General features: G+C 44.3%; 1 protein-coding gene across 1 annotated transcript; it reads right to left on the reverse strand.

Annotated features, from left to right (window-relative positions):
* Positions 1-3,143: 3,143 nt before the first annotated feature.
* Positions 3,144-112,932, reverse strand: ARHGAP23 (Rho GTPase activating protein 23). Its single transcript, XM_054993346.1, has 24 exons — positions 112,612-112,932; positions 83,076-83,255; positions 67,036-67,060; positions 62,134-62,226; positions 61,274-61,352; positions 56,983-57,037; positions 47,448-49,056; positions 42,908-43,063; positions 39,213-39,324; positions 39,059-39,116; positions 38,278-38,415; positions 35,113-35,415; positions 32,864-32,925; positions 31,636-31,763; positions 30,104-30,222; positions 28,705-28,860; positions 26,298-26,376; positions 24,104-24,177; positions 21,942-22,031; positions 20,278-20,403; positions 17,600-17,641; positions 16,842-16,938; positions 11,203-11,234; positions 3,144-9,368 (listed from the first exon to the last, which is right to left on the reverse strand). Exons 1-24 carry the CDS (start codon positions 112,930-112,932, stop codon positions 8,190-8,192), a joined length of 5,313 nt encoding a protein of 1,770 aa, XP_054849321.1. The 3' UTR covers positions 3,144-8,189.
* Positions 112,933-144,179: the final 31,247 nt, after the last annotated feature.

The raw sequence follows: 144,179 nt of genomic DNA on the forward strand, positions 1-144,179 counted from the left end.
AAACCCCTAACCAGCACAATATTGATTTATATTAATTCAGAAGTTCATTTCCTGCTTTTCTCCCTGACGGGGATGCAAAGTAGCTTATAGCATCATGTCCCCTACTCTCACAATGCATAGTGAATGCAAGTGGATTCAGAGAAATAATCACTGGCCAATGTGAAATAATTCCATTTCTTTGCTCTCGATTCTTTTTATGCTAAAAGCAAAGCCAGAGACTTTCTTTGCCCGTAACCTTTTGTGGCTTTCTTCTTGTATATATTGTAATGTTTCTTCCATTAAGACATCACAGCCAGATACATTACGAGTTTACTTTCACTCATTTTAAACAAAGCTGGCCTGAGAGCACCTGGTATAGCAGTATTGCTGAAACCTGGCAGGGAGTCAAGTATATACATTATTTTAAAATTCTTTCTGACACGACCCATATCCATCATTTCTATTGTGGAGCCACAAACCAGCACTGGAACACTGTGGCATCAGTGCATAAACCATGCCAGGTTGTTCACAGACTACCATGTAGGGGCTCCCTACTGCCTGGGCAGAGGAATCTTTTCCGTGTGGCAAGCTGAACTGCCTTAGGGAACAGCCTTTGCTTACCATTAAGGGCTGCAGAGAGGGCAGGCAGATCCCATTCATAGGGCAGAATCCAGCAGGACATTTGCTTGCAAAAGCCCCATTGGAAGGCAGAGGAGCCTCTTTTCAATGAGCCTCATGCAAGAGTCTGGTCTTCTGTCCTTCTAGTATGTAAAAAGAGGCCAGTGGCCCACCTAGTCTAGCATCTTGTTTCACACAGTGGTCAACCAGTTGCCCTGCAGCACCAAGAAACAGGGCACCAAGTAAGGTTGCCAGGTCTCCTTCCGCTTCCAGCAGGCACAAGGACATCCCTTCTGGAAGTGATGTCATGCTTGTGGGGAGTGCACCTACAGCCCACTGGCCTGGGAAGTTTTTTGTCTCCTGGGCCTTTTCCCCGCACTGGCCAGGTGAGTGGCAGCACAGGGCAGAGGCTGGGAGTGGGGGGCTCCCCTGCCCCCACCAGGGGACTGACAGCCCTAGCACAGAAGCCTTGCCCCCAGTTATCTCCTAGCACTGGAATTCAGCGGTTGGCTACATCCAGATATGGAGGCTGCCTTATCTCACCGTGGCTAGCAGCTGTTGTCTAATCCCGTTTTGTATTTATGGCTGGCACTACATCCAGTGGCAGCCCCTCCCACTATTTAATTACCCTTTGAGTAAAGAAATCCTTCCTTTTGTCCATCCAGCTTCTGGAGGCATTGCAGTTTAGATTTCCCACCTCATGAGTCAAAAGCACATTGCGCCTGTGTGCTGTGTACACCTCACAATCAACAGATGTGATTCTCTTTACTTTGTAGTTGCAATCATCGTCACACTTTTTAAAAAACAGCAAACTAAACAACGGTAAAGGCAAACGACAGGCCTTCTTAGCTAAAGTGGGATTTGGGAGGACATGGGTGACTGCTGTCTCAGTAGCTGACTTAGGTTGGGCCATTCCCCCCCCCCACTCCTTTTCTTTTGTCTTTTGTTCTTTTAATGTTTGTTGGTGTGCATGAGAATGTGTGTGTGTCATTGCCATAGCGTCATCTAGCTACTGTGTGAGCAACAATCAGAGAGAATTTATATACATAAAGCCCACACTTTGTTCTGACTTTTCCTTAAAAGATTTACAAATTAAAAGCTTTCATAAATGTAAGCTTCAAAAAGCACCAAGCTATGCATGTGTTTTTGGGATGCGTGCGTGCGTGTGTTCTGGAGGGGGGAGCGATCACCACTGCATGTCACAGGCCTTGATTTACTCGTCTGGATGTTGTTTTAAGGAAAGTTTTTAGAACATTTGAAAGCTTTAAGACACTGTGTAGGGAGGATTGCTGATGTTTTATGTCTCTTTCGCATGGATCTTTACTGTGAACTGTTTTTTGTGGGGTGGGGGGAAGCTGACTGGATTCAATCAACACCACACTGGAATTGATGATAAAACCAACAGTTCAAAAAACAAACAAACACAAAACTGTAACTTTTGTAAATCTTTCTGCTGCTATCTGTAGTTAGACTTCTATGTATAAATTCTATGGATGCCATGTTTTCTTCTGTGAAAAATGTGATCACTGTTAGTCAAAAATTCCAAATGAATTAAGGTTGCTTTTTTCCACTCTCTTTAATTTACCCTTTGTTTCTTATCAGAGTGTCTGACTTTAATAAAAAAAAATACTCTCCCCCCATCCCTGCTGACACTTCTTTCCTTAAGACTGTATCTGGTATCGTTCTTTAACAAACTATCGTATTGCTTGGTATTCTCAGGGTGAGATGTCTGTTCTCAAATTTGAAGCCTCTGTAGAATTCAGCAACTCTGGGCACAGAATGGGGGCATTATACAATTCACACACAGTACAAATTGTGTCCTAGACACGCCGAGCTAGGAATTGACAGTGCGCAGTCCACAGCAGAGCAACACCCTTCTAAGTCCACTGAAGTCAATGGGCTTAAGAGGATGATATCCTGCTTAGGAGTGTGCTGTTCATTCCCAGGTGTGCAGGACCCTGACCCAGATCATGACCAAAGCATGTGAGGAAAAGCCCCACCCCACCCCCGGTACTATTTTGCAGGTGTGAAAGAGCCCAGGGGAGCTGATCTTTGCCCACTGGGGAAACTTCCATGTACTGATGGTGAGACATCCATTTTCCCAATGGGGCAAAAAGCAGACTCCCTAGAGCTATTCCAGTTCGGGTCAACTGCATGAAGGGAAGGCTGAAGCCCCTTCTCATGTGCTGCAGTACCAGTCCAAATCAGGCCTGTTAACACCCGAAAGTTGAGTTCCCAGCACGGAACTGCAGGCACACATCTGACTCAAAATTCTCATGCTTGTGCCTGCCACATGGACTTTGTAATGTATAAACTGGCCCCTCCTTTCACTGGCTAGTTTATATATTACAATGTATAACGATTAAACGGGGGATTCGGCAGTGGATTCAGCATGAAGGCTTTTCACTGGATTATGCTTTCAGAAAAATACCTTTTTATGTCAGATGATTTCAGTCATCCAGGAAAGAAATACAATGACACATTTCAAACGATGGCATGTATCAATAACTTAGAAAGCACTAAAAAAACAGCAGCAAAGAAATCTGTTCTCTGAGTAAACCAGTTTATTTCCAATATATATAGAACTGTAATTCTGAGGCTATTCTGAAAGTAGAGTCTGGCTTTCTTCGGCTGACCGTATACATATTAAACATTGTATAACAGACTGAAGGGGAGGAAAGACAAACCATGCAGGCTGGAGAGTTTCTTTTCTTTAAAAAAAATCAACACTGTTGCATAACTTTAGTTTTTTAAAGGAGCAAAAAAAAAAAACCTTTAAAAAAACCCTTATAAACTCTTATCATATGTTACACATTTAAACTCTATTTACAAAATAAAGTGAAAAAGAACATTTTTACAGAAAATATTTGCATAAAAGTATCAGAACAATGCATAACTGTATAGTAGAATAGTTTCGTTCAGTTTTCGTTCCACACCTTGACACGCCCCACCCACTCCTGTTCAAGGCCCCAATGGAATGGCTGTAAAATTTGCATCCCGTGTAGAGAACGGGCCGTTGGTTTGTTTCCGGCCAATTTGATGGTCACACAAATTGTAGACCATTTTCAGACATTTTAAAGTCTCAGAAGACTCTGCTTGTCTTATGTCCCCCGTTCATGTTAACAGTTTCCTAACACTTTTTGCCCTAATAAAATTGTAACAGGCTGAAATCCTGTGGAATCCATTAATGTATGAGTTAGTTTCCCTTCAAAGGGCAGAAAAGGTTCTGAAAATCTGACGAGGTTTAGGTCTCTGTAACCTTTTGAGTATCATAGAACTATTCATTGAGCAGATGTAACAGAGAAGGTACTTGATAAATCTGCACATGACTTTATATGTAAAGGGTATTATTTTTATTCACTTGGCATTTCCTAGCTTCTGAGACAAACATCTCACAACTGCTGCTTGACCAGGACATGTTGATGGGTTAGGGGAAAAACCCTTTGCCCAGCTATTTCAAAGGGAGCTATAATTTCTTAATCAGAGACCATCCAACAAAAACTAACACTTTGGATTCTACAGGATTCTGGTTGCAAATGTAAACCTGCCACTCCTGGGCACACCACATAGGAGTGCTGCCTCCTTTAGGACAAAATTTGGGTATCTCCTTGGAACAGTCAACTGTTGAATTCGGTGGGGAGGGCGTAGTGGCATTTTAGCGGCTTTTAGATTCCAGCTGGTCCCCTCTGTGCTGACCGCACCTGTTTTTGGTAACAATAAGCAATCCCCAGAGGTGGATGATGTGCACATGTGCACATCATTCTGAATCTCACTGCTTTCTGAACTTTGAAGCCTACATCTGAAGACTACAGAACATCTGAATACATAAGGTCATGAAAGCTTCTGCTAGAATAACCTTAGTTTTAGATGTGGCACTTGAATTCTTTTTAATGTTACTACAACAGATGAACCCTCTTGAAATTATGGAGTCATCAGTTTCTGAACATTAAAAGATATCAAGCATGGAAAACCTGACAAGGCAAATATTCAGGGCCCTTTTCCCAATGGAAGTGGCAGAATCCATGGCAGAATCCTTTTCTTTTGTATTTATCAACACGGCACCTTTTCAGAAGCAATTAAAATAGTGATGCTTGCCAAGTCATCTGCCTCTTCTGGATCCTCTCAAGGAAAGGTTGCAAAGAACAGAATTGAAATATTAATGCTTACATCTGCAAGAATGTTACTTGGCCCAGAATTTGCACTTTTACTATCTTTACAGAGTAGATTTAATCACACGCAAGCAAGCATGTGTACATGTGAGTTCCCATCTGAACATGTGTTGACTTGCAAGTTGTCCTGGTAAACACTGTGCTCAGATCAACACTGGGAAATATGTGTGGCTTTTTAGCTGCAACAGCTTCCTGTAGTCAATGACCCATGAACATGCATGTATGAGCTAGCCCACACCAAGACTCCTGAAAGCATGTGGGCAGTGTCGGATGATGGTTTCTTGTGGGTTTTAGAGAGGAGCAGGCCTTCTAGTGGTTGGAAATTGGGCTCTAGGGTCATATGAGCATAAGAAACCTGCTGGATCAGACCAGTGATCCATCTAGTGCAGCTTCCTGTCTCATCCAGTGTGCAACCTGTTGCCCCTGAGGGCCAACAGACAGGGCATGGAGGCCAAAGCCCTTCATTTGAACTCAATATAAAAGCCGTATGTACTTGAGGATGCCATCAGAGATGAGGCTCACGCAAAATTGCTTTGGACAGAGAACTACCAATATGAAAGTAAAGTTTCCCTGTCATTCTGCCGTGTTGCACACTACAACAGTGTTCACATGCTACAGATCGGGCAGAATCCTGTTTTTCTAGCCTGTGTCTAGGAGCACATGAGAGTCTTGAAAAAAGAGAGATGACAGCTGATGGGAGGGCTTTAATGTCCAGAAACTGAAACTCATCGCTAGATTCCTTTCTCTCAAAAATGTGGGAGATTGAGGGAGACTCTACTCTGGCATGCGAACGAGTGGCCTTTTGGTTTATTTCCTTCTGTCTGGCACAATGAGGAAGCCAGGAAGGGGGAAGACACTGTTTAAAAACGAACTGTAGCACCATGAACCACCAAACAAAATATTTCTTTTTCTAAATGTGTGAACTTTGGAGAACAACTGCATAGCACAAGGTGGTGTGATTTGGTTGTTGCCGGCATTGCTGGAAAAAAAGAATCCTGACAAAGAGCGCACACAGTTCTTGGGGGAGGGGGGTTCTCAGTGCAAAGGCTCTTACAATGTGTCTACATGGGGCCGTGGAGCAAGAGGGAATCAAAAATGCTTGCCTGCTGTCTATCAAACACCCACGCACAAACACATACAACCCAGACAAACCCCAAAGTGCCAATCACTTGTCTCTACATCATGGGTTGAGCAAAGGTGGGGCAGTCCATGGGAAAATTTACACTCCTTGGGCCTTACTGGTTTTGTCACACATTCACTTTTAGCACCAAAAAAGTTGCAGGGAGCTTACAGGGAGCTTACAAGGGCAGAATTTGCATAACCATGTTATTCTCTACTCCAAATTTCACACACCTGAAGTGGAATGCAGAGCACTGGAGGATGTCTGCGGTGCACCTCCCAAAGCCACTGCATAAGCCATGGTTTGCACAAAGACTATGAGATCAGGAGCCGAGAGCCTGTTCTGTCACAAATAGTTTTGCCTCCAAGCAGCTGAATGGAAAGTGGAGCTTCAAAATGGCTGCAGGCCCTTAAGGAGCAGAGGGAGAGAGAGCACGTGTTTTAGTTAAGGCTTCAGTCAACTCTGAAGTGGGCCAGGTAGACTGGAAGAGTGAAACCAAAGGAACACACCCAGATTTTATACAAGAGTTTGCCAAGAAGAAAACATCACAGAGAGCAGAATGAAATATGGGACTGTGGAAGGATAGACGTTTTAATCTGTTGCAGCAAACACCACTAAGAATCCTGTGGCATCCTAAAGACTAACAGGTTTATTGTGACATAAGCTCTTATAATAGGGCCAATAAATCTGCTAGGTTTTAAGGTGACATAGGCCTCTGAGGTTTTTAGGGGAGGAGGGATGGATGATATCAGTCAAACAGGAATAGAACAGTCAGGTAAAAGCCATGTGCCTTGGGTGAGGGCATTTGCTACAGTTTTGTGGGTTTGGGTTGGAGAGATCCCATGGCAGAGATCATGCCATGGGACTTGTGCACATATGCCATAAAACTGAAGAGGATGGTAGCTGAGGTCACCATCAGTGGAGGAACCTTGCAGAGGCTTAGATAAGGTAGGTGAGGAATCTAATGAAAAGCTTCCCCTTCTAATAATCTTAGGGGAAGTCAGTGTGTATCACTGGGTGTTCTATGGAACCTCTCAATATTAAGATCACTGGCTGCAGTTTGGATATTATTAGAAGGCGGGGGTGCGGGGGTGGGGGGAGAAAACCAGCAGCACCATAGAGGGGAGCTCTGAGGCCGAACACAGTGCAAGTGGTCAGCAACCGAGTTTCATCATATGAACACACCAGTGTGAATCCAATAGCATGCCTGCTCTAGTTTCCCTAGCAGTCTCTCCTCAAGACCCACACTGGATGAGTTCCCTGTTTGGAGCGCCCAGTGATTTTTTTTTCTTTTTTCCCAACCTGAAACAGATCTGGAGAGCCACTGTTTGCTCCATTAGGCTAAAACTTACAGGTACACCCAAGTTTAACCCAACAGTGCAAACATCAGCTCCCCAAAACTGTTTTAAGCTGACAAATAATGCAAGAAGCAGATAGTTTGAAATCCAGCCCATCTCCTAAGAGGTGAGGTTCTGTACCAAATCAGCTTCCCTCTAGTCCAGCACCTAAGACAAATTAAGTTTTTAACAAAATCATTGGGTGCTCCAAACAGAATTCCAAGCCCACCTCTCACTTGGGCTTCAGTTAAGCACAGATGAAGTTGAATTATACGGAGTCAGACCACTGGTATATAGAGGTCAGTATTGTCTACTCAAACTGGCAGCAGCTCTCTAGGGTTTGGGATCGATGTCTTTCATATCACCTATTACTAGAACCTTTTAGCTGGAGATGCTGAGGATTGAACCTGCAACCCTCTGCATGCAGGGACATTAATGGGGCAATGTAGTTTGGTGGAAAAGAGGCAAAGTTGGAAATTATGAGACGTTGTTGGGTAACTTGGAACATTTCTGGCTTCTGTTTCCCTTCTCTTCCCAAAAGCCATTTATGGATTTAAAGTGGAAATGGGGGAGTTAATCACGTCATCACTCAAATGCCCAGTGTCGAAACTCAGATAAAACTTTCCTGCCAGCTGCCTCTCTGTTCCTGCCGAACCTACGTCAGCTTCCACTCTGGAAGAAAGAGGGATGGGGGAGGGTGAATAAATAAGTCACATGTCACAAAGTAAGAGTGCCATTAAATTAATACCATGGGAAGGACACCAGAAAGCAAGGGGAGGTGTGAAGAGACTTTTTCCTCCACTGAAGTTTGAGGTATTAAAAAAAGTCCAGGCAGAGGTCACCAGTGGGAGCTCCAGGGGAAGGCTGTATCCATGGTTGCCCCATTCATCCTCGTGCTGGAGTCAGGGCTCCTGGCACGGCCAGACCCTTCTCAGCCTTCCAGCAACAGCTTCCACAGGGAACTACCTAGAGACATTGGTGGAAGCGCAAGGAAGCAGTACGCCGGGGAGCCGAGCGCCCCTCCGAGCTGCTCTTCCGGTGCTGTTGGTCACCATCCCCCTGCTGAACGGGAGCTGCCACATTTCCCAGTGTAGACGAGGAAGGCCGAGCTTTTGTCGACTCCAGGCTGCTTAGTCCAGAGTCCTTGTTGTCCCTCAGGGGATCTCTGCTTGATGAATCAAGCAGGCAGGCGCCAGGAACCCCCAATACATGCTGTTCCCTCCACTCATACTTGAGGTCTTTGAGGCCACCAGGCACCACCACGGTGTGGCGCCTCCAGCTGTTCTTCTTGCGCCGTGTTTCAGGCGGGTGTGGCTTGCGCAGGTGCACCACTGGCATGTCATCTGTTGAGCCACGCAGGCGGAGACGCAGCTGTTCTGTGAGGGAAGGCCGGACATGGATCTCCGTGGCCTCCATGGGCTGCAGAGATTCTTGACTGCCTGGTGAACTGGAGCTTGGGACTTCAGTGCTGCTCTTGGAGGAACCCTCGCTGTTGCGGCAGGGCCGGGAAAGTTTCCGCCGTGCCAAGGTGTCACACTGCATGAGGTGGTGGGAGCTGAAGGAGGCCCGGTTGTGAGGCGCTTTGTCAGGGGGAGTAGTCCCGCCTTCCCCCGCCATCACTACCCTGCCCTGTACCAGCATCCCAGCCTGTCCTGGCCCAAAGCCATTCTCGGTGTCTGTCTCCACATGGCTGAATTCACTCCGCTCATCGTCTGCCTCATCCCCACGGCTCTCTGTAACTGACTGCACCTCAGAGCACACACTGCGGTCAATGGTGGAAAGGGTGGAGTAACCTGATACGATGGAGCGGGCATCCGGACTGCTGCGGGGCACTGCCCCCTTCCTCTCTTCCGACTCTGCTTCCAATTTGGCAGTGAACTCTGCTGCGCTCTGTGCATCGGGGATGGAAAATCTGCCCCTGCTGCTCTGTAGTCTCTCGGCCTCTCTGAGCTCCTCCTTGGCCTCCTCCTCCTCAGCTCCCTGCATGGACGGCTTGGCTGCCGACTCGTGCTCCGAATCGTCGTCAGTGCTGCTCCCGAAACGCTTGGCCTCTCTCCGCTTCTTCCTCTTGTGGGCAACGGCTGAGATGAAGGAGATGGCAAGCATCTCCTTGTGGCAGTGCTCTTTCCGTGAGCTCCACGAAGTCTGCCGCCAAAAAAAAGCGAGGAGGGGAATCAGTCAAGAAAAGGAAGGCACCAATGGAAACTGGTCACATTGCCTTGTTTAAACATTTCCTCGTTAACCTTGAGAAACCAAACTCTGTGATCTTTTTACACTTCCAAGGGACAAAATGGGAGATTAGCTACCCTATAACTGCTTTTTATGTTAACTATCAGTATACTAGCAAATAAATGCCTTTCCTGGCCTTTTGAAAGTGTATTTACAGGTAAGAGGCTTTTTATTATTATTATTATTATTATTATTATTATTATTATTATTATTATTATTATTATTATTATTATTATTATTATTATTATAACCCTCTTTTGTGAATGTGAGCAAAGAACCAGGGGCTAGTAGAAGTTCTAAAATGAACAAGTCCAAAACATTCACACTCATGTCTTTATGGCATCACCAGCTAGAACGAACTGAATAAAGACCGCAGCCTTTGTTTTAAAAGAAACCAGCCTCTGAGGCACTGCTCTGGATAAAATGGTCAGGTCACTAACAGCAGGATCACTAAACATCAGTAAACAAACCTCACAATGAGTGGAGTGCAAAAATGAATGGGAAGATATACGAACTAGGCAAGTGTGATAGGGACCGTGGACTTTACTGCTGTGTATACTATATACTGCCTGTTGCAGTACTAAGTGATTTTGACATTGTTTAACATGCTCCATTTCAGCTGTTTCAGGTTTCTGCAATCCTAATTGCTTATTAGATGTCCCACTCTGTAGATTGCATTGATTTACACTGTGTAATTTGCCTTGTGTCTCAGTGAGAAAGGCAGACTATAAATAACAGAAATAAATAACTCAGGAAACTGTCAGCAATAACCAGTAGTGTACGTATTCTAAAAATTAAAATGCTGCCCCTGGACAATCTGGGTTGGATCCCACAGAACATTTCTAGCAAAACAAGTGGAGCAACAATGTCTCCTTCATGCTGTTCCTGGGGGTCCCCAAGATCAGTATTTTTAGGATTATTTTGGCCTACAGTGGAAGATGGGCAAGCAAGAATGGCCTGTTCAGTTGGCAGAAATGCCTTCTGTTAGTGGTGATTCACTGTACAAATCAAGCTTCTAAATTTCACATCAAAAAAAGCAGAATTCTGCAACATGAAAATTCAACACCTTTGCCTAACTACTTCTGCATAATTTACTTGGCCATCTTTGTTCTTTTGCATAATTTTATTCTGGTTTTGCCAATACTGTGCCCCCCACCTCCACTGACAACATTCTTCAGCCGCTTCTCTATCTTCTAAGATTTCGGTGGCAGACATTGCTTTACAAGTTTCAGGTATATTTCTTAGCAGCCATAAGCACCAGAAACTTTTCTGAAAACAAAAAGTTCTGCAACCACTACCATTTACTGCACCACGCAAAACTACCTGGTGGTGGATTTAAACAGGAGCAGGGATAGCATACTGGGCAAAGGCAAGGATCTCTGCAGATGCTAACAGATAACGGTGGGGTAAATCACTCAGTCTGCATTGGCCCTGACTCTGACTGGCAGCATCTCTGCAGGATTGCAAGCAGGGATCCTTCACATCACCTCCTACCTGATCCTTTTAAGTGGCGGTGCCAGGGACTGAACAAGGGACCTTCTGCATGCAAAGCAGCCACTCTCCCACTGAACTATGGCTCCTCCTCCAAACACTCTTGGGCATCTGCGTAGTGAGAGACTGCAAGCGCTAAGGAGTGCAAACTATCTTCCTCTGGCTTTGGGGAGGCAACATTGGAAGGTTCCTGTGCTCCTCCCTCCCATCCTCCCCCCCCCAACCTCTCACCATAATGGTCTGCAGGAGGGCCCCTTACCTTTGATTTAGCTGAGCCACCATTGGTCGAATCTGTAAAGATTGCCCAAAAAGGAAAAAAAAAGAGTACTGATTAGAGGCAAGACATGGGTAGCAAGCAGCAGGTTTGCATAGCTGTCCCAGGAGAAGACGCTGATGAGGACAATGTAGTACAGTGTCCTCTTGTTAAATTTTATTTGGTTTCTTAGAGCCTCATGCTCTTACATCAGCACTTTGGAGGGAATGCTCAAAAAAGGCTATGTGAGAGACTGCAAACTTTTCCCAGTGCTGCCTGCTCTCTGTCCCCCTGGGCAGGCTGTGCTTCTCAAACCTTCTAAAATTATAGACATATAAACCTAAGAGTGGGTCCTAAGGTGCTGTTCTGTCAATGCAGCAGAAACTCTTCTGATGGAATGTCCTTTCCATCTGAGGAGGAGGGAAGGGAGATTTTGGCTGATTCCTCCCTTCTGCAAACTCCCAGTTTACTCCATGCAATATTTTGGGAGGGTTTCACTGACCCAAAACAGCACAATTGGGGTGGGAGGGATACAAAGCTGCAGTGAAGGGGGCTGGTGGAAAAATTGCTTTCCTCTAGTGTGACTCTGCTTGTGCTGCTCAGGATCCAACTTGTCCTTGGGAAAAGGTACTGGGTACATCTCTATAGATCTTGTCCAACTCTCTCTTACACATGCAACTCACAGCTAGGGTTGCTTTCTGTGGGTTGGGAAACAGCTGGAAATTTGGGGATGGAGCCTGAGGAGGCTGGGGTTTGGGGAGGGGCCTCAGCAGGGTCTACTGCAATGGAGTCCACTCGCCAAAGCAGCCATTTTCTCCAGGGTAACTGATTTTTATGGTCTGGGGATCAGTTGTAATTCCAGAAGAACTCCAGGTCCTACCTGGAGTTTGGCAAGTCCATGCACAATCTAATTTTCCTTTCGACAACCCCTTTAGGATCACTACTTGTACTTTGAACAATCCTAAGCTTTCTGGTCCTCTTGCCAACAAGACATGCAAGATTTATGCGCCATGCAATGCCTCTCTGTTCCTGAGGAAAAGCATCTCAAACACTGCATTAAAATAATGGATAGGGAATCCCAGATTCAGAGGCTCTTTCGATGGATATTTAGCTAAGGTAATTTCCCCCTCCTCAGCCGAATAATGCAGATGTAGCATTTGATTGTTGGCTAGGGGAGGGGGAAGAGAATCTTATATGAATGAAGGGACTGTTTAGAACATTGCAGCTCTGATCAAAATGCTTTATAAATGAAGATGGTTGCAAAATGTTGAGATACAAAGTATTTTTTAAGTAAGTTTGGGGGGGTCTCTCTCATTAAAGAGTTCAAAGAAAGGACGGTCCGTCTGTCGGGTTCACAAATACACCTCTTGGGATTGTAATAAATGGTTGAAATCAGAATAAATATATATCTAATTTCCAACATGGCCCCATCTGTGGATACTTAAAATCCAGAGACTGGGGCCATGAACTGACAAGAGAGATCTTTCTATAAAACTGAGAAAAGACCCAGGTTTGCAGAAAAATCTGAAATCTTTTCTTAAAAAGTACAGGGGGGTGGGGTTTAAATGACAGAAGCAGAACCTGCAGCTTCAAGAAACAAATGCCCTCAGTGGTCATCATTACTAGGCAACTGCTACAGTATTACCAGTGTTCAAGTGCTGGTTTGTCAGTAAAAAGGCTGGGGGAGGGGCAGGACCCTTTCTATGGCTACTTTTGGCCTTTGAGGGAGAACCCATTGAGGTCAGGCCTGCCAACAACTCCCAGATGACCTGCTACCACTCAGCCTACATACCTCACCCAGGCCCAGCTGCTTGCAACTGCTCAACAGCAGCCACCCCACTAAAGTCAGCACAATGTAGTAGTCAGAGAGTTTCAAATTAGGATCTGGAAGACTCGGGTTCGACATGGAAACTCACTTAGGACCCTTGGGCCAGTCATCTACTCTCAGTCTAACCTACCTCAGAGGGTTGTTGTGGGGATAAAATGGAGGAGAGGAGGAGGATGTAAGCTGTTTTGGGTCCCCATTGGGGAAGAAAGGTGGGGTATAAATGAAATAAATAATAAATATAGCTGAGGATGGGGAGGGCAGATAAAAAAGTTGGTTGGTGAATAGGTGGGAAGGAAGCAGAAAAAAGGGAGACGCTATGAGGCTTTCAGGGAATAGAAAAAGGAAATACTAAGGGAGGGGAAAATGAAATGCCCCATACAAGTCCTTGCAGGATCCCCACTTGTCACTGTATAAAAGTGGAGAACTATGAGGGCTACTCCAAACTCTGTGGAGACGTATGAGATTAAAAAGTGCAATAAACAAACTAAATGAAATTTAATACCCTGATGACAACCAAAAGAAAGGGGGAAAGAGAAACCGGGAAAAAGAAAGTTATTGAGCCTCCCTGAATGGACAGAGCATCGTGAAAGAGAAAATAGGGAGTCTGTGACGATGACGACCCTTTCCACCTGCTGTCACATTTTCGCTCACATGATACAAACAACAATTTTACCAGAAGAGCCAATGGAACACAGCTGAATGAAATTTGATGAATGATGTAGATCTACTAGATAAAAGGGCAACAAAAGGAAGATGAACAGAAAACATGCAGGGGATGGAATTCCCATCTGGAGGAATGAGCATTAAGCCAGGTTTGCTCTGTGACCTGCCCGGAGCCAATACAATCTGCAGTCATCCATACAGAGCCGTTCTACCAGGAGATCTTTCTGCTGCCTCCCTGGGACTGCAAAGACAGGGAGAATGTGAAATACCTTGCAGGTGATAATGTCTGGTCAATGAGCTGCGTGTAAGGACATAAGAAATGGTAGTTTGTCCAGTACAATTTCCTACTTCACACAGCAGCCAACCAGTTGCTCTTGAAGGGCCAACAAGCGGGGTGCCAAGGCCTTCCCCTGCCACTGCCACCCAAAACTAGGATTCAGAGGTTTGCTGCCTCTGGATGAAGAGGCTGAAGCCACATGAAGCTGCCTTATACCAAATGAAATCACCAGTCCATTAAGGTCAGTATTGTCTGCCAGGGCCTCAGGCATTTTGCATCACCGACAGCTTGATTCTTTGAATGGGAGATGCTGGGGATTTAAGCTGGAGCCTTCTTCATGCAAAGCAGATGCTCTATCACTGAGCCAATTCCCCCTCCCTCCAAAAGATTCCCTTTTGTCATCCTAGTTAGTAGCCATTGATGGACCTCTCCTCCACAAACTTGTCTTACCCCCTTTAAAGCCGTTCACATTAATAACTGTAACTATCCTCACCGGCAGTGAGTTCCAACGGTGCTGGCTTACTCTATGAACAGGAATTCCTTGCCTACAAAGAGCTTTACGGTGAGCTTAGGAGGGAGGGGTTAGAGCCAGTGATCACAGGAGTGAGGATGAAGGTGTCCACCGGACTTCCTCAACCTTTAGGTTATCCAACCCACCTCTATCCTTTAGGTATCTGACAAAGGGAACTTTGACTCTAGAAACCTTATCTCTCTGTTTCCCCTGGACTCAAATCCTTTATTGATTCTTAAATAGTGGAATGTTGATTACCACTGGTCTGTAACCTATCCAGTAAGAATGCTGAAGAGCAGCAGTGATTAGAGCAGTGTTAACTTCAGGGAGCCGCACCACAGAGACAAGATTATTTTTTGTCTTGGGGTAGTGAGATCTAGACCTGACCTGGATGGCTCAGGCTAGCTTGATCTCATCAGAGCTCCGAAGCTAAGTAAGGTCAGTGTTGGTTAGTACTTGGAGAGGAGACCATCTAAGCCAAGGCAGGCAATAACAAGCCACCTCTGTTAGTCTCTTGCCTTGAAAACCCCAGCAGGGATCCTCATAAGTCAGCTGCAACTTGATGGTACTTTACGCACACAGTGAGACGTAAGTCAGGGCGATGCAATCGTATCTGGGCATGTCTGCTTGAATTTTGACAAAACTAAAAGCCAGGCCAGGCGAATCCAGCAAAAAGCAAGCAGTGGCAAAGGGGGTGAGACTCAAGGCAGAGGTGGGCACTGGGGAACCCAAAAGAGGCACAAGCACAAGGTGACAGCAACAAAGTCAAATGACCAGGTGTTACTTCCATCTTTTATAGAAGTGGAGAGAAAAGCGGTACAGCACCAAGCAGGCTGTCTGTGCAACAGCATCCTCCCCACTCCCCAAATATGCCACAGCAACGTTAGTGACAATGAAACCACACAGACAAGATAATGGATGGCCCCCAAGGCCCACACCCTCCTAAGTCTTCCCCCGTGCCCCTGAGGAGTTAGTGGCTAGTGATTAAGAGAGAGGAATAGTGGAAAAGGCCACGCTAACTCTACAATGATTCTGTGCTTGTTTTAATCAGTTTATCATTGTATACCATGCTCTGTATTTTCAAAAGAGAAGCTTCATCCTTTTTTTTTTGTTAGTGTTTCCAAGTCACTTTAGTGGGATAAAAATTCAATAAATATGTTTTTTTTTAAAAACTCCCCATTTCAATGAGGTTCTGCATGAAAGTTACATATTGTTATGGTTGCCCGAAATAAGAATTCTCTACCTTTCTAATCCATTTAATTCAAAAGTGTCTGGTTTTGCTTTTTTAAAATTAATCTGGGGGTCTGCTCAATGGACACAGTTCAGTTTTAGCAACTGACCTTAATGGAGCACAGATCCATTTCAGAAGATCAGACCCACCCCAAAACGAGGAAGGCGGCCAACATTTTCACCCCTAAATGTTAACTGAAAAGAGCCACACCAGAGTCAAAACCACATCCACAGGTTCGCGTCATTATATGTGCCACAGGGTGCCAGTGGTCACTATGGACAGCCTGGTAAGGAACCTGAAAAACCACATCTCTTTGCCTTGCTTGCTGCAAATCTCTCGTAATCACTCAATGGAATTAGTGCATGAACACCAGAGCACAACCACACTGTACCAGCTCTAGAGCTCCGGTAGATCCGCTGAAGTAGGAAGGAGGAGAAAGATGGGGAAAGAGAAGGAAGGAAAGAAGAAGACAGCAAAAAAAGTTAAGGAAGTTCATAAAGTCCGAGAGGAAGAATCCACTTAACCAAACAACCCCCTCCCTCTATATGTACAGTAAGAAATGAAGCACAGGGAAAATCTTCCTCCCAGACCTATACACTGTAGTCTCTTCAATTGGCTGTTGCTCAGCATTTGTGCTACTATTATATTGGAAGAAGTGTGGGAGGAAGGGGTGGGGGTACATTTTCTTGCTAACAACTCAAGTGGCAAAGTTCGGATTGCCCCAGGGAAGCTCAGAAGAGTCATTCCAGGTGGCCGTCGCATGGATGGGGAACACTCTCTCTAACTGGAGAAGTGTCCAAACCTGGACATGTTTTGGATGAAGCAAGTCCTTTTTTTGTAGCCTACAGCATATGATAATGATGTGTACTCTAGGGGTAGGTGGGTTAACTTAGCCACAAACAACTAAGGAAAATTCACAAAGCTAACGAAAAGCCAAGGAAAATCAGAGCAGTAATGTAATGCATACATTATACCTGAGAGCAGGTGTACAGGCCACGAGAGGAAATAAGGATATAATGACTCTTTTGCAGCAACTCAGGGGGAGAACCCTCCCAGGCAGACAAAGCTCAGAAAAACAAGTGCGGACTCTGCATTGTGGGAATTCCATTGTTCCAATCCAGTCCTCCCTGCTTACCTGAAGCGTCCCCCGGTGCCACCGTCGTCCTCCTGATGTTGGGCAGAAGGTACTCGATATTCGGCACTGATTGGGCCTCCTGCTCATCTACAGGGGTCTGTGAAATAGGCACATGCGGTTAGGGTCAATGCAGTCACTAGCTCTGTAATACCCCTGGTTGCCCCTTGCTGTTCCAGACAGATGCAGCTGCAAGAGGAAGGTCTCAATAGTCCAGGACTGGGAACTTGGGAAAGCCCCATTAGTCTCAGTCCTTTCTGTCACAGGAAGACCAGCACTACATGTTGCAAAATCCTTGTGTTTGTTGAGTGACAGGCCAAGCGCTTTGAACCAGATTTTCAAGGGCAGTCTGGTGCCCCCCAGACGCGAGCACCCCTTTGCCCCTTGTGACTGGCAGCCTTCCTGTCTCTGCAAACCATCCCACGAATCCGCTATTGGCTCCGCTGCAAAATCGGCAGAGAGCCAAGCAAATAATGTGATTTCACAAACAGAGCCAATACTCGCTCCATGGGGCTTATTAAGCAGCAGAAAACGGCTTGGAGGGGGAAGGCTGCCACTGTCTCTACTGCCCACACATGCCGGTCATGCTGTTACAAACGAGCCCCTGGGGGCAGGTCTGCTCTCCTCAACAACAGCAAGAGTCAGCAACGCCGGCCAAGCACAACTAGTAGAGACTGTGTGTTGCCACCGAACAAATCCCTGCTGCCTGGGATATCACCGGTCCTGGCAAATGGGGCATTCTTTCCTTTGCACTGACTTACCGTTTCGCCTTTATCCTCCTTCTCACTGAAAAACCAGTCTGACTGCGGGGAGGAAAAGACAGACGGGAGAAGTCAAAACAGAGTTAAGGCTCTGGACAGCAAACCATCAGTCTAAACTTGGCATGGAAAATTCTACAGGTAAAGACAGAAGCAGCATTTTAAAAGCTAGTTGCTGGTCTCGGGCACCAGCCTAACTTCCTCCTGGCTTTGCAACTCGCATGATACAGGAACTTTCCATTATAAGATAAACACAGGAGTTAAGTTATCTGCCTTGCTGCTGAAAGGATCACCAAGATTAAATATACATGAAACACTTTGTATAAAGTATTATTATAAATAACAGCTTCTTCATAGCGTTTAATCTCAAACCACGGGCTCCTCCAGAGTTAATCTCAACACTGAATGAATACAAAAGGTCATATTTTCCTGTAATTTAACATCCTTCCCCTTTTATTATTTGCTAAGTTTATTGGTTTTCAACCATTACAGAAAACGTGCGACCATGCAGTTTAACAAAGCAAGAGCATTTCCCTTTACTCTTACCATTTCCTACCCCACAATAACCCCCCTCCTTGAGGAGGAAAAACGAAGCCGAAAGAGAGAGGAAGCAAAAAGGAGGAATCCAGCCAGTTCTTTAAAACCCAGTAGTACAGAGTATCACTGTGGAAATCGTTAGCACAGTGAGACCAGGTAATGTCAGAGGAGCCAAGAATATTCTAAGAAATGGCATCTATTCCTTGAAATGAAACTGCCTAATTTTTGCAGCCAGTATGAGAAGAGGTCCTGCTCTCAGGGACGGCTGGCAGCCTCTGCTGGATTGCTCAGCGACTATAACTGGCAGGTTGGTATTCTCCAACCTCCCAGCAGCTCCTGGAAAGATGTCAACCACATCAGCAGTAGAGCTATGTGAGGCCTGACTTCTCTGGTCCTTCAACATAGCCAAAGAGAGGGAAAAGAATGGTTTGTGTTTGCTGTGGCCTCATCTTCTTGTCTTAACATTTGCAGTTTTAAGTTTTTACTTTCTGTTTTGGATAGTTTTGTAAAATTCTGCAAACCACCTCAGGTGCCAATGTCAATAAAAAGTCTGGGTATACTACATTCTAAACATATTTTCTTTCCTCTGGAGGTGGTGTATTTGCAGTTTGTTTATTTCCAATGTAACCACTTTCAGTTCAGTGGAGCAGGGTTTTCTGCCCCCGGCCTTTTTTTGGTATCATTTTACAACATTTAGAAGCAGTCAAATCGTTGGGGACAAATTAATCACCAAGTCGACTAGGCATGCCTGTTAACTAAAGTATTATGGAAGGATATTACTGAAATGATCGAAGCTTTATCAAGTAGCTCATTACAGTTAGCTCCCTGGGGGGGCATTACAGGCTCACTGAAAAGATTTTCTAAGGAGATGAGAAAGAGGGAGAAGAAATTTCTTCTGGCACTCCCTTCAACGAGAGGTACAAACAACATCAGCCCTGTTCCAGGGCACTTTCTGTAACCACTCTAACATTCCAGAACTGGCTTCTCTTTAATGTATGGCCTGCCCCCCTTGTTGTATGTCTTCTTCTTCTTCTTCTTCTGGCTCTGTTTGAAACAGAGATGCTGAGGCCCCCCAAATGTTCTAATATGGTTTGCGGTAATTCCAACCCAAGACTTTTACCTGTGATCTACTGCACACTGCAGGATGCCCTGACTGTCATCTTGATGGTCTCCGAGGGGCAAAGGATGTGATACTTTGGGGCATAACTCAGGTTGAGGCTCCCTCACCTCACTTAGAGCCAAGCTACAAGTAATGAATTGCATTAGGACTGTACGTGAAGGGAGTTGCAATGTTAGCCGGGAAGCTGAGTTTTAAAAGAGATTGGAAGGCTTTGTCAATTTCCCCTCTCTACAAAGCCAGAGATGCTTCTCAGAGGGTTTGTTAATTTCCTCTTTGCCTCCAGAAGGCTCTGTCAGTTTCATCTCCCCTTCTAGGTGGTGAAGAGGAAATTAACAAACCCTCTGAAGAGCATCTCCCCAGCTCTGTATAGAGGAGAAATTGACAAAGCCTTCTGATCTCTTTTAAATCTCAGCTTCCCAGCTAACACTGCAACTCCCTTCACGTGCAGTCCTTGTGTAATTCATCATTTGTAGCTTGGCTCTTAAACTTACTTCCCCAAGCACTGCAGAGGCTGATTTGGATCAGGAGTGTGGCATCAGGGGAGGAAGGGCTCCAACCTCCTTCCACCCCACCCCACCATTTTCCTAAAAAGGCTCTAGACGGAAATGCCTTTCAACTCTTTATAAAGCCACAGTCCTGATTCAAACTGAGCCCTGTGGCACCCTGGGAAGTTAGTTTCCAGCAGCTTCCATGTGGTTGTTAAATAGCTGGATGCTTGGTTAAGATAAGAGTCAATCCTCATATCTCATATAATTTATTATATGGTTCTTACTCACACGTCTCATTAAATTCAGAAATGTTAAATTAAATATCTAAGCAATGGGAATGACTGCAAAAAGGACAGGGGGGCAAATTGGAACTTACAAAAATGTCTTCTCTGTCATATAACATCCCCCTCTACCTTTTCCTTTTGCAAGAATGTCACTGCAAAAACCCTCCCAACCCACATTCTTAATCTTTAGGACTGTATATCAACCCTTCCACCTGCTGCCTTCAAGAGCCCCATGTATCCCTGGCCCCTTACATGCTGTATGAGAGTCTCCACAATTTTGTAGCGGTCAGGCATGTGTGTGACCATATCGGTCATGTTGTCCTCTGATGTCCTGACAAGGGTAGGGCCAAAGACCAGTGCCAGGTTCCGGGGCTCCATCTGTCAAACAAAAGTATTGTGGGGAAGAGATTTTTTTAATAATAATTTAGCCACAGGGCCACAAGACTTGCCACCTGCCAACATCTCAACTTAGGATCGAAAATAAGTGGCTAATAATAACAAAAATAAAAAGAATAGCAGAGATAGTGTGGCACACTAGCTAACAGACTGAGCTTCAAATCTGGGAGTTTGGAGAGGGGCTGCTGAGGGAGAGATGGCTCTGAGGGGAGATGTAGATCTAATGTAACCCCAGGTACCAAAGGATCGGGCCTGCCCTACCCAACATCGAATTAGGGCATGAGGGAGACAGAGTAGGGGTTTCTGTTTTATTATTCCTTCCGCTCACTGTATATTTGCCTGTGTATAGTTAGAAGTTAAATAAATGAGTTTTGGAATTTATGAAGGAAGAACGTTCTTCTGTTCCACACAGTCCCCCAACCGCTTGGGCCCACTCGCAGAAGAGGGAGGTTAGGAGGCTGTCCCACCTAACCAGGACCCCATACAGGGACAGTGGTGGCAGCAACTACCCGGAGACAGGAGACAGCCCCTTCAGGTGCCTGGCCAGAGGCGAAAAGGGAGTAGAACACCTGCTTTGCATGCGGACAGTTCCTGGTTTAGTCTCCAGTATCTCTGGTCAAAAGAACGTGGTAGTAGGTGGTATGAAAAAAACCTCTCTACCGGAGAGACTCTGGAGAGCTGCTGCCAGTCAGAGAAAACTATAGCGACCCTGACAGGCCAATTGTTTGACTAAGTAGAAGGCAGCCTCATCTTCATGCATTCCTGATCTTTCAAAGAAGCATTTAAAAAAAAAATAATTTAAAAAAACACGTTTTCATCCATTGTTAGTGTTTTTTTACCGTGCGTTGTTCTGCTATTGCAAAAAGGTTAAAAAGCATACGTTTGAATAAAGTTTATTTCTTCCAGGATAAAAGGTTTTAAAATGTTTATTTATTTATGTATGTATAGCCCGCCTCCCAAACTGAGAAGGCGCATTACACAGTGCAAGTGAAACACAGTATCGTCAATAGCCAGGACATACAATAATTAACAAGAGTTAGGATGTTTTGTGAGCAGATACAACAGGAGTAGCAAAAAATCTGAAAACAAGCATAAAGCCAAGCACGGAGATTTATATAGACGATTTATACAACAGAGTGCTAAAGCACTCCAGTGCAAAATCACAACATTGAAAAATGTATTTTAAAACTTCTTCCTTGAAAAGAGACAAATTTTCTTATGATGGGTTTTTAAAAAATATCTTCTTCCATCAGTGCAACAGCAAAAGAGCTCCAGAGCTCAGTACAAATTAAAATTAGTAAACATTTTTAAAATTAAGTCTAAAGCTGTGAGTAGATGAGCCCACAGATTCAGCGGCAGCAACCTTTGAAAGCAAGTCTCCCATATCCAAACCCATCGCTGATTTTACTGCAGCACCCTAGAGATTACTGCAGCACCCTTAACATAATTTTAATTTAAATCGTGACCTCATATTACATATTTCCTGGGTGTCCAGGAAAACTTGAAAGACTGGACATTACCTTGTTTTTCTCAGAATGGTCTGCAATTGTCTTTAGATGTCCCACCAAAAACTTGAGCGTCTCATAATAATAGTCTGGTAAGTCCCGGATCTAGAGTTAGTGATGGAAAAAAGAACCTGTTTAAAAATCTGATCTTTTATGAGAGCTAGGAAGTTCCTCCTATCCCTCTCTGCTTCTGTAACTTTTTTCTTTTAAGATTCCTTGAAGCATTCTATCATTGCAAAATTATACCTTTCATGGGATCAAAAATCTGAAACAGAAATTATCAATGAATCACCCTTGGACAGATGCCAGAGGCAGATGCAGAGTTCTGTGAAACTCAGAAGACTGAAAACTCCTACATTGAATAGAGATACAACTGTACCTATTTTGTATTCAATACAAAGGGTAAATTGCAGAAGACCACGTAGAGGCTTGGTATTTGGATGGTCCCACATAGCCCTAAGGACAGCTCTGTTTGGGCCCAATGTGTCAATAGCTACCTACACACTGAAGGAGCATCTCATTTCTCGAAACAGCCTATACGGCAGGCTAGCAACACCTCACTTCTCATGCTTTCCCCTGGGGTACAGGGTAACATTTCCCCCCTCTCTCTTTGCACTACATCCACACCCATGAAATAACATTCTCTAGCCTCACATATTCAAAGGAAAGAGGTCTAATCATTGCCAGGCTCTTTCAGAGAGAGAGAGAAATGCTCTGCACTCTCTCTCCACCTCCAGAAACAGAACTAAAGATCTGCTCAGCACGCAAGGGAAGGACTTGAGCCATACTTGGCGGCAGCCACAGAAGAACCAAGCTGTGGCTCTGCAGCAAGACAGGAGGTCCTTTCTCAAGTCTGAACATTTACACTCTGTTAACAAACGCTCGCCCATTTTAATGGCTAGGTTTTTAAATTTTTAAATAAACGTGTCAATTTTAATTATTTTTATGATGTTTTGTGACTCTGACCCACCTTACTCTGTGGTCTGCTTCGAGCAGGTTCCCCAGACAGGTAGCAGCTACATTTTTTAAAGGTACGGAGCAAGGAGGGAAGGAGGAGGAGGAACATCTTTTGCTGCCCGTTTAACATCTTTGCTGAAGACTGGCTTTTCCCCCTTCTTGCTTTAATAAAGCTTGGTTATGGTGGGAGCAAAAGACCCTTTTTGGCCATTTGGCTTTTAGGCCCCTGGCTGCCAAACTTGTATCTTCAGATGAGCCAGCCAAGGAGATCAGAACTGGTCCAAACTGTCAAAGTTTTTTACTGCTTTACGAATAGAGGGTCGCAGCAGAAGGAAAAAAATGGCCCAGGGAAAGGGCCTCAGCGGTCTCCTCCCCAAAGGACAGGGGAAGGAAGAAATAGCCTGCCTCGCCAGCCCCGCAGGCTTGGTCAGGTATCTCTTCACCTGGCATCTCCTTCCCCATCTGGCATGGGGGCTCAGCTAGGCAACACACTTCTGTCCCCACCCCACATGGTGCTCGGGGCAGCTGCCACCCGCCCTGCATGGGGTTCAGACGGGTCCTCCGCTTGTGGCCAGTGATCGCAGTGGGAGGGGTACTCCAGGCCACTATTTGTTTATTATGACTTAGCATAGTTCTAAATACATTTAGGTATTTATAAATATTTATTTAGAATACTTTATTTTTTATTTGGAGGGAAGGCGTCAATGGTATTGCCAGATCTCAGAAGCTAAGCAGAGTCAGTACGTGGACGGGAGACCAGCAAGGAAGGCTCTACAGAGGAAAGCAAGGGCAAACCACCTCTGCTTCTCACTTGCCTTGAAAGCCCCTTGCTGGTGTAGCCATAGGCCAGTTGTGACTTGACAGCACTTCACACACACATACATTTATTATTTATTTCTAATATTTCAGCACACCGCAACTATAATGGCCAATCTACCCTGTCCCTATAAAAAAAATTTCTGTTGGAAGCTGCTTTGGGAAGACAAGGGAGGGTATAAATACCTAAAAAAAGAAAACCTGCTGTAGTGCTATTCTCTCCAAACTGTTGTATTTAATTTTTACTTGGAACAAGTCTGTGCCATCACTGCGGAAAGGAAGTGGCACATCTGTTCACAGCATGCGTAGAACAGATGTGTGTTGTTATCCTAAACTACTTGCTACATCAAGAAGGAAAAAGCAATTAACTCACAGGGCAGTTCCCCCTTCCCCAAACAGCATACCAGTTTGCGCAAGGTCTTCATCCTTTCGCTGGCATCCTCAATTCGGTTGGCTTCAATGAAGTCGTTGTATTTACCTGTTGAAAAAAAGCCAAACAATCCAGCTGTGATTGAGGATGCAGGCTCAGGTGGGGAAATTACCAAGTCACACACAGGAGCATAAAACAACAGCTTCCCCGTAGTTCGGGACGGGGATGCTGTAAGCTGTTTCGGTTCCCCAATGTTGAGAAATATGAGATAGAAATGTCTAAACAAATAAATAAATAGTGTAAAGCTGTTGGAGGAGATGGCCGATTCCTCCACAAGGAAGTGAGGTCCAAGTACAAGGTCACTCACAATGCCCGTGCCAGGTTAACACACAGCTGTAGTTTGTGACTGTTGGGGCCATTTCTATTCCCCAAACTAGACTGGCATGGGAAAACCCTTTGCTGTTAAGAATTTGGTGGTCTCCTCGTTGCCTGGAGCAGCTCACATGCAAGGTGATTTCTGTAGGATGAAAGGAATCGGAGACCTGTACCCACCCACTCCACTTAGCCAAGCCTGAAGCCTTCCTTCATCCTAACCAAAGTTCTTCCAATGGAAGGGACTCTTCAGACTTGCTGGAACAGAGTGATACGATACAAGCCAGGTATGTATAGGTTGACCTGAGGGAGCAGGGAATGTTAGAGACGTGTGGAATTCTTCTGCTGTACTGCATCTTTTTCACTGTTGTTGCTGTTGCTTTGGACTGGAAAGCTTCTGGCTCTTAGTTATATTTTTAATGCTGCCATCACCACCCTCATTTGAAAACAAATCGACATTTTCATCCCTATAATCCAATATTTAAAAAGGAACTGATCAGATTACAGGTATGAAAACGTCTATGTCACTATTAGCGTGTCTACTAGCACGCTCCACCTAAACATCACTGGTATTTAACTTGGCCATAGGTGGTTGCGGCAAGAATACTTCTAGGCAAAAGCTAGAAACAAGTGTATGTGCCAGGAATGAAATGTTGGGGAGAGCATGGAATGCTATGGGGATAGACAATAAATACTACATTAAAGCAAAATGGGAAAGACACATTTACAGCAGAGTTTATATAAACAATGACGGACTCCATTCATTTTTGGAATTCTTCTATGGAAGCAGTAAGGACTGTAGTTCTCTCCTCCCAGGGAGGGGCTATGGCTCAGTTGTAGAGAATCTATTTGGCATGTAGAAGGTCCTAGGTTCAATCCCCAGCATCTCCAGTGAAAAGGGACAAGAAACAGGTGACACGAAAGACCTCTACTTCAGAGCCTGGAGAGCGGCTGCCAGTCTTGAGTAGACAGTACTGATCACAACAGACCAATGGTCTGATCCAGTACAGGGCAGCCTTGTGTGTTCGAACTGAATTTTATTTATGACATGGTAATATGGGCTCACAAATAGGACAAAGAAAAGGAGAAGCAATTATGGATATGGCAAAAGAGTGAGCTTAATGAAGATATAACGAATAAAGGTTTAAATTATTGGTATAAAGATACTGAATAGCATATATTTATTAGCGAGTTTTTGAAAATCTCTTTATATTTTCTGTGTTTTAGATGAAATAATTTTAAAAATGATAATAAAGGCAAAAGGAATTTTCCTCCAACAGTGTTGAGAGAAGATGGGGTGGGGGAATGGTACAATGCAGCCACATCAGACAACAAAAGGATCAAAATTTGGGGGTCCAATAACACCATAAGCTTCCCACAGGGTCATCCTCAGAGCTCCCCAGTCATAGATCAACCAGACTTGCCAAGACTCCTTCACTGTCTCTCTCCCCTCCCTGCTGGAGATTTGGGGGTGGCGTCTGGGAAGGGACATAAATTTTTCCTAGACTCTATGGTATACCACAGAGTCCACCCTCTGAAGCTGCCATTTTCTCCAGGGGAAATGATCTTGGTAGTCTGGAGTCCTGTAGGCCCCACCTAGAGGTTGGTAACCCCATCCATCTCAGCACTGGCTAGACTCCAGGTTCACTGGCTACCTGTCTGCTTGGTTCTGGGAAAGCAGAGGATGGAGCATAAGCCATCCAAACTAACTGAAGGAAGGCACATAATCAAATATCCTCTCCCCCAGCCCACTATTTTGCCTTTTTCTGGCTGAATATGTGTGTATGTAGGGAGAGGGGCATTTCACCCTGTTGACTGCTAACGGAGCAAAAGAGTTTTAAGTCAGGCTTACTCACTGTCTGTAAATAGTGGTTCTGGGAGTTTCCGGAAGAAGGATTTCAACAGGCTGCTGATGACATTCAAATCTTGCCACCTCTGGCCAACAGTAGATTTAAAAAAAGAAGCCATTACAAGGTTAGGATAGCGTACAACTTCATAACTCAGGAAGGTTTTCTCATCTGACAAAAACTCAAGTCTCGCCTCCCCAGGACTCCACTACTGCGAACCAGTACTAAGTTCTGGCCATGCTGCCAGGCCACAACAGCAAACATAAGATCATGCATTGAGCTAAAGAACACTGTTTCCTATCGGTGGCAGCTGCTATTTATCACCAGCACAGGCGTGGCAGAAAAGGAAGGACAGGTCAGAATGTTAAGAGTGTAGTTAAAGGGTGTTGGACTGGGATCTAGGAGACTGGGGTGTAAACCCCCACTCAGGGCCTTGTTATGTGTTAAAAAGGTCCTTGGCTTGTGCCTGACTCAGCCACGAGGACTTTCAATCAGACATGTGTGGTGAGTTCCCCACTGGGAACATATTTCCCAGGCATGCATGACTCAATTCAGATCAGGTCTGCTGTGTGCGAGTTCTTATGCCTTCCCTCCATGCCATTTCCCTATCCTGAAAGGGCACCAGGGAGCTTCTATTTGCACCACTGGTGAAACTTAACATGGAGCCCTTCATCAAACACGTAGCCCATCCGTACAACAGTTTCCCCCGCAGGGCAAATAGCGGCTCCCCAATGACATTTCAAGTCAGGAGAAAGGCACAGGGGGGAGGCGTAATCCTCCTCTCCCTGTGGGTAATTCTCCTGCTCCATATGAGGTCCCTGCTTGCCTGAGAATCAAGTTCAGAGCACAGAACTCCCAGCTGACATTGTTGACTAGGCAAGGAATGGAAAACCTAGAAAACTGTACCACGTTGTTAGGCGCTCAGCCCTGAAGCTTCCTGGGTGAACTCAGGCCAGTCACACACACTCAGCCTAACTTATCTCACAGGGTTGTTGTGAGGATAAAATGGGGAAGAGTGAGATATGCATATGGCCCTGAGCAATTTGCAGGAAAAAGTTGGATTAAAATGTGACAGACAGATCTATCTACAATCTTCCTTTGTGGGGGAATATGGAGAAAGATAAAAATGGCCCGTACGCAGGAAAGAAGTAAGGCACACTCCCCTAAGTCATCCCCTAAATGCTGTTTGCATTTGTCAGAAAGAAAGAGAGGCTTTATTTCTTCAGGGGATGAAGTTTGGGAACAACCACAACAGCAGTATATATTATAGATCCAGAAGAGTTAGCTGTGTTAGTCTGTAGTAGCAAAATCGAAAAGAGTCCAGTAGCACCTTTAAGACTAACCAACTTTACTGTAGCATAAGCTTACGAGAATCACAGTTCTCTTCGTCAGATGCAAGAGATGCATCTGACGAAGAGAACTGTGATTCTCGAAAGCTTATGCTACAGTAAAGTTGGTTAGTATATATTATGTATGTGCCACCAAGTCTTAACCAACTTACGGCAACCCCAGCAGGGGTTTTTCAAGTAAAATGCGAAGCAGAGAGGATTTGCCATTACATTCCTCTGCAGAGTTTTTCCATCAAGTACTGACCCTGCTTAGCTTCTGAGATCTGATGAGATCAGCTATACCATGCCATTCCACATTCCAAAACAGCAGTAGACTGGTAACAAAAATATTGTTTTGTTTGCTGTTTTATTTTGCTTGTTTGTTTTGCTGATATCATTACATCCCCTTTTAACTATAAATACAACCTTCTTTTGATTTTTAAGTATAGGTTTGGTGGTGGAGAGTGACCTCAAGCCAGAGTTGACTTATGGCGACCCCTGGTGGAGTTTTCATGGCAAGAGACTAACAAAGGTGGTTTGCCACTGCCTGCCTCTGCAACCCTGGTCTTCGCTGGAGGTCTCCCATCCAATTACTAACCAAGGCCAACCCAGCTTAGTTTCTGAGATCTAACAAGATCAGGCTCGGGTTACCCAGGTCAGGGCAAATATAGTTTTAAAACTTCTTAAAAGTATTACTTCCTCTTTGCATATTAACAGGGCAGGGAAAGGGAGGTGTCAAAAGCTGAGATTTCCTGGAGGTCACCTAGAAAGTTCATAACAGAGACAAGATTTGAGCCAGAAACTTACAGATTTTTAGCTCAGCCTCTTTGCTTTAAAGGTTAACTACTCTTTCTATTGGATCAGTGCCAGGTTGGGGGTATGCTGGTGGGTGTTTGATTCGCTACGGAATAAATACACTTCTCCGTATTTTAGCAGAGATCTATGCACATTACCTGTAGTACAGCAAAGTGACCACTAGGTGTCAGTGCTACCCAACATACGGACATTTTTCAGCACAAGTGATGCGGTCAGGGTGGTCAGTGGGGTAGGGTACATCTGGGAGGAGTGCAGCAAGCCATCACTCTCACCTCGTCCTGCAGGTTGATTTCTGCAAAGCCTTTGTTAAGCTGTTCCTGCAGGCTGGACACCACGGCATTGTTCCCAGGGACCCGATAGATGCCCATGTATTCCAGACCTTTATCTTCCACCACTTTGCAACAGGCTTCTACGATCAGGGGGACTTTCTGAAAAAGGCAAAAAGGGGAGAGACAAGAGATGATGCTGGTGGCAGGCTCACCAAGATCCAAACCCATATCAATGGGTGGGCATTTTAATCTGACTGTGTCTACAATACTTTTTTGAATAAAGGAATTCCATAAAGGAAGCCACAGTCTTCAATTTGCAAGACCTGAGCAGTCAATGAAAGGATATTTTGGGAGTCATTAATTCATAGGGTCACCATAAGTCAGAAGTAACTTGACAGCACAAAACATGCCCAAATCTAGGACCTGGACATTGCGAACCAGCGGTTTGTGGAAGCTCGTTTCCAGACTTCCACAAACTGGTCTACTGGTTTGTTTGGTTCGTTTTAAACACCAATGTTTCTTTCCCAAAAGGAACTTGCCCCAGTTTGTGGAAGTTCGTGGTTCCTGATTTGTGAAAACGCCACGAGCCACGAACCGCATGGTTCGGGTTTTTTATGGTTCGTGCCCACCTCTAGTCTCAACCACCTGGCCTGGCAAAGATGTTCTCTAAGAAGTGTGTCACGTTTTTGTGCATTCTCTTAAAAAAGGGGGAGTGTGATACTGATTTTGTTTCCAGGCTTGGGGCAGGTGCTTTCTAAGCCACTTTTGGTTCACCAAGCTCCTTCAATCAGAACAATAAACTGCTGCTTGGTTTTTCTATTTTCATCTCATAAGCAAACATGCCATGTCTGAGACTGCATGTAAGAAGTGCCTAGCACAGCTGACAAAGGAGAAGGATTGCCTGCTCCCAGAATTTTATTTACTTCATATAAAAGTCCACCTTTCTTGAAGAAATACAGAACACAATTTTTGAAAAACACAATAAAAACTATTTCGAGTGGTTGACTGTGTTAGTCTTTAGAAGTAGAGCAAATGTCCTGTAGTGCCCTGAAGACCATCAAAATATGCCAGGGTATAATCTTTCATGAGCCAAAGCTCACTTTGTCAGATATTCTCTGACATGACCTTTGACTCACAAAAGCCTGGAATATTTTGGTGGTCTTCAAAGCAATGCTAGACTTAAACTTCCTTCTAATACAAAAAATTATAATGCATACAACAGACAATGCAATAAAAGTGGGTTATAAAATTAGAAAACTGTGCAATTAATGCTACTGTATTTATACCAGAATGCAATTAAACTGCCTACAGGTTTTCACAGGCAGTAAATGAGTGATAGTGCATAACTGACTAGACTTTCACATGCAGGAAGCTCCATCCATGGGTACGGAAGAGGGCTTACCTTGTTATCAGGAGCTGGCTGGCAGTCTTCTAGCCTCACTCCAAAAGCCCGTGGAGCAGGTTTCTTGTTTTTCTTCATTATATTGATTCCCCAAGGGGATTTCTGAGGAACACTGTCATCTGGGCAAACAAAAGTGGGGAGACACACAAAAAGGTCATTACTGAGAAGAGGAATTACAGTAAGCACATCAAATAAAATCTACTCTCCAGGAGTTTATCCTAAGGGTTGGGTTTATTCAATTGTGCATGGCAGAAAAAGGCCACCTTGTGGTGAATTTTCTTATCATGTTCCCAAGGAGGCAGAAGCAGCAGATGCTGCACAAGCAATGGAGGTGGAAGTAGAAGGAGAAGGGGAAAGGGAAGGTGCAGAGCAGAGGTGGGGAGGAAGAGAGGTGGTGGAAGGAATCAGAATCATAGTTCAACACATACATGCTCGTATCAGTTAGTAATCCATCTCTTACTTCAGCTGAATTCCACCTCCATACACACATACACACACCCCTGTGGTCTTCAATCTCCAATGGCTGTGGCACACGCAGAAGTCATGGTGTGCAACATGCATGGATGATGTGACTCACAGAGCCCAATCAAGTGGCAATAGACTCCTTCACTAACTCAGAAAGCGAGTGGAATTTCAAAATTCTCAATGTCCCCCCAAATCTTGCAGATGAAAAACTGACCTTGTCAGAAAGGAGAATTTTGAAGGAGGAAAAATATCCACATGCTAGCTTTCTACATGCAAGGAGAAAGATTCTGTATATATGTATATATGTGCATGCAGTGTACATGTGCTGTACATGTGCGTGCAGTGTTGAAGCATGAGACTACCCACATGTAGTCTCAAGTGGTACAGTGCAGGAAGCCTATACTATATGCTATTTCTGCACACACTATTTCCAAGCTGACACTGAGCCATGCTCAGTATCTGGAAACATTTCAAAGTAAGGATTAGGATCCTAATAGCGATGTGGAACGTAGCCAGAGAACTAGAGCAAGTGTGTGTTTGTTTTTTCCACAATTTTTTTTTATTTTTGTTTAAATACAGGCTCATGACACATTACATTTCACAAAAGCCCCAAAATGTTACAAATGGAAGGGGCCAAACAAGCTTAGTGCAGGAGTTTAAGCAAAGAAATGATGCAAAACGTACTCTAAAGGAGGAGGCGTTTGCAGATGGCCTTTGCATTGCGATTGGTAAATGAGAAGCTCACATTACTCCCATTCTTGCATTGTAGGTAGGATACTAAGGCTAAGAGAAACAAGCTTTCCCCAGTGAGTCCAGGATACGGTAGGATTTGAACCCGAATCTTCCAGGAACATATATTCTACAAACTACAGATCTTCCAAGCACCCCACCATCTATCCAATGCAACCCCCATGCACTTGAGATTAGGAGGCAAATGCCAGGCCAGAAAGCAAAATATCTTGGAAAATTGTAGCCCTAGTAGCAATACTATCCTCTATTGGATGTTATATGCTAGATGTGTGCAGACTGCCCCTAGCACATATACACAGTCAAGCTCTTCTTCATACCTCTCGGTGTTATAGCATCCTGGCGTGAGGAACGGGGAGGGCCTGTTCCTGTTTGTTTCTGTGATTCCAGCTTCGCCCCTTGCCCACGAGGGCCTTTCGGGGAGGAGTCTGGTTTGGTCCCAACAGAACTGCAAAGGAAAAGGAATGAGGGAAAGCATCAGTGCTAGAATTCATGTCTCATGCATATTGGTAAAGCCAGTTTTGCTGCCACCTCAGCCAGAGAATTTTTCCAGAAATGCCTTTAAATTGGATGAGTTTCAGATGTTGCATTTAACCGCAGTTAAATAAGAATGTTCATGAACCTGGCTTGGCTTTGTTGGCAGGCTCAAGCACGAGGTTTTTGCTCCTCCTCTCTCCTTGCGTAGAGAATTGTGGCTAAAACATAACTCCAGGTATCCAGAACAGTGGGTGCAAAACTTAAAACTACCTGGAGCTAGTTGTCTTCCAGATAACTGGGATTCTAAATGCAGATTAAATTCTGGTGAAGCCCTGCTAGTGGAGGAAAAAATAACCTGTTTTAACCCATATGCCTGCCTTTCTGAGTCACCAGTTGAACAGGAGTCAATTGGTTAATAACAGTGATTCTTTGCGTAAGCAGAGGGAAGAGCAAGGCACATACGCCAAGTCCAACAGCATACTGGATTTGTGAGAAGGAATGAAGCGGGGGGGGGGGGTGATCATTCCTCCCCCCACCCCACCATCTGTGGGTAGCCTTGCTTTGCTGTTTCCCTTCCTGGTACAGGGACAATTCACAATTCCATTCTGTATAGTGACCATGCCAATTCATTTGAAAATGTCAAGGATGCAAGATACATTCTCCACACCTCGGCAAATCTACTTTATCTGAGTCGTAGAACTGGGGCTTGGGTGTGCCTTTTTTTTAAAGGTGCATAACACACCTGGCTGTTTCTACAAACAATATTATGCCTAACTCTCACTAAGGGGGGCAAACCTGTGCTTGTGTAATAGTGCTGTTGAGCGCTCGTATGACTGAACACTGAAAGCTAGCACTTCACAGCACGATAAACTAGTGTTCTACACACAGATAATTTTCTTTCATAGGAACGACGGTTCAATTGTGTGAGTCCCCATCTGCATTCTGAAGTGTTCCGGTCTAAAGACAGGTTTCACCATTCTGTTAGAACTAAGCCTAACTCTAGAGAAGGTAGAAACTCCAGACAAGGTAATCAAGGTAGAAAGAAGAAAGTTGGGGAGATATTAAACGTACCTAACTTTCCTGTAATCGTTCAGCTTCTTATTGATAAGTGCTTGGCTTGCAAACCCAGGGTCCTATGGGGGGGAAAGCACAAAGAAAATATGGAGAAGGGTTAACAATCTGCTTAAGGTTATCATTTCTATCTTTCCCACTGTCCAAAGTACCTTTCCACCAAGAATCTGGGATAGGATGAATGCAGTTAGAAGCACACATTGATCAGATGCTCTTAGCATCGCTTACAAAAGACTTCACTGGCCTGCTTTATCTTTTTCCTGCTGCAGACTAGGAGCCATTTTATACATTCAACAAAAATCAAACCATGAAGCATTTTCTGTTCAGTAACATTTAAAGCTTCAGGTAGGGGAAACTGCATATTTGAATGATCTCCCCTGCAAAAAGCTCCCCAATTTTTTTTACATTGAGGAAGGGGGAAAGGCTACACTCAGAACCCTTTTTTTTTCAATAAGTAAGGTAGCTGGGTGATTGTTTGTGTCTTTGAAGGAGGTATTCAAACATGCAACCTCCCACCACCTGTAATCTAAAATGATACAGTCCTCTTTTCATCACTTGATTCAGCAGAACATATAAACTTGTCCTAGCAATGTCATCTTCTGACCAGTAGAGGTCACTGTAAGCTACGTGGAGCTCTTAGAACAGGGTCCAAGTTGAAAAGCAACTTCATCCTAAAATTTTATTCCGTCTCATTCATTTTCAACGTAAGGAATAGATAGCCTCCACTTTTTGTGGGGGGGGGGGGGGACAACTTTTTCTGCCTCCCAGTACCAAGAGGTTCATGAGTAGATGTGAACAATCATTTGACTGATCAGAAAGTAGAGAGGTAGTTATATTTTGTCCAATATATTAAAGAGATCCACGCTGCAATCCAGAGTTGAACACTTGCCAAATTCCATATGCCCAGCCATACTTCTAGCCAAATTCCAAACCCAATGTTTAAATTATGGCTGCATTCCACGACCCAACTATTTCCCATGATCCTTCCATTACCACTGTAAACAAAGAGGCATTTGCAGCAGCAAATGGTAGATTCCCCCGCACTTTCCTTGCCCCAATCCCTCCACAGTGGCCATTCCTCCAATAATCCACCAAAGTTTTTTTAAGTCAATAATTGGCATACTGCTATACAGTTAAGCTTTGCTGATATGGGAACTATCATTTTTTTAAAAAAACTGTATGTGGGGGAACAGTGGCCACAAATGGGTGGGACAAAGAAAATGGCAATGATACAGGTTGAACTTGCAAAAATTCACACAGAGTGGAAACTGTGACCTTTCCCAAAAGACTGTGTCAAACCAGGGCTGCATTCACACATTGCGAGTTATTACACTATTCTTATACTAAAGCAGTAATTTGCAATTGCTTGCCTGGTACATACATAAATCTTGGGAATGCTTGCTTCAGTCCAATAGAAGTGCTACATGAAAAAACATGTGAACGTAGCCCAGGTGTGGGAGAGAGGAGCAAAGCAGGGGGAAACCTGGACAGTGGGCGATTAGGAGATAACATTATGTGGATGCTCAGTTTTTTAGAAAAGCTGGAGCTTGAACACAAAATAAGAGCAAAGCCTCTATGTAGAAGCAATTTCTCTGAAGCTTAAAAGCAACAGTCATGTTTTGTCCAAGGAACTTGTAAAAATGGATAGAATCACCACACTAGCAAGCTTTCACTGCATGTTCAGCATGGTAGGACTGCTATGCAAAGAAGTGACTGGCACATGTGGAAACATCAAACATACAGTCAGAAGCTTCTCTGAAGTTTTCACTGCCAAAGAGGCATGCAACTTTTAAAATATAACAGCTTGCCTCTTCCACAGCAGGAACTGCAGTATAATGAATTGCAAAGAAATCTCTGGTTGCACATCAGTTTCCTTTCCTTTATTTATTCTGTCCCTGGGAAACTTTATTCTTGCAGTTGCTGAACCTGCATCATCTAATAGCCACATGGTTTGGGAGGGTGTAGGCAGGGTGTAGGCTTCTTTGTCTTGCAGCCTCTGTGGGGTGTGGAGGGGCCTTCTTGCCAATGTAGCACCGCAAAGCAACTACTGATCCCAGCATACCACACAGCATTTTTCCCCCTGCTTCATTAAAATTTGACTATGGCAGAACAGAACTTTGCAGGTGGCTTCCTCCTTAGCAAAACTAAATTAACAACTGAGGAAGAAACAAAGTAGTGATTGCAAACTGGGATGCATCTGAAGAGCCAGAGGCCCAGGAGGCAGACAGGCAGCCACCACCAATTCTCACCTCGCCCTCGGCTTTGCTGCTCTCCCTGATGGCTTTAATCCAGGCCAGCATGTCATCCCGGTCTTCGGCCTGAAAGAGACATTCACAGAAGTCAGCGGTCGTCAGCCGGAAGACGTGCTTCCTCTTGGTGTCGCTGTAGGAGATGTCCACCAGGCACGCTCGGACGCTGAGGGGTGGCTGCTCCTCCTCACCTGGGGGCAGGGCACTAGCCACAGCCTCCCGCCGGTCTTTGCACAAGTAGAGTGAGTGCGAGCGCAGCACAGCGAAGACCCGCTTCCACTGCCGGATGCCACTGCCAACTTTCTGTAGGAGGGGTGGGGAGAGACAGAGGGGAAGAATTGAGCATGTGGGACAATAACGGGGACAGAGACACACATAACAGAAGGGAAAGGTAAGGAAAAATTGGAAGGGCAAAGTAGGGCTGTGTGCAAATTCTGGCTACCAATTGATCGGCCTCCAAAGGCTCGGACAGACTCATGGTTGTATCCCATGAGCTGTCAATGGAAAGGGCTGATGGTCACAGAACTTTCCCACATTCCGTTCTAACCCCGGGAAACGTTATTCCCTGAGGTCACTTGGTATAATAGCCACAGGGGTCTGGAAGCTGCAGTGGAAGGGGAGAAAATTTCCTTCTGTCACTCCCTCCTCCCCTGCTTACACCCTCCCAAACCATGTGGCTATTAGATGATGAAGGTTCAACAACTGCAAGAATAAAGTTTCCCAGGGACAGAAAAAACTGCTGAGGATAGGGAATGCAGAAAAGATCTGCAATCTTTACACTCGCAGACTGGAAGATCCAACCCAGAGGCTGTGTTCAGATGTCATGAACATACTGGATTGTGTTCGTGATGAGCATAAACTTGGTTTAATTACTACACTACCTCCTTCATTCAAACATGGTGAGCAACTGAAGATGTCGTGATGTCTTCAGTCTAAATTCAGTTGGCTATGATGAGTTTAATGACTGAATATGAGCAGCTCAACAAACTAGGATTTCTTCTTTCCCAGCCCCTGGGATTCTGAATCACACTTTTGCCCTGGTTAAAAAGCACACCAACAGAGATTTGAAATACATGCTGCCATTTCATCCATGTTTATTTTGGATAACCCTTTTTTCTTCTGCTAGCTAATTCAGTCTCAGGGTTTGCTTCATCAATGTGGAGAATAGCTGAAGAGAGAGGGAAACTTTAACCCTTTTCCTGCAAAAGACCTTTCAAGAGTTCAAATCCCTCTTTGACACAGAACAAATTTAATTTTGCACCTTTTACTTTCTTGATGTGTGCAAAACCATACCAAATTATGAAACTTGAAAAAGAATAGTGTACTCAAAACACATTTGTTACATGTTTGCTTATTTTTTTAAGGCTGGCTGATGATTAAGGACTTCTCATCCATTATTTGGCTTCTATATATTAATTTTAAAAAACTAGCAAAAAACGTAACTACCTATCGGAGAACAGTGAAGGACAGGCAATTGCCACATATTAGAAAAGAAAGCCATTTTCCCCATCAGTTTAGCAACTGCAAATCTGGAATACAGGGCATTCCATATTACAATGATGTACTAGAATTTAGACATGTAAACATAAATAAGTTCAAGTTATACCAGTAGTATTATCACTATTGTGGGAGATTACTATTTAAAAGAGGTTTTGGCACTGATTAACAATGAGGTCAGGTGGAGGAAAGTGTTCAGATACCTCCTTCCTGCCTCTACTGCATTTCAAATAATCACTTTAACATTTAAAGCCTTACTTATTTTGCACAGCATTTCTGCAGGAAGAAAACGTATGAAGGTCACTGAAGCCTTGTTCCCTAGAGGTTGGAAGATTCTGAAATTTCATCAGATAGTGTCTTCAAATGTTCTGTTACATCCAGGAGAGCTAGAAACCTCTTCTAAGACAATAAAAGCTAAGAATCTCAAGATGCTTCCTTTGTGATTGGATGCAAAGTTTCACCTTTGTGTTGTGAGGCTGCAGAAGAATAGAACGTGTTCAGTCCTTATAACAGTGGCCTACCTCACAGGGCTGTGTTGAGGGTGAATAGCCACAGAATGATTTGCAAACTGAAACTTCCCTGTAGAATAAATTGGGAGTGGCAGCCATGGCCACCTCCTCTGAGAGACCAGATTGTTTTTTAATATTACTCTCAGTCAGGAGTCTTTCTTTTGATTTCAAATGGCTGCAACAAGCAGTAACTCTGTTTTGTTCAAACTCATCTGAGAAGCTGGATGAGGCAAACGTCTATCACTCGACCGCTCAGATCAGCAGAAGAGTTCTGAAGCACCAGAATATCTAATCCAGCATCCTGTTTCCAGCAACGGCCAACTTTAGGGAAGCCCACAAGCAAGGCAGGAAGGCAACAGCTCTTCCTCTTGCTGTTTGCTCCTCAGCAATTGTACCGAAAAGTATGCTGTCTCCAAACTGGGATGCTCCATTCACTCATCGGAGCTGACAGCTGTTGATCATATCCCCTCTTAGTTTTCATTTTTTTCTAAATTAAAATGCCATAAATGCTCCAACTCCCTGATCATTTTGTGGCCCTGCTCTTCATCTTTTCCTGCTCTTCCGCATCCGTTAGCACAGGAGGTCGGCCACAACTTTACACAATATTTCAAAATGGCAACGCTCTGAATTTATATGAGGAGATAATGGTTAACAGCCATTTTATTTTCAGTCCCTTACTTAACAAGGCCTCGCATGCCCTTTCTGCTGGTACTATATAATGAGTTGATGTTTTCATTGAGAGCTGGTGTGGTATAGTGGTTAGAGTGTTGAACTAGGACTGGGGAAACCCAGGTTCAAATTCGCATACTGAAATTCAACGAGTGGCCAGCCAAACCTACCTCACAAGATTGTTGCGAAGATAAAATGGGAAAGAGGGAATTAGGCATGTTGTTCTGAGCTCTCTAGAGGAAGGGGAGATAAAACGCACCACACAGATGGATAGAGACAGCAACGGATCTGTCTATTACTTTTATTATGTCTGTCTATCAATCTGCCCACTGTAACTCCGGAGTCTCTTTTTCAGGAGACTCGCAGCCAACAGGCCCTGACATTATAAAGGCAAAGTTAGAGGATTCTTAGAGAGAAATCCTCAACAGGTCAACTCAGAAGTGAGTCCCATGTTATTCTATGGGACTTGGTCCTAGAAAAGTACACCTACTTTGCCTTTCTTGGTGAGGATCTGTTTGTAGTGGAGCCAGCCCTCTTTCCTCACATCGCTGAAAGTGACATCGGACAAGTCGGAGGTTGAATGTCGCTTTGACCGGGTGTCTTCGGAGGTACCAAGGCTATCCAGAGACTGCCAAGGAAAGGTAAAAAAAAAAAAATCAAAGGATTTAAAATGCCGTTTTAATCTTCAAATGTATTAAACTTTCACGTTTGTCATCTTGAGGACCTTATTTAGATGGAAAGGCAGCATAAAAATATTTAAAATACAAATTAAACAAAAAATGATGGACATCCTGATTTGAGGGCGAGACTGCCACTTGAATATAAGGGAGGGAGACAGGGAAAGTGGAGAAAGAGTGCTGCTGTATATGCAGGAAGACAGTGGCTGATCAGACTGGATTAAGATACAGAAACTGATGCCTAAGTGAGCAGAGATGAACGTGCTTCTCAAGCATGGGGGAAGAAAGGAAAACTATACTGGCCCCAATGACAGGTACAGACAATGGATAAAAAGAACCACATATATTGTGAGGTTCACAGAATGGGGCTTTCCTATCTGCCCCCTCCTGCTGCACTGTAGGTAAGGGTACCCATGCTACACTTCCAGACTTCCTAAACCGCAGAGGAGAAGCCAGAATGGTGTACTTTCTTCCTTTTTAAAAAATTATCCATCCTCTGTTTAAATTCTCAATCAACGTAACAGGATGAAGACTCAGGCAGGCATGAACTACTGACCTACACATACAGGAAAAGGAGAGTCAACCAACACCTACCCCATCTGTGAAGAAGCTTCTTAACATGCGGAGACTTGGTACACGGCTAGGCAACCTCCTGAGAAGAGACCATTCATACGGTTGGCATGAGCAATGCAAACATTAAAAAAAACAAGCGAGACCTGAGAGGTGGAAGGCTGGGAGAGACACTTACCTCAGCAGCTTCCCTTCATCCCGAAATGTATTCAGACCATCATCACATGATTTGGAGCGCTCTGTGGTTATGGCTAAGAGGTAGGAAGACCGGCGACTGGCTTTGATGTTGCCTGTGACAGAAGGAATGTTGCCAAAGATGAATAGTAGAAGTCAGAGGCACTGGAAAGATGGAAGCACCGTCTACCACCAGCCAAACACAGGACTCCTTCCACTCACCTGCCTGCCCAGACTCTATCCTGCACTATCTTTGCCAGGGGTGCTGCATACAGAAAGCAGGGGTCCAGAGGAGGAAGGGGACATATGAAAAAGCATCACTCAGGTAAACACAGGCCAAGGAGACTAGTGAGGGGGAGGGGAAGCAATTACTTTCCAATTCTACATATGGCCATGAGTCCATAAATACCGAGTACGAGCAAAACCCCTGAGTCATTCTGAGGGAAATGTCTATTGGGCACATCTCCAAGTCAGCCAACATCCTGTCTCCTGGTGTGGCAGCCTCTAGTACCCCCACAGGAAAATTAAGAATATCCGTAAAAACACAGGGGGGGGGAGTTCCTAATCTCCAAACAGACCGAACCTGATCATATTAGACAAATAAAAGAACATCTTGGCCAAAACCAAATCTGCAATCAAGAGCAGACATTGGCAATCCGGATCTCTATTTTGCCACTTGTGGGTAGATTTATGGGAAGGTGAATTACAAATAAATATCACCTTGTTGCGTCATTTCCCTGAAGAAAAAAGACATGTTATTCACTGACTTGCCCTAGCCTGTTCAGAAAAAGTATGAAATGAGAACTGAAGAGCACTTATAGAGAGCTATAGAAGTGATTATAATTAAACTTGTGAAAGGCTTGCCATTTTGCGCTTGGAGAGAGAGCCTACTTATTGCTGGGACCTCCGGCAACACCCCCTTCCTCTCTTTGTTGATGGATGCCAGGCCACAGGGTGTCAAAAATGGTGTGCACATTTTCATCTTACTGCAGCATGGCCCCAGTGCATTTTGCTTTTCTCCATATAAGTCTGAAGGACAGCCAGCTTCTTGGCAAGAAAGTGCAGCCAGATACTACTAGGCTCAAGGATTAAACCTGCCTCCTGCTGGATTCATTATATAGTTTATTAACTTAGTTTATACTCCACTTTTCTCCCCTATGGGGACTCAAAGCACCTTACAACATTCTCCCCCATCTCCATTTTATTCTCACAACAACCCTGTGAGGAGAGTGTGTGACTGGCCCAAGCTTACCAGCAGGCTTCCATAGCCAACTGGGGATTTGAACCTTGGTCCCTCAGATCCTAGTCTAACATGGTAATCATGCTGGCTCTCATTGTTGAGGGTGAGAGGTCATGTTTTGCCCATTTTCAATTATGTTGCCCAACTGTGGCTCAATTAGTTTATCACATAGAATGGAAAGGAAGTCCTTGGGCACCAAGGAGCATAGCCTCACTCCAAGTTCTGCTGCTTATGTGACACTTAGTTTGGTGATGGACTCCTGAGAACTGGATTTCACATCTGCAGGAGCCTCTGTAGCAGACTAGGCACATAAACAGTGTGTACAACAAAACTGACTCAAGGTCTTAACTATATGTTTGCAACCATGCCTGTAATCAGACATATGCTGTACATTCCCTGCTGGGAAGTCAATTCCTAGGTGTGCAGGGACCAGACTGGGATTGGGATTGCAGTATGCGGGGGTGGGGGGAGGTAATATAAGCCTTCCCCTGCATGCTATTTCACCATCCTGAAAAAACCCCGGAGGGCACAATTTGCCCCATTAGGGGCTGAGTATGTACTGCTGAGGTACACACAGGTGTTTCCCCAGGATGCAAACTGCTGCCTCCTGGAGATTGCTTCAGGCCAGGAGAATGGCCCGGAGGGGAAAGTTTAACCACCCTCTCCCCACATGCTATGGTTCCAATCCAAATTAGGATGGAAAATTGGGGAATTCACACCACACATCTGGCTGAAAGTCCTCGTGGAGAACCAAGAAGTGACACAAGAAGACCCTTAGTTACACCCTGGTTACGACTTGCAGTTTTTCATTTGTGCTCTCAAAGGCCTGCCAATATTTGGACAGAGCTCAGTCCAAGTGAGCGAGGGTTCAGCTACACCTTGTGATTTCATCTGTGTTTGTTTTCAAAAAAGTTCCCCCCTGCCCCCTCATGTTGGTTTAACTGTCAGGATTGCTTTATCAAGGAGGAGCCTGCAGTTGTAAGGGAGGGGGAGAAGAGGGGAAATTAACTCTTTCATCCGCTGCTGTCTTCTCACTGGAAAAAGCATCCCACTACAACCACTTTTAATCCCAAAGGGGAAAACTGGTAAAGTGCTCATATTTTTGCCTCCAATGGGGATAAAAGTAGCTCAGGGATAGCTTTTTCCAGTGAGCAGACAATAGAGAAAAGAATTAAAGTTCCCTCCCTCTCTGTCCCCATGCCGTTCTCCAATTTAACAAAGCAATCCTACCTAACAGCTACATTTCCATAGAAAAATTGTTGTTTATATTCAGCATGGAAGACATTGTTATGTAGAGTTATGTAGAGCTGAGCCCTGTGAGCTATGAAACAAGATTACACACACACCCTTTTGAACACACTGGTATATGAAGTATATAGCATATTAACATCAACATTTATATTCTTCTTTAAATTAAACACATACGTAATCTGAGACACCCTTAGAAGGAATCTTTCCTAAACCTCTGGCAGCTGTGAGATATGCTTTTTTTCTACTGAATTAAAATTGGAAATTCCCTTCTACTACAATCCAATGCACATTCTCCTGGGAGTAACTTTCATTGAATTCAGCGGGACTTCTGCATAAGACTGGGCTGTTCAATCTTTATGCAGAAAAAGGTGATTTGTTTTTTAAGAAGTATGAAAGAATGAGAATTTAACCTGCCTCAAGAGCAGACCTTCTTGTACACTGATGTGTCTCTTCTGAATGAGCCTCTTGCAAGGAAGAAGGGCCAGGCCAGGCCAGTGAATCATGTAGAGAAGCACAGAACCAACAGCCTCTTCCAAGGATGGGTAATTTGGGCTGTCAAGAGGCTTTAATTATATAATTTATTGCAGCACAGAAACAATTCTGTTGCAGCATATACCATAGAGGCATGATGACTCCCGTCTCCTCGCCCACTGCTCACTGGTCAACTTACATATGATTCAATTTAAATGGAATTTGTTATAAACATCCCACACTCTTTACGAGTGCACTACAAACAGAATCACACCCTTCTAAGCCCACTGCCTCATTCAAATTTGCTTGCACACTCAAAAAAACGTTCACACATATAATCTTCTCATTCAAATTTCTTTTAACACTCCAATTTATGGCTCCTCTTTGATTCATGAATCTTCAAAGAAAAAAACCCAACGTGTGGAAATAATTTAACAAGCTGATACTTAGGTTATGTCTTAAAATTCGTCAATGAGAGTTAAGATTGAGAATTTCCAAAAAATAAAAAAATGCAGAGAGTCTAAAATGGACAAAGTCAGCTTTTGAAATTTTGCTAAATGTTAAATTTGTGTGAAATTTGGCCTTTAGGCTTCCATAATGTTAAGACTCTACCAACAGGGAACACTTCCTCAGCCAGATGGAAGAGGACTTGTTGCTGTGCCTTTTTGACCATCTTTTCCAGTTCAAGACACCTGGAATTCAGTCAGGAGAGGGAAGGATGAGAGTCATAAACTTACTGCAATCTTGGGAGTAATGGCGATTGACTGCGAATGTAAAAGTGGGTGAAGAGGGGCTGGTTGAGAGCACGGGGGCAGAATTCATGGCACTGGAGACAACTGAGGAGGCGGGGATATGTTTCGCCGTCAGGTCAATGCTGGGGCTCGTTGGCTCATCTGGAATAGGAGAGTGCAAGGTGAAATGATGGAATGGACAGGAAGGGGAACAAACATTTGACAGCCCCACCCTTGGAGGTGAGAACTTTTCCATTCAGAGCACCCCACCCCCAAATTCAGAGCACCCCACACCCAAAACCCTGGAGTTAGCTCTTACTGATAGAAATCAGGGGTCAGCAGCCTTTTATAATTAACAATCAAATCCATTAACAATTCAGAGTAACAGAAAAGTACAGGAGACCAGTAGCACCTATAGGACTAACAAAATTTGTGGTAGGGTATGAGTTCACCACAAATTTTGTTAGTCTTGTAAGCGCTACTGGACTCTTGAACTTTTCTACTGCTACAGACCGACTAACATGGCTATCCATCTTGATCTAATTCAGAGTAAAAGATGATAAAGATCCAGTATAAGAAAGCCTGTTTTCATAAATGAAGCTATGCAGCTTTATGTTACTAATAACTAACATATTGATGAGAAATCCATAGTTTCCACTTTCCAAATTGTGGGTCCTTTATTAAGAAGTGGCACACAATGAGTAATAAAGATATACAGGTGCACATTGTGCTACGGTTTTAGTGCACTGGTGTAAATCTGGTCCTGATTCACACTTGGACTCCCACCAGCTGTTCACCTTTATCATTTCCCTTTCTGCAAAGAAGCTCTAAGAAGCTCTTTAGTCCCATCAAAAAATTGGCCTGACATTCCCTTAACATCCTGGTTTTTCTAGCATTCCCATCTGCCCCTCCAGTATACCTCGCATGTGTCAAGTGCTGTCAAGTCACAACTGACTTATGGCAACCGCTGCTGGGGTTTTCAAGGCAAGCGAGAAAAAAGTGGTTTGCCATTGCCTTCCTCTGCAGAGTCTTCCTTGCTGGTCTCCCATCCAAGTACTGACCCTACTTAGCTTCCGAGATCTAATGAGATTGGGCTATACCATGTCTCCTTCCATCATCCCCAACATACCTTAACTTAAAATATTTCATTTTCTTTATTCTTTCTTTTTTAAAAGCCATATTTGGGTTCTGTATTTTGGCTCTAGCACTACCTTGCCAGGTTGCCCACCACAGTAACCTCCCGCCAATGCTGACCTGGTCCCTTGCCCTCATTCAGTCAAGTTACAGAGGCAAAACAGTGGAGAAGGAGAATCACATGAGGCCATGATGTCACTTCCAGTTGCTACCCTCCCCAGTTAAGGGTCAAAATATCCACAGGATAATTTTGAAGGAGTAGCCAAGTTAGGTTGTAGCAAGAAAAAAAAATGGGAGAGGGGGATCTATCAGCACCATGAAGATGGACAAAATTTATTCCCACATGAACTTCTGTGAGTCAGAGTTCACCACCTCAGAACAAACAAAAACACACACACATGTTTCAAACAAGGCAGCATCCATGTGGGTCTGCAAGAGTGTCAGGGCCTCTTCATCCCATTCCCAAAGCAAGGTGGAGCCCTGACCTGAAGTCCTGAAGGTGGGTGGGCTGAGAAAGACTGTATATTTTATCTGATCTTCCCTCCACTGCTGTCTCAACACCACTTCTGTCATGCTCAACACTGTTACGAAAGCCCCTTTTTATGACAGTTTTCTTTGTGCTCAGCTGTGCTGAGGTGGGCCATGAACCCTATTAAGAAGGGCACCCAACAGATCACCAATAGAAAACAAACAAGTGGGACGGTGGGCAGAAGGAGGGAAGAAAAAAGTCTCAACAGTGCCTTTAAACCAAACACACTGCAATCTTTCCAATAAACAAATCAGCCCCTATGTGCACCTGTAAAAAGGAAAACATCATTCAATAGGATAACTTTTAGTCCTTTTATCCAAGCGACAGGGGACCTGCGAGGCCTGAGTAATGTTCAAATGACTCAACTATATGGAGGGGAGCAAATTGCAAGGACCAATCGGAACCCAGCAGGTTTGGGATGGACCTTGTGGCAAATGGCTTTCTCCCATGCTTTTGGTTCCTGATCTTGGCATTAAATTCTTGGCCCTGAAACTTCACGTCTGAAACCTGAGATTTGGTAAACATATTTCTCAGCAGCTTAAATTGGGGCCTATGTGCTAGCTGCACATGTGGGTTAAGAAGGAAGATGCCAGGGCGTTAGCCTAGGGGAGAGCAGTTTGCTACCCAATTTGCTCCCAACAAGTCTTCTTAGTCCCTGGCCCTACCTTCTTCCGTGAAGCAGCATAAAGAATTGTTGCCAATGAATGAAGCTGCCTCATGGCAGTCCTAGTGAGAGATTAACAGCTCCTTTTGCTTGATTCTGCTATATCTCAGGGCCACCTGGGACTGAGGGCCTAACTATGTGTTACAAAGTTTTGGGGTCATGTCTGAGTCAGCATGAAGACTTTTAATTAGATGTGAGTTGAGAGTTCCCAACGGGAACACAATTCACAGCCATGCAAGAACTCGGTTCAGACTGGGACCACAAGAAGGTTCTTAAACGATGCCATTTTCTGGTCTGAAATATCTCAGAGGAATGTTTGTCCCATTAGGGGTGCCACATGTGCAATGGCGGACATAGAAATTTTCCCAATGGAGCAAATTACATCTCTGCCTCAGCCCTTTCACAGCAGAAAAACAGTATTAGATGGGATATGACCCTTCCCTCTGGTGCCATGGTGCTGGTCCAAATCATATTCCCATGCAGCAGGGACTGACACCAGTGCAAGTCTCTATGGTTGGCCCTGATATGACCCGAAGACATTTTTAACATTCAGCTAGGTCCCAAATGACTGGCAGAGACAGGAGAAGCTTCTGGGTTCTTCTACTAATCAGCTCAGCAATCACCCACCCCTCTACCCAACGGCACTCACTCCTCCTTCGTGGTAAGCATACCCTTGACAAGAGACTGCAAAAACACTGTTGTCATAGAGCCAGCTGGACAGAGACTCTTGAGGGAGGTGAGTCAGGAGGGAAAGCAAAAAGGAGGAGACAGGGCGTCTTCTTCATCCATTGCCCCTTTCAAGCACTATGCCCTTACTGCATGTCCTGGACAGAAGCTTATTTGCAAAACACACACCTGCAGCAATATTTTATTTATTTACTTTATTTATGCCCCATCTTTCTCCCCAATGGGGACTCAAAGAGGCTCACATTGTTCTCCCCTCCTCCTTTTTGTCCTCACAACAACCCTGTGAAGTAGGTTAGGCTAAGAGGGCATGACTGCCCAAGGTCACCCAGCAAGCTTCCATGGCAGACTTGGGACTCCACCCTAGACCGCCCAGATCCTAGTCAAGGCCCAAGATCTATATGTGCAGTTTAGATCCTGTAATCCAAACTGTACATATAACATGTCCACAGCCTACTGTAAGAGCGCAGTCTGAATTGAAACATGTGTGTTTTGATCTCTGACACAGAACCACATATGGATGTCTAACCGGTTCACAGCTTCTCATAGGCTGCAACTTGTTAAATAGAAATAGATTACTCATAAAGATGGCAGAAGGGCAAAGCCCCATCCCATGCCCTTGGAAGAAAAAAACACCAGAGACACCAGAGGCACAAAGATACCTGAACGAGTGTGGGTTTTGCTTCTATTTCATCAGCAACTAAAAGCAGAGATGTCTACAAATCCCTATGAACGTACTCTGCTTAAAAGACTGTGCAGCAGTACATTAAGGGGCTTGTCTATACTTTGGATGGAATTTCTTCTTCTTGCCCACCACAAAAACTCTGACATGAACATCTTTCTGGTGTCTCAGGACAAGAAAGGTGTTTCCCATCACCTGTTATCTAAGATCCTTTAACTGGAGTTCCTGGGGACTCTTCAGGCAAAGACTGTGTTCCCACCACTGTGCCACAGCCTGCTCCTCGCAGTTGTCCTTTGTCCACATTGTGGATTCACCACTCTCAGGGTTCTTTTGAATTTGCCCAATGCACATATTCACTCCTTAACTACAGAAGATTCCACTCAGAGCAAGAAAATACAGTGAATAGTTTGGCAGGATATAAGCTCACTAGTGGACTAGCAATGGGTGAAATCCATCTGAGAAGTTCTGCTAGCCTTAACACAATTTCTTCAAATTTGCTTCAAGCAAAACTCAGTGTGTGCTGATTTCTCAACTGAGAAACCTGGCTAGTCTCAGGGCTTCTTTTGTGAGAGTACTCATTGGTACTGAGTACTGGCACCTGTTGAGGGGTCTCTGCCAAGTCCTGGAGAATTGGTGGAATCCAGTGAAACCTTACCCATGAGTACCAGCACCATTTTTATGAACAAAAAGAGCCCTTGCTATACTCATGGAACCACCTTGTTTACTTCCCTGGCAGTTCCCAGGATTACTTTTGTCTTCAAATTTGTTTCAGAACTGGAAAAGGATGCAATTTTACATCAATCCAAAAGTTCATTCTGAAAAAAACTCTCAGCAACCTGTTTTCTCTACTTACCAATGAAAGGGATGGAAGCTAGCGAATCTTCTGGTGTAGCTAACGGGGCCACCCCCCGCTTGTTCTCTTTACCAGTGACCGGCACCGGTGGAGGTGGATCGCAAATGTCTGTTTCCTTCATATCATCCGGGAAGACAAAATTCATCTGCCTGGCAGGAGGGGGCACTTTGCGTCCAGTAGGGGGCTTTTGCCGGAGAACCACCTCATCCCTCCTCTCTTCAGCCTCAGGCTGAGGCTGCAACCGTTCTGCAGCCTGAGGTGGAGAAGCCCTTTCAAAAGGCCTCACATCGTTCTCCTGTTTGGCTGGTCTTTGGTCCACAGGGATCTCTGGACTACTGCCCATCTGAGAGTCCAGGCAAGGAGCTGGGGCACTTGAGATTACGGCAGTGGGTAAGGGCCTCTCGATATAAGGTGGAGTCGAGTGGTTCCCTTGCCTCTGAGAAATATTAAAAGTGGGAAGGTCACCAAAAGTAGCATCCCGGAAAGAAAGGGCATGGAGCAAGCCAGTCCGGCGCTGAAAGGAGGGGCTGTAGCTCCTATAACCAATATACCCAGAGTCCTCAATGCTTTGGAGGTTGGGTTGGGAAGGATGTTTTTGAACATGTGCAGGAGTCAGATCCTTGGAAGAGGCAGAAGGAGCATAGGAACTTGGGTGGCTAGGCTGAGCTCTGTTGATTTGTCCATGCCGGTAAAACCTGTCTGGTGGCCACATACACCTGTCATACCTGGGAGAAACCAAGGCACTCTGCTCCAGAGTTTCCAAGGATTGCCCATATTTCATCAGATAGTTATCCGACCTAGCTCGATAACTCCAGCTATCATGGGTGGGTGGCTGGATTAAGGTGTCTTGGGAAGCACTATGAGGCCAACCATGGGAGGCTGGAGCATCCCCCAGTCGGTCTTGTGATACACTCCGATAGCGAGGAGGCATGGCGCAGTGGCGCTCCTCTGAGGAGCTTCGCCGTGGCACTTGGTTCGAGATCCAGTTGGACAAGGCCTGTTGGCATTCTAGACGGCTGACGGATTTGAGTCCAGTCCCCACGCAGTCCCGGGAGGACCGGACCTCATGGGAAGTGTCTTTCAACCCACCATGAGGCCGGTGGTCCGGGAGGCGTTTGGGGACCCCATAGCAGGCGTGATTGGGCATAGAGGGAGCGGGAGGAACGTAGTACCTCTCAGGCAAGGGGGAAGTTATAGAACTGGGACAACTACTGTTGGAGTAGCGTGAGAAGGAGCCAGAAGCTGGGAGAGGTCTGGTAACAGGCTCTTTCTGAGTCATTCCATATTGGATCTCCTCTGTGCGGTGGGCAGGACTGGAATGGTTGCTACTGAAGTTCTGTGCAGTTGTGGCCCATGTAGCAGGGGCCGTTCTGTGGGCTGCCGTACTGTTCAAGGGAGAAGATGGTCCTGAGGACCCCGAATGATAGGGCTGTCTGTTGTCTGCCTGCTGTCCTTGGTACGTCTCAGCTGCTGATACATCCCGGGGTGTAGTCCTTGACTGGAACGGGTAGGTTTTGCGAGGGTAGCAGATAGGTGGCGGCTCAGGGATACTCTGAGCCCCTCCAGAGTATGGCTCGTTGCCCTTTAAATAGGCATCTTGAGAATACGCCTGTGGATACAGGGAAAGAGAAAAACTGGGTAAGGATTGGGCTGGAAGATGATCATCAACAGGTAACTCTTACATATTCCAGGCAAGCAGGTTTCAAATTGTGGAGATACAGTTCCAATATTGATTCTCAGAGATGGAAAAATCTCATGAGTATATGACTCTGTCCTAGTGTTATATACTCTGACCCTTAACAGGGTGTTAACTGGCATCTCAGCTGGCACTTAGAGGCAAGAGGAGTTCAGTGCAGTGAGTATAAAATCAGGAAATGCAGGCAAGGTGTTTTGAGAAAAGAAGTCCTGGTTTATGATTTCCCCCGTCCTTTTCTCAAGGTAGTCCTTGATGAAACAATTTTTGATCTAGTTCACACACTCTAAAGTCCTTCAGTCAAATATATGGCTTGTTATTTGGGGGGGGGGGGATTATATTCAACCCCACCCTATACTCCTAACAACAGCACATGCTGATGGTGGAGAGAGCCCTAAAATCAGAGTTGACTTATGGCACACCCTGGTGGGGTTTTCATGGCAAAAGACCAACAGAGGTGGTTTGCCATTGCCTGGCTCTGCAACCCTGGTCTTCGTTGGAGGTCTCCCATCCAATTACTAACCAAGACTGATCCTGCTTAGCTTCTGAGATCTGACAACGATCAGGCTCACCTGGGCTATCCAGGGCAGGCATATCCTCTCCTAAACTCAGACCCTACTCTGATTTTTTCCCCCTTACTCAAAACTCCTTTCTCCTCTATCAACCATCTGCATCCTTGCCCTCATTCCCTGCCTTTCAATTTAGGCGTCCATGAAAAGAAATTTGTGGCTGCAGCAGCCTTGAGAATACCATCACAGGTGTTGATATCTACTATGGTCGTGACTAGCATAGGATCTGAAACTCCATGTTTGATCAGAACATGTAGCTCCACCATTTGTCTCCCCTCCTAACTTATTTCATTATAGTATAAGCCTATACTGATATCAGTTAATTTATTCAAACTTCCAAATTCATCTTTCTGAACAGCAGTATTTATCCTACCTCATTACTTAGTTTATTTGTACCCCAAGAGAGGCTGGGACCTCTGACCGCTCTCATTGTCCATTATGTGTAACAACTAATTCCCAGTAATTTTATTCCCTACACAGAGAATTACATTTCCAAGATTTATGATGAGATTCACACCAAATCCCTCTTTGCCTCAGCTCCTCCCTTTCCCCTCTCTGTAATTTTACATAATAAATATTCCCCGAATTCTTTCCTTTCTCCATGTCTGAAGAAATGACTCTGACTCACAAATGCTCATATTGGAATAAATGATGTTAACTTTTAAGGTGCCACTGGACTTTTGTTTTATTTTGCTATAGCAGGCTACACAGCTTCCCATCTGCAACATTCTATAAGACTCATATTGATTTTGTTTTCATTTCTGAACTGTATTTTTGACTTGTTAAACATTTGTTAATGTCTACTGATGTTAGACAGATTTTCAGGAAAGGATGTTTAGAATTCAGAGGCAAGAAACGAAGGCCTCTTTTCAAACACAAAACGAGGTAGCCGAGACCTGAGGTGACTGCACCATTTCAGAATGGGGGTGGGGTGGGGAATCACACTGTGGAATGCTCCTCTTCGTTAAACAGTACCTGCAAACAGAAAACCAGGACTGCAAACCAAAGGGACAGGGGTAGAATCTTTCTCTCGGTGTTTATTTTGTTTGCATGGAGGTGTTTTATACAATGAAATATTCAAAGTGTAGGTGAACCACCCCAGTCTCTAGTGGTATAGTCCATTCCCCCCCCCCCGACCCTGCACTAGACCTCTCTCAGCCTATTCCCACTTCATTCTAGTGTATATGTGAGACAGCCAGCATTATATTTCATTCCTCCCTTCTTTCAACCATGCCATGACACAAACCAGCATCGAAAATAAAAGTAAACTTGTTCTGCCTAAATCTCCACATTCCACTTAAGGGGAAATAGAAAGTAAAACTGGAGATTTGTCAGGAAAGAAACAAGATAGCAGTAAAACAGCAGTTAAACAGGACAGTGGCTAGAGGAGCTAGTGTGGAATAGTGATTAGCGTGTCCGACTATGATCTGGGAGACCCAGGTTTAAATCCCCATTCTGTCATGGAAGCTTGCTGGGGACTTCAGGCCAGTCACACACTCTTACCCTAATCTACCTCACAGGGTTGTTTTGAGGATAAATGGAGAAGAGGAAAGAAAGGTAGTGTACAAATGAAGCAAACAAATGAACAAATAAATAAGTAGCTGTTAAAATAATAATAGAAATGGGAGCTCTGTGTCTTCTTTAAGAGACACTGCAGTAATTTTAAACTATGCATACATGATGTCTGTACATGTTTCCCTTGAAGGAAAACCCTGTTCTGACCCATTCCCACATCTGATACACTGCAAACTCGGATACAATCCCAGTATGCAATGCATACACAAAGAGAGAAGCAAGCAGCATCTTAAATAGGCAGGCTGAATCAGTGTTTCACAGGGATGGAGTGATAGGGAACAGATTTTGTTGTGCCCCCCCCACCACCACCAATAAAATGCAACTATTCCCTTTGCTAGGTAGTAATAAATGCCAGAAATGCAACCTACAGACCAAAATGATCTCAGTTTCTCCTAGCTTCGCCCTCCCTTCAATCTGGAATCCTGCCCCTGTTAGACGAAACCACATTTCTGTTCAGGGACTCGCCAAGATCCAAAAAAGGAGCTATATTTGAAACAAGGCCTCGGCTTAAAGGGACAGCAAGAATGCCCTTGTTGACAAGAAAGAAAGAAAGAAAGAAAGAAAGAAAGAAAGAAAGAAAGAAAGAAAGAAAGAAAGAAAGAAAGAAAGAAAGAAAGAAAGAAAGAAAGAAAGAAAGAAAGAAAGAAAGAAAGAAAGAAAGAAAGAAAGAAAGAAAGTTAATTTGACATACCTTTTTGCCCCGTGCCTGAGAGAAGCTTCACAATTATTGATTAATTTCTCAGCCTTTATCCCTCTACCTTTCCAAATCTCAGCAACTATTGCTAGAAAATTCACATGTTTTTTTGCAGCCCTGTGGTAGGCATAGTCCAGGGTTTCACGGGTAACATGCCACCCCAGTGGGTTCAAATCACACTTTTTTTGCTTGTCAAGAAAAATAAAAGTCACCTCTGTTCTAAGGCAATATCCTGCCAATCCCAGCTATCCACCATGTTTATTTTCAGCAGAATTGACATAATGTAAGAATTATTACCTTGTCCTCCTTTGCCACTCTGTTTATAGTCTTGTATCTTCCTTGCTCACTTTCTCTCTCCCTTCCTCAAAAAGACCAGCTCTCCCTGAGGAATTTCTGACGTCCTAGGCTAATACTTCCTCTCTCAATCTTTCCTTTTAAGTTTTGCTCTTTTTTAAAAAAAATTAGGGCGTCCCAATGTGGGAGGGATAAAGACAGTTGAGAATTTTTTCCCTCGCATCCTGTCAAGAGTCACTCTATAAGCCAGGGCTCTCTCATTGGCTGGCCAAGCCGGCTTTTGCACCACAGGAATGCCGACACACCCCTGTGAGGCACCGGGACAGGGGAAAACCCACACAAAAGGTTCTTTTGGAATCCGAGATGTGGAAAAGCAAAAAGCAACATCAGGCAACCGGCTCCTGACACCTAGACCAAGAGTTATTCTATGTGTGGCTTAACCCCGTTGTACAGAGTTTTGGATTAAGAAGTGCTTGGTGTAAATGTATTGGGATAACTCTGGTTTTGCTCAGAAGCATTATTATATCAAGAGTTTTGCAAACAGCAAATCTTGCAAATAGTTGAAGTCTTTCCAATGTAATTCAGAGTAATACATTTAGTTCATAGAACCCTAAATGGCTTCGGCCTTGTATACTTTAAAATGAGGGGCTATTCTTGTTAGGCTGCAGCTGGCCATCCTAGGAGGAAATGGGGTGCTGGCATAGTGCTGGTGTGCTTATGTCACTTCCGGTTAAAACGCTCTAGCATTTTGCAAAAACTCCAGTGCGAATTCCCCACCCCGACCCCAGCACCCAAGGCACAGGTGGGTAACAAGATGGGATACCAGCAGGCCTCCCATTTTCCCTACAAGGGGCATCCCGATTTATGGCTGGCAAGCTGCCACACCAATTTCTCTTTCACACAGCGCAGCAAACACCAGGTTGAGAAACTCCTAGAGGCTTGGTGGTAGAGTGCAGGGTTTGAGGAGAGGGACTTCAGTGAGGAACAGAGTCCACTTTCCAAGCAGCCATTTTCTCCAGGAGAACTGATCTCAGTGGTCTGGATATCCGCTGTAATTTCAGGAGATCTCCAGGCCCCACCTGGAGGCTGGCAACCTCTCTCTCACACCAAAGATTTTCTTAAACTTTATTCAAGAATTGGGGATGATTTTGCTCACAATTTCACTTACAAAGAAAAAAAATTAAAAACATTTTGCAGGGAACAAGAGGGTGGTGGGATGAGATGGTACAGCCCAATCTCATCAGATCTTGGAAGGTAAGCAGAATCGGTACTTGGATAGGGGACCATGAAGGAAGATGGGTTGCTCTTCAGAGGAAGGCAATGACAAATCACCTCTGCTTCTCACTTGACCTGAAAGCCCCATACTGGGGTCGCTGCAAGCAAGTCGGTTGTCACTTGATGGAACACACAAGGAAGAAGAGTGATAATTTACACTTCAGCGTATGTTGCTATTTGGGTATTGTAGGTGATAGTTCAGGGCTTTGATTGAGTGTACGGTTGCCAACCTGGAGATCTCCTAGAATTACAACTCATCTCCAGATGAGAGAGACCAGTTCCCCTGGAGAAAATGCCTGGTTCGGAGGGTGGATTCAATAGCATTATACCTCCCTCCCCTCCCCAAACCCTGCCCTCCTCAGGCCCCACCCCCAAATCTTCAGGAATTTCCCAATCTGGAGTTGGCAAGCTTAATCAAGTGCCATGTAAACTTTAATGGAATCAACTTTACTTTAGAGCTAGACCACACACAAAGATCAGAAAAACACAGCTCCAGTCTTGAGACTCTTATCGAGAGAAGTTCCACCTAGGACAGAAATGCTGGCCATTCCTGATTTCAAGACTCCCTCCTCCACTTCAGCTCAGCACAAATATGGGAACACCCTTTTAATGATTCCATCTCTATGCTAAGCCTGAATAAGGACGGCCCACAGACAAGTATTCGTGGAAGCCGCTCCCACGAAAGTGGAACCCCACTGTAGACTTGCATCTCCTGAGAAACATAAGCATCTCCCTACAGCATTGCAAGACCTGTTTAGGTTGGATTTGGCAGTGCTAACTGGGGAGAGAAGCTTCAGAAGGTATGAGGTATATTTGTTATATGGTCTTTTTATATTTAACCCAGCTAAACAAAATTACATGGCACGTTCAAAGTGTTTGCCATTTGATGCTCTCCAAAGAATGCTTAGATGGAGGGTGGCTATTGCACCCATTTTACAGATAGGGAAGAGAAATTGAGGCTTTGGACTCATTGGGAGGTTTTGGAAAAGTCAGTTGTCACTTAGCATCAGTTGCCTCACCTGTAAAATGAGAATACCAGTGACTCACTGCACAGGAGTGTTGCAGTGGCAAGCCCAATAAAGAGCTTGAGATACTTTGTAAATTAAAGGTTTCATATAAATGATAAACAGGGCAGTGTACCTTCCATCATTCCGCAGCTGGACCACAGAATGTGACAGTAGGTATAGAATTCAGTTATCCTGTGAATCTCAGTTTTTATTTTGAAACAAAGTTTCTAGTTCTTTATGTTGTAAAGACATAAACCAGAGATGCAGCTGAGCAAAATTTCTGGGGGGAAAAATGCAGGAGGGAAAAAAAATGGAAGGTCTGCATCTCACGATTAAGAAAAGTAAAATAAACCATGCCAAATAACCTAACACATGCACATTTGCTTAAATTGGCATAATATGCATAGGATGCAGAATACACAGCTTTTCTTGGCAGTTTTTTTTAAAAAACCCAGCACACACAACCCCCATGATAAATAGCAACGGCTAAAAGAGCATGCACCTTGTGGAAGTTAAGAGCGATAAAGGAATGCACAGAATTGCTCTGACATGCAATTGCCCTCTAATGGCCTGCAGGGACATGCCTGGAGAGTCCAACCTTTATCTAATGACTGATTGATTGATTGATTGATTGATTGATTGATTGATTGATTGATTGATTGATTGATTGATTGATTGATTGATTGATTGATTGATTGATTCATTCATTCATTCATTCATTCATTCATTCATTCATTCATTCATTCATTCATTCATTCATTAGACTTTTAACCTGCCCTCCCTGCAAGAAGGCTCAGGGCGGGTAACAACATCAAATGCACATACAATAAGAGATAAAAGCATACAAAACACACAATAAAATACATCAAATATGGTATGCAGATTAAAACTAATCCATGATGTGGCGCTCAGTATTACACAGTTAGAGCACTGTGGAGTGGGAGATTGCAGCTGTCAAAAACGGAGTAGCAAAAAATGGGGGAAGGGGCCTTTTTGGAAGGCCAAAAGGGATGATTCGCATGCGCCTCAACCCCAGCTATAGCCTTGGTGGAACATCTCTGTCTTACAGGCCAGGCAGACCTGTCCCACACTGGGCCCTGGTCTCAACAGAGAGTTCCACCAGGCTGGAGCCAGAGCTGAAAAGGCCCTGGGCCCTGGCCAGAAAAAGAACTAGATAGTCACAATTCAAACACTGCTTCTGCCACAAAGCCACTAACACTGCAATCCTAAACAGAGTTATGCCAGTCTAAGCTCACTGAATCATGTGTTTAGAGTGGAGTAACTCTGTCTAAGATTGCATTCTAAATGGCGTTAAGAAAGATTAGGCCTCCCACTTACCTGCCCAAGGAAGGGAACTACCTCTCCTTACTCCATTTCCCATCCCTCAAGAACTGAGGAGCAGGAGAAAAAAATTACCTCCAAATAGAGATGTTCTAGGAATTTTCCATAATATCTATGGTAAAGAACATGGAAACTAGGGGAGGAAATCTGAAGTGTCACCTGGAAGTGACATCGCATCCTCCCCAAACTCCACTCTGCCCAAAGCACTGCTCTCCACCTCTCCCAGCATTTGCCAAGACAGTGTTAGGAACCCTAAGCAAGATATGTTCATCTCAACCTCAATCCCACACATACAAAACGGAAAAAGAAGAAAAATGGCGACAGCAGTAATACTGATCTACCTTCAGACCTACCTTACAGGGCTGATGTAAGGAGTATACATGATACTCAATAATATACACGAAGTACTTGGAATACTTTTTAAAAATAATATATTGCAAGCTGAACAAATTATTATTTACAACAAATTCCAGTCCTGAGCTAAAAAAGTTTGTGTATCAACAACAAATGAGCTAGCCCTCAAGATACTGCATAACTCTTTGGGTAGGATTGTACCAGCACCCCCTCACTGCTAGTCTTATCCTTTGGGAGCACCCCTGTTTGTTCTGGAATGGTGCCCAGTACTTAATTGCATAAAAAAGAAAAAACACTAAGAAGAGTTAAACAGTTAAAAAGGAAGCTTTGATGCACAGACATCAATCACTTTGCTATGGAAACCCTAGGGAAGTGGAGCATCTTTATGTCCGGTTTAGTTAATACCAAGAAACAATTTGAACCCTGGGATGGAGGAGTGGCAGCAAGGGGGTGGGTGGGTTGTGATCTGAAGTGGAGAAAGGGCAGATGCAGGAAAGGTTAAGTATCTTCCTTCCTCCACACTGTTCCTTTGCTCTAAATTACTTCCTCCCAAAAGCAGTTTTTTGAAGAAGGAGCAAGAGGAGGAGTGGCAGCTGTGAGCGTTTAGTTACACACATTTGCACATCTCCTTGAGTCAGAAGTTTAAAAGGACTCCAGGTTCATTCGGCTTCCCCCTCCCCTCAACCTGCTTAGCATACCCAGAAGGAACATGTCCCCCTGGCAAAGGACTCACCAGCTGCAGAATATCCTCATCTTTGGGCATGATAGAAAGTTCCAAAGCATCTTCACTGCAGAGAGAAGGCATGAAGAAAGAAACACAACAGGTTAGGTGAGATCAAGATATCTTTGTCGTAATAGAGGGTAATCAAATAAACCACATTCAAATACAAATCTCTAAGTATCACTGGCACAAATCCAGTGGCCAGAAGATTTCTGCAAATGGGGGCGGGGTTTGCAATTTTTCAGATTCCGTCCTCTGCCCCATGCAAACTTCCACTCTCCTTTTATTTACTTCATTTAATAATCCCGCTTTCCTCCCCAGTGGGGACCTAAAGTGGCTTACAACATTCCCTCTTTCTCCCTTTTATCCTCACAACTTTGTGACTGGCCCAAGGCCACCCAGCAAGTTTACATGGCAAAGCGGGCATTCGAAGCTGAGTCTCCCAGAGATCCTAGTCTGACATTCTAACCACTACATGCTCTACTTGAGGGTTCTCTGTCCCCCAAGGTGGCATTTTGGGCAATACTGTGTGTGGGGAGGAAGTTCTCTTCCACTGATGGAAATTTCTTCCACGAGTGGAAACCACTGGTGCATCCAAGCCAAAGAGTTGTCGCTCTTTTGCTCCCAACAACATCCCTCTCCCTCTTCCCCCCACTATAAACAAGACCAGGGACTGCAGAGGCTGTCATAAACAACAGAACGTTCAACGTGACTGAACTATGAAGAGAGCCACAGCACCTTCTCCTGCAATTTGCTAGAACTGCAATTATCACCACTAATGTTACTTGGTTAAGATGCTACGAGACAGGGAATCCTCCCCAGTCTCCAGGCCTTAACCAAATAAGTGGAAGAGGGCTGTGGGTACACAAGGATGAAACAGTGCACTCTCAGTTACACTCTTTCAAGGGCAGCTGCAAGTGTTTATGGGCCTTTGGGCCCACTGCGGCACTCTTCCCTCTCCCTTGGGTTGCCAGCCTTCAGGTGGTGCTTGGAGATCTCCTGGAATTGCAATGGATATCCAATCCATTGAGATCAGTTCCACTGGAGAAAATGGCTGCTTTGGAATCTGAGGTCCCTCCTCTCCCCCAACCCCACCCTCCTGAGACTCTACCTCCCAAAATCTCCATGACTTTCCCAACCTGAAATTGGCAACCCTACCTCTCCTCTAAATTGCAGCCATGCTGAATGGAAAAGAAGTGGGAGCATTTCCCACTACTTTTAGATCCCTCGACATGGGTTGGTCCAAAAGAAGCATGAAGGGGCTCCTTCCAACACTCCCCCTAACAGAAAATGGGAGATTACCCCTGAGGAACCAGCAACAGGAGCGGTGACTGAAAGAGGCAACGGACTGCACAGTTTTGCACCCGCTTCTTCCCTTGCAGACATGGACTGGCCCAGCTTCTCCAGAGAATAGCAAGGTATCTGGGGGGCTGGGGACCTTAGCAATTGTCATCTTTCTCAAACCACCACAAGCAAAGCTCAGCCAAATGGTTTAAATTATCCATTGTCATACAGGAGAGCACAATACTAGCACACATTAAAGGACTGTTGAAGGGATTATTGATAGAACATGTGTGAAACACTTAAGGAAAGAGCTATGTAAGCACAAAGTTATGAATTCCTAGCCCTGGACCCTCAAGGAAGCCCACGGAGTAGTTGGAGTAGGGTCATAGGGATCATATCACTCCAGTCTTGTCCCATCTACACTGGCTTACAATTCGCTTCCAGGTCCAATTCAGGGTACTGTTATTGACCGTTAAAGCCCTATGAAGCCTGCATACCTTAAGGACCACCTGTTCCTATAAGAACCATGACCAACATTTTCAGAGCCCTGCTTTGGTCACTCCCATCATTTGAGACTACACCCAAGAAAAGTCCTTCTCAGTTGTGACACCAAAATTATGAAATTCCCTCCCCAGGTAGATAAGCCTATCCACCTCAATCACTCTCTTCTGCCAGCATGTTAAGCCCAAAACTGATAAAAGCTCTTTAAATCAATCTAAATATTTTTATCACTTCCTTTCTCCAAGAAGCACAGGAAGACCTAGGTAGCATAAATGGTTCTCCTTCTCTCATTTTATCCTAACAACCACCCTGTAAAGTAGATCAGGTTGAGAGACAGAGAGACTAGCCCAAGGTCACTCGTAGTGTGATTGTCAGCAGAGTTCTAAGCCCTCAGACTTCAGTGGACTTAGAAAGATATAACTCCTCTTAAGATTGCACGATCTGTGAGTTTTGAAGCACAGCAGGGATTTGAAGCGGGGTTTCTCAGGTGCTAGTCTGACACTCTAAACTTCTGTCCCACTCTGGATATCCAAATTCTTTTGTTTAGGAGATTTTAAAGATAGCATTGCACTTAAAAATGTCCTCAAGTTTGACAAGATAAGAATATAAACAATGCCACGTAAAGCACAAAATTTTAAAATTCAACAGTAAAAACACAACTGAAGACCTCAACAACAGAGGCACAGTCCTCAAAACTTAACCCAACGGCTTATTTATTTAATTAACTCAGATAATTATTTAATCAACTTAAATTGTTGGCATGAGTTCTTATCGCTATCATGGCTAAGCCCGAGCTATATCAATTCTAGTGTCTGCCAACCCAACCAGCCTTAAATTTAGCTCCCCCCCCCGCTTTTTTTTTTTTTTTACCTCAGATGGAAAACATCAATGGTTTCTCTCCATGAGAGAGAGAAAAAATATTTCAAAATTCCAAGAACCTGCACTGGATTTCATGACAACCAGGCACTTGAGTAGGATCTTTTCAGTTCCACTTTCCCTCACAAGTGGGAACCGTGAGCTAAAAAACCTAACCATGCAAAATTTTGCTTCAGTCTTACAACTCATTCAGCAAGCAACTTTTCCTCTTGTTTTTTGCAGCTTGTCTGCCAGGTCCTCTGGCTAAGTTATCTGTTTCCCTGCACGTCTTTGATGCTTGTGGGCCAGGCATTTTTTATATATAGTTCCTAGCAGGATTGCTTTCATTCTGCACGTTCCCCATGTGCTATATTTAGGTCCCCGCCTCAGGTCAGATTTGCCTCCCCATGTCCCATATGTAATCTGAAGGCTAACCAGGACATGGTGTTCAATGATAAATAAACCCTAAAGGGGTAAAGCAATAGCAACAAGTGGTTTGAAATTTACAATTTATAAGCCACTGCTGACCTGCAAAACAGATATATCACCATGAGATTTATTTATACCCCGCTTTTCTCCCCAACAGTTACCTGTAGTGGCTTACAACACTGTCCCTCCTTCTCTTTTTTATCCTAACAACAACCCAGTGAGGAAGGTTAGGCTAAGAGAAAGTGACTGGACCAGGACCACCAAGCAAGCTAGTGCAAGAACCCGGCTCTGTAAGTATGTGCATGCATGCATGAGCACTGAACCTGTCACTGACTACATGGCTGGCTCAACACACATGAAGGCCCCACATCTACAGCCTCTAAAGGTGGAAATAAATGTTCTGAAAAATATGGGGCTGTAGCAAGCAGGGGTAAAAATAAGCCAGTACAAGCTGGTACAGAGTTGTATCTCTTGTCTTGTTCTTCAAGTCTCTCTATCCGAAGAGAGTACTACTTTAAAAAATGAAAATAATATTCAACCCTAAAAGCTGACCAAAAGGAGAAGGACGAAGAAGAGAGAAAACTCACAGCATGATGAAGTCAGAATGGTGGGATATATTTTATTACAATGCTGCAGTGGGCGGAAAGGCTAGAATTTAACACAAAGATGCCATTTTCAGCAGCAGCCTTGTAATTCTCATAACGTGTTCTGCCTTAAGAGTACGTAAGACAGAGAGGTCTGCAGCAAGGCTAGTACAGTGGTTCTTAAAAGGACAATGGCTGAGGGATACAGCGACAGAAGAAAATGCAGAAGAACTAGAGGAATCTAGACACTGCCGAGAGCAGAAGCACTGTGGAGATGCTGTTGGAAGAGGCATTTGGGTAGAGTGAGCCTCTCCGAGTGGAAAGAAATGCTAAGAGCAATGCATTGTAAAGGACCTTGTTTTTGCCTGGGAACTATTCAGTCCCCAGCTGCTGTTGAACAGAACTCTTTCAGCAGGTAAAATGTTAAGGTTTGGGGGGGGGGGGGGCGGGGGTGTCTGCAAATGTTACAAAGAAAACCTAAAAACAAAAGAGGCTGAAGTTCTTAAGGATTTCACATGAAGGTGGAATTCTTAGACATCTGTCTTACCAGTGTCAACACAGTAAACACCTTGCAATGCTGTGATGTCTATGTGATAAACCTAGCATCCCTGAAAGGACTTCCGAAGCAAGATGGCAGAAAAAGAACTCACCAGTTTTGTATGAGGCCAATGACCTGGGAGTAAGTTTTCCCAATGATGCTTTCACCGTTCACTTTCACAAGACGGTCCCCTGCAGAAGAAAACAGAATAATCTATCCAATGATTAGGAGATGCAGCAATTTGGAATGAATTTCCTGATTCCTTATGGGAAACAATACTCATGCCTTGGATCTTGATTCTTTCGGGGAGAAAGACTGGCTTACGAATATTTTAAACTAACAATCCAATAAACGGTCTACCCTATACTGAAAGCACAGGGCAAGTAACATTTTTTTTAAAGAGGGAGAAAATCTAAAATTCAGACACATTTTCAATTACTGTATCAGTACAAAAAAATTAAAACTCTATTCCAAGAAAATCTGAATTCTACTACCAGTATTAATTCTGGAAAATACTGTAAATTTAAATTTGTGCTTTTTTGCACAAATTTGGGGGGGAATTGCAAGGAGCAATGAAGGGTATTGATGCCCTGACCCCTGAAAGGTGATGTTCTCAGGATGCTGAATTCTGCACCCAATATAGATTTGTGTACTCATGCAGCACAGAATAAACAGAACCGTGGCTACACTCCTTTTTAAAAAACTATGCTTCCCAGCTAACATTTTAAAACTATGTTTCCCAGCTAACACTGCATCTCCCGACATGTGAAAAAGATGAGAGACTTACTCAGATATGAGAAAACTGGTCAGAACAAACACTGATCAGAGGTCAACTGTAAGTAGGACCTCCACAGTTTTGAAGCGCTTATTGAGAAAAGGCTTGCAATGTGGTCTTAACAGGTACCATTAAGAGAACCACCTAAACAGATATGAGAAAATAGAAGGCAGGCAGGTACAGTCCCCTTCTTTCACCTGTCCGGAGGCCAGCCCGGTGAGCTGGCCCATCTTCCTTCACACTTTTCACAAAGATGGTGTCCATTGGTTCCAGACGGCATCGTGGGGGGCCTGAATGATGGCAGAAAGAGAGGGAGATGGAGTCAGATAGAAAGAGATGGGTAGGGTTGCCAACCTCCAAGTGAGGCCTAGAGATCTCCCAAAATTATAACCAATTTCCAGATAACAGAGATCAGTTCCCCTGGAGAAAATGGCTGCTTTGTAAGGTGGACTCTATAGCATTAAAGCCCCTGAGGTCCCTCCCCAGTCTCCACCCCCAAGTCTCCAGGAATTTCCTAATTCAGAGTTGGCAATCCTAGAGACAGGGCTAGAGCTGGAGACAGTGATTCTTAACCAGGGTGGTACAGCTCCCCAAAGGACAGCCTATGAATCTTGCAGGATATTCCACCCTGTGTTGGGAGGGCAGAATAGAAATCCAAAGAAAATAAAATAAAAATAAATTTGGGAGCTAGTGGAACATCTGGGATTTTAGGAAGTCCCTTCAACTCACTTGCAATGGCTTCTCACAGCCAGGAAAATACAGTTATTTTATTCTGCTCATCAGCCCTGAGGATAACATTCCCAGATTCTAGATTTCTTACTCTGACTCTTCCCCCCCTCCCAACTCTTAAAAAAGCTGCACACAACAAATAAGAATCAAACCTAATGTTCAAGGAGTTGGCTGATGGCCATCAAACACAATAATAGTAACAACATTTGATTTATATACCGCCCTTCAGGAAAACTTAAAACCCCTCAGAACAGTTTACAAAATATGTCATTATTATCCCCACAACAAGACACCCTGTGAGGTGGGTGGGGCTGAGAGAACTTCTAGAAGCTGTGACTGACCCAAGGTCACCCAGCTGGCTTCAAGTGGAGGAGTGGGGAATCAAACCCAGTTCTCCCGATTAGAGACAAGTGTCTCATTTAATTATATGGGGAGGAGCCATGGCTTTGTCGTAGAGCACCTGCATGGCTGGCAAAAGATCCGAGGTTCAGTCCTCCCTGGTATCTCCAGTTAAAGGGACCAGGGCCTCCACCTGATGTGAAAGGCCTCCACCTGAGATCCCAGAGAGCTCCTGCCAGCCTGAGTAGACAAGACTGACATTGATAGACCAACGGTCTGATTCAATATAAGGCAGCTTCAAGTGTCCATGTATGTCTGAGGCTGTATGTATTGTATGTATGTATTGTAAATACATGTACGTAAACAAAGGTATCTTCTCTGGAGTGCTGTTTTAATGTCCTAATTTTTCATTTGAGGCTTGGAGAGGGAGGGATATTCTATGATAAGTTTAGGCATTTGGTGGAAAGTAGTGGATTAAAAGAATCACGGTAGTAGGTACCTTTTGCATGTACTTTCACAGTCTTTAGTGGGATAGTAACAAAGGATTATGAGAATGGTATCACAGAATGTTATCTCCCAGGTACTTTGGGAGGCTGACGACAATGAGGTTAGCATTCCAAGGAGCTAAATTTATCTTGGTCCAAACTTTCCTGAGAAATGCTCAAGCCAAGACACCATCCCAGAGAGTGCAGTGCTCACACTACCTACAGCTACAAGCAGCCCTTAGCATAGCTTGGATTGCAACTCCCGGCACCTGCCCCTTTAGAACAACTGATTGCGCCTCCCAGAAAAGCTGAAAGTTTTCTATCAAGGTTAGAAAGCAGTGATGTGTTCTGACGGCATCAGTTCCATTCATTTCAAAATCCAGCTTCGGGGCACTAGAATCACAGACCTGTCCTTCAAATGGAGAAGGGAGCAGGGAGTAACATCCTTTAACCATAACTTAGCTGTTTCTACACTAAGCCACCTTCCAGTTACCTTGAAAGAAATTAGAGGCCAGTCCTTCACCATACTCCAACACCCACCCCTCCCATCCTCCTGTCTCAAGAGATAGGCCCAGATAAGCCTGCAAGCCATAATGAATTAGGGCTCAGGGATGAAGGAGCAGTTCCATGGTATTAAGATTTTTTTCAAAACAACTGCAACACAGTCAACACAGTTGCGCGCTATCAGAAAGCGAGAAGGATGAGACTGCAATGAAGGGGTCAAGGTGAAACTGGAAGATACAAAGGCGCTTTGAAACAAGAAACAAACTGAAAGAGCCACATCAGACTTGATTGGCTCCTACTTCTGAATCACTTCACATTCACATGAGGTGGGGTGGGAGGAGGTGGCATGATAGGCCCCAAAAGGTGCCAATGGCCAGATTCTCATGTCTACAGATCTGTTAACAGCAAGGTAACAGTGGAAGCTCTCCTATGAAGCAAGCCTTGGAGAACAGATTTCAGGTAGCCTTAAGGACAGCAGATGGTTCTGATCAATAGTATCAGATGTGTAGTGGTTAAGAGTGCAGGACTCTAATCTGGAGAACCAGGTTTGATTCCCCACACCTCCACTTGAAGCCAGCTGAGTGACCTTGGGTCAGTCACATATTCTAGGAGCTCCCTCAGCACCACCCACCTCACAGGGTGATTGTCCTGAGGATAATAATAATATGCTTTGTAAACCGCTCTGAGTGGACATTAAGTTGTCCTGAAGGGTGGTATATAAATTGAAAGTTGTTGTTGTTGTTTCCACAGGTACCACTGAGATTTCCTGCCTCATACACAGCCCTACTAAATGAAACCTTTTTAAACTACGGTCTATTCTTTAGTGGTAGTATTGTATTCATCCCTTGCTTAAAGAGCAGGAAACAACACACAAGAAAGAAATCCTCCACTGAAGCGTCACTGAGCCCCTGGAAGCTTGACTGGTACCTACCATACTCTCTTTTAGGCGACAGGTCAAAACATTTATTTTTACCCAGGCTTTTATCAGGGGGTGCAGGCTGACCTTTTTAATTGTTTTACAATCCGCTTCGAAACCTGAGGCCTGTTAATGGGGATCACTTAGGCTGTTTAATGTTTCGGGGTTTTTATTAGCTGCGTTTTAAGTGGATGTGAATGTTAAACGATTTTATGTTTTCAGTTATTTTATCTTGTGTTATTTTGTAAGCTGGCTCCAGCAGTTCTCTGAAGCAGTGGCATAAAAATGTTTTAAATTAATAAATAAAATGAGCAAATGCCCATAAGTACTTGATAAATCTTCCTCAAATTATGGAAAAGGAATTAGATATGAATTACATAAAGAAATACTTTAGAAAAAAATCCCCTGTGCCATTAATGATTTCCTCTCTTAGTTATATCTTGCGAGATAAATTTGAAAAAATGTGTTAAATATTAAGCTCTCTCAACAACTTGATTCAACATTGTCTATTCTTTCGTCTTCTGTGTTTTCTTCTTTTTGTAATCTTGTTTGTTATGTCTGTATTTTAGATGGTGGTTGTTTCTTTTTTAGTTTGAAAAATCATTATTTTTTTAAAGAAACATTTTAAAAAGTACTGGCTAATTCCTTTCAAAGCTAGTGTTTGCCTCTCTTCTGAACCATTCAGCTGTGGTCTATACTATAATTGGTGTGGGGATATCCCAGTGTTCTCCTTCTACTGCACTTGTTACCCAACAGATCCTTGTAAACTACACAGAAGTGTTTCCTAGAAAAAGAAGAAATATACATAGAGCTAAGAAAGGTCCAAAGTGAAATACGCTTTTTGTTCCCACTTGAAAGTCACCTCTGCAGGGTGTAGGATTGCCTGGGTTCATTCTGAGGGCCTCAGAGGCCCTCAGGCTGAAATTTCTTATTCTAGACAAGACATCTAACATAAGTCACATATACCCTTGGGGACTCACCTTAGAAAGTGCTCTATCATTCAATGCAGTTCAGGGGCACTGAGGGAGGGGGTTTCAACCTTTCCTCCTGAGCTGTTTTCCCTAGTGGAAATGGCTGTGGGAGGAAGGGTGCTTTTTCAGGCTCCACATGTCCAGAGATCATGTGACTAAGAGCTGAACTACACGCTGAACTACACGAGATGAATGGCATGCGAACAACACGCGAATGAACTTACACGTGTCTCCTCATTGCTTTCCTGAACACTTGCCAGCACAGCCAGACTGCACTTGATTCTGTGTCCATGCTGGCACAGGTTTCTTCTGTGCTCCTCCAAGACGTGGGAATGGGATCCCATCATGCACTGCCAGTTTGCACGTGCCTAAACCGTCCCCTGTAACCGTCCCCTGTCCCCTATTGCTTTACTGTGCGGAAAGAGGGAAGCGGAAGCAAAACAGAATCACCACTCTGCAATGGCAACTCGATGATATTAATCGCAGACACTTGCCAATGCAACTACACATAAAAAACGCTCTTTTGCCGAGACATGCACAGAGCAGAGCCACAGACACGAGTTCACCGGGGGTAAAAGAGACACAGGAAGGTAAGGAAAAGTAACGATTCTGGCCACTCACACAGACTCGTGTAATTTGTCCTGTCTAGTTCGGCTCTGAGGACATGTGGAGCCTGGCAGTAGGTCAAATGGGCCTGTTCACAACCATTTTCACTAGGAATAACAGTGCAGGGGAGCAGGCCTCCCACCCACCCTTGCAGTGCTCCTGAGCCGTGCTGAGAAACAGACCACTTTCTTACAGTGAAATCCTAAACAGAGTTATTCCAGTCTAAGCCCAATGAAAACAATAGGCTTAGACTGGAGTAGCTCTGCTTAGGATTCCACTGTTAAGCAAGTCCCTTTATGGTATGTGTGAATACAAAGTTAGTTTGTGGAGCCTCTGATCTGACTCATGTTACTTGTCTTGTGTGCCTTCACTAAATGCCATCTCATACAGATCCAAAACAAAATGAAAAGAACCCAACATTCACTGAATGTATCTGAACATTGGAAATTATTTATTTCAGGACTATGGGGGTTCTAATTTAGGAAAAAAACTATCATACAAGAACGAAGTTAATTCCTGGTATAAGGGAACAGAAGCATAACCACATACCAGTTCTGTTGCCATTCTCTTCTTCCTGCAACATAAAAAAGAGAGAATATTAATCTTCCAAAAAACAAGTATCAACAAAATGGAAGGGCAGATGGGAATGACATGTTTAGCCCTTTCCCTAATGACTGTTTTTCCTCCCCTAATAGTCCTGTTCAAGCTGCATTGCTTGCTCTCCTGTGGAGGAAAAGATGCAGAAAATTGTATCTTTTACCTTTGAGGAGAAATCACCTTTACGGGGTGGCAACTTCCAAAGGAAAAATGGCCAGCAACCCCAACCTTTCTTCACTCATGCACACTGCTCAAGTAGGGGTCTTTCTCATCACCTACGCCCTGAGCCTGCTGGTGAGGGGAAGGCAGAATACAAATCGAATAAAATAAATAAATAAATACATAAAATTAAGTGGAGGTGGACAGGACTGAACTTGGGACCTTCTGCAGGCCATGCAGATGCTCTACCACTGAAAGCCCCTCCCCTAAGTTGCCTATGATCATATGAAGCAGCCTTATACTATGCAAAACCACCTAGCTGTCCATGTAAGATCCTCAAGACTACCCAAGATCACTAGGGATTGACCCTGGGAACTTCCAGATGCAGAACAAGGGTAAGAGCCAGGGAACATTTTCACTCCTTCTCTATTCCCTTCCATAAAACAGCCCGCACCTCACATGGCTCTGGTCCATGCAGGTCCCCTGATTCTCAGCATAGTCTTTTTGGGTAATCAAAGATGCCAGCAGAAAAGCTGGCTGGATCCAACTGCATGTGTCCTGCCACTGAATGATGAGCATGCAAAGGGTGAGCCCCTCCTCTTAACCTCTGTGATCAAGGCCTTCCCTTTTAAAGCCAATATGCACAAAACATTAGAATAACAAAGCCAAAGTCAAGCGCTTTTGAGTCATATTGATTTCAGTGGGAGAGTTAAGTACATGTTTAACTTTCTCTCATTTAACTTAATTGGATGGCTTTGAACACATGAAGCTGCTTTATACTGAATCAGTCCCAAGGTCAGCATTGTTTACTCTGACTGACAGCAGATCTCCAGGGTTCTCAGGCAGAGGTCTTTCACATCACACAGTGCCTGATCCTTTTAACTGGTGATGCCAGGAACTGAAGCAGGGAATAGATCTTCTGTTTGCAAAGCAAGATGCTCTACCACTGGCCCATGGCCCTTTGGGTTGTATCTGAAACTTAGCCTCTTTCCCTAAAATTTCAAATTGCAACTCGTTTGGCAAGATACTCAAATTAACAGGTCTTTGTCCCATTACTTCACCATGCCAGAAACATCTGGCAAACTTCCATCCCATATGCAAACTTGGCCAACTCTGGTTTTAAGATAGTATCATTTAGGTTAAGCATGAAATTATATATAATGCAAAGCAGACCTAAAATAGAGTAACTCACCACTGCCAACACACCCGTGTCCTGAAAACTCCACATAACCCCCTTCAAAATCTGCTCCCCCAACTCAGCTCAACTTCCCTCCCCACCAAACATCAGTATGAACACAAAGGCGTTTTGCAAATGTATGCAAAACTTAAAAAGAAGCACAGCTGCAAGCAATGTATCCATTTGCAAGGCTTAATTTTGCGGGCAGAATTGGGCCTTTCATGGCAAAGGACTCAGATTGTTCTGGTCATGCATCACAAGGATAAGAATTGAATTTGTGACAAAGCGAAGCTGTTCTGCAGCGCAAGGTCCTCCACCAATGAGTGCAAGATAGGTTAGGAAACTGACATCTCTATCCCAGTTGTTATGCAAACAGGATTCTGCAAAAGGACACACAGCCAAAGGAGGCCTGCCCTTTCCAACTCTTTGGCTCAGATTAGTCCCCAATGGAGGTGTCACAGCTGTTACGGGAGGAAACGGCAATCTGTTTGCCGTTGCTGCAGCATTTGGGGCAAAAGGACACAGGCCAGGTGGATAGACCGCTTCATGAAGGACTGCCAAACCAGATCACCACTTCAGTGCACCAGCAGCTACATGACTAAAATCGCTACTTCCAAGGCTCCTGTAGAACTGTAATTTTGTTTAATGTCCCACTGTGTTCAAAGGGGCTAAATCTTAAGATAAACATGCACAGGACTGTAAGCTTTTATTTGCTTCTGAAATCTTTTTTAAAAAACTTCATTGGCAAAAAAGGGGGTCTTGAGGAATGGCAGAAGGAAGCTTTTCCAAACCTTGAGCTTGTATTTTTCTTTAATAGTAAAAGCAGAAATATCCCTTATCAGATGGTGACCAGTGCTAGATGTCTTTGTTTGGGACCTAAGCCAAATATTAGATCTTTAGTCCTGAACAAAAAAGCACATGTAGCATTGTGAAGGATCTCCAAGCAGAAACAAGATAAGTGGTACAGACATATCATGCGGTCATATTTCCACTGCAAGACTGTTCCCAAGCTATATTAACAGTCAGCTAGGACATAATTTTGAACCTGCTGAACAGAATCAAAGAGCTGTGACTTTCCATAGTCTGGGAAAGTAGAAGAAGACGTTATCAATTAAATTTATTATTAACTAGCAACAGAGCCCGTTGTGAAAATAAATGCAATGGGCTCCAGCAGCGGGGCTTTCGGAGGGCCACACAGGCACACCTCTCCGATGGCCCTGCAGCTACCCTGGATGCGGTGGGAAGGCCAGGGTTCCCCCACGCTGCGCCTCCCAGCCAGCTCTGCGGCCCCTCAGAGGTCTGCTGCCAGCAGCACAGAGATCCGGCATGGACCTCCAACAGCCCCACAGCCGCCATGGACACAGCAAGTAGGCCGTGGGAGCCGGGCTTCCCCTGCGCTGTGCCTCCCCACTAGCTCCACAGCCCCTTGGAGACCTGCCAGCCAACAACTGACCTTTTATCCTGGTGCAGGCGCACCCTCAGTGTGCCTGCACCAGGATAAGAGGTGAGTGGTCGCCAATATGGCTCGGCTTTTATATATATGATTTAAAATATCCATACATCCAGTGCTTTTTTAAAAAAACAAAAGGTGCCAGTACTCATATATATGGTTGCACTGGTTTCCACCTTCCCCCCAGCAGGACTTGCTAAAGCACCCCCCCCCAAGTGATGCTATTCCATACTGGTGAGTACCTCCAAAAAGAAGCCCAGCATACAACCATCTTTTTTCCAACAACTTAGGACCCAAGGTGGCTATCAACAATAAATGAAACATACATTCGAAACAGTAAATATTTCAACATTAAAGACATTAGGCAATAAACACATTCAAACAACATTCAAATACGCAATTGTAATGGCAAGTTTTAACACAGGAACATGCAACAATGATCTGTGAAAAAAAATTGTTTGAGAACAGGAGCAAGCTCAGAATAACGAAACATTCACGAAGAGACAGATACACAGAGACAAAAGTCTCATAGCTGTGGACCTACAACTGCTATCAGCATGGGTGGCTGACAAGTTGTAAACGCTGTTCACATTTTCAGGACATACTATATACTTTTACAGACAAAGGAACGTTGACAAACAACTGATGTAAGGGTAGAGATAACCCACTCAACTTTAGTAATCTCTTGAGCTCACACCACAAACTCCGAGTTCACTTGTTTATCTAACCAAACTGTCCGTTTGATTCATCTTGTACCTAGAAACTTTATGTCTCTTTGTCAGGACTAAACATGAAATTGCAACCTCTGGTGTCATATGCTACGAGCATTTTGCAGAACAAAGAAATGTTACAAAAAAGAGAAATGCATTATAATAAACTGGCGACATCACAATCTAAAAAACAGCCTGTTTATAGACAGGAAAACGTTCCCTTCCCACTGCTGCAAAAGTTCCCTAAATAACTCTATTTTCACCAGAAAGCCGGGCATAGAGAAATCCCCCTGATGTCTTCTGGGAGGCTGCTCCACAAGCATAGGAAAGCCACTGAAACAGGCTGGGAAGAGTGAAGCTGCTGCATAGCAACATGTTGGGAGGGCAGTCCTTCGAGTCTGTGAGCCCCAAGTCATGAAGAGCTTTAAAAGTTAGTGCCAGCACCTTCCGTTAGACCTGAGAACCATACAGGCAGTCCAAGCAGAGACCTTAGAATATGAGTCATATTGTCCCAACGGCTGACCTGGTAATAATCAGGCTGACGGGTCGTGCACCAGTTGCAGTTTCTGGATCATTTTCAAGGGTAAGGTACGTCAGTTTGCTTTCCTGTATGCACAAATGAATCTGTCTCTGAAGCCACAGCAGCAGAACCGTCTGATTGAGCTACATCATCTACCCACATCTGATGAGGAAGAATAATGGAAGGTAGACGAGATTAACACACACAACCCCAGGCCACATCAGCAAAATGCTTTCTGGGGAGAGCAAAACAGAGCCCACCAACTGGTGCTACTGAATGCAAACACAAGAATAGGTGTGCAAAGTTAAAAAAAACTGCCCTCCCCCCCAGCATTATTAGAATCCAAACGTGTACTTGTGTCACCATTTGTTATGACTGTTGTTTGGGATCCAAACTGTGGAAATCACCACTCTGCATAAACTATTGCTCATAAGGGTCAGGTCAAGCTCTACCAGACACAGTAACCTCTCATTTTTGGCTGACTGTGCTCATGCAGACTCTCTCCCATCATCATCTGCACGCACATGAACAGAGAGCAAAGCAGAGGGCAACTGTGATATAGCACCTAAAAGGCCAACCACGACCACCACACCACACACGCAGGTAAACACTGGTAAACCACATGGTGGAGTGGTTAGAGTGTCAGACTAGGATCTGAGAGACCCAGGTTCAAATCCCTACTCTGCCATGGACACTTGCTGGGTGATCTTGGGCCAGTCACACACACTCAGCTTAACCCACCTCACAGGGTGGTTGTTGTGAGGATAAAACAGTGGAGGTGGGGAGAATGATGTTGTAAGCCCCCCATACTGGAATATAAACATCTCAATAATGGAAGGAAGAAAGGAAGGCCTGTGCCCCATGTTCCTGGTACCTTCCATCTTGATCATTTACTCCATGCCCCACCTATTTGAGCACAAATTACAGAAGAGAAAATTGTTAAATAGGGTCATGATGAAGCCTGCACACAAAAGGCGAGTTCCCACCCATAGGCTGGAGGAAGTTCCTCCCATTTAAGAAGGCTTCTTCCAGTTTCAATGCCTCTTCTGTAGAAGGAAGACTTCTTCAGATGGTGTGGTAGGATCCACACCAATTTCCTATTACAGAGACTCCTAAAGAACTCCAATTTCTTTCCCCTGCTCATACCTACAAACGGCCGGTTCTGGAGCCGCAGCATGAAAACCATTTCTGAGAGGAAGAGAGATTCCCCAGGCCCGACATCGATACGTCACCTTGTCTGTCACACAGACTAAATTAAAAACAAAAAAAAAACCCTTTGCAGTCCCAACTTGCTGCCCTCTTCCTCTGAGCAATGTCAACTCACATCACGCCACAGCCCAGGCAAAATCTCAAGGACAGTCCCTCCAGCCCATCACATACAAGCCCCATGCGCACAGAGGCATCGTTTGCCCTGGATGATAATTAAGGTGCTAAATATAGCCACGTTTGGAGTTTCTGAGCATTTCCACTGAGGCAGAGACTAGCTTGGAGCGCAGCAGTTCTTCTAGGATCTGTAGGGACATGCAGAGAACTGCTTCCTTCCGCCCCGATCGGCTACACCTCTCATACAACTGAACTTGTGCTATCTGCAGGTCTTCTGCAGGGGGAAATGTTGTCATCTCCCCTGAAGCACGCATCGCATCCAGAGAAGTTTTTTCAGCAAAGTTCTTTAGTGCTGGCTTGGAGTGTATGGTCTGGTCTGCTGGTGGATGGGATAGATGGCCACAGAAACATCAACACTGCATTCCCAGATCAGAGCAGAAATCTATCAAGTTCAGTATTCTGGCCAGATAAAGCCATTCTGTGCAATTTGCGCTCTACATCCACTCATGCTCATATGGAGGATCCATTCTTGACCATCCTCCATGTATTTCTCCAATATCCTCAAACTACCCAAAGCCAGGGGCCAGCAACACACTTTTAGAGCAATGCACTCCCACAACTAACTGTGTGTTACATGAAGAATACAAATTGCTTGCCCTGGTCCAAATGCTAACAGGCTGGACTTAATTTCTAATGTTTAGGAAAACAATGAATGCAGTCTACTCTCTCTTTCTCTCTCCCCACACTAATCATATTTTTCTATACTTCTATTGTGTCCTCTTTCCATACATCACTTTAGTTCAGAAAACACATGCACATACAAGAGCACTCCAGCCTCCTTAGGCTAGAAGTAAGCAGTTACAATCTGCCATCCTGATAGTTTCTTCCACTAAGCAACCTCCTTTGTGTCTTGCAGATTAGATGGCCTCTTCGCTCTTCTTGATTCTTCACTGACAAAAAGCCATTCCTATAAACATGGTCTTCCCCTACAAGTCAGATCTCTACTGGAGGCATTACGTGCAATTCTCCAAAAGTTGCTCCTCTGCCTACACTCCCAATCATGGGAACAAAGTCTGCAGAATCAGAGAAGAGATTGTCAAAATCCCTGCCTTGTGTCCACTTCCAGTGGGCTCTTTAAACAGCACAACCGCTAGTAAGTATGTGACATCCCCCACCACTAGGGTTTATTACCCATTTTACTTTTCATTCTCTCTGTGCTTATCACAGTGACTAAAAATCTTCAGTATTGCTAAATTAATGACTACCAAGTTTCCATCCACTCTCAGAGACACTGAAAGGATTTCTTCAGTGTTGGAGCTCCAATTGATCAACATTTGCTTTTGATACTTTCAGCTGTCTATTTTTCCCAAGGATGCAACCTGATGTCAGCTCTACCAGGCATCCATTTATCTATGCAGACCTAGCTGGCAATTTTATTGGTCCCACGGATTTTGTTCTTGGTTTTGCTCACACAGATTTTGTTCTTGGTTTTGGATTCTACATAGGACATAGAGAAGAGACCTTCAAGATCATGGACTGAAACCTCTCTCCATCACCCTCTTTTGCTGTTGTTTTTTACATCCAGCTAGATGAAGAGTTTGGGAGAGCTCAAAAGCTTGTGTACTCTGTTGTGTTATGTTGGTTGGCCATCACAGAAAGTACTATGTGGCTTCTGTTCTTGACTCCAGAGTTTCAGGATCAAGCCCACCATCCCCTTTCCTATTTGAAGGCAGAGACCTCCATCTTTCAACCTGCCCTCTGGAAATATTCTGCTGGCTCATTTGACTCTAGCAGCTACAGCCACTGAGAAGCGCCTTCCAAGAGCACGTGCTCCCTTTCAGACCTGCATGGCTAGCCTTACTCACACCTCCTCTGGTTGGACAATAATGACCTTCCTGAAGATACAGTCTTCTGAGTTAAGCTCAGACCTTTGCTGAAGCAACAGCCCATCTGGCCGCTGTATACGTAGGTCTTTCCTGGTTGACCTACCTCTTGACTTTCCCTTGACCCCCACTTCCTGCAACCTGGACAGGCAGCACAGCTGAGATTCTGACTCCACCCAATCCTGGCTAGGGTCCGGGTTTCTGTTGGTTGTTTGAGCCAGGCTGCCTTCCCAGCTCTTGACCCTGAATCTCATTTGTTTCCTGCAGTCTGTTCTTCGGCATCTTGCTGGGAACCAGGCCGCCCTTTTTTTGCATGGGAGCCACAATTTTCTGCAGATCCTCTCACAAGTTCCCACTAGGAGCTGTTGCCACCACCAAATTCCACACAGCCTGATTGGCAGGTGAGGTGGGGAGAATTATGGTGACATAAAGAGAATCCTCTGATCTGCCTAGTGTTTGCAATTTGCTGCACAAACAAACCAACAGGGAGAAGGATTTCAAGCGGCTTCATCTGTGTTCACAACCCATAAATGAGAGGTGAGCTATTATGAAAAGTCTCCTTTTGCAAAAAGATTCAGAGGAGTTAGCTGTGTTAGTCTGTAGTAGCAACATAGAAAAGAGTCCAGTAGCACCTTTAAGACTAACCAACTTTACTACAACATAAGCTTTCGAGAATCACAGTTCTCTTCATCAGATGCATGGGGGGTATGAAGAAACTGGTCAGATATATATAGGTGGTGAGGGGAGAAACCAGAGGGAGAAAACTTCAATCTACCAGGACATTCCATCAAGGATTTAAAGATCACCATAGTTCAACAGAAACCTTTCAAAAACAAAATCCAGTGGGAAGCAGCTGAACTGGAATTCGTATGTAAATTTGACTCAGTCAGACTTGGATTGAATAGAAACTCTGAATGGTTATCTCATTATCAAAAGTAACTGATTTCATTATCAGAAGCAAACTGATCTCATTATCAGAAGCTACTGATTGCATCTACTTCACCCCTCCCCTCACCATCTATATATATATGACCAGTTTCTTCATACCCTCCATGCATCTGACAAAGAGGACTGTGGTTCTCGAATGCTTATGCTTTTGCAAAAAGGTTCCCCGCAGTTCACTGATCTGTTTTAAACTTACAAAGCCAAAGAAACAACGAAGCAAAAGTGCAATCTGGATCTTTTAAATCTGAATTAATCTGGGTTAAGCAACCCTGAAACGGCAGTGCTGATTTAAGAACATAAGACGTTTTGCAGGATCAGACTGAGATGCACCTAATACAGCATTCTTTGCAAGAATCTCAGCTACCAGCAGATGCTAAGTGATTGACTTGAAACTGACCAATGGTACACCAGCAGACCCAGGGTCTACTTTCTGCCTACTCCTGTCATAAAATGACGCACTGGAGAGAGAGGACCGCGAAAATGCCTATGCAGAGTCTCAGAGGCAAGGTTCATGGAGGAATGCCTTATCCCATGTCCAATCCTCCCCCCAGCTTTTAAATCGCCAGCTGTGGTTCTGATCACTGTGTATTGCCACCACTGGAGATAAAGATTACAATGGTAAAGAGCCAGGCCCTTTCTGTCTAGAAAGGCTTGTACTGCCAGCTCACTTGAGTGTACTTAGGAGGCTGGTTCAGACTTTCCTGCTCAGAAAGATGGGTGGTTTAAACGGTTAATGTGGTTTGTCTTTTGTTTTTCTTATCTGCGATTTTAAATTGTTTTATTCCTTCCATTGAATTTTAAGTGTGCTTTTAAGCTTGGGTAATAGTTCCCTTGCATGTCATTTTAGCTGACCGTCAGGATTTAATTAAAAAATTAGAATAAGTGAATAAAATTAGGAGCCGGAAACGGTGGCGCACCCAGGGCTGGGGGACATACCCTCGAGTCAACATCTTTTTTCCACCCACCTGCCTGATGAGACATCTCCTCCTCTCTCTTTTGGCGACAGGCTTCTTCCCCTACCCTCCCTCTGTGCACGTGAGGTAACCTACTGTGCCTGTCTCCCCACAGGGCACAAGGAGGCGGTGAAGTCATCAGGCAACATCTGCCAGAGAAAGCCTGGCACACAGCAAAGCCCATTGCTCCTTGGTTCCCTCCCAGATGAATCACCACCACCGAAACCCAGCCCCCAGGATCTGGTGCCACACCCTGCTGAAGCTTCTACCCCTTGCCCTGAAGCTGGGGAAGATAAAAGCAAGCCTGCTGAAATCCCAATACCAGTTTTGCTCCTAGATTTTATGTCTCCTTGATCTGGCAACTGAGCATGTACTACTGCCTTGAGAAGATGAGAACAGCGAAGGGTAAAGATATATGTTCAATAGGAAGAACAAACAAAGCCAGGCACCTCGCCATCATATGTGGATGCAGCCCGAGCTGAGATCCTCCCCCTCCTTCTAGAGAGGGAAAGCAGGCAGGCCCCCTCCATCATGCCTGGATTCAGCATAACAGAGAACTGCCTCCTTGAACAACATTCAATTGAACTTCAATTGTCATATCTGTTAGGTCTGCATTCCCATAAGTTGCTTTGGGGAACCTGTTATTCCTAAAAAAAAAAAAGGAGGGGGAAATAGCTGCATTTTTTCACATTCATCTCTGTCTATATTTTGATTTCATGTTCCTGTTTTCTGTCTATTAAGCAAAATGTTATGTATACTGATGACTTTATACCTTCAGTATAATTCTATTAAAGGAGGAATTTTAGTTTACCTTTTAGAAGATCGTAACCCTTGTGTTACTTTAAGTGTTGCAAAATTTTTAGCAGAAGTTTATAAAGTTAAATCCAAGCATATAGCCGCACTTGATTGCTGAATGTTTATTAATTTTATTATTAACTGTTACTAATTGCTTGTTTATGCTTATGCTTCTGCCTATCCCTATCTCTGATTGTCCCTATCTCTGATTGTAGACTATTATTATTTTTAATGCCAATAAAGGTAACTGATTGATTGATTGATTGATTGATTGATTGATTGATTGATTGATTGATTGATTGATTGATTGATTGATTGATTGATTGATTGATTGATTGATTCTCTTTAGAATGTTGGGGAGATGGCCAATCAGGTCACATATGCAAATGACCTCAGGGAAGAGTAGCAGTTGGCGGGGTGGGAGGAGCACCCTGCCAGCCACACAGGGAAGCTGTATCCCTATAGGAAAACACATTTCACCGCCTTTTACCCCCTTAGGGGGCGAATTTCTTAAAATCCCTTCTTAGTGAGCTCTACATCACGAAAGGAACGTTCTCCCCAAATTTCACGTTTCTAGGATGACACCCAACTTTTTCTGTTGATGGACGGCCGGCCAGACACGGCCCCAGACAATCTGGCCAGAGCTTTGGAGGCTGTGACGGCATGGTTGAAACAGAGCAGGCTGAAATTGAACCCAGTGAAGACGGAGGTCCTGCAGCTGGGACGGGGCTGCCAGATGTTGGGATCCAGCTCCCTGCCCTGGATGGGACACCACTGGCAACTTTGCCAGTGGTAAAGAGTCTGGGTGTGCTCCTGGATGCCTCCCTATCGATGGAGGCCCAAGTCACGGCGGTTGCCAAGTCTGCATTTTTCCATCTTTGTCAGATCAGGCAACTTGCCCCCTACCTGACGCCCCAGGACCTGGCTACAGTGATCCATGCAACGGTCACCTCCAGGCTAGATTACTGTAACCCACTCTACGCTGGGCTACCCCTGGGCCTGATCCGGAAACTACAACTGGTCCAGAATGCGGTGGCACGGGTCCTGACTGGTATACCTTACCAGTCACACATCACACCTGTCCTGCGCCAGCTGCACTGGCTTCCGGTTGAATTCCGAATCAGGTTCAAAGTGTTGGTTCTTACCTTTAAAGCCCTGAGCGGGTTGGGACCAGCATATCTTCGGGACCGCCTCTCCCTGTACGTTCCCCAGAGATCGCTTCGATCAGTGAATATTTACTTGTGGTCCCCGGCCCTAAGGAAGCCTGCCTCGCTTCAACCAGGGCCAGGGCCTTTTCAGTCGTGGTCCCAGCCTGGTGGAACGCTCTGTCAATGGAAACCCGGGCCCAGCGGGACATATTATCGTTCCGCCAGGCCTGTAAGACAGAGCTGTTCCGCCAGGCATTCGGTGATTGAAGGGGGCAGTGCCATGTCGGCCTCCCACCTTTGGGGTGGGGGAGGGTTCTCCCCACCACTGCACTTTGTTAATTTGTTTTATTATTTGTATATTGATTTTAGTTCTTGTTTTTATCAATTTTAACTGTTCACCGCCCAGAGCCCCTGGGGATGGGCGGTATATAAATTGAAAAAATAAAAATAAAAAAAATAAAAAATAGGTCCAGGGGTTTGGGCTGGGCACTGATGAGTCAGTCAGGACACTTGTCTTTATATAGAGAGATTTCACTTATAATCTACCTTTCTCACCAAAGTAGCTTACATTTTTCTCTCCTCCACATTTTATCCTCCCAATAGCTCTGCAAGGTAGGTTAGATGGCGAGAAAGTGACTAGCCCATGATCACCCTGCAAGTTCTCATGGAAGAGTGGGGATTCAAACTCGGGTCTCCCAGATCCCAGTCCGACCCTCTAATCGCTACATGACAATGCTCTTCTCAAGATACCTCCAAACTCCCAAGATAACTCCAGACTGCCACGGTCTACTGCTGCCTTTGCTCTCCTACCCTCAATGGATGATCTCTTCAAACCTGCCCACTGTCTGGACTTTTGGACTTGGGACCCCAATCCTGTCTCTGCTTAAAGTTGTCTGCTTGCAACTGACCCCAGCTCTTTCATCCCAGCCAACACAAGCACTCACACACCAAACTTCTCTTAAGCATTTCAAAGTTGGAGAAATCCCACCACAGAAAGGAAGAAAATTTGATTGAGAAGTGGAGAAATGAACCACAGGCAGCAGCCAACCCTTGGACTTCCCTGTCCAAACTGGGAGAGGGGGAGGGAGGGAGGGGACACACACAGTCTTTTGTCCAAATGGTAGAATACAACAGTCACCCTTTTGTCCGGATGAAGCTGATGCTGCAGAAAAAAGGACAGACAGCAAAGGGTTTTAATACAACCCCCAAGCCCCTCTCTCACCCCTCCCATACTCCAGTGCCTTTGAACTCATCTGGCAAAGGATTCACTTTCCCCTTCTGAAATGAGAAAAGCAAAAGGGGAGGGGGTAGGCTTTTGGTTTGTGAGGGCCGGAAGGCTCTCCCTCTCTCTCTCTCTCTTGCAGAGACAGCGCTTCCAGGCCAAATACTTCATCTGAATGGAATGGAGTGTCAGCAAATAGCTCTTAGCAGTTGGAACTGAACGTGGGGCATGGAGGGTGAGAAAGCGAGGTCTGGCTTCCCAAGATGGAGGAAGCCCTGCAGTGGCAGGCCGGTGACAAGGAGTATTATGATGAAATTTCCAGTTGAGATGTAAGGGACATGTTTAGTGCCGTCAGCCAGTATGGTATAGTGGCAAGACTTGAATCCAGCGGCACCTTAGAGACCCACAAGATTTTCAGGGTATAAGTTTTCAAGAGTCAAAGCTCCCTTCTTCAGATATAGTATAGTTGTGTAATGGTCACAGTGCTAGAATAGGACCTTGGAGACCTGGGTTCAAATTCCCATTCAGTCTCAAAGCATGCTGCGTGACCTCGGGACAATGAGTCTCTCTCTTTTTCTCAGCCTAACCCAACTTCAAAGAGTCGTTGTGAGAGGAAAATGGAGGAAGGGTGATGGATGCTCACTGCACCAAGGTACTTGTAGGAAGGAGCGTATGTAAAATTGTACTAAATAAACAAACAAGCAAATAAATATGACCCTGTTCAGCCAGGCTGTAGATTTTACAACTTAAAAGTGGGAGCGACTAAGGCAGAACAACAATCAGAGGCCATGAAGAGTATTGTCTTCCCATCAAAGCATCCAAGAGGCTGAGTAAAGAAGAGTTCAGTCACTTCTCAGCCTGCTGTGGCTGAAGCCCAAAGAGAGGGAAGACATGTCCTTTTTACCTGGAAAATTCACCACAGATCCTTGCAGTATATAGCATACTTCATTCTCCCCTTCTTCATTTTATCCTCACAACAACCCTGTAAGGTAGTTCAGGCCCAATGTGTGTTGCTGGCCCAAGGTCACTCCACAAGTTTCCATGGCAGAGAGGAGATTTGAACCTGGGTCTCCCAGATTCTCTCTGACACTCTAATCACTACTCCATGCCGGCCCTCAAACGACTACTCATGTTATCATATAAATGTATTATCAGCTCTGCAACCAATTTTTGTTAAGAAACATTCACATGCTCCAGTGTCCATCATGTGTATAGACAATTAACTGTAATGCCGGTACTGGAAAACACACATTCCACCGACAAAAATGATCCCATGTTCTGGAAAATATTTACAGCAATATATAAATAATAAACAAATCCTTATTGTTCAATGTTTTATGTCTCTAACTGCAACTGAGGGGATGGGCTCATGTACTGAATTACCCGTCATAAAAAATAGAATTAAAAATTCCATACATTTCAGGTGAGGAAATCCTTCACCCCAATACACTGCCCGCAGTCTAAAATGGTAGAATTTAGGCACAGCGGTACAACCTCAGCGAGAAACAGACCACCAAATATTTTGCCTCCTCATCCAATCAACCCAGTTCTTATTTGCATAGGGATATACATGGAGAATGAAAATGAGAGGGAGGAAAGAGAGAGAAATCAGAGGTGTTGTTGGGCACAGACAGTCTGCTAGAGCCAGCATGACAGAGTGGCAGTGTAGGCCTTATAGATTCAGATTTAAATCCTCATGTTGGCCAACTGGGTGGCCTTTGGCCAGTGAGTCTCCATCAGTAAAACCTACCTCACAGGGGTGTTGCAGGGATAAAATGAAGGGGAGCCACATATGTTGTCCTGACCTTCTTGGGAGAAAGATGGGATAAAAACAGGTATCATGCCAAGCCTTGGATAATGTTTACACCTCCATCATCTGGTCTTGGAAAGAGATCCAAACTCACTTTGAAAACAAATGCATGGCTTTCTACACCTCTGAAAGGTATCCTTTGCTTTCTTCTCCATCAGCTGTCTGTGTTTACAGAGCCTAAAGTGAAAGTTTCCCTTAAAAAAAAAACTACATCCAACAGTTACCTCCCTTCCTCTAGATCAGCTATTTGGAAAGACACCCACCACTTGATCTTAGCATGACAACTCAAAGCCAGAATGTCCCTTAAAACTTGCTAGGTAAAAACACAGCATTCTCTGGCATATGAGAACCAGTCATCAGTGTGCACTCAACAAGACTGCAACAGCCTATCCAGGTTTTCTGACAGGTGCACTTGTGTGATATCTTCACAGCTTAGGATTTTTAGGGGGACTTTTGCATATTTTAAGTCCGACAATGGCAGGTTCGAAGACATAACAGCAGACAGGCTAAAAGATCACAAACCAAAATACTCATCCTGGGAACCGGTGGTCAGCAGTGAGAGTTAATCATGACTGACACACAACTTTGTTGTACTCCCTCCATCTGGGCATCTCCTATTCCTCCACAACTCACTCCTGCCTCATTCTCCTTCAGGTCTCTGGATCTATGTTCAGCTGTTGTTCACACATTAAAGAGATCAGCAGTTAGTAAGACAATGGCATGAACCGAAAGGATTTCCAACAGCAGTCCGTGGCCATCCAAAATGCCTCCTACAATGCTGCTCCCAGTTGGACCCCAGTTGGAGGTTGGAGTCAGAGGTCTACAGCGGGTGGGGGGAAATCAGCAAAAATCATCCCCCCATCCATCGTAGAAATCTGCCGATGGATCCAAGCTAATGTTTGTTTACTATCCAGTTCCTCAGTAATTATTTCCAAGTTCTTTGATATCAACCATTTCTGCCTCTTTCATGGGCCTGAAGTAGAATCAGTATGTGAACTTCTTTTGGAACTCAGACTGCCTGAACATCACATCCTCTGCTCCAGGTAGCTGCCATCTCTTGTGAGGGTGGTGATTGTTACCAGCATTTTAACCAGGACACTTGGCAAATTGGAACTTAACCTAGTTCATAAGCCCCAATGCATCTCCTATATTTTTGTTGGCATGAAGTGAAACCAGTCTACAGCAATGTCACCAAACAGTTCGATGATCTGCCTCCATAATCCTGCCTCAAGAAGGCAGGCTGGGCCAAGCAGTCCCCATAATAGAACCACGCTGACCAAATGATAAAGGATCCCAGATCTAACCACAACTGTTTTTGTATTCTCAAAAAACTAGTCAGACTAGGGGAGAACAAAAATGGTCTTTTGTCTGCTTAGAGATCGCCAATGAGATTAGAAATACTTATGTGCTGGGACAGCTCCTGGGAGAAACATGGTGAAGTCAATGAAAATTCTCCTTTTCAAAAGAGAAAAAAATACCCTGAAGGCTGACAAGTAATAAATCAAAACAAGCTATAAAATTGGTTTCCAAGTTTGCTCGGAGCCCTTTGTAGCAAACCTGTGGAATTTGCTGCCAGTGGCACAAGGCTAAAAAACCCACAAAAGCTCAGCAAATTTATGAGGATCAAAGGGGTGTGTGTCATAAAAACGCAGCATAAAACTACTACATCTATCAAAAGTTAAAAACAGACCCACGAACAAAGACATGACAGAGAAAATGAAGTCTTCACCTAGTGAAGTGGGGTATCACATACCAATGAATCCACAGCACAAAACTGGGTTACTCTCATGTAGCAAGGGCTTCTGATCTTTCCCCCATGCAAAAGGCCGCACTGCAGGTTCTTCCTTACCACAAGCATAACAGAAAAAGGGACCCTAAAAATTTTACACGCTGTTACCTTCACGTTGGAATGAACCGCTGACTCTGGGGGGTATACGATGAAATGCCGGAGGGTGAAGCCATAACCCCCCTGCAAGTTCTTGCGCAGCACCACCGTCTTTGGCCCCACCCAAGGGAAGGACTCCACAGGGGGAGTGTTGGCATTCGTCGCCGGACCATCTCTTCGGCCCAGCTTCGGCTGTTGAGAAACAGAAGCAAAAGAAAATGATAAGTTCCTGCTGAAGTCTAAAGCAGGATAAAAGCTTGCGTGCACATGCGCACGTGCACTACAAAAACACAGCTTTTATAGAGACCAAAATGAAGGGTACTTGGCTGTGCCAGAAGGAAACCCCATTATTAGTGGAAGGGGAGCCTTTGGTACCAACCTGCCGCATTTAGTAAATGGAAGTTGCATATTTTTGCAGTACTTCAAAAAATGTTTTGACTAGAGACTGTAGAGAAGAAACAAGCACACCTCCATTATACCAAGAGAAGGGATGGTGGCTCAGTGGCAGAACACCTGCTTGGCATGCAAACAGCACCTCCAGATAAGAATCTCTGGTTGCAGGTGTTGGGAAAGACCCGAAACCTTGGGGTGCTGCTGCCAGCCAGACTAGACAATCCTAGGCTAGGTGAATTGATAGTCTCACTCAGCATAAAACACACATGTTCAAATTCAGCACTCTTAAATCTATGGTTGGCCTGCAGAACTAGTCAATTCCCAAGGTCAGTTAGATCCCTCCTGGGGCACCAAACGGAAGAATGTCAGCCCTTGTGATTGGCAGGCAGTACAGAACTTCTGATTGGCTGGGCAAGGTGTAATTACTAGACGCTTGGGCTGCTTCTGCGTCTCCCTGGTTAACCAAACAGAATCTCCTGCCTGCATGAGATCTAACAGCTGGCTGGAGAACACCTCAGCAACTGGTTCCAGTGCAGACCATCTTGCCTACATCCCCACCCCCACTACCACAGACAAAAAGAAGAGGTGAGACTGCCAGAGAGACGGTGGCGTTTCCACACAAACCCTCCGCCTGTCCTCAGGGGAAGCACCAAATGACCATCAGAGGATTTCAAGGAGACCATTAAGCTAGAAATATTTTTAGTTATTAAAAACAAAATAAAATCAGCAGTCCTTCCCTAAAAGTGCCAGGAACAATGAAAAAGAGCTTAAAAAGACAGACATTGCGCAAACCCTTGCAAATTTATTCCTGCAGAAGGGGCTTAATGCAGCTAAAATAGTACCACTCAGCCAATGTAAGAAAACCAAAAACACATAATTCAGTATTACATCACTATCCAACAGGAGAACAATATTTTTCTACATTCATTTCAATACAAGTGTCTGAAAGATGGAAAGAAACAACAAAAGAAGAGTGATATTTCAAGGCTGCTTGGCAACTACTGAGACCTTCCTTTCCTGTTTTCTCTGGAAGAAGGGCCTTACTGACTGGTGGGAGACACTAGAATGAGGAGAATGAGCCCAAAGTTGTGAGGTGGGGGTGGGGGTGGGGGATGCATCCGTGTTGACTGCAGAGGGTTGAGGCAGCCATCCAGGGCTTTGCCAGGTCCAAAAGCTGTTTGCCACTGACAAACACAGGAAGATTTCAATACGGACAACACTTGGTAAATGATCGTTTCAGCTTACATCTCCAATTCTGATTGCAAACAAACAGAAAGAGAGGGAGAGGGAGAGGGAGAGGAAGAGAGAGGCTCTCCACCAGAAGGTAAGGCGTCAACACAGCAAGTCTACACGGGAGCTACCCTGTAACCACATTCTGTTGGTAAACCAAAAGAATGCAACTATCAAGTTGGACATGTAATTTGAAAGTGCTCCACGTCTCTCTCCCCTCCTGCCAACCTCGTGGGATGCCCGAGGATTGCAACATGACACTCTATACTTTGGAAGGGAATTATGCACCATTTCGTCTCGCCAGCACGAAACCAGATGGTTTTCAATTGCTTTCGGCCATGCAATGAACTATGTGGGAGCAAGTAGGACCTCAAGGTATAATTTGATTCACTGCTGCAGAATAGTATTTGCCCTTTTAAAAAAACCTGCACAAAGGAAGGAGGGATTCAGTAATCCATATAAAGTATGCAAGGTAAGCACATTCACACAGAGATGTTCATTTACCATAATTTCCATTATTTGAGGCAGACACCAAAGTCTTATCCCTTGGAAAGCCTGCTCAAGATTCCAGTGTTTCACTTCTCATTGCCCACACATTTTCAAATTTAGATTTGCAGCCCTGAGGACTAGAAACCTGCTAGTTCTAATCCCAACACCAGTTTCTGTTTTTCCACAAAGTATGCTCAGCTCTTACTATAATATGAATAGCTGGACATTTTTAGCTGTTTGACATTGATAGTGGGCTAACAGTATTCATCTGCATATATCTGAAGAGTTCTGACTCTCGAAAGCTTACTCCCTGAACATCTGTTGGTCTCTAAGGTGCCACTGGACTCAAATCCTGCTATTCTACTGCTGACCAACACAGCCACCTACCTGAAACCATCTGCCTATTCTAGCTGTAGCTGCTGTGAAGTGGTCAGAGGCAGAACACAGTTCGCCAACACAGCTTCAGTGGGGAAAGTTAAAAACTTGGAAGTAAGGAGGGACACACCCAGACACACACTGGGCTTTGGAGAAATGGTATGCTTTTGGACAGAAAGAAGTGAAGAATCAAGGGTTCCAGGAGGGCAAAGGATCAAAAGTCCAAAGCAGGCCACAGCCAATGTGATGCATTTACTGATGGAACACAATCAAATCTTTGGCTGCCCAGTCATGTGGGAGGAAACAATGGGTGGGAACCCAGACCCTCAAAGTCTAGCAGCCTAATCCACTAGCCCATCAATGCCACCAAGGATGCTTCCATATGGGGATTTTCCACTGCACAGAATGCAGGAAGCCCCAAATTAAAACAGGAATGTCCACACAACACTCTGCTCATTCTCAGCACAATTCATGGTGTCCCCAAGGCCTTTCCCTTTAATCCAGGGGAAAAAATAACTAGTTTTACTTCCAGCTTACAGGAGACACGTGGATGGTTGCAGGTGGGACAACTGTCTAGACGATTCTCCTGCAGCCACTACAAAGGCAGGAAGAGGCAAGAGCTAAGCTCCACTTTCAAAATGGCACAAGACAGCTCTGCACCATTTCTTTGCCCCAGCTGAGCACAATTAAGGGGCAGGAGGCCTGCCCGTTTTGCCATGGTACGCTTTTGTGCAAACCGTGATGGAAAAAAAGGGGTGGGAGTTATGGCGGCAGCAGCAGCATTGAGAAATGCAAGAATGAGTGTATGTAGATGCTACTCCTCTGCATTCTTGGGCCACTCGCTGTGTTTTCACACACCTGTCGGACGAAGCCTGACTCTCCAAGCTCTTGCTTTGCATTAGTACCAGTGAAAGGGTGGAAGAGGCAGGAATTCAACCTTCTTGCACGCAACGGAAGGTAAAGCCCCAGTTAATGGAATGCTTCAAAGAGCTGCCAAAAGGCAGTGCACCAGACAAGCCAACGTATTATATAATTCCACTTAGCAATTATATAGCCACAGGGGCTCCTTGCTGTGCAAAACAGTCCCAGAAACCTCCTCTTCTCTTGTGTTCTTGCCTTGAATCACAGCGCAGAATGCCAGGCAAAGAGAGATTTTATCTGCACTGAAGGCAACCTTTCTGTCAGAATCTCAACTTTGCTCCTTGAGTGCAATCCTCTTGCTAGGGTTGCGCTCCCCACGACCCTAAGAGTAAGCAGGCACAAAACCCAGGGCAGAACCAACCTCATGCACTCTCTTGACCTGCAGAAAACACACAAACAAAACAAACACACCATACAACATGCTCTCTGTAGTAGCTGTTTCATCACCCTACACTGATGGTTTTCTAAATGGATTCTGAATTCTTTGTGAGCTTAAAAGGGTCTTTTAATGAGAAAAAATTCTGAAATGAGGCAAAACTTCCCTGAAGGACAGCTTGCCTATCGCTACCAATCTTCTCCTGCAATGCACAGTTGCATAGGAATGACAAGTGTGCTCTAGAGAATACATTCTGCACACAGGAGGCAATAGTGACACTCAACAGGCCTGGCCAGTATCGGGCATGGCTAATGCAACACCCTCAACACTACTAAAACTCTCAACATCACCCCTAGGTTTCATGGCAGATGTTCAGAGATTCCTCAACAAGCAACTCAGTGTAGAAAGGGTTCCTTCCTATATTTTGTCATAAAGACAGTTGTGGTGTACTACTCAGCAAAAGCATGATTAAAGAAGGAATAAAATGCATAAAACAAAACAAAACATTACACTGCTTCTAAGATCCTGGAAGACCAATTCACACATGGACATTCGCTATCATTAAGTACATAGTTCAGTGTCTGAGAACTTTTATACGTAACTGTGCAGAGCCAATGTGGTATAACATTACAAGTGTTGGGCTAGAATTACCAGTAGGGTGCAGGACTTGGATAGGGAAGATCTGGGTTCAACACCCTTTTTTGCTACGGAAGCTCACTGGGTGATCATGGAATCACTCTCTCAGCCTAATTTGCCTCACAGAGTAGATCTGGTATGGTGTAGTGGTTGGAGTTTCAGAGTAGGACCTGAGAGGCCCAGGTTCAAATTCCCACTCTGCCATGAAGTTCACTGAGTGACTTTGGGCCAGTCACTCTTACTCAGCCTAACCTACCACACAGGACTGTTTTAAGAATAAAATGGAGAAAGGAAGAATTGTGTAAGTCACTTTGGGAGAAGAGTGAGGTGTAAATGAAGTAAATAAATAAAATGAGGAAGGAAGAACCAAGTATGCCACTTGCGTTCGCTCTGTTTCAGCAATCTTTCAACTCTGTCCTGGATTTCTGCTGGTTTTAAATCTCTGCAAATTTGCATTTATATATCCTATGACATCATTTAAGGAAATGTCCTTGAAATTTACTGTACTAACTCACATTGTGTAATCCGCCTTGAGTCTCAGTGAAAAATGCGGACTACATAAATATGTACAACAACAACAACAACAACAACAACAACAACAACAACAACAACTGAGCTTATATGCCACTCTTCTAGACAGATTAGTGCCTCACCCAGAGCGGTGAACAAGTTTGTATTATTATTATCCCCACAATACATCTGTGGAGCTGGGGCTGAGAGGAGTGGCTTACCCAAGGCCACCTGCTGAGCTCATGGCAGTAGTGGGATTTGAACCAGTAGAGTGCTGATTCGCAGCCGAACTACTTAACCACTGTGCTAAAGCACAATATGCAGTAATACAAACAGTGTAACCACATCAGTGGGTGGCTCAAATTATGAACAATCACTTTCAAGGATATTAATAAAGTGAACAAACACAAAGGTAAATTATGAACAAGTAAATTTAAATGCCTTTACCTGTTTGTTAACAAAGCACAATATGCAGACAGAAGAGCGGGGATAGAACCATTTCGGATTACAAGTGGGAGTGGAGTAATATTTTATAATATTTCCCCATATTATAAACTCTCTGCTTGTGGTAAATAAGCAGATCAGTGAGACAGATTTAGCATTGTCTTCTAGGTTACCTCCTAAGGGTGGAATTTTTTTTAGCATGGAAGAACATACTGCAACCTAAAGTGGGACAATCCCAAATTCCACCTCCTCATTCTGTTTTAGCCTATAACTGAATGCTGAATTACCTCCACTGAAAAGTCTTACATTTAAGGTCACACAAACACCATCTGTGGCATTTGAACCGCAATGACAGTTTCACACAAGCAAATCATCCATTCCTGTTGCTGTCATTCAGTCTGGAATACTCACTGACCTTCCACATTCCTGGACTGCATTCACAAGTGACACAAGGCATACACATTTCTATGGCTTGTTTCATTCTATCAATTGATGAGTTTAAAGAACCTTCTGATTAAAAATATGACCAGTAGTAGTAGTAGTAGTAGTAGTAGTAGTAGTAGTAGTAGTAGTAGTAGTAGTAGTAGTAGTAGTAGTAGTATACCCTGCTGTTCTTTCCAATAGGGTCCCAAAGCAACTTACAACATTATTCTCCTACCTTCCATTTTATCCTTTTCAGCAACAACTGAAGTAGGTTAGGTTGAGAGCGCATAACTGGCCTATGGTCAACCAGCAAGCTTCCATACAGATTATGAACCTGTCTCTCCTAGATCCTAGTCCAACCAGAACCACATATAGGCGCTAAATCAGGCAGCAAATATTTTTTTAGAATTCTACTATCTTTTACCACAAACTGCAGGTGCCATCTTATATGCTCCCTTCACACACACACTGAGGAAACACCTCTTCTAAAATGGTGACTGATATGGTATAAAAATCCAAGTGTTCTTTCCCCTTCAGAATGATTAGCATTTCTTCAAAACACAAAATTATCTAGTAATAAATTAAACCAGATAACATTAAGATTTATTTTATCAGAAGACAGCTCCTAAATTTTACCTGGTGGGGTGGTGGTGGAATATGCTGTCAAGTCACAGACAACTTATGGCATCCCCAAGGGGTTTTCAAGGCAAGAGACGCATACAGAGGTGGTTTGCCATTGCCTGTCTCTCCTTCTCTCCTTGGTGGTCTTGCATCCAAGTACTAATTAGGGCTGCCCCTGCTTAGTTTCCAAGATCTGACAAGATCAGGGTAGCCTTTAGCAATGTTACCTCCAAACTGTAACTAACATTCAGGTAAATGCACTTTTATTGCTCTTCTGAACCCTGTCTCAAAAATGTATGTGTCAGATTGCTGACTTGTAACCTTCACCATAAAGAAACAGAGCATCTAGAGTTTCAGGTGGGGGGGGCCGGCGGCAATGTACCTTCTGCCCTGCCCTATGGGAAAAAAGTGAATGTAATGTTTCTACAAAGAAGAAAATTACAATTTCGAACACTCCTGGTGAGGTTTTGTGACATAATGCAGGGGAGGGAACTAAGGGAAGTTCACAAAACAGCTAAAATCTCTTACAACATCAGCTACAACCCCCCCAAAGTCACCTCAACCTTCATCCAGGCATTCCCACGTAAGGGGGTTGTGCCCCGTGGGAAAGAAGCCTTGCAGCTGCCCAATCACCTTCCTAGTCCTGCAGCCTCCCAAGCGCCACAAGAGAAACAGCTATAGTGGCGCTTAGTGTGCTGGACTAGAAGAGGCTCCCTGGCACACTCTTCCAGAGGTAGGGGCTCATCGCCATGATGCAAAGGGGTGTCACAGTCAGGCTGGCAGATTCTTTAACTCCAGAAAGCAAACCATTCACCTATTCTTGTACTCTCTCTAATCCGATTTCCCTGCTAATCTCCCAAACCTCAGAAACAGAGTCGGAAGGGTACATGAGGCCTTGGACTCTAGCAATCCACAGACTGTGAACAGCAGCCTGACTTTTGCTGCACGCCACTGCCAGCTGCATTCCATGCCACAAGTTGCCTGTGTTCTGTGGTGCCCATAGCCTGTCCTGTGGTGCACAGACCATAGGCATGAGGGGCAGTGACACCAAGACGGCTTTCAATTAATTATGCATAAAAGACAGGGATGACTAGTTTGAGGCACGGGGAAGAGAGGAGCAAGAGATCATGAAGAAGCAAGGACCCTGATGCTCAAGGTCTCAAAATGGAGCCTAGCAGAAGAAAATCTGCCAGAAATCAACTTGCAAGGGGGAAAAAATTAAGTTTTTAGTCATGACACTGCTCCAAAGGGAGAATCAGTAAAAATCACTCACTCTTCAATTTGCAGAAATTTACCACAGGATCCGAAGCTAACCTGAGACTTTGCCTAGGCTGTGAGCACTCAAAAGTGTGCCTGCTTGGCTCCAAGCTCCATCTGGACTCTACAGCCTGCCCAGGTGCAGGATTATCTCCTCTAGCCTCTCCTGGGGGCTCACTGCAGGCACTGCCATCTGTATATGACCTGTGTATCCTGCTGTAAGGCTGGCCCAGCACCCTGACAGTACACAGCCAAGCCACACACAGGAAGGGCAAGACGTGAAGGAGAGAACAGAGACAAGGCAAAGAGGGGTTTAGGATTAGTGGTTCGCCAAGTGATGCTTGGTGTGACAAAGCACAACAGCGAAGAGATGCAATGAAAAAGCTGATCTGATGACTGCTACTTGCTTCAAGAGGAAAAGCTGTCCTGTGCTCCAAAACTGGCAACACAAATGCTAGCATTACCCACTCCTTCCAAGCAGGTGTACAGCAACTGATGCTTTGAAGTGATGGGGTGCCCTCCCACCTCTTCTCTCTGGCTCCCAAACACAGGCGCTCACAAAAACCCCTGAAGCATTAGACTAGCCATGTCTCCCAGATGAATATATTCTGAAACCAGCCTGGAAAAGCAGATCAATCGGGCGAACACAGACTCACAGCCAGTGCCTCCTGCCCTTCTCAGGGGACCCAGAGGAGTTAATGAAGATACGAGCTGTTTCGTCCTGGGACAAAACGCCTATCTGCTCCAGACTCCTCCAGGGCCCTTCACGGTCCGCCGGCACACAGTCCTTATCTTTCCGCCACAAAGCCTCCCCACGTTTGGATCAGGATGCAAATGAGGGTGCCTCATATTCACGAGATTAATCTCTCTCGATATCATTCTAGCGCCAGCTGCCCCGGGGCCTCGATCAATGCTTCCACGTGACAAAGAGATGGATACTGGTGGCTTCCCTCAGCTCTTTTTTCTTCAGGCAGTGCTGGGGTTCTGTGCGTGTGCCTGTTTCTGAGAGGGGGGTTGGGACTTTCTTTGTCATTTTAGTATAATGGTAGCATATGTTAAACTCAGCACTGCTCCTGAACACAACAGGAAGGTGGATGGAACTAGATGTTACATGGCTCTCCCACTGCTCTGAGTTTCTCTCCTCGTCCTCATTACATCTCAAAACGCTGCCAATGCGCTGTGCATCCAAAACTTAAAATGTAAGGAGGGGAAACACACAGTGTAAATGATATCATATTACGTACGCACTGTGCTAATATCAGACTTTTCAGGAAAGGAGACAAAAGGTATGGAACGCAGCTTTATTTCCCTTGTCACGTCATGTTTTGCCCAGAGATATCTAGTTAGGCCTCAAGTACATTTATTAGGCATACCTTCTCAGGAGCACTAAAGTCTTCCAGACAAAGATTTGGTTCAAATCAAGGTGTGAAATTCAGCATGTTCACATTCCCCATCAATCATAGACGCTCCCTCTGCCTGCCCACCCTTGGCTTCCCTCTAGCATGTTTTTATCCCACCAAGGAGCTCAGGACAGCACACGTTGCTCTCCCCTCCCCATTTTTTCCTCTCCCAACAATCCTCTGACATAAATTAGGCTAAGAGACTGACCTACAGTTACCCCAAAATCTACATGGCTGAATTCAGGATTTGAACCCGGGTCTCCCAGACCCTAGTCTGACTCTCAAACCACTACCTCGTGCTGACTCTTGCTTGCCAATAACTTGTCATGCCTCTTGTCCTGACACCCCATGGCATGTTTTTCTCCCAGACCCACCCCCTTTCTCCTTGATGCTGAATTTTCTGAGTTTCTCTGCCCTTTCTTGCCCCAGGTCTTCATTCTTGCCACCCTTCTTGTCTTCAGAAACCTGAGATTCGCTAGGGAGAGCCATGTTGATGTACTGGAGCAAAATTAGCCAGTAGTTTGGTACCACCCTAAAGACTAACAACATTTATTTCAGCATGAGCTTTGCTGAGCCACAGCTCACACGCTTAGATGATCAGAGGAAGAGAGGTCTGACTCACAAAAGCTCATGCTGAAATAAACAGTCTTTAAGGAGCTACTGGATTCCTGCATAACTTAGGTTCCCTGTTACCTCCTAGACTGTTCCTACTTATTCAGCTTTCTAGCACATAGTAATTGTTCCCCCTTTCTCCAGTCCTTACAGCAGCACACAGATCCTCCCCTCTGTGCAGTTTCCCTATACTGTCCCAAGTCAAACTTTTGTGAACTCTTGTGAAATCCTAACACTGACCCGGAGCAATCAGCTGCTCATCACAGCTGTTCAACCAATAGCTGCAGGAGCTCACAGTCAAGAAAGTTTTTAGATTATGATTTTTTTTAAAAAAATCATGCTTTCTGACTCCATCATCAAGTTTTCTTTAGAAAGTTTTAGACCTTAGTCTCACTGAGGGGGTAAAAACTGTGTGTGGATTGTACCATTTCTGATAACAGGTAGCACTCTGCTGGTTCAAATCCCACTACTACCATGAGCTCATTAGGTGGCACTGGGTAAGCCACTCCTCTCAGCCCCAGCTCCACAGCTGTATTGTGAGGATAATAATGACACTAACTTGTTCACCGCTCTGGGTGAAGCACTAATCTGTCTAAAAGAGCAGTATATAAGCACAGTTATGATGATGATGACGACGATGACGATGACTAAATGTTTCTCCACATACAAAAAAATCCCTTCACATAGAAAAGTACCATGTCGCGCAGAAATCAAAGCTAGAAATTCAAACCGCTCCCCTCCCTGGACACATTCAATTCACTACACATAGGGGAGTTTTTGGGGGGGTTGAATGAAGGAACATTTTGTTATGTGAGCACCAAACCTGGAAGTGTGAAGCAGTACAACCCAGAAGACAGGTTGATCACTCTGAGAAGGAAGCAAAGACGCCAGTCACTGATGTAGGTCAGCTGCCTAACTTTGCTGCCACACATCTCATCAGGGCTGACAGGCTTGTCTCAACAAAAGAGCCCATGAACCATGTTTTGACAGCATGTAGAGAGAGAGACTTCTTATTACAATTTTATATTGCTTTCCCGCCACAACAGCCTTGTAAGGTAGGTTAGGCTAAGAAAGAGAGAGCCTGGACCAAAGTCACCCAGCAAATTTTGCAGTAGAATGGGGATTTGAATTCGGATCTCCCAGATCCTAGTCTGACATTAGACTGGCTCTGACGTATGTATTTTATCTTTGAGGTCATCCTTCATAACTGAGCAAGGATTTTAACTCAGCTTTCCCATATCTAAGTCCAGTACCCTGACCATTATACCACCACTGGCTCTCACAAGCAGCTAACAAATCCTGTAACTGCGTCCTAGAACATACCACTGCCTGACTACTTCTTGAAAAGACAAGTCATGTGTCAGCCACAAAATAGAACACAGAAGCATTTCCCTTGCTGGATGAAAGGGCAGTGAAAGGGGAGTAACTGACCCAAGGAAAAGATATGGAAACCAGAGAACCAGTTAAGCAGAAGCTGTTACAACCTCACAGGGAGCAATACATAATTCAAAAGCCCCAAATATTCAACAACAACAAAATTGGCAAAAATAGGGAAGTATGAATTCTCCACCACTACCACCACTGCACAGTCTGAGATTTCCTTGTGACAGCAGCTAAAAGGCAGGGAGCTGCACATGTGTGAAGGGTTATCAGAGGTAAGTTGTGATATGATAAACTGGGGCGGGTGGTAGTTCTGTTGGTCTGCTATGGAGCAAAGAAACTGAAGTGAAAGATTGATTCGTGCGGGGCAGGGGGAACTGGGCTAGGGAAGCACAAAAAGGGAAAGAGACCAAAATGATTTGCTTTAATCACACAAAATGTTCAGAACATCTGCAAAAATCCTGTTGCTCAAGAACACATATGCACGTTAATCATTTTTTTAAGAAAGTTAAATCAGAGTGTCAGATTTTCCTCTGCTGCCTTTCTTGCCCTTTATACATAAGCAGATGTCCTGTTGGGCACTTTTCTTCTCTCCTCCTCTAATGAACTATGGAAATGGGGTGGGGTGTAAATACAACTGTGCATCGGCTGCAAGTGAAATCCCCCCTCCCGCCCCTAGTCTGCATCCCGGAAAGAAAAATAGCCTAGCAATAGATGACAATCATAGCAAATCGGCCATATTATACAAACACATGCATGCATGCACAACACCCTGGACAAAGGAACATCCAGCGAGTCAAATCAGGATTATTCCCTGCTGCTTTTCTATCAACTGCACCTTGGGGGGAAAGCCTCCCACCCAAACACAAACAGCTGCTCTGCCGGTAATAACCTAGGCTGAAAAAGTGTGAGTAGCTCCATTAGAAAATTACAGATGGGGCCTGCACTCACAGGCCCTGCGGCTTCCCCAAGGGGGATGGGGTACACACGCATACCCACCATTTTAATATTTCATTCCTGGTCTATTTGCATAATCACATTAAAGAGATCAAAAGATGTGGCTAGACTTTCCAAATCACTATGTAACATTCAACCATTTCTTGGGCCTGGCTTCCCTCTAGGGTTGCCAACCTCCAGATGTAGACTGGAGATGTCCCAGAATTACAACTTATCTCCAGACTGCAGAGATCAGTTCCCATGGAGAACATGGCTGCTTTGGAGGGTGGACTCTTTGGTATTATACCTCACTGCAGTCCCTCCCCTGTCTAAACCCCATCCTCTCCAAGCTCTATCCCCAAATCTCTAGGAATTTCTCAACCGGGAGCTGGCAATCCTACTTCCGTCCCAGCTGTTCGAGCACCATTGGTAGCTAATTCTGCATTGCCAGGTATCCTGGCTTCCCCCCAAAATCCAAAGGAGGTCACGGCTTCAGGCATAACAAATTTGAGGATACCTGAACTGGACTGCCACTGAAAACCATCTAAAACACAAACGCTTCTCAAGCTTTTCAGGAGCATTAAAAAGATGGTCCCTTCTTGACCTTCTCTGACAAGCCATGTCATAATGTTAGGCCAATGTTTCAAAATTCCCAAGATCGAACAAAGGAAGAGTGCATAGATCTATGGAAGGTCGCTACAAAGAGGAACTGGTTTGAGGAATGCAACTGGTACATGAATGCATACAGGGAAATATGGTCCATGATGTATTTCATCCCAGTGTCATTCTATAACATGTAGGATTTGAAACATGCACGTAATAGCCCTATTCACATTACAATAAACATATGCACATCTTGTAGGTAAACATCTTGTACATGGGTACATTTTCTTTGTAAGAAACAGCCACTTTACAAATGCAACCCAGGACCAGCTGGGTGAATGTGGGGTTGACTGTAGAATGAGAATTACTCAATGCAGTATAAAGAAAAAACAAATCCCAACACAGATAGCAGCTCATGCATTCACTGAACAAGTGGGGAGTGAGAGCTGGCTCAAGTGTGTTCACCCCACCCTCCACCTGATCACCCAGTCATCTGCAGGGGCAACTGCACAGAGAAAGTGGCCATGCAGATTCTCCCTCCACATGACCAGTGATGTTCAGAAAGAACCGCTGGTCACTGATCATGGAGAGGGTGAATATGCATGGCCTACAGACAACCAGGTGATCATAAGGTGATGGTGGGCATGGCCCGGGTACTTGCACCCATGCTCTCTCCCCACACATTCAGTGAACACATGGAGCTGTCATCTGTGCTGTGCTCCCGGGTATGCTGCACACAGATTGTACATCTGCTTACTAGAACTTGTGAACAAGCCTAGAGTTTTGATGTTATCAAGTTGTGCATTTCTCTGTTCCCGTCAGTGACAGCCAAATATGTGTATCAGGAGCACAGAAATGCACACTGTTATGACATCACAACATGAGAGGGGTGCACATGAGGGTAGAAGGAAAGGACTTGATCCAGCCTTGAGGCAATTGTAATGTTTAGGTTTGCCCTTAATTTGAAAAGTAGAAGGAAGCCATTTCTAGAACAAATGGAAATTCCTGTCAATGCAGACTTTACATTTGAATTACAAACACAGAAACACAAATATATTATAAATATATATAAATATTACTTGTGAAATCAGTGCATGAGCAGGAATGGCATGCCAGCCACCTGGAACTTTATTCATATTAACAAAATATTGTGGCGACAATAACTGCCTTGCAAGCAGAGCAAACTGTGAAAGGCCTGTTGTTTATCATTCCCACAGCCCAATTAAAAAAGGAGAAAATGGCAGGTTCAGGGACCCTGGGTAATTACAACGAGCTATATTTTACCACAACAGACAACTCTGTCTAAGAGCAAGCAGCCCCTGAGGCGGTCACCAGTCCTGCCACATCAGCAAGATCGCCTCAGCCTGAGGGACGCCAAGGGCTGTGCCTGAAAAACCAAGCTAGAATTTCTTTGGGGTACAGAGGGAGGGGGAAACATGCCACTTCCATTCCCACACCCACTGACAGCTTGGCATTCCCATTAATGTAAGCCAAGCAACTGCCGAATACAGTTGCCATATGAGAGAGAAAGCAGGCCTAAGAATGCCATTTCGACCCATGGTGTGCTGAAATTTTGATGTTATATTGTTGGGTGCCTGGTGGGGAAAATAGGACAGATGTAGTAGGGAGAAAACCCTAAAAACAGGAGAGGGGTGAATTCAGAGGGTAAGGAACTGAGTAGACAGCAGGGAGATGGGATCAACTGGTATGTTCAGCCTTCTGAACTGCTTAAGGGACGCACCTTCCCCACACCTCTCAGGTCCTAACTATATTGTATTTGTTTACACTCTGCTTTTTCTGCAATGGGGATCAAAAGCAGCTTACATTATTCTTCCCTCCTCCATTTTATCCTCACAACAACCATCCTGTGAATGTTAGACTGAGAGTGACTGACCCAAGATCGCCCAGCAAGCTTCCATGGCAGAGTGGGGATTTGAACCTGGATTACCCAGAACCATGTCCAACATACTAACCCTGTACCACACAGGTTCCATACATTCAACAGCAGACCCATGTCTTAGAACACAGGTCACCTGGAATCTGCAGACTGGTGTATGGAATAGGATTTTCACTACAGAAGTGGCAGGCAATTGGAAGCTTGTCATCCACCTCACATTCCTCCAGTCCACTGTTCTACCTCGGAAACTAGAAAGCAGTCTGGCTAGGAATAGAACACGTATAGCAAGGTTTTAAAAAATGGAAGGTGGGGGAAAGGGTTTAATCTCTCCCTCGTATGCCTGCTTCTTCTTTGACGGAAATCTCCATTCCAGAGCTTTACAGCTTTTTGGAAGCAACCTACTTTCTAAGACTTGGGTCTGCTGCTGAAATGTCTAGTTCAGCTCTAACTAGAAAGGAAACAAAATCAGAACAACAGAGAAATGTTTGCAGAGACAGTTTCAATTAGAAACCTACTAACAAAAATCTGCCGTTAGTTCAAATTTTAGTTCTTATAGTGGTGTCCCTGACATCCCAGTTCCCTTACTCATAGGGTTCCCAGGTGCACATCGGTGGCAGGCAAACTCCCAGAGGTTTGCTCCATTGGCCACCAATCCACCAGCGATTAGCAGGAGGTAGCAAGCCCTCCTGGAGGTAGCCTGCCACCAACAGACATTCCGGGAACACTCCCAGGGGAACAATGACATCACTTCCTGAAGTGACATCATCATGCCAGCTTGCAGGCATGCTCCTGTGCTTCGCTGGGGGCAATTCTGGCCCCTCCGCAAAGTGCAGGAGCTCACCCGTGGCCACTTCCACAAGTGACATCATCATGCATGTGCCAGGAGTACACACACATGAGAAGGACCACGCTAGAGGCACAAGGTAAGTGCCAGGTCCCCCCACCCCCAGGGTACAGGGACCTGGAAACTCTACTTACCCACCTCCATACTAAGAGCACCTCCAGTCCCTAGGAATCTGTCCCTCACCCACAGGAAATGTGACCTTTCACTTCCTCTGCAGAACTTGAACTGGCAGAGTAGTTAGAACTGGTTATGCAAACTGCAGTTCAAAGAAGCTAGAGTTTAGTCTAACAATGGAATACAGCTGAAGAGAAAATGCCCAAAGACCTAAACTTGCCACCCCATCTTATTCTTAAACTAGAATCTGGTAGGAAACTCAGTTCAAATACACTGAGGCTTGGATTCAGTGCAGCAGTGCAGTGCAGCATTTTCCTGGGAGGAAGGATTTCCAAGTGTGGAATATAACGTTCTTGCCGCCTCCTTCCTTGACTCCCCCTTGCTACAGCCTCAAATGCCCCTTGAAATGCTGCTTGTGGGGGGGACAACCCCCCAGGAGCAGCTTTGGGGGGCATTTTGGGTTACATTGCAGTGGGAGAAAAGGTTGGCACTCCAGAGGCAGAAATCCTTCCACCCACAGAAACACAGCAATGAATCTGTTATTTTCTCCCCAATCCCAGTTCCTTTCCAATCCTGACAAGCAACAATTCTTGGACAATTTCCAACCCTACACAATGAAACTACTGTCTTCCAAATCACTGGGAAGTTACCTGTTTCCTTCGAATCAGTGAGGATGTTGAAGGGATTTCCACCAGACTAAAGAAAGGTATGGCAAGGAACCTGGCCCCAGTAGGAGTCATGAAAAGATGGATGCTTGTCCAGAGCTACACCACACCACAGCTTCTAGCACACATGATCTGTTTAACCCTTTCTCTTCCTGACATCTGCCTGCTCAAAATTCTTACCTTCCATCCAGCAGAGGAAAATATGAGGTAGCTCACAGGACCAGTCTTCCATGCAACAGAGCATTTGCATCAAATACAGATGGGGCCACAGTGGACATAATCGCTTGTCTTTTCATCTGCACTGGCTCCCAATTGGCTTACAGGAGTAATTTAGGGCTATATGCTGGTCCCAAGCCCTATACGGGGTCCCTCTGCCATCTGAGGATAGATTGGTGGCAAGCCAAGAAAGGGTCTTCTTGGCCATGGCACCAAACTTTGGAGGTGAAGACTTTTTTGTTTTGGCATGACTGTTATTGGCCCTTCTCCCTGTTTTGAGTGTGTGTACGTTTATGAAATTTTTATATACCATTTTAAATATTGTTTTAAATTGTTTTTAGTGTTCTAATGTTCACCATCCTTGGGGATCATTTGATGGCATGCAAATGTTTTAAATAAAATATCTATTTCACAAATAATGCACTCTGTGTGGGGGACACCCACACCACACACAATTTCTCCAGCACACGAGAGATAAGTACTGAATCCCGTGCATCTGAACTGAGGCTGGCTTGAATCATAGAATCCTAGAGTTGGAAGGTGCCTTTTTTGCCCAGTTTTTTTTTGCTGTATTTGGATCCATACCTCTTCAGGTTTTCTTCCAAATTCTGGACTATTAATTCTCCCTTCAGACTTCTATGCAGCATTTCAAGGGTTCTCTTCCAAATTGGCGCAGAGTGGTAAGCTGCAGTACTACAGTCCAAGCTCTGCTCGCGACCTGAGTTCGATCCTAGCGGAAGCTGGGTTCAGGTAGCTAGCTAAAGGTTGACTCAGCCTTCCATCCTTCTGAGGTCGGTAAAATGAGTACCCAGTTTCCTGGGGGTAAAGTGTAGATGACTGGGGAAGGCAATGGCAAACCACCCCATAAAAAGTCTGCTAAGAAAACATCGTGATGTAACGTCCCCCCATGGGTCAGTAATGACTCGGTGCTTGCACAGGGGACTACCTTTACCTACAGAAAAAGCACAGAAAACTCTTGAAACAGCGCATTGAAATCTGAAGGGGAGTTAATTGTATGGAATTCAGAAGAAAATTCAAAAAGATATGGAGCCAAACATGGCAAAAATTGCCCATGCAAAAAAATTGCCCAATGCAGGATCAGCCAAAAGCATCCCCGACAGGTGTTCGTCCAGCTGCTCCTTGAAGACTGGCTATGAGGGGGAACCCGCTACATTCCTAGGCAGCCAATTCCACTATTGAATTGGGTACATGTTGGCTAGTAAAGGATTTTGTGGGCCAGTGTCCCCTAAAAGCCTTTGAATATGGCTGGTTTATGCCGTGAGATATTTACATTTGACATCTAAATTTAGACTTTCGTATTGGGAGCAGACGTTAGTATGCTTAAAAAAAATTAGAGGAGTTTTGTTTTCTTTACATTCCCAGTCTATAGATGTGAGGATAAGCTTACTCTTGGTGTCAGAAGCCAGAAAGAAACTAAGTAAAGTACCCTGCAGTGCTGGAATAGAGTATCAGCGTTCTGCAAAGCTCCTTGCCCTCCCACCCCCACCAACTGAACAACAAAAGGAGATTTATGCTAAGTACTTAAACATAAACAAATCTGCCTTGCCTATTTTATTCAGATCACAGATGTTGGCTTCCACTGACACAGAACTGGATTACCTTTATACACAATATATACTTCTAAGGAAGTGGTTTTTGATCTTTTTTTTTTATTTGGAGCAATTTAATTCTGCAAAGCACAGCAGCCAACAATTCAAGCCTCAATGAACCTCTCAAATTTGCACAGGATGTTTAAATCCAATAGAATGGCACACCTTTGTATGCTGCTGTTGGTATGATTTTCACCACGGCAACACTAGCCTTTACTGGTCCTTAGGTGAAGCTTTGCGATTTCTTCTCCCTACCAACCATTTTCACAGCTTCTTTTACTTTACAGAAGTTACCATGAGCTGAGAACTCCGTGACCAACTAACTGTTCCTGTATGCAGTCAGAATATTTGTGAATATTCCATGAAATCACAGGAAGCAACAGCAAGCTTTCAGGATGAGAGAGAGCAAAGATAGCAGAGGGACAAAGCGATTATAGAACATTTCCAACACCCAACTAAAAGCAGCCATGCCAATAATACAGTATAAAAGGACAACATTTGATTTAACCTAAATTCCCCTCCTTTTTACCATAGATCACTGTTCTTTTCTTTCACTATCCTTAGGGGTGAGAGAGAGAGTAATTGTCCTCCATCTCCTTTGTGGCTTTTAAATATCTGAAAGGTGCTCTTAAGTCCTTCCCCTCAATTTTCTTTTCTACTGGCTTGCACAATTGTTCTTTCACCCGTTCCTCATCCATCTCAGCTTTTCTAAACGTCTCACTGTCTTTGTGATGTTCCTCTGGGTTTCATTCAGGGTGACTAGCATCTGTCTTAAAAGGTAATCACAGAGCCACTCCTCCTGGGTCATGAACCACGAGAGATCTGCCATGGGAGTGGGGCTGCTTTCTGGAAGGACCTGTGTAGGAAGCAAAGGTGCAATGCCTTTTTTGGCATGCATGCTAAAAAGAATAGCAGAACAGTAAAATAAGAACACTCAGAGCCAAACTACAAGTGACGTCTTACACAGGCTGGACACTAGTCGGCTTCCCTCAAGTTTTGATGGGAAATGTAGGCATCCTGGTCTTGCAGCTGTAATGGAGAGCCAAGCTGTAAAACCAGGACACCTACATTTCCCATCAAAACTTGAGGGAAGCTGACAAGTGTCCAACCTGTGTAAGGCGTCACTTGTAGTTTGGCTCTCAGTGGTGAAAGGGAATCTTCCATAGCTCTGCTTGTTCCTCATTATGGTACATTTCCTGGTGCTGGACTTCTGTTTCTCGTCCCCAGTTCTTTTGGTCCTGGCCATGACACTCGTGAAGTCATAGTCCCCCCTCTTCCTGTCACGTGTTCTGATGTAACAGGGCTTCCTGTCACATGTATGCAGCTCATTGAGTCCCATGCTCAATGGGACCTACGTTTAGAAAGACTGAAGAGCAACGCGGCTTTACAGAGCTGGAGTCCAGTCAGCCAGACCACAAAGAGAAATCCCAGACATGCAACTGAGGAGACCAGATAAGTTTCAAAGTGACTTTTCTTTGCAGCTTCAAAGAAACCACAGTCCTGATTGATTTCTGATCCTGAGAGAGTGGAAGAAAAGTCCTACATAAACATCTCTGACAGTCCTTTGTATTGGAAAAACTGACTCTGACATCAGCTGAGCTCCTGGAGCTAGTGTCCTGATGGCAACAGTTCAGGTGCAAGGGCAAAAAAACAAACCAACAGCTGCTCAAAACGATACATCCTCCACGGAAAGGGGTGGGGAGGAACATTCATATTTACAAGAAGAATAAGCTTGGCAGTTCAGCGTGAAGAAAGGATGTTGTAAAAAGAACACACCGGGACGGGGGTGGCTTTGGGCAGGTCATTCCTAACCTCCCTCCATTTACCTTCAAGAGACAGTATGAATCGGAGCAGGGCGCCAGCCTCATTCTCCCATCTTGAAAGCAGGGATAATAAACACCTGCTGCGCAGCTGTAGCAGCAAGATGAAACAGGAGACGGGCAGCACTTTAAGAAACTACACGTTTGTGCTGGGGCAACAGCCAGACTGTCAGCTTCTTTGTGTAGCTCCCCAGTTTCACTTTAGGTATTTCCACTTGCAGGTCCATCTCCTTGCTACCAACACACTCACTGCCAGAATCCTCGTCTATCTTGATCTTTGCCCCAGCTCTCCAATGGATGGATTTTTTGGCTCAGATCCTGACTTGCCCTGACCCTCCTTGGGATGTGCTGCCAATGCTGAGATTTGCATTTCAGCAGGCTGCAGCTCAGTGCTGCCATACCAGTGTGAAATATGCTGTTCCTTACCAGAGGAGCTTCAGATATTGGAATCTAACTACATGGGACATTTATCCCAAAGACATCCCTGGGATCCAACTGAGATGTGTTCTGGAGTTTGGTGATTCCAAGGCATGCACAAGCCTATTTTGGACAGAAACGAGATGAGCAGAGAGAGGGAGCTTATACTGTATCTCCATGCCATTTCCCTTCCTGAAACAGCCCTGGGAAGCCACTATTTGTCCCGCTCAGGAAATGTAATACAGAGTAAATGAGGAGTCCCTCAGTGAGGCAAATAGCAGCTCCCTGGAGCCATTTTGGGTTGGCAAAATTTCACAGGGAAGAAGATTCACGCCCCCTAGCCCTACAGTCCTGATCGGTATCTGGCTTGTGTATGCCTGGGAAGTGCAAAACACACGGGGAAAGCATGATGTGTAATTGGGCCCTTAAACACACAAAGGGAAATGGGGCAAAGGAAATGGGGTAAAGGAAATGGGGGCAAGGCTGATAATGAATAATGGAGATATGGGGCAGGAAAAGATTCACAAAGTAAGGAGGGAGCAGGCAGGGGGAGGGAGGTCCCAACTCTAATGATCAAAGAGACTTTGTAGAGGGGGACATAGATTAAGAAACTGTTCCAAGCACAGGGATTAGCATTGCAAAGGGCACAGATTAGTGCAATAATGGAATCAAAATGCAAAATCCCAGGCACCCCAGAAATCAAAATTTGACCCTGGCACCGAACAATTCTCCATTCAGAGCAGGCACCTGAACCCTGGATAAGGGCTCCTAAATGTTTTGCTTCCAGTACTCTGGAAAATTAATCTGTATTTCAAGTCTTCCTTTTGTGCCAAGCATACTGGCATACAGAGTAAAGATAGGTGTAAGCACGGCAAACTAAGCAGCAAGAAGATGGTAGAGGAGGCAGAGATGGTATGCATCTTTCAGGCCTTCCGGGAAGAAGAACAAGACAAATAGTCTAAAGGGCCCTTGGGTATTAAAAACTCACTATGTAAGTGGCTGGATATTACTAATTCAAAAAGCCATCCCTCTCAGATGCAAAGGGTGGCACTGTACCAGATTACTTGCAAGGTGCTCCAAAATGCACCTTCTTTCTGCTCAAATGACATCCAACTATAATTTCTGAATAGGTAGTCCTGACTTGGCTTTCTGGGAACACAGCCTGCAATGATGCGCCCTCATACTTCTGGACCAGTGCCCTGGGCTTAAAGAATGCTGACAAAATCTAACCCGTCCTGTCTCCCCTCACCCCCTGCCTGTCTAGCAATGTCCCTTTCTGTTCCTGGCCCCGAGGTCATTCTCCATGTGCGTTTTGTCTGCTCTGCAGTTTGCTTCCTATTGTCAACCGACCCAGTGGCCCTCAGAAAGGGACGTCGGATGTGCTGCAAGCCAAGCACGCAGATTAAAAATTTCTCTCTCTCTCTCTGTCTTTGTGCATGAGTGGCCTCTTGTTCATTCATCCACACTGAATGGCTGAAGTACTGGACAACAGGAAACAAAAGATTTGCACAGGAAGTTGAGACACGGAGCAAAGTGCAGAGGATGTCTGTATCCACATATGTTCTCTCTTCCCCTACTAGTCCTACCAAAAAAAAAAAAAAAGCACCACTCCCTATATAGGTTGTTACTGCACATCTGTACCATATGCACTAAAAAAGACTGTGACCGTGATCACTTATGTACCACCATCAGAACGCTTGTCACATTCAAGAGTTCTTTTTTTTTTTTAAGAGAGAGGTCCCTGCCTGGAGTTGCTTACAATCGTAGCTTTGACAACAGAGAAGCAACAGTGGAGAGGTTGGGGTAAACAGGTGATGACTAATGTAATACATTTACTGCAGGTGCATATACTTATTTAGCATGTTCTTTCCTGCTGTAACTTCAAGGAGCGCAGGAAAGCACATAGAGTTAGCACTAACCGCTCTCCCATTTCATCCTCACAACAACCCTTGGAGGTAAGTCAAGCTGAGAAAGGCCCAAGGCCCAAGGTCCACCTCCAGTGAGGTTCTACGGTAGAGATTTGAATCTGGGTCTTACAGATCCACAAGGAGACATGAGGGAGGCCCTTACACATCATGTGATGTCATCACTGGTATGAATCCCCTTCTTCAGGGGTCCGGCTCCACCTACCCCTTCCTAGTGGTGGCATCCCATCTTTCAAACATCCTCTCTATTTCCATTTGTCTGAAAGCAAGTTTCGTTAGCTTTTGGCCTTTTTAAAAAATCCTTTAAAATCCTAAATGTTTTTAATGATTTTACACTGTCTGCTTGTTACTAATAACTGTTACACTGGGTTGGTTGATTTTACTGGTATTTTATGCTTCTGTTTTAATACTAATTAATATTACTATCGCTTGCTTGAGTGCATTTTAAACGGTAAAATTCATGCTGTAGGTTTTACCAAATTGGTTTATTCTATACTTTTGTAAATTGCCTCAATATCATATTAGCCAAAGAGTGGGGCAAAAAGAAAAAAAAACACCACCTTCTATGTGCAGAAGGGAGCCTCAGCCCTCTGAACAGAGCGCTCATACCAAAAAAAACGCCATACTTTAAATGCATCAAACATGACATCTGTGGCACATACAGTCACAAACAGTATGGTAATTCCATGTGGGAAGCCATATTAATCTATAGCAGCAAAATAAAACAGGAGTGCAGCAGCATCTTAAAGACTAACAAAATTATTCCAGCATCAGCTTTTGCAACTCAGAGATCACTTCATCAGATGTATAAAATGTACAGCCATAGTAGCAGTTATGGATGAACACTTCCTACATCTGAGGAACTGAGTTCTGACTCACAAGAGCTAATGCCGGAATATATTATTTTAATCTTTAAGGTGCCACCAGACCCCTTCCTTCCTTTGTTCTTTGTGTGGGCTAGGGGAAATTTCTGTGTGCTAGTATATTTCTGTGGTCTAGCTTAGGTTGGGAATTGTGCCTGATATAGTCTGCTTCATATTATTAGTAAAGTAAGAGGAAGGAAGGGCAACTATGCATTTCAGCAGTCTCTCATTCAAGATGCTAATTAGGTCAATGCTCACTTTATCCTAATAACGGTGTCACGTTCGATGTTCTCAAATCGTTCTCCAAGTCCCAACTCTCTGCACACCAGCTTTTGTAAAGCTCTCCTGCTTGGACACCAGAGAAAGGTACTCACCCCCAGGAGACCAGGCAAATGGATGGTGACTAGCCCGATGCATCCATGTCGAGAGACTTTCATCTTTGGGTCTCCCAGGCACTCCCCAAATATGGCCGAAATGTGACCTTTAATTTTTATTCTACATGCCCAGAATTTAGGTAGCCTATGGTTTCCGTAATTATAACTGACTCCATTCTACATCACAAAGTCCAGCTGCGTCTATGGGTAAATTGCTCTGCAATGTACCATCAAAACAGCTCCCTCCACAAACAACCCAGAACTAAGTCACATTAATGTTTCAGAGCCAATGTAAAATGTGGTTACTTGCAAAGAAAGAGACAAATTGATCTGTTCAAGCGAGCACAATGTAGCCACCCAAAACCCTCTCTAAAAAGCAAACCCAAGGAGACATCCTCCTGTGATCTCATGCGACATGGTCATCCAGCAACGCAGTCTGCTCTCCCAAATAGCCCTTATGAGAATGCCTGTTTTGCTTTGTTCCAATTAGAAGGGCCTTCATGTTGAACATGGATTTTTTTTCCATAGCAGAAAAGCCAAGGGGTATTCTAACTCATTATAATGTACAATCATGAACCACCCTAAGGCAGTGATCTCTAGGGTGGTGATTCCCAGTGCGATGCCAGTGGTGCCAATCAGCGGGTTTCCTGGCAGATACTTCCTTCTTCCCCAAAACACCTGTTCCCCAAAGCAAATAGCCAGTCCTGACTTGCCTCCATCTCATTGGAGCCAGAGGCATCATCTTTGCATCTGCAGAAACAGCTGCCTCTGTAACAAGAGGATGCTTGGCCTGGAACCTCCCAACATTTTCTGACTGGTCCCAGCTCCATGGCAGCCATTTTGTAGTATCCATGTCCCTCACAGCAGCCATTTTTGGTAGCATCCACTACCTGTTTTTAAAGTGCCCACAGGTTCAACAAATCTGAGGAATCCTGCTCTAGCAAATGAAAAGTTTCATTATTCTTCTTTACGAAGCCATTTCTCATGTCTAACAATGCTCAAGTTTCTCATAAACATCTATCTACACTACTATGGTCCAGTGGTTCCTGGATTAAAATTATTGCTTACCCATGCACCTATTTGGCAATCCTGCTCAAGGACTTTCAGCCTCATTGATACCCATCTGCACTATAGGAAAAATAAATTTAACAGTAAAATTTCTAAAACGAGTGGTGTGAAAGCTGAAACTTGTCTAAAAGTTGCTCTGATCTGAAGCCATTTCCTTTGCCTTTAAAATGTATTAAGGTTAGCTATGAACCGTGAGGGAGGAGGGAGAAGCCCCCTGTGTGTAACCAGAGGTGCACCAGCATTTATTATTTCTTCATAATCACCCACTGAAAATGAAGCCTGCTGTCAAAATATTAGGCCACAATTCTAACTAAATCATACCCACCATACAGGCTCTGTGAGGATTAGCTGAACAAGACAGATGGCAAAACACTTGGCACATTATTAAAAGTGTGAAATAAACAGATCTATATATCCTGCCCTTAATAAACAGCATTCACATATAATCAGGCATTCAGTCAACACATATGCTTCCGGCTAAAAGAAGCACTATTATTCCAGAGTCTAGACTTCCCCACCGGGGCGGGGGGGAGCTGAGCTGGCATCAGCATCTTCTAAGGTGGGGGCAGCTGCCAGGGCCTAGGGCTTCTGGTGGGGTCCACTGCCACTGGCCTCTCCACCCATGGAAGGGTTTGTAAGCAGGAGATGGATGCACAGGCAGGTGGAAGGTACACAGGTGGAGGGGGCATGAGAGGGGCCTGATGGTGAGCAGACAGAGGCCCCTAGACACTGCCTGCCCACCCACCCATTCCCAAACTGGAAACCAGCTCTGGGGTGCTGGTTCTAGTCTATCGCAGAAAAATTAAATTAGGAGTCCTAGGTGGCACTTAAAAGACTATCAACCATTTATTTCAGCATAAGCTTTCATAAACCAGAGGTCACTCCACCAGACGTGCGGGCATGCACACTCATAGAAGTTACTTATACATAGTGACAAGCAACGAAAAGGTGGGAGTGGGGAGATGTTACAAAGAGCAGAACCACAAGTGACAAAAGGCACAGATTGGACACTTGTCTGCTTCCCTCAAGTTTTGATGGGAAATGTAGGCATCCTGGTCTCGCAGCTTCGCTCTCTGACTGCTGACCAATGGACTTTTCAACTGTCATTTGTCCAACATTCCGCCAAGCTGCCTACATTTCCCATCAAAACTTGAGGGAAGCAGACAAGTGTCCAATCTGTGCCTTTTGTCACTTGTGGTTCTGCTCTAAGAGAGGCCAGTTTGGACTGATAACCAAAGAAAAATCAGAGTAGGCGTAGCCCACTCCCAGCTGTAGATGGATGGGCACAGTAAAATTAACATAAAATCAGATCTAATCAAGGAAGGTGCAGCGTGAAACAGGATAAGCAGAATTAATTGACATCTGTAAAAGGTGTGTCACGCTGAGCTATTTAGTACCTATATGGAGTGAGGAACCCAAAGTCCCTGTTGAAACCTGGTGGAGAGAGAGTGCTGGATCTCTTAATGAATCCGGGGAGGGAGGGTAGTCACTTCTGCACTGGTGACAGCTCAACCAATTTAAAATGCAAAACCAGCTGTACACCTGGCTACCTGTGCCTACCTATACCAGTCATTTGTGCCTTAAAAATAGAGGGAGGGGGGAATCAACTATTTTAAAACCTCTCTCTTTGGTTGCTTGGAAGCCATAGGAGACTGGGTCTGTGTCATTACTTACAAAGCTTGCAACAGAATCATTTGAAAGCCTGTTCTACTATTTGGAGTACAATTCATCCTAAGAATAGTAACATTCAATTCAAGTGTAGATTGCTTAGCTATGGGGGGTGGGAGCAAGCAATCACTCCCATGTTCTTTCTCCCTTCACCATTTCCCTTATAGTCCCTTCCCCAATTAAAAACAAAATCCAAATTATTTGGAAAAAAACCTAACAATGCAATCTTAAGAAGAGTTACTCTAGACTAAACTCATTGAAATCAATGGGCTTAGACTGGAATAATTCTTCTTAGGATTTCACTATAAATCATAGAGGCAACACAAACCTAATAACGCCAGCCAAGCCAACTTCTCTGTCCTGTAGGATCTCTTAAATCTTTGGAAAGACCCCTCTCCATGGCTCCTTCCATGTATGTTAGAAAAACTCAAAGAGGAGTTCTTGGTTCACTAGAAAAGTCCCTCCTCTGCTGACCCTGAATAGCCCACAAGTGGGCTCTTTTCACTTGTTTCCTACTTGCATTCTCAGGCCATGGCTAAAGCTCTTAACTGGGAATGTTTTATTTAGCCAAATTTTATTAGATTCTTTAAAGTGTAGCTAATATTTTAGTTTATTATTATTCATAATAACAATCTTTCAGTATTCAAAGTACGTCACACATCATCTTTTCATTTATTTACAACTTTACAACAATCCTGTAAGTTTAGCTGGTATTTTTATTATTAACCTCATAATGGGAGGAGGGCACTGATGCTAAGAACTGGTGGCAAGCTTAAGACAACTGAGTGTCTCTGTGATAGATAGAGTTTTTTTTGCGGGGGGATCCCCATATCATAGTTTGTTCTCCTACTATGCAACACCAGATTGTGGCCTGACTTGTATTTCCTATGAAAAAAGTGGAGGGCGTCAAAAACCTAAGGTATTTACAGTACCTTCAAACAACTGCAACAAACACTATTTTTTCTTATTTTAGAAGAGTATCCTTGGTTGATTCTAAGATAAGAAGATAGTTTCAGGAGGGCAGCCGTGTTAGTCTACTGTAGAAGACTGGAGTCCAGTAGCACTGTCAAGATCAATAAGATTTCCAGGGTTGAAGAGTCAAAGTTCCCTTTGTCAGATTCTTACAAGAGCTTTGACTCTCAAAAGCTTACACCCTGGGAATCTTGTTGGTCTTTAAGGTGCTGCTGGACCCGAATCTTCTACTGTAGAACAATATGGTTACCTACCTGTAAATATCTTCTTATCCTTGAATCAACCAAGCACACATTTTCAATTCTTCTCCTCAATCAAGTAGGTGGAGGGCAGCTCATTTATATACTAGGGTGCAAAACAAGTGTAGTGTAAGTAATAAGACAACATGGTTAGGGTTGTGTATCTGAGTGAGACCCAGGTTCAAATTCTCACTCTGCCATGGAAGCTTGCTGAGTGGCCTTGGGCCATTCAGCCTATCCTAACTCACAGGTATGTTGCAAAGGTAAAATGGAGAAGGGGGAGGAAGTTGTAAGCCACTCTGGGTTCCTGCTGAGGAGAAAAGCGGGGTACAAATGATGTAAATAAATAAACACATTCTGTGTAGGAAAAGTTCACTGGAAGGGAATGGGTGTTGTAGCTTTAGCTCTCATAGCTGGCAAGGTGTATCTGAAAGCAAACAGGTCAGGCCTTCTTGAACTCTCAAAACTCCAAGAGGAGTTTCTCGCTGACTTGTATTTCCAGTGGCTGAGGGTGGGGCTTCAGGGTTCTGCCTGACCAGCAAAGCTAAAACAATGCTAAATATTTAAAGCTACTGAATAGTTTATGCAAAATAATATTATGCAAATTTATATAATTGACGGCAGCCACATAATCTAGATCAACTCGGTGTAGAATCTGCATTGCCTGTTCCTGTGCACAAAACTCTTTTTCCCTATGCCATTTCCATGGTATTATTTATTGTATATATCATGCTGTTTTGTGTTTGTATGTTGGTTTCTCATTGGTGACACAGTTTTTACTGCATTGTTTGTTCTACATATATAGACTTTTTATTGCACTGTTTGTTGTCTGTATTATATGGTCATTTTTGTGTTGTTCTCTAAATTTTCTAATCAGGTCTTAATATCAATATGTATTATACTACCTTCATTACATTGGTTTTCATTATACAATCTAGCTTGAGGAGTCTTAGTGAGAAAAGTGGACTATAAATGAAGTAAATAAAATAAAAATAAATACATATTTTAAAAAAAACATGGACTCCTTAATCCAGTACATTAGCTCAAATTCCCACATGGCCAAGAAGTTTATTAGGTGATCTTGGATCATTCATTTTCCCTCAAACTAGTCAACCCCAAATGGATGGCCCCATGCATGATACCCTGATCTCCTTGGAGGAAAGAAGGGCAGAATATGAACATAACTACTGCAAATAATATCTGACAATCAAGGTAACTTGCAATAGTATGCTGACGAAGAACTATAAGCCAAGTTTCCCCCATTCAAGTCCATCTTTCTAACCCTACAGGCTCACAAAACCACTTAAAGATCTTGCAACCTGACAAACAGTTTGAAATCTTTATCTAATCAAAGAACACCCCAAGGAGATAGGTTGTTATTAGCTTACTGCTATGTTCAGGTATTCCCATGTTGCACATCATGGAAACCGAGGCTGTGAGCAAGTTCTCCCAAGGGCAAGTCAGCCAGCTTATGATTAATTCCTCGCATTGTATCTGCCTCCCGAAACTTGTACAAGGCAGAAGCCTGCTCAACCAATACTTTCCTGATCCCATCGTTCAGAAGGTCCATTCTGGCTCTAGCAGAAGCAGTTCAGTTCACAGAACTCGCACAAATCAAAGGCTCACAAACTTAACAGCACAGCCATGTTCTCTTTCACGTTCCACACGAGTGCCTCTGAGAAACCGAGGCACATTGCTTAGAAACAGGGCAACTAAGTACATAAAACAAGGTGCCAGACTTCCATCCTGCTTGGAAAATGCATACTCTAGCTCCAGAGTTTCCCTCCACCCTCTTATTCCAGGTGCACGGTGTGTGTGTGTGTGTGGGGCTCTCTGTGCTTGTGCTTGCTCATGGATGAGGAAAACATTTTCCGCACATGCTTAAAGTGTTCATTTTATTATTACTTTTCCCATCCTGAAAAACTAGAAATGGGTTAGCACAGCCCCAATTAGCACAGCCCCAAAATTGTATTCTGCGAGGCAAAGGGTACAGACTAGCAGAGACCACAATTATCATTATTAGTAATCTCTACACGACAGTGATTTCTAGAGCACTGGTCAAAGCATTCAATCTTCCTTTTCAGCTACTCTTCTAACAACTATTCCACAAGGCATTACCATTATTCCTAGTTTACAGATAGGGCGATTGCGGTTGAGAGACAGCAAATTGCTCAAAGTCTCACTCAAGCATGTCTTGAAAAGGAATGCAAATATGCACACATACATACACACAAGCAGAACATCTCTCACCATGAGATTCCTGTCCATTCTGGGCCGGCCACGGCATTTTTGGCGAGCCATAGCCGCACCGGCACAGCGCCACTGCCTCTCCCACCATTCAGCATTGTCGTTCTGCAAACTGGTCAACCAAATGCAACGGGGTTCAGGCAAGCTGCAGTCCACACCGACAGCCCGCTCAAAGCGCCAGCCTTTCCCTGCTCGTGCCACGCTCCAAACTGCTTTGCCCACCACAGAAATGCCATGATGCGGTGGGGCTGGAAGGTGAGGGGGTCCCCGTGGCCCACCAGTATGGGGAGCACGATCTCCCCGGGTTGTGCCCTCTTCTACCATTCCACTCCCAGCCGAGAAAATTCCTGGCACAAAGACAGCAACTCTGAAAAGTGACCGAGCCAGCAGATCAGAACAAACTTGGACTCATCAAAGGGAAAGCTTTCAAGTTGGGTCTTGGCTCCTGATGCCAGGCTGCTTCAGTTCCAGCACAATGGGACAGCGCAACACAGCTCTCCCCTTTTCACTGCCCTCTAAACTTCAGCAGAAAGTCTCGTTTCCTTGCATTTCATTCCCGTCCCCTGCTCAAAAGCCGCCCACTTTCAAGTCTTTCGTCTCATATATCACAGGGAAAATGTTGATGACTTCCAAGTCCAGGCACGCCGGATATCTGTATACATATACACCCAAAGAACACGGCAGCCGGCCTCGGAATACCACGTTCCTCTTCCTACAGCATGCGGAAACAGAATGGGAAGAGCCCCAAGCCTGTACAGAGAAAACTAATTCAACAGGAAGAAGCAGGCAAGACAGCAGCACCAGCAAATTCCACTCGATGGGATGCAAATCAGAGAGACGGGACTACGACTCTCGGCAGGCAGGCAGGCAGCAAGAGAATGGAGCTCTACTCGCTCCCTCGGCACAGACAGCCCCGCAGCTGCTCCGAGTTATCAGGCCATCTCTTCTCCACCCCACCCCTTGGTGACCCAGCCCACTCCAGCTGACACCCGCTCACTGGCCATGCTGGGATTGGGGCAACAGGGCGGGAGGAGGCAGTAGAGGTAGCTACATTTTGCTGGTGTGACTAGGTTCTTCTTGGTCCCCCCACCGTGTAGTTCTAAACTGCAGCAGGAAAATCCAATTTCCTTCCTTCCTTTCTGCCTACACTTACTTGACAGATCTGGAGGGCTTGTCTGCTTGCCAAAGAGACACTGTTTACAAGGAGACAGTTTTTCTCATTTCTCTGCCTGTACTGAGGATGCCACTTCTTTTTCTCTTTCTAGGGTTAACTACAAATGTGGGGCAATACTGTACAAGGGACAGGAATGAAGATGCCCAATCTGAATCAGGGCCCTGCATGGTGTCTTTAAAACACCCTGGTAACATCTGACAGTAGATCTCCCAGAAGCTCAGCTAGCTAGGTTCTCTATGTAACCTTTTTATGTAACCTTTGCATTAGATGCCCCACTCTAGTCCCCCAATATTAATCAATACATTCTAAGAAAAATTCCTAGAATGTGTTAGGTGTTGTATGGAAACAAAACGAACAAGAATCTGCAGCACTGCCTGTCCGTCTTCTAATGGATAGCTGTGAGAGATCAAATATCTCAGTATGTTGTTAGGATTATCATTTTTATAAGTGCCATCTCTGCACATGTACAGAGGTAAAAAAAAAAACAGGAGTTTTAATGTGACCGCTCTCCACCGTTAAGCCTGAGCACATGGGAGGTTTCCATGCTAGCATTCCTGGAACACTCTCAGTTCTATGAGGAAGGTTCACGCGGCAGGCTATGTGCTAGGCTATACAGCTGGATGCAGACTTTAAACCAAGCAGATGTCGCTTCCCCACACCGATAAGGAAACATAAAGAGTGGCCCAGAGCTTTTCACTAGCTAGTGAGAAAGGTGGATAAAGTACTTGGTTTAGTTATGAAATGCATAACATTTTAATGAAATGAATAAAATTTATTGTACATGGTCATGACGGCAAGGTGGGGTGTACGGATTTTGAGAGAGAGAGAGAGAGAGAGAGAGAGAGAGAGAGAGAGAGAGAGAGAGAGGTTATTCATGCTGAGAAAGCATTGGGCAGATTGCATGATTCTATGGGGCTTACTCACATGTATGCAAAAAAGGCATTTAAATGTTACATCCTGCCTTACGGACCTCCAGTACTAGGAACGTATAATCAAGAAAAACCATAAGGCCGACAACAACAGCCGTTTCCACATGGCTTACCTTGTTCCGGAAAACAGCGAAATCTCATGAGAAGACACTGTTACCGCGTCTTCTCGAGCGATTTTGTGTGAGATTTCACTGTTTTCCGGAACAATGTAAGCCGTGTGGAAACGGCCACTATTTACACCAACGCCCTCCTAGCCAGTGCACACCTTTCTCTCTCTCCCCCACGCTCCGTTATCCCAAGCCCCACTACATCCAGAAAGATCATCAAAAGATCTTTGGGATTCACACTGCTTAGAACTGTCTGGTTGACATTTTTAGGAGATATTTTATGCTGCTAATTGTCAGATGTTTTTCTTGCCTCAAGCTGTAATGTTCCCTGGCCAGATTCATAGTTCTACTCTTGGGGGGACTGAAAAATCAAAAGGAAAAAAGTATTTTTGATAGTTTCAGATGGGTTGCCATGTCAGTCTCTAGTCCTAGAAAAAAAAAATCAAGTCCAGTACCATCTTAAAAGACCAACACAATTTTTCAAGGAATAAGCTTTCTCAAGACAACACTAGCTTTGGATCACAAAATCTTACACTCAGGAAAATTTTCCATGGTCATAGGTCCAGAAGAGTTAGCCGTGTTAGTCTGCAGTAGCAAAATAGCAAAGAGTCCAGTAGCACCTTTAAGACTAACCAACTTTATTGTAACATAAGCTCTTCATCAGATACATCTAACGAAGAGAGCTGTGCCTCTCAAAGCTTATGCTACAATAAAGTTGGTTAGTCTTTAAGGTGCTACTGCACTCTTTGCTATCAGGAAAATTTTGTTAGGCTTTAAAAAGCTACTGGACTCAGATTTTATATAATTAATAAACACTGTTAAAATACTGTTACTCAAGAGATTTATAAAATATTTTGATACAAAAATTGAATGATTTTGTGTTTTAAAAATTCCAGGTGGCCCAATTCAAAGGTGTCAGGATGGCAGATAAGGATTATAACTGAATATGTACTTGACTCTAGCAAGAGAAGGGGAATGAGGAAGAAGGGTGGTTTAATTGCTTGAGCCAGGGTTATCACAGGATCAGCAGAAGTTTCCGATATTGTCCCCTCCCCCTCCACCACCAGACACATATGGCAATACCAAAGCTAAACAGGTGCAAAATGAGCAGGGAGGGGGGGAGTGTTTCACTTTTCCATGAGCCTTTGGACATACAAAAGGCAGAATATGAGGTATGATTGTCTCCCCAGTTTAGCTCTAACCTCTATAATTTTTGCTCCAACATTATCAAGCCAGGAACAATTTACACTCCCATATAAATGATTATTGGGGGGGGGAGAGATTCATCACAGTCAGATGGGGGGAACAATAAGAATACATTAAATAAACCTATTCGCTGCATGCACCACCACCGTCGCAGATTAGCACCCGTGGGAGATGCTAATCGAGAGAACAACAAAGGAATGGTGGCTATGTGGGCGGGTGCAATTCTAGGGCAACATCACTGTTTAATGAAGTGGAATCAGTACTGTGAGCGTAGGGGGAGGGGGAAGGAAGACAAATGGATGGAGTGTCGTCCATGTCTGTCACCATCCCAGCTTGTGTGCCCCCCAATTAGAAAGGAGAGGCAAACTAGAACACTGAGGCAGATACACAGCTTGCCGCTAAGACTTAATCTGAGCTACAGCTGACCATGGTTAACCCCAGAATCTGTTGTTAGCTATTTATCAAGTACATTTTATTCCACTCTTCAAGACAGGTTAAACTGAGAAGTTAGGCTGAGAGAATGTGACTCGCCCAACATCATCCAGTAAGGTTCCATGGCAGACTGGGATTTTGACCCGGTGTTTCTAAGATCCTAATATGACACTCTAACCACTATACCACACTCATTTAAAAAAAAATTGTTGGTCACTTTATTCCAGTGAGCAATATTTGGTTGAGGGATGGTTGGCTGAAGTTAAATCCATTAAAAATGGAAGTCATGTGGCTGGCTCGGTCCACAGTGGTAGTAGACCCTGCTCTTCCATCATTTGATGGGAGTCCAGCTTACAGTGGTGGATTCTGTCAAGAGTTTGGGAGGGTTGCTGGATTCCACATTATCCATGAACAAACAAGTATCCATGGTGGTGAAATTGGCTTTCTACCATATCCTCCAAGCCCACCAGTTATCTACATATTTGTCTCACCTTGCCACAGTGATTTGTGCTACAACATCTCTAGTTTAGACTACTGTAACTCACTCTTCATAGGGATACCCTTGAAAGTGCTCCAGAGACTTCAATTTGGTACAGAATACAGCTGCCAGACTGCTGATCAGAACACCATGGTTAGCTTATATCACTTTGATTTTGAAGCAGCTGCAATGGCTTTCAATTGGCTTCCAAATTAAATTCAGGGTGTTGGTCTAAAACTTTAAAACCATAAATGGTCTGGAGCCCTCATCCTATGGGACCACCTCTCCCGGTATAACCCCCCATGAGCCCTATGGTCCGCAACTCAGGACCTGTTGGTGGTTCCTAGCCATTAGACTCTCTTTGGCCAGAGGGAGGACTTTTACAGTTGTGGCTCCCTTCCTCTCCAATCCATTAACAAAGGAAACTCGCTCCCTCCAGGATTTGGTGAAATTCCAGAAGGCTTGCAAAGTAGGGATGTTTTGTCTGGCATTTGGAGGTTGATTCTAATACTGTTATTGGCTTCACTCCATAGGATTGCTTTATTATACACAACAGGCATGAGTAGGATGTACTGATGGCGCTGTTCTTTGAGGTGCATGGGTTTTAATGTTTGTATTCTTATTATATTGTGTAACTGGTTTGTAGTATTTGTATTATATTTTAACACTGTGATATTGGCTTTGTTTGTGTTTACATTATTTCAAAATTGTATTGTATATCTATGATGTAAAACGCCTCGAGCACTAAGCATGGTGGAGAGGTGGTATAGAAGTTACATAAATAAATAAAGAACAGTAGTGCTTAGGCAGGGCTGGACCAAGGTCTTTTGGCATCTGAGGTGCTAGAACTTTGGCACCCCCTCCCTTCATCCTACAGACAGAAAAGCAAGAAGTCTAGAACGAACATCTGACGTATTAAGCATTCTAAATGAACAAGGAGGCTCATTTGGCCTCAACTAGGGCCAGGGTCTTTTCGGTCCTGGCCCCAACCTGGTGGAACTCTCTGTCTGAGGACACTCGGGCCCACCAGGATCTTGTATCATTTCAGTGGGCCTGCAAGATGGAGATGTTCCATCAGGCTTACGGTTGAGGCCAGCATCAGGACCACCATTGAGCCTCCCACCGGTCTCCGGTATTCGAGTACAGCTCATGTGTCTACCTCTTCTTTGTATGCTGGGGGCAGGAAAGTGTAGCCAACTATGTAATTGTATTTTATGACTGTTGTACCCCGTCCTGAGCCCACTTGTGGGGAGGGCGGGTTAAGCACCGAATAAACTAAACTAAACTAAACAATGTAAAAATAAAGCCAGATGAGTTCTTCAAAAGCCCTCTGTGTTCCATCAAGGCAGCTACAGGAGACCAGAGTCAACAGATTCTAGAAGCCAGTTCACTCCAAGCTTCCCTTCAAGTCAGAAGAGGAAACATCTCTCCTCTTCCTGGCACATCTCAAAATCTGGCGCTGTAAGTGATCACCTCGGTTTGCCTAGTTGTCGGGCAGGCCCTTTGCATGGGTACTGGTGTAGAAGCAGTTTCTTAATAGCAGAGGGGGCATCAGCCAATCACTATTTTGTACAGCTGGCTTTTGCTTCAAGTTTACAGAACTAATTTTTTTGTGGAGGTGGGATGGGGAGTTCTCTGCCAGAGCTTGGCTATGTTTGAATTGAAGATGAGGAGGGTGTTTCTAGAACAGATTCTCTGCTCCCAAAATGTTATGTTTTCACACACAGTTCTTAGAGAGCAATAATCTGCATATGCTCAGAGATAGATTCTCTTCTTTATTGCCAGTTCACTATTAAGGCCTTGCACAGAAAGCCAGTGTGGTGGAGTGGTAAAAGCATTGGACTACCAAGCTGAAAAATATGTTTGCTGCTCTTGGATCTACAGGATAGGGAAGGGGAGCCAACCAGGTGGGTTTGATATTTATTTTGGAATCCAAGTGTCATAAATGCCTCATTCCATTCTCTACACAGACTGCTTGACTTCCTCAAAAACCACAGGGTGCTTCAAGGGAGGCGCAAAGAAGCATTCCGGCCATTCTAGGACCCCAGGAGAAGCATGCAAGAAGAAAAGAAAACATGAATGCGTGAGGAGAAATACCAAGAATTGTTGGGATAGCAATCCTTGTCCTTAGAGAGCCGAGGGCTCCATCACACACCACATGCACCCCATCCCCCAGCATTCCCCTGCTGTGGCATCTGTCTTCCCATTCTCCAACCATCCTCCGCACACCCCAATCTGTTTCAAATTCTGAAAAGTTCCTTCTCCTCAAAATTTACCTCATGAAGCAACTGCATCCTCCCACCCAGCCCTGAGCCTGCATCCCCACATTGCTGGATGGTGCAGCATTATTATGCTATAATAATCTGTTGTAACAGAATTGTCTTGTCCCCAAAGGAAAATCTGGTTACGAACAACTACTGTGCTGATGCAACACAACTCAGGAACAAGTATATTTGTGTTTCCCAACCAGGGTTCTGCGGAACATTTTGAAATACCAAGAAAAAATTCCAAATAACCCTCAAAATATCATGGTTGTTAAGATTACATTTAGGTCACATTGTGTTTGTTTTGTATTGTTACAGAACATTAACAATACAAATGGCAATAATTTAGAAGTAACTGAATTGCCTTCCTGCAATCAACTTTTTCAGACCTGTAGTTTTTCATAGGTAGGGGTTCCTTGGTATGTGAAAAATTATTTTAGGGGTTCCTCCAAAGAAAAAAGATTGGGAAACACTGGTGTACATTATACAGTCTATGTTTGCATACACACTGCATACACATCATCCCTCCAGCCAAAGGAGGCTTCAAGGGCTGCATATGTTTTATAATAATAATTAACAACAAAATATATACACACCACATGTAGTTGTGGGGGTGAGGGAGGACTGTAAAATCCCAGCTTTGAAAGTAGATGTCTCTCTTTTAATGGACAACGCCTAATTCACTTCCGCAAGGCCTTTACAGAGGACTAAAATATCCCCCAATGTGCCAAGTTTTTGCTTTTCTGAAGCTTTTGGTGTGTTCATGCAATTTCATGGGAGAGCAGGGTTATGCCATTGTTGCTGTTTCATGTTTTTAGTTACACTAGGGCTCATCCTAGCTTGTATTTTTAATTGCTTTCCATGGTTTAATTAGATTTATTTTCCTGTAAATGTCAAAGTTGGGGGCGATAATTGCTTTTTATGGTTTAATTAGGGTTATTTTAATGTACATTTTATTGCAAACTACTCTGAATGCTTTTTAAAGCAGAAGACCAAGGTATAAACCTCATAATAACTAGATATTTGAGTGGAAACCACAACCAAAATACCTTTCAATACAATCAACCAAAACAACACATAGAAGAGCATGAAAGCTTTTGCGTTATCCAGAATTCTTTATCAGGTCAGAGTATAAAAAAAGAGGAGAAAGGGGAAAGAAAAAAAATGTTGCAGGCCCTGTTTTGGATTCTGTTTTGCACCAACTTGGCTATCTGCAAGTTCTGTCTATTTTGGTTAAATTTCCCTAGGGGAGAGAAGAAAGGACAATTAACTGTTAAGGAGAGCTAAGATACGTAGAAAACACTAAAAGAAAAACGCTTCAAGCAGGTCTCTGGGGAGGTGACATATTTTGCTTGTTTATTTCACTGGTGTCCCACCTCACTGGCATTCCACCTCTCCCCAAAGGGGACCCAAAACGGCATACATTGTTCTCCTCATCTTCCTTTTATCCTCACAACAATCCTGTAAGGTTGATTAGGCTGAAAGTGTCTGACTGGCCCAGTCACTTTGCAAGCTTCCATGGCAGAGTAGGGATTCAAACTTGGGTCTCCTGTCACTCTACCCCACACTGGCTCTATAACTTTTCTCTAAATTTTCTAAAACAAATAAATAATGAGAACCTCTGTTCAGAATCCTCAACAGCCAGAGCCTGCTTTGCATAAGTGACTATTCAAGCTATGAACGTGAGACACAAAACAAACATTACATGGAACACAAATTGGGTCACAGGTGCCCAACCTGGCTTTCAGTCACACGATCACAGGAATTAACTTCTATAAACCTCTCAGTTGCAACACGCAACTCCCAATGTTGTGAAGCGAAAGGAGAGGCTTCAGGCTTTTCTCCTATGCCATTTTCACCAGTGGAAAAAGGATACATGGGAGAGCTGAACTTCAGGCTCTATGGCTGTTTCCACATGGCTTACCTTGTTCCGGAAAACAGCGAAATCTCGCGCGAAGACGCTGTTGTCGTGCGAGAAGACGCAATAACAGCGTCTTCGCACGAGATTTCGCTGTTTTCCAGAACAAGGTAAGCCATGTGGAAACGGCCACTGTGCCCATCCCAGGGCATGTGCAGCCCCAGAAAGGGGTTCCACTGGCGAAAGGGCATAGGAGGGTCTGAAGTCTCTCCTTTCCCCCCCACAATATTTGGCGTTGAGCATGGCAATTGAGAAGTTTTTAAAAGTTAGTTCCTTTGTGAATGTGCAACTGAAAGTTGGGTCAGGCACCCATGACACCGCTTGCGTCACATGTATTTTGCCCTAATTTTCTCCAGATCTCAGTCATCCTCCTTACTATAATCCCAGTAACTCTATTATCACACACTGAAGAAAAGAATCTAAGGTTGAATGGCTTGTGGCTTGCCTACGGCCATCAAAACAGTTTGTGATATAGGTGAGATTTAATTCCATGACTTTTGGGCACATCTCTCATCACATGAGCCACTATACTACAGTAGACGAGGTACCATAACAAGATCTGAAGGGAACTGCCTTTAGATGCTGAATCTATTAATGAATGCTAGAAACGAGATACACCATGAAGTGTAAGCTCTGAGAAAGAGGCTTAGCTAGATGTTACATAGCAGACGAATGCGGCAGTCAAAAACAGCTGCAGAGAAGCAACACCAAGGAATGAGGAGGAACAGTGGTGGGTTGCTTGATGTTTCCACCCCAGCTGTTTTTCTCCTCCAAGCTGCCCCAACAGCTCCTCCTTGTACCTACAAGGAAATCTTTCCTATCCACCCCGACTTCGGGTGGAAAACCAGGTTGGAGGTGCAATTTTGAGTGTGTGAAAAGGCCCTTCTGCCTTCCACCATTCCCTGAGTTTTCATTACAGCCTCTCAAAGCTGCTTTTCTGATACAAGAATTTTGGGAGACTGATACATGCATCTGCTGCATAATGTCTAATTTGGCCCATAAAGGGGCAGCCAAGCTTATGTTGGGGCTGTACCACTTCAGAATGCAAGATGATGATCATATTCCACCAAAACTCCATCACCATACAGAAATAATTCCTGAACAGTGAAAATTGTTATGTCGTGGAGCATGCTAGACTAGGCTCCATACAAAAGAGAAATAAGGGCTAATTCTGAGCACATTAGAAAGCCCTCATGTTCCCCTCCCCTCCAGGCCCTGTCATTCAGATTCTTCAGGTGTCCCAGGCTCAGAACTTAATTCTCAGATACGCACAGGGCCGATTCCAGACGGCCCCCCACCTCGCGAAAGGTCGCACGTCGTCGCGCGTCGTCGCGCAGAAAACGCGAAATATCGCGTTTTCTCGCGCGAGTTTTGCGCGACATCGCGCAAAACTCGCGCGAGAAAACGCGATATTTCGCGTTTTCTGCGCGACGACGCACGACGTTTCGCAAAGCGGGGGGCCGTCTGGAATCGGCCCAGGTCTGAATCATGTCAGGGCTCAGTTATCCTAACCAGAAACAACAGCTCCATGGGACGATGTCAGGTTCAGAAAACAGTGTAGGGGACATACCCTTTTCTCCTTGTGGTCCCCCAATCTAAAACTGAGCCCCTGTGCAACTGCAAATTAAGACTCCTGGACCACACATTTTGCTACCTCAATGTAGCTTTCACTTACACACATCCTCCACTGCCCCTTTGTCATATAGAACAGGAAATAACAATGTTGTGCTCACAGAAACATGTATAAGGTTATCAGCATGGCCTCCCTCACAAAATGGCAACAGGGCTGCTCCTTTGTTATGAATCCTTTCTTCAGTTCCCAGCTCCCACCCGTAGTTGACCACCTCAACCACTGCCCAGTACTCGTGGTTTAGGGCTGTCAACTCCAGCTTGCAAAATTCCTGGACGTTTGGGGGTAGTGCCTGTGGAGGGCAGACTTTGGGAAGGGGAAGTCCCCCTCCCCACCCAAAGCTGCCATTTCCTCCAGGGGAACTGATTGCTGTTGTCTGGCGATCAGCTGAAATTCCAATGACAACCTTAGCCTGGTTCTTCCCCACTTGCTTGGGCCAGGATGCCAAGTGCCATACCACAGCCTTGTGCCATTCTCTCTTCTTAACATGTTTCTACAAGCCCAACTCGCAAAGCCTGAGGAACCAGACAAGGCTTTGGACTCCACACAGCTGTCAGCGATGATGCAAGAGTTGAGCAGAGAGGGAGGGGACGGTGGCCTTTGTTTCCCCAACTGTCCGCTGAGGCAGTTTTAAAAAAAAATCCTTTCCCCAGTCACACATGGAACATGAGGAGCCTTTCTCCACCTGTATATTTGTGTTTCAGGTCCTAAGCTCAGCATTTCCAGTTGGAAGTTCTTGTTTTTTTCAGTGGGGGCAGCACTTGGATAAAGGTACACAGATGATTTGCTAGAATGGAGCAAGATGTACTCCTTGCAGGTAGCCCCCATACAAAAACTCTCCCAGCAAAACAAGAACCAAAGGACTTGTGGTATAAGTGCTTGCACTTCAAAAACCAACTGCATGCCAATAATTATGAACAGAAAAAGCTGGCCTTATATAAACCTAAGTACAGAAATGCAAAACAATTACACTGGGAATATGTTCTTTGCACATAGCCAAAAGCTAAGACAAATTCACTGATCCAATCCATGGTGGTTTGTACCGCCCCAGTCTCATTCTGCTGAGACACTAGTCCTATAATTCTGTGAATTACTTTTGTTCATACACAACAGTATGTGTATTGATTTCAGTTTCCCCAACAGGACAAAGAGTGCCACCTGAAGGCCATTTCAGGTTCATGGTCACAAATACAATCACACTGAAAACTATGTTTTTCACACACAGAGGCCTATACAAGCAGAAGAGCTGAAAAGGGCCATTTAAGGAGCACCTGTTCATTTAGTCTATGTGCACAAAGATATGAGCTATTCTACACATTTGTTTATTGTGTGTACATCTGAATGTGTGTTAAAGAGGAACTACACAACACAGGAGGGTGTGTGGCAGAAGCAAAGGTGTGGTAATAAGTCTTGAGTCAGAGCGTACTTTTATTAAGACTCAACCCTAGAACATGAGAAGCAGGAATAAAGAAAAGGGTGCTATCAAAACAAGGAGAGTGCTTTTGCCTCCTTGTAATCAATAATTAGCTCCACAAATCTGGTATACTGTTCCTCCATGGAGGTGTACATGGAGCCAGTTTGGTGTAGCGGTCAAAAGCGGCAGAACTCTAATCTGGAGAACCGGGTTTGATTTCTCACTCCTCCACTTGAAGCCAGCTGGGTGACCCTGGGTCCACCACAGGTCTCTCAGAGCTCTCTCAGCACCACTCACCTCACAGGGCGATTGTCATGAGGATAATAATAACGCTTTGTAAACCGCTCTGAGTGTGGCATTAAGTTGTCTTAAAGGGTGGTACTGGTATATAAATTGAATGTTGTTGTTGCTATGACTTTCCCCCACGGCCATTTTATCCTTGGACGAAGTCTCTAAAGGAGGTTAGGCTGAGAGAATGGTTGGCTCAAGGTGATTCACTGAAGTTCACGGCAAGTAGGGATTTCAACTTTGGTCTCTCCAGGTCCAATCAACATTTTAACCATTCTACTACTCAGGCTCTCATCTTGGGTAGAAGAAAGAGGAACATCTAGGAAAGAAGCAGTAAAATACGTACAAAACTGGGCCTCTGTCTCGTTTTAAAAAAATCAAGCATCTGCCTTCACTCTTCAGACAATGTTTTAAAGGAAAATTCCGCATTCTTATTTCATTTTAGAAATTAACTAATGCACTCATAGGGAAGAGTAACACCCAAGGATTTTGCTGTCCCTTTAATTTCGGAATCTGGGAGGATCAGAGTGCTAAAGACGACTCTGGTCCAGGGAGCTGGAGCCTCTACAGGTTAGCTCAGGCGAGTTTTTAAAAGCTGCTTTCCATCATGGAGTCATATACACGATCTTTAACACATTTTGCACAGCCCCCCTTCAGATACTTTGCCTTGCAATTAAAGCAAGCAAGCATAAAGGTTTACCACCGAAGAATCAGGATTCTCTCCCACCCACACTATAATCCGTAACAGCCTCAAACATAGAAAAGGTCAGGCAGTGTTCATCAGGGCAAATTCTACATGCAAGCACGCCAGAGCAGCTGGACTCCTTCCAGCATACTTGGGAGTTTTGCACAGGAGCGCCCTAAATAGACATTTATGCTGAGAGAAAGAAGGCAGAAATTTCCCAGAATGCAACAGTGTCATCGGGCCACTTTACGACACACTACAAACCAGTCCCTGTGGACTGCAGAGCCCTCTGCTGACTCAAACGTGCAAACTCACACAAGAACCAAAAGCAAGATGAACGTCCCATGTCCCAGATAATCCGTGCAACAAATGCAGAATAGTTTTTCATTTGTTGCAAGGGACTTGGACTTCTCCCCTCCGGAAAGTGCTTCTTTTTCAGGAGTATGGTGAATTGCATCTTCTTATACATTTTGCAAGTTTATTGTGATTATTCTTTCCCCTCAACATACATCTTGTAGGACAACAGTCACATGGAATTCCATCTGTCACATTTGTCTGATGGACAATAGGAAGTACTTCTTTATTTGTGGAATGCACTGCTGTGGGATTTAGAAATGGCTGCTAGTATAGTCTTCTTTAAAAGTGGGGTAAGCAAATTCCCAAAAGTTCAGTCCCATCACTGGCTATTAGTTATTATGACTAAATGGAACCTCCATGTTCAGAAGCAGTCACCCTCTGAATACCAGTGTTGGGATGGCAAAGAACTGGGAAGACGTTCCCGGGACATCTGGTTGGCCACTGGGTACAAAAGAATGCTAGATTAGAGGAACCATTTGGGAATGTGCAGGTCTAGAATAAATATCAGGAGCCTGTCCTTCTGTCTCTGCTTGGCTAATTCTGCAGTATCTTCCCCTTTCTAGCTCAAATTCTAGGCTCCAGTTTCAGAAAGTCGGAAAAAAGATCCTGAGCTGGAAAACCCTATGACTAAAAGAAATAACTCCAGACAGCCAAGATGAGTGAGCCAAATCACACAGGAAATTGTTCCTCCCACTCCTCCAAACAACCTGCAAGAGAATTCATCCCAGGGTCTAACCGTAAACAATAAATCACACGTTGCGAGTGAGTAAAATCTTCCCAATGAGTCATCCCAAAGGGAAACCTGGTTGAGAGGTGCCATTCTACATTTCCTGTTAACATTTGTGGTGATTCCTAATAACTTCAGCCAGAAGAAGGATGGGGGAGAGGAACCCCATCATCATAACGGCCAGGGAAGGAGGGTGCTGTCTGACCCTGTCATCAACAGAAACATCACACTTTAAACCAACAGAGTTCTGAAAAAATCCCAAGATATGATCTGATGGTTCAAAATATCATAACTTCAATATCTAGCTACATAAAAACCAGTATTTATGTCATCTCGGCCTTGGTGATGTCTAGATTACTGTAATGAGATCTACAGGGTGCTGTCCTTGATGACTGTCTGGAAATTGCAAAATGCTGCTACTCACTTTTTGACTGGCACAAGTCAAAGAATAGGTGATCTATTTTGCAACAATTTCACAAGCTGCCAGTACATTTCTGAGTTCAATTCAAGGTGTTTGTTCTGACCCTCCAAAGCCTAAATTTTAACCGCCTGAATATATTGCATCTCTTAATGTATCTTCTTCCAAATAAATTCCTCAGTGATTTAAGAACTTCAAAAAAGCCTTCACTCAGAGTGCTTTTTTCACATGTGGATGAAAAACTACCATCCACTATGACCATGGCCATATCAATGTTCACCCTGTTATTATGAATACCTAGTAAATATTTAAATAAATAAACAATCAAATGCTGTTGGTCGACGGATTTTTGTCCAACTTTACTACAGCATTTTCTTTCAGCTTCATCAAATTGTAGTCTGGGAAAAGGTTCTGGGATTCTCCCTACTGCCCAAACAATAAATCTAAATATTTTTTAAAAAATTCTCTCCAGAACCAAGATTGCTATCCTCTTACACAGAGCTTATGAAAATAAATCCTATCCTCAGAGACCACCTGTTGCAGTATTACAGGGCCTACTGCCTGCCTGGGGCTTTCACAGACAGTCCTATGCAATCTTAGCAAGCCCTTCCAATCATACATTCTGTCCTCCCCACATCTGCAGCTGGACCACTCAGCAACAAACAGGCACACACAGTGCTCATCTCTCGGCATAGAAGAAAAAATGGTTACATCACACTCGGAAGACAACAGAGAAAAGGGCTTGCTTACAAAGTCGTGAAGCAGAAAACAATCTCCACGATAAGCTCCTGAAGGACTCAAATTTGGGGGGGGGGGTTTGCAGGCCTTTGCTAGCTGGCCAAGCAAGAGCTGAAACTCAGTCAGCTTTTGGACCCATCAAGGTACAGGACATCTCATTATGAATGACATGAAGCTATATAAAACTCCTGCGCGTTCAGGTCCAGGTCCGAACTTGAGCATTCTGCTGGATGCAGATAGCAGCCTTAGAAGACCCTATTGAACAAATGAAAATGAATCCTACATGGCTGCATTTCTGATTTCTTTTTGCATATATATGTTTATGCTGAATACTTTTATTGCTCTACAGAGGACCTTTGATTTCCTGCAAGGACTCCAGGAACTCTTCTTAAGTACAACAGTTCCCAAGGCTGACAATCATTTATTTAATTCATCACGCATACAGCACTTTTGTTGATTAAGAATGCTTTGGCCACCACCTGCATATTGTATTAATTTTTCACCACAACACCAAAAGTCCAAGGAGGGGAACAAGGAGGGGAACATAGTATCCAAAACCAGAAGACAGTCCAGATAATACCTTTTATTAGGAGCAACCAAATGACACGTAACAGTGTGGGACCTTTCAAGCTCTCCAGAAATTTTCTTCAGGCTGGCTGACCCAGGGGGGCGGGGGGGGGGACAGGAAGACTTTCAAGACATGGTGGGAAATCCTTGTGTAATCTGTGTAGTGTTTCGGACGTCAGATGCTGAGTTGATGCTGGTACCCGGTGACACCTCTCTGCCTTTTTATGAGCAAGAGCCCATGAAATGGTTACATTCCCCCGGAAAGAGGCAGGGCTCAAACCCTGTTCTCTGAATCCCAGAATACATTTAAATGTTTATTTTATTTATTAAACATATTCATAGCCTACATTTCCAAAACATCACATTTTAAAAGCCCAATTTAATTAAACGTTTCAGCATAGCAAGACACACTGATACAGGATTACCCCCCGACAGCTTTTCACTCAATCCTGACCAGTTTCCCCTCCTTCCATTGCTGTCCTATTTGGTTTTTCCATTAAGATCGTACAATTCCCAGAATAGCCTTTTGGGGAAATCAGTGGGAACCTTGTTTCCTTTTTTACTAGCACAAAAACTGGTTGGATCCATCCCATAATTTCAAGCATCCTAAAGCAGAAAACAGAGCAAGCTAGTCTCACAGCAGCAGACATAAACTAAACCAGCATAAATAGCTCAATAAAACCAGAGATAAAAATAATCCAAGGCAAGGGACAATAACAAAATAAGCAATAACTTAAACCCAACTTAAACTTCAAAAGGTACCTGAAACAAAGATGTCTCCATCTGACATCTGAAAGTAAGGCAAAGTGAAGTGCCAAGCAAATCTCACATTCCACAGTCATAGTCCTTTTCCTCAGCTACCACTGAATCAATGGAGGTACTCAGCGGAAATTTTCCACAGGAATGGGGTTACACACTGCTATACCCACCTGCCCTGCTTCCTCTTCATATTCCTTCTCCTCTTCTAACCGGACTAGAAGCATCAAGATTATGGCAGAGACACCCATTGTATGCAAGCTTCTTTGGTCAAACAGAATGACACTGCTTGTCTGGTTCAACCAGGATTTATATGTGGAATTTCCCAGTTAGTGCTTTGGTAGCCCTGTGGGAAGAGCCACTAGAAGCTGCAAAGTGAAGGAAATACTGCTCTTCATAATCCTGCCAAGGCTGTACCCCACAGGCAGCTCATTAGTTCTGCTTGGCCTGGTTAGAAACACTTCCCAGTCAGCCTGGGCTCCCTGCCGAAGCAACGTTCCCCCTGGCCTTAAATTCAAACACCTGCTCTGCATTTCCCAGATGATATTTCCTCCTTGGACAAGCTACCTGTCTCTCAACCCTAACTCTAATTCCCCAGGTTGATTAGTTAGCTGCCACCTCAACTGCTTCCCCAACTGGATTGTTTACAAACAACTATAAGCTCCCTAGACACATAATGTACTGTAACATGTGAACAGGGTCACATGCACAGCTGAAAGTGTGATTTAAACCCCACATTTATCCAGCTACTGGTCCCTGGTTTCATCTGTAAAGTGAACACACCTTGGCTCTTTCTTATGAACATATTATGCACATACATGCAGGGTGTACATGCGTTCACTATAATATGCAAGCAGGGCTGTCTGCTGCTGGGTTGTACAAATATGTATTTTATTTTTCATTTCTTTTAAATTTTATGCATGGACCATTTCCTCTGGCAGATTTCCTGTTTCACTCAAGAGTTTTTAACAGCATTTTTACATAATGTGCCACTTTTACACAACTTACTCAAGAACAGACATCAATTTTAACAGCAACCTATCACATTTTTCATATGGTCAGGGTGGGGGATAACCACAGTTTATGCCTCACTTTTATCCCCTAGCATGGAATTGTGTTATAACTCTTAACTGTTCTGCTGCATAGGGCACGGCTATGAGACACTCTCATATTATAAGTCTCATGTACACAACGAGCATGCCAGGCACCATCCGGAAGCACCCACTATCTACACTCTACTCGCTAAGGATTAAGGCCAGTATTACCCCAGACCCCACATAATTTGGGCAAAATTAGTACAGTTTGCCTTCCTAAAATTGCCCACAAAGTTTGCCACTTGTGACAGGCAGAAAAAAAGACGGTGCCTAGCAATCAGCCTTGCAAAGTCATTTCTCGCTGAACTGCACTGCTCACAAACAGGTGCATTTGCCAAGGCCCCTGAGCTGCTGGTTTGCACTGCTAACTATGAACTTCTCAAGATCTTAAACTCCGAGTGCCAAAAACTGTCTGAAGGAATCCTCCTTAAAGTCGTATTTGATTCTACCCTTAGATATTCCAAAATGGGCTCTTCCTTTTTCTCCTCCTCCAAGGCTGTCTTGCATCCTGGAATTCCTATGTTTTGTAAAAACAGGACACATTTTCCTATATAAGGCCAGAGATTCAGTTCATGTTACAAGCCAAGCATTATCTTTCCAGAAAATCCTATTAAAATCTCATTTTTCTGACCTTAATCTTGCATAGAATTCCAGAAAGGATTATATCTAGCAGGCTCTTCCTTTGCTGTCACGAACCTATCTATCTTTTTGGTCTGCTCTCTCTCTGTCAGGTTGTACTCTTCTTTCTACAGGAGCTTTTCACTGAAAACAGAGCCAGTTTTGACAACTACAATGGGGTGGGGAGAAAGAGATAAGTTAAGCAGCTACATGGGTGTGGTCAAAAACTGCACACAAAAAAGACTACCCTCTTGCAAAAAGGTCAGAATCTCAACTTTTTTCTTTTTTTAAAAAATTTAAAAAATCAAGTTTGTAGTCCCTCTGGTTTTACAGAGCTTTCCCAAGGCATAATTGGGGAAACGTGTCTTGAATCCAGCACTCCTACATGATTTCTATAAATACAGAACACTATTTGCAACAGGACTGCTTACCCATTGGCCAGATGGGTAAGCTGAATTCTGGCAGACTCAAGGTGAACTGTTGCGGCTGTCCATCCCTGTCAATTTGCACTTTTCTCATCTTGAGTCTGAAAGCCCTCGCCTTCAAGTATATTATATATTGAATCCTTCACTCCCGTAACACTGTTGCCCTACAATTCTCTTCTCCCAGTCTATTTGCAGCTAACTTCTTCCTCTGATCGGGATGGGACATGACCAGTAAGAGTGCAGACCCCCTAGGGGCATGATGCTCCATTCTACACAGCCACAAATCAGGGCTGAGAACAGGCAGGAGAGAGAAGAAAGGATTACGGGAGTCATTTCATGCATTTTGGTGTCTACGTGACAGAGAGAAAAGAAATGTGGGGAGAAAGGTTAGCAAATAGTAAATCATAAAGGAATATAACTTCACAAGCTAAGAGAGAGAAAGACATGCTCCCACCCCATTAATATCAACCAGAAACTTGTTGACTGATTTTTAGTGCTAGGAAAGGACAGAAGTCATCTAACAATCCCAAATATGACTGGAGCAGCTGCAGTTAGTGATGAAAAAGGTATTCTGCACATGCCTCGAAGTACTCATGAACTGAGTACTGGGACGGAAAAACAGATGCCAAGGCTGAGCCTTGGGCTCAGGTTAAAAACCTGACTAGTATAGTGGAATGTGAGAAAGAACTGAAAATCTCTTTAGCAAAAAAAGTTAAAGAGCTTTGAGGCTCAACCAAGGATTGAAGCAACCTCTAAGTATTTCTTTAAATCTGACATATAGGCATTCTTAAGGACACCTCTGTACTGCAATACCAACTTTGACATTTGGCTCTGAAATTTTCAGCATCAAAAAATCAGGTGCAAGGGTAAAAGAAGAAGAAAGCTGGCTGAAGCAATTAAACTGGTCTGGGGAAATAAAACAGGCAAGAAAGATATCAATATAATGAAGAAAAGGGAGACGACATGTTGTTTGAGACAATTCACTGGATAACCCTAGCCAACTCACTCTCTTCAGCTCAGTTTCTCAGCTGTTTAATGGGTATAGTAGTGTCCCACTTGGCAGGAAGATTGTTAGTATACTGCTGTATAATAATGATATCATTTTAAAAAATCATGTCTGTCAAGTGCAAAAGTGGCAAACCCTGCCCCTTAACCGCCAATTTAGTTGCAATTAAGTCAGACGTGCCCCACTCCCGAAGGTAGAAAACTCCACAAAAGTAGGGTGATGGATGTGGCCTTGGGAGAGAAGAGGGAAAATTAGGATGACACTGAAATGATTTATTGCAATTTACTAGAACAGCATAAGCCACTACACAAAATAACACTAAGAATACGACACAATCTTTTATTTATATATATATATATATATATATCTTTTATTATTTATATATATATATCTTTTATTATTTATATATATTATTTATTTTATTATTTATATATATATATATATATACAATCTTTTATTTATATATATATATATATATATACATATATATATAAAGATTGTGTCGTATTTTAGAACTGTAACAATAATCAAACAACAAACCAATATAATACATTGCATTTACAAATATTAACACAGTGCTTCAACTTTAATACATCAACAACGAGTGGTGTGAAGATCTCTTGCTTCTATGAATTCGTAAAATGGGATCCATTTTTCCCAGAAGTTTGATCCCGAAGATTGATATTCCATCTGATGTAGATTGTCAGTTATTAAGAATACGACACAATCGAGAAAATGATAGGTACAAACTTCTGGTAGCTCAAACACTTTTTCAAATTAAATTTGGTGAGAGAGTAGCTAAGATGCATCCTTAGAGAAACTGACTCCTGTATCTCTACATGAGTCACTGACATAGGGCTGGAAGCCTAGAACAAGAATACCTAAAACAGAATTCAAGTATGGGCACCACAGGCAGCCTCTAAGGAGAGGAAATTATTTTATTTATTGCATTTAAAATAGATACATCCTACTTTTGTTCATCACTCCCATTTCACAGTTGGCAAACGGAGGCTCAATAAAAGCAATCCCCCCCCCCCCCGATTTAAAAACTGCAGAGGAATTTCAACTTAATTATCTGCCAGTGCTCCATCTACAACAAAATAGAGCAACACGGTAATGTAATTGTCACAACAGAGAATCTCCCGTGTGGTATTATGTCTTCACAATTGTTTTAATAAAGGATATATTAATTGAGTACTGTTTCACAAATTTGTTTATACAGAGTAAGGGATGTAATAAACAATTTGTATATTCTTTTGTTTCTCTTGACACAACCATATACTACACCATATATTGCAACCTCCCTAGACCTCAATTATACAGGCATCTTATGCGTTCTAAAAACAATTCATTAAAGTGTCCCGTGCTCAAAGTGCTATCATAGATGTTATTAAAGTGCAATTGCTTTTGGCATCTTATGACACTATTTCTCATATAGAACTCGATTTGCCTTGCATACAGGTACAATACAGGTACAGTATAAGGGTAATTCCAGACACTGTGAATGTCACAGATCAAAAGGACCTATAATCATAGGTTCACGTAGTTGGTTCTGTGACTGCATTCTCTAACGGACGGTCCAGATCCTTGTAAGGTCCGTTTCCAAGCTTCTTTCTCAAAGAGCACAGATGTCAAAGATTCATCATAGTTAACCTTCCATATCCCTCTTTGATTTGTCAATTACTTCCAATTACGAACTGGGGGGGGGGGGAAAGAACCATGTGGTTCATAGTTCGTTAAATTTCACAAACCACAAACTTTCATGAACCTGCCCTCAGTTCACGAACCGGTTCGTTTGGTTCATGAAAAGGTCACATCCAGGTCAGAAAATCGTCACTTCCAGGCCAGCAGAAGGTCACTTCCGGGCCAGCAGAAAGTCTGCAGGAAGTCCATCCCCTGTTGCCTAGGAAACTGATTGATCAGCACCAGACTGTCTGCAGAGACAAACCAAAAAAAACGAACCAAACAAACCACCCTAAAGTTCGTGGTGTTTCGTCAGTAATGGGATCTGCCGAACTGCTGGTTTGCGAACCACGAACTGGCCTGGTTCGTCATGAACTTTGGTTCGTATTTTGGTTCGTGCCCATCTCTCTTCATACATTATAGAGTACACAAGTTAGGTACCCTGTGTACAGTCAGATGTGAGATGAGGGTTTGTCTCAACTCCCACATTTTCTGGTCATGCAAGGCACTTTTAACTGTGGAACACAACTTTTGTGTCTCCCTCCATCCCTGCTGCAGCCTACCAATATTCCCAAATGGCTCTCCTTGGAAACAGGGAACCCTCAGGAACAGCATGCAGGGCAAATCAGGGATTTTCAGCAGGAAGGGGGAACTGGTGGAAATTATCCCTCCCCTTCCATTAGTGGAATTAGTCTAAATCCAACCCACAATCCAACTTGGACACCTGTCACATAGGAACTAATAAGAACCTGCAACTCACATTTGTTACTCAGAACACAGGGACAGTATTCCAGTCCCAACCTCAGTAATGTGTAAAAAGTTACAAACAAGCACACTTCAGTAAAACTAACTAAGAAGAGAGAAAGCAAGCTATGGAATAGATCTTAACCCCTCAGAGATCAGCTGTCTGAAAAACGAGACTTTGGAATGCTGACTGGGAAGGAAGAGGGAAGGCATCTCAAATATGTAGGCCCATCATGGGGGATACACCTGGGTTATGTACATAGCTGAAGGCCTTGCTGTGAACCAAAGCTGGTGGAGGCATGCCATGCCATCCCTCATCTGGCAAATCTGGTTGCCCCCATTGCTCACACAGGAATTGTTCATTTACTGACCAATATGGTGTACACATGCAGCCTGAGGCCAAACCTGAAGCTTGCAGTTAAAGTTGAAAAACAAAGCACTGCAGTTACTCAACAGAATCAAAACCAATTTGTGAAATGCATATTTCAATATATGAAAAATGACTTTTAGCCATCACTCCCCCCTTAACCAAGAACATCCCAGCCGCCTTCAAAACTCCCTTTGCCTACTGCAGTTTAGCTCTGTGAGGTCCCAACTATCTCCCCATCACCTCAGCCTCCCCTTTCCTGAACTACCTCCCACTTCTGTTCCCTTCCATTACATCCTGTATCTTGTTCTGCTGTTTTTAATTCACCAACCAACCTTTCTTTTTTCTTTTCCCTGCTTTCCAGAACCAACTCAGCTTCTCAGACTGCAACTTTATGTAAGTAGAATGCATCCCCTCTCATTCCTAGTTTGTTGTATGAAGCTTTTCTCCATGTCAAACTGACTATAACGTCTCCCTCACAGGAGATGCAATAGTCACTTATGGCCATCCATCTCGAAAAGTTGTTCACAAATAATTCCATGACATAGTCACAAGTCAGCCAGCAGCTTCAGCCAGCCAATTTGCTCAGGAATGTTACTAGGCCTGTTGAAAACTGATGCCCTTTTTGTGTGCGTTCCAAATACAGAGTTCAAAGAAAGATGTGGGCATCCCTGCCACATTACAGTTTCATGAAAGCTCTGCCAGTATTGTGAAAAGAACGCATGGTCTATTGACTCGGCTGATGCTTTCAAAATGGCATGTTTAGAAATACACATTTCTAAAGAGGCTGGGGGAGAACCACAACAGTGCTATTTTCTGTCTTGCCATGAATCACACACTACACAGCCTACCTCATTCATGTCACAATGATAGTAATCTCTGAAGAATGAGCAGAAACATTGGCTTTATATTCCTTCAAAAAAGCACCTAACATTTGCATCAAGATGCCAGTTTGTAGGTTTTACACATGAAGTGACATGGTTGAAAACCTTGGAGTCACGCATTCTCACCCCTTCCAAGCATAGAATCTTTAGCATTCATCAGGACCAAGGTGCATAAACACCTGTGTAGGGCCCCGCCCATGTGATCTCCTTTTTCACAGCAGATCTATTAGGCAAGTGCAGTAATTGCAGTGCATGTGCGGATCTAGCTACATACCAGGTATTCCTGAGTCCTGATGTGTGCTGTGAGTTCTGTACTCAGAACTAAATTCCCAGGAAATCAAGGGGCCAATTCAAATCAGAACAGTGGTGCATGAATAGAGCTTAATCCCCTCCCCATAATTTGCCTAAGTTAAAACAGCACTGGGAGGAAGAAACTGCCTGCAGAGAAACCTACATGCAACCAAGCAGTTCACAGGGTTTCTCCAGTGAGGCAAATATCCCATCCACCCTCACTCTGTTTAGGTTTGGGAAAATGGCATGAGGAGGAAAAGCTTAAATCTCTTCTCTCTGAACATCATAGTCCCCATCCAAACTAGACCCACACATGCCTGGGAACTGGATTCCAAGCTTGCAATACACATCTGAGCAACTGGACATGGGGAGGACATAAGAAAAATGTATCATGTACTTTGGCCAGGGTTGTCAAGTCTCTTTGGTAACTGCCAGGAGGTCAGAGGGCGCATGCAGTACTTACTTTGTTTGATGAGTCTTCGCACACACACTCCTGCATGATGGCATCACTTCCAGTAGTGCCATCGCCACGCTTTGGGCCAATTTTTTAAGTACTGGCCTTTGCACAATACTGCCATTTCTGGTGTAACTGGAAGTGACATCTTTGTGTGGGGCCCAGGTGTGTGCCCATGGCCACTTGCCTGGGCTGTCTAACTGTGGCAGGCAACTGCCAAGCAGCCTGCCTCCTCCTGTCGACTGGCAAGCCTAACTTCAGCCCCATTAATGCGTGTGCACGTACACAGCCACAAAGAATCTTCAGCACAGAGGATCAAATTTACAGCAAGGTTCAAGACCCATTTTTCCAAGACTAAACTGGAAAAAAATTGTAATGAAAAAGCAATGCATTTTAAAAACAATTATAATGGTTAATTTTTATACCTCATAATAGCCTTAATAGTATTATCAGCAGAGAATAAAAATCATGTTTTTGTTGTTTAAGGAAAGGGATTTATAATTTGGCATCACATCTAGTACAATAGTCCAGTTGTAAATTCATTACACTAGTCTCTCAGGGCCAAGCTAAACAAGATGAAAAAATCCTCATGAATTTCATCATGTGTTCACCCATTCACCATTCACATTTAAAACAGAACAAAGCAGTTTATTCTGACAGAAAAACAGAACATGCAGGTGAGGAAAAGTTACTCCTGCCCCTCCCCCCGTTACCTCACTGCACTGCTGCTCAAGACGTTTTTGTCCCAATCCGCCTCTGATACCAGAAGTGAGCCAAGCTGCAACAGAAAGATTGAAACAACAGAACGTGCCAAAGTAGGGTGATGGGGCAAGAAGGATTTAGTTTCCCCTCACAAGCATGCTCTGTTTTCTATTTTCAAAAAAAACCCTCACCTTGTCTTACTCAAGAACCAGTAGACAGGATTCTACTGGATTCTCCTGCTCCATTCTATCTAGTTCATTTTTCAGTATGAAAAAAAATCTCCACTCAGCCATGACAATCGCTGAGTGACACTGGGCTAGTTGTTAGTCTCTCTCTCACACACAGGGCAGACTCGCCATTTTAGCTGCCAGGAAAAGTCCTGGTATGCCAATGGCCTGTTCCCTCCACCACTTGGGCCAGTCCAGCCCAGGGGCTAGAAGAGTGGCACTTGGCCAATGTGCGGCCCAAGGAAGGTGCCACTCAGCCCAGCAGAGCTGTGCAGCATGCAGAAACAGAGGAGCATGGCCGAGCCACATAGTATACAGAAGGCACCAAGCCACACAAGGTGTGAGGCTGGCGCTTTCTTCCTCCCCCATCCTTTTGGGGGCTGGGACAGGTGGGGGGCAGGGCCATTTCCAGGGCCACTGTTTCTTTCCAGTCTGCCCTTACTATCCTAATATCTCATAGAGAAAATGGGAAAGAACCAGAGCTGCCTCTAGACAGGTGTGGAGCCTGGGATAAATCCGCCCACATGGTGCCTCATAAACACAGGTAACAAATGTTCTACTCTGATGCCTATCTCACAGTGCTTTCTCCTCAAAAGGTTCAATATAATTATAAACTTTACCAAGAAAGCATTGCTATTTGCATTACTATTGGTTACACATATCCTTTTGAAGGGAAAACAACTAAAAATACCCTCCCTACTGAAAGCAGATAAGAACATAAGAGATGTTGGATCAAACAAGTGATCCAGATTGTCTATCATTCTGCTTTACACAGAAGCCAATAATGTGCCTCCAGAAGGCCTACTGGCAGGGCATGGTATTCAAAGGTTTGGTGATGGAAAGTGCCATCAAGTTGCAGTGATGGAAAGTGCTGTCAAGTTGCAACTTACGGCAAATCTGTAGGAATTCAAAACAAGAGACAAACAGAGGTGGCTTGCCATTGCCTGCCTCTGTATAGCAAACCTGGACAGCGGCTCATCTTTCCATCCAAGTACTAACCAGAGCAGATCCTGCTTGGCTTCCAAGATCTGCTGAGATCAGACTAGCCTAGACTATCCAAGTCAGGGCATTTCAAAGGTTTACAGCCTCTGAACACAGGGGTTTCATTTAGTCATTGTGGACAGTATCCATTTGTGGATCTCTCCTCCTTGAATTTGTCCAGTTCCTTTTAAAGCCAGGAATAATACTGGCCTTCTTTAAATTCTATAACAGAGAATTCCACAAGTCGATTATTCTTTGAGGCTGTCCTGAATCTACTGCCCATCTACCTAACTAGGTGCTTACAAGTATTACAGAAGAGGGATCCACTTTATCAAGTTCTCAGCCCTATCCATAATTGTATAAACCTCTGTCATGTCCACCCTATAGTCACCTTTGCTCTAAACTATAAAGCCTTAACCTTTCTGTATAGAGAATACTGAATATTTTCTGCTTGTTCTCCTGTGCTATGACACCCTTTTTTGAGATACGGAAACCAAAACTGCACACAGGTAGCACGCATCAATTCACAGCTGATACATAATACACAAGGAAGCACCTGTAAAGGCACCTAGTTGTCGTGCCAATGGTTGATTTAATAACCTGGTATAAATGCATCAACACCTGAATTTATTTCCACACACACAACACACAAACCATCAATGAGAGAGGCACGTTAAATGGCACACATGAAAGACAGACAAGTAGGTACTTAACTCTCCCAACAAATTCGATACCATCTCAAAGCATTCAACTCTGACTGGCCCTTACTCTGAGTATGAATTCAGGGGGTTGGTGAACAAGGGATTATGTGGATGTCTTCAAAAATATTTTAGTTTTTGTATTGTTCTAAGCCATCTGTGCTGAATAGGGCAGAACAGAAAACCTGCTTTTACATTTCTGGCATACTTTTAATCCATTGCTTTTCTTCTTCTCTTAGAAGCTGACACACTGATATTTTTGAAAGACTGATAGTACAAGAAATTTTACAATGTGCTTTATATTGGGGTAATTGGAAAGTTGTGCACTATGACAGAAGGGCTCAGAAGATACAAGGTCAAGCTTTATTCACAAGATGCCCCTAGAGGGTGTTATGCTGTCTTCTTAACCCACCACCTCATTACTGGACCTTAGCGCGCACGCGCGCGCGCACACACACACACACACACACACACACACCAATCTCTCTACTGTATAACATCTCAGTTTAAGCAAGCCAGGTTTTTACTTGGGCTGGCACTGTCCTCCACCTCCCCAGAAACTTCCTGCTATCCACCTTCTTCAATGGTAGAGCAGCTGCAGAGTTTCCTGGAAGATGCATCGGTCCTGGACCCTTTCCAGTCCGGCTTCCTCCCGGGTCATGGGACTGAGACAGTGCTGGTCGACCTCACGGACGATCTCTGTAGGCATCTGGATCGAGGTGGGTCGGCACTGCTGGTGTTGTCAGCAGCGTTCAACACAGTCATCTATGAACTGTTGACCCACCTCCGTGCTGATGTAGAGATTCAGGGGACTGCCTTGCAGTGGCTTGTCTCTTTTCTCCACAGTTGGGGACAGATGGTGGTGCTGGGGGAGAGGTTATCAGCACACCAACCAGTGGTGTGCGGCATCCCGCAGGGGGCAATACTCTCCCCTCTGTTGTTCAATCTTTATATGCGCCCCCTTGCCCAAGTGGTATGGAGTTTTTGAACGGGGTTACCATCAGTATGCGGATGACACCCAATGGTATCTGTTGATGGATGGCCGGCCTGGCTCTGCTCCCAATGCCCTAATTAGAGCTCTGGAGGCCATGTCTGGATAGGTAAAGCAGAGCAGACCTAAGTTGAACCCCACGAAGACAGAGGTCCTATACTTGGGTTGTGGGATGGCAGATGTGGGGATCCAGCTCCTGGCCGTTGATGGGGCACCACCTGTGCCCGTTCCATCAGTCAGGAGCCTTGGCGAGACGCTGGACTCCTCTTTATCAATGGAGGCCCAGGTCATGGCAGTTGTCCAATCTGCCTTTTTCCATCTTCAGCAGGCCAGGCAGCTTCCCCCCATCTCACTGCCAATGACCTAACGACAGTGACCTCCAGATTACAGACAACGGTCACCTCCAGATTAGATTACTGTAACTCACTCTACACAGGGCTTCCCCTGGGCCTGACCTAGAAATTGCAGCGGGTCCAGAATGCTGCCGCATGGGTCCTGACGGGAATCCCATTCAGGGCCAGAGATCTTACCTAGCCCTTGGTCTGGCCCTACAAGACCATCAGCTATCCCTCTGGATTAGATAGCTGTACACTGCCTCCCCCAGCCCACTCTGTTATGGAGGTAGCTCTGGCCACTACAGCCAGTTTCCGACAAGGCTGGCCCCGACATCACTTTTGGATCACCCTTGTTTAACAGTTGGATAATCTGCCAGTGCTGCAGCACAGCCTACCGTCAGCGATCTCCATGGGCTGCCACAGTTGTTATTGTGGAACAAAAGGCAGAAGACGGCAATTTCAAAATGCAGAGTACATTCCAGCTACTGAATTGCACACCAGTAGTGCTAAAAAAAACCCCACTTTGTGCAATGTGTGAAATATGAGAATACTGTAAAACATTTCACAAATTGATCTTTTGTCTAACTATGAACACTGCTGGAACAGACAAAAGGATAAATTCAAGAAATGATAGAGAGTGTATTCTTTAGATATTTTTACACTCAACTAAGTTAAATTTTATGGGCAGACTGGCCTAAGCCAGCCCAAGTGCTTCCCAGTCCCAGCTAATGCTCTGCACATAGGCCAGAGGAAGGGGGGTAAAGTCCAGGGACAGGTAGATGTGGTGAAGGGAAATGAGGAGAAGCTTCCCTTGACCAGATCTGTCAGCACTCCTCTCGTTCTGCTCAAGGCAAAGCCAAGCAGTCCAAAAATTTCTGACCTCTCCAGATCCCAGATTTGGCAGCAACACTCCTGCAACCTCTGAAAGCCAGCACAAGGCCAGCAACCCGCTGGAGACCTACCTGGAGAGAGGGTACACTGGTGACATAATGATGTCACCAGGAAAACACTGATGTCACCCTCCCACCACCACACACACACACCCAAAAGTGGCATCAGCGTGTTGCTGGAGGGTGCTTTAGCAACTGGGCAAAAACAGAGTTCTGACTAAATGCTAGAACATCCATGGAGTTATACTGATGTCACTTCCAGGCACATGGGGAGTGATGTCAATAATCTGGGGTGTTGATGTCATCCCATTTTCCTGCCATTTTCTTCCTGCTGCTCAGCTGAGCAGTGGTGGGAAGAGACTCCCCCATCACTAGCAGGAACATGACAAACCTGGCCAGCACAGCTCATTTTTCCTGTGGGGGTGGCTTCCTGGCAAAACCATCCTTTGCAGTCAGGCAAGACTCCTTGCTAGGTTTGCCGTTCTAAGTGTGGAAATTCCTGGAGATTTGGGGCTGGATCCTGGGAAGGGTGGGACCTTGGCAGGGTATAATGCCAGAGTCCACAGACACCCCAAAGTAGTTATCTTTTCCAGGTCAACTCATGCCTCATCCAGAGATAAGTTGCAATTTTAGAAGGTTTCCAGGCCTCATCTGAAGGTTGGCAACCCTATCTTCTCCTGATGACTGACAAATGAAGAAAGAGGGAGGGGGAAGTGAAAGGAGAAATGGAGAATCCACTAGTAATGTTGGAAAGGTCCATAATGTAGCTCTTTTCCTGTCTCCCATTCTAATAAATTCCTTGGGAAATTTCATTAACATACATAATGCTATTTTTTTAAAAAAAATATGTCATCTGAAAGACAAGGAACAGCAACTGGCGTGGAACTGGCTACATGACTTTTTGCACCCTGTTCCTCAGACATTTTTGATTTCTAGAAAAACAGAAAAGCCATTATGTGCTGTGCCTCCTTTTGACACCATTCTAGTTATTTATTTTAAATAACTTTATGCCACCTTTCCACCCAACTTAGGGTCTCCAAGGCAATGAACTATGATAATAATTAAAACAAGCTTTTAAAAATATGTATTATAAAAGCCATTAAAAACAACCATTAAACAAACCCATAAAAAGGAAGCAAGGTCAGTGAGGGAACACCAAGCAAACAGAAGGGCTTCACCAGCTGGTGAAAGATGATGACTGAGGAGGGCAGGCGAATCTTATTGGCGGAGGAATTACATAGTTTTAGAGACACATCTGAGAAGACTCTTGTGCCCTCCCCCCAGCAAATATAATGTGCAAAGCCCAGTAGGCTAGCGAACAACTTTACTTTCAGGAGGTGACTGGTTCCAGTTGCTCAAAGAAACAACAGTGCTTCAACATTACCTGCCTGCACTCACCCTGTTTGTCATGGTATGTTCTTTAGTGACAGCAAGACTGCTAGGCTTGACATAAACACCCTATTAAAACCACAGTTAAATATTGATTCAGGACCTCACAAGACCAACACAGAAACATCTTTACGCTAGCCTGGGAAGACAGCAAGCAGCATCACTGCACCAATGAGAACAGCTCCCAAGGCAGGTATAAAGAGCTCTTCCAACTCCTATAAGGCGAAAAGTACATAACAGAGAACTCTTGAGGCTGAAAAGGGCAATCGGGGTGCAGAAAGGAGAGTTAAGGCCATAACAAGCGTATACTGGGAGTTCCGGCCTGCATCCCATCACTCCACTCAGCAAAATGTGAAGCTTTCCTTCAACCTGAAGAACCTTCTTCCAAAATAAGGGGTTCTTCCTCTGGCGGAAGAAACATTTAACCTAAATTAAGTCTCCTTAGGCCAGAGAAAAGCTTTAGAATTTGCTGAGTGCAGTGGTATGATACAGGCCTTCATAGTTTGAACTCACCATGATTTTTAAAATCCAAATATCAGGTGCATGGTGGCCCAGTTCACACTTGAACAGCAGCACAAGGTGGTTTTCCTTTCCCTATTTTACCTTCACAACAACTCTGTGTGGTAGGTGAGGCTGAGAGAGTGTGACTGGGCCAAGAATGCGCGAGCAAGTTACAAGGCAGAGTGGATCTTTGAATTAAAGTCTCCTACATTCTAATCTGACACTCCACCCATTACCTCACACTGGCTCACTATCTTATCCATAATTAAGTAATTCTGTATTTTACTAAGCCACTTAGAAATGTTTAATTTTTACATTTTCCACCCTTAACAGTCACTAGCAGAATAGAAATAAGTTCAGACCCGATTAAGGGGAGCAGAACTTTGGTCATGTAATTTAAAAGAACATTGGGGGGGGGGGCTTAATGGTATTTTATATCCTGAAATGCTGACCCACATCTAACAGTGGCTGTCTTTGTTTGCCAAGTACCATCTAAGCCTATTTTGAGAGAGATACTATCTACAGAATATTTTCTGTGGGTTTCCCTAATGTTAAAACACCTTGAAGTCAATGGTTTTGCTTTCCAGATTTTGTCCCAAATGTCTTCATTTTCTAATTCCCTGAAAATTTCCTCCAGGAGCCTCATACAGTTTGGCATTCCCTTCCATTGAAGTTGTTGAAGCAGATGATACAGACAGCCTGATAACATCTTTATAGTAGATAAAACAGAGCTCTACCAGCTGCTCAAAGGGAAGATTGACAAAAATGAATTATTTGCTGATTGTTATTGATACCTGGGGAGACAAGTTGTTCCACTCCAAAGCTTAAATCTTTTTTGGCTAATAAACTGCCTTTGGCCATACAATTTAAGAAAATCCATCCTTTTTATTGTTTTCCCATTTTATGAATGTTTGGGACTCCTATCTAAAGTTGGAGTGAATGCTGAAATGGGATACTGGTGATATATTAAAAGCTTGGGTGTGTTTTTATCCCACACACTTAATGTAGTTGAAAAGTACAAGTTATATAGATACAGCCTATTTTGTTTAATTTCCAATGTTAGCTCTTTCCAGACACTATCTCCCAATTGTTTCCCTTTCTAAATGAAAGGGTTTTTTTAAACCTTTCCCCGAGGTCATTTTCCTGACCTGAAATGGCCCCACTATTAGTCCCATGAGGATCCAAACTGGGCCTTGTAATTAT

This window comes from Eublepharis macularius, chromosome 12 (genome assembly GCF_028583425.1).
Source record: "Eublepharis macularius isolate TG4126 chromosome 12, MPM_Emac_v1.0, whole genome shotgun sequence".
Classification (NCBI taxonomy): Eukaryota; Metazoa; Chordata; class Lepidosauria; order Squamata; family Eublepharidae; genus Eublepharis; species Eublepharis macularius.

Excerpts from the sequence above, each read along its gene's own strand:
- ARHGAP23 (XM_054993346.1), bottom strand. The coding sequence starts at position 112,932 with ATGGTAGAAGAGGGCACAACCCGGGGAGATCGTGCTCCCCATACTGGT. Across the intron at positions 35,416-38,277 it reads TCCTCACCAAGAAAGGCAAA|AAAGTTGGCAGTGGCATCCG; the intron begins GTAGGTGTACTT and ends CCCCTCCTACAG. Across the intron at positions 11,235-16,841 it reads GGCACCGGGGGACGCTTCAG|ATTCGACCAATGGTGGCTCA; the intron begins GTAAGCAGGGAG and ends CAATCTTTACAG.